Source organism: Hyla sarda, chromosome 7, assembly GCF_029499605.1.
Source record: "Hyla sarda isolate aHylSar1 chromosome 7, aHylSar1.hap1, whole genome shotgun sequence".
In the NCBI taxonomy this organism is placed as follows: Eukaryota; Metazoa; Chordata; class Amphibia; order Anura; family Hylidae; genus Hyla; species Hyla sarda.
In genome coordinates, this window is record NC_079195.1 from 142,996,680 (window position 1) to 143,113,758 (window position 117,079).

Genomic DNA, 117,079 nt, shown 5'->3' on the forward strand with positions numbered 1-117,079 from the left:
CTACACTGTCCAGCAGTGTAAGTTAACTCTTTCCTTGCCAGGTGGGCACATAGCGCACAGCTCAGCAAGGGGTTAAGTGAGCCAGCAATGTGTATACTGTATACACATTGCAGGCTCACTGTAAGTTCTTGCTACGTTGTATATCTACTGCTCAGCATCAGCTGTTCTCCCGGCTCTGTAGTGGTGAGCACAGCTGAGTCCCGAAGTTCACATCAGGACGATCGCAACGGTGTCAGAAGTGACACACACTGTGATCTGACCTTAACTGCAGGTACTACTGCTCCCAACATGGAGCCCATTCTGCTCCATCCTGGGAGCTGTAGTATCTGTACTAATAGATCGTAGTGAGTGTCCCTTCTGACACCCGTTGTGATCTGTCTATTAATGTAGGTACTACAACTCCCAGCATGGAGCAGAGTGTGCTCCATGTTGGGAGTAGTAGTACCTGCAGTTAAGGTCATATCACTGGGTGTCAGGAGTGACACCCACTGCGATTCTCTGGTATAAGCTATAGAAGCGGCGGCACGCTGCACTTGTCTGGTCCCCTGCCTGCACTATACTCCACTGTGATGTGAAGTTCTCTTCACTTCACAGATTCGTATATGTCGCTGAAAGCTGTGAGTGGCCATCACTAACCGGCCAATCATAGATCTCAGCGGGAAATATGAGTCTGCGAAATGAAGAGAACTTCACACACAGCAGTTAGTGGCAGAAGTGACACCCGCTGTGATCTGTCAATTAGTACAGGTACTACTACTCCCATCATGGAACAGTTGCATGATGGAAGAAGTAGTACTACCAACAAAAATGTAAAAAAATAAAGAAAAGTGAAAATTTAAACACACACACATTTTATTCAACACATTATTAACCCCTTAAAGACCGGGGGTTTTTCCGTTTTTGCATTTTCATTTTTTGCTCCTTGCCTTTAAAAAACCATAACTCTTTCAATTTTGCACCTAAAAATCCATATGATTGCTTATTTTTTGTGCCACCAATTCTACTTTGTAATGACGTCAGTCATTTTGCCCAAAAATCTACGGTGAAAAAGAAAAAAAAATCATTGTGCGACAAAATTGAAAAAAACAAAACGCTGTTTTGTAACTTTTGGGGGCTTCCGTTTCTACCTAGTAAATTTTTCGGTAAAAATGACATCTTATCTTTATTCTGTAGGTCCATACGATTAAAATGATACCCTACTTATATAGGTTTGATTTTGTCATACTTCTGGAAAAAATCATAACTACATGCAGGAAAATTAATACGTTTAAAATTGTCATATTCTGACCCCTATAACTTTTTTATTTTTCCGTCTATGGGGCGGTATGAGGACTCATTTTTTGCGCCGTGATCTGAAGTTTTTAACGGTACCATTTTTGCATTGATAGGACTTATTCATTTTTAAATGATATAAAAAGTGACCAAATATGCACTATTTTGGACTTTGGAATTTTTTTGCGCGCACGCCATTGACCGTGAGGTTTAATTAACAATATATTATTATAATTTGGACATTTCCACACGCGGCGATACCATATATGTTTATTTTTATTTACACTGTGTTTTTTTTATGGGAAGAGGGGGGTGATTCAAACTTTTAATAGGGGAGGGGTTAAATGATCTTTATTCACTTTTTTTTTTCACTTTTTTTTTTGCAGTGTTATAGCTCCCATAGGGACCTATAACACTGCACACACTGATCTTTATCACTGATCACTGGTTTCTCATAGGAAACCAGTGATCGATGATTCTGCCGCTTGACTGCTCATGCCTGGATCTCAGGCACTGAGCAGTCATTCGGTGATCGGACAGTGAGGAGGCAGGTAGGGGCCCTCCCGCTGTCCTGTAAGCTGTTCGGGATGCCGCGATTTCACCGCGGCTATCCCGAACAGCCCACTGAGTTAACCGGCACTTTTTACTTTCGCTTTTAGCCGCGCGGCTCAGCTCTGAGCGCACGGCTAAAGGGTTAATAGCGCGCGGCGCCGCGATTGGCGCTGCGCGCTCGCTATTAGCGGCGGGTCCCGGCTTCACTATGACGCCGGGCCCGCCGTGATATGATGCGGGGTTACTGTGTAACCCGCGTTATATCACGGAAGCAGGACCAAGGACGTACCGGTACGTCCTTGGTCCTTAAGGGGTTAAAATCCATTATTAATAAAAAGTTTAACAAAATTAACTATAAAAAAATGAGTGCGTGTGCCCTTAATTCTTCCGTCACAACTAACGTCCGTTAGTCATGACGGACCATAACGGGTCATAACGGATAATCAAAAAATCCCATAGACTTTAATGGGATTTTGTTACGGACGTTTAACATCCTTTTTTATAGCTTTTCTAACGGACGTTCATAACGGATCTTTTAACGAATTAATTTTATAGTGTGAAAGCAGCCTTAACCCTTCCAGTACTTATCAGCTGCTGTCTGTTCCAGAAAAAGTTATTTTCTTTTTGAATTTCTTTTCTGTCTGACCACAGTGCTCTCTGCTGACACCTCTGTCCATTTTAGGAACTGTCCGGATAGGTTTGCTACGGGGATTTGCTCCTACTCTGGACAATTCCTAAAATGTATAGAGGTGTCAGCATAGAGCACTGTGGTCAGACAGAAAAGAAATTCAAAAAGAAAAAAACTTCTTCTGGAACATACAGCAGCTGATAAGTACTGGAAGGGTTAAGATTTTTAAATAAATGTAATTTACAAACCTGTTTAACTTTATGGCACCAGTTGATAAAAAAATTACCCCTTTAATACTGTTGGCGACCCATTATCTGTTTACACAGGGTGATGTGCAGCAGATAGCAATAATGTAAATGGCCACACAAAAGATCCAATCAGCTGGCCCTCAGTTCAACATTTGGGATTTCATAAACCATTCCAACATTCCATAAAAAATGAGAGACTGACAACCGCTATATGTCTTCTTAAACGTTACACATCTTGTACATCACAGAGAGAACAATGTTATAAGCTATTAACCAGGTGGTACTTAAAGGGGTACTCCGCCCCTAGACATCTTATCCCCTATCCAAAGGATAGGGGATAAGATGTCAGATCCCCGCTGCGACACCGCGCTATCATTACAGCACAGAGCGAGTTCACTCTGCACGTAATGACGGGCAATACAGGGGCCGGAGCATAGTTACATCACGGCTCCGCCCCTCGTGGCGTCACGGTCCGCCCCTTTCTATACAAGTCTATGGGAGGGGGCGTGGCGGTCGTCACACCCCCTCCCGTAGACTTGCATTAAGGGAACGGGCCGTGATGTCACGAGGGGCGGAGCCATGACGTAACGCTGCTCCGTCCCCCGTATCGCCCGTCATTACGCACAGAGCGAACTCGCTCTGTGCTATAATGATAGCGTGGTGCCGCAGTGGGGATCCCGGGGGTCCCCAGCAGTGGGACCACGGCGATCTGACATCTTATCCCTTATCCTTTGGATAGGGGATAAGATGTCTAGGGGTGGAGTACCCCTTTAACATCTGCACGACTACATTCCTTCTATAATGATCATCCAAAGACTTGTTGGAGGAAGTGTGGGGGGACAGGAAATTGCACATGTTCTGGAGCTGTTCCAAGTTATATAAATTTAGGAAGGACATAAACCTTATATTTAACACATTGACTCAAGGCAACATCTCCTTAACTCCTGAATTATTTCTGTTAAACATTGGGCTAGACAAAATAAAAATTGAAGCACTAGCGTCAATTTGCCACGTATTTCTTGCAGCCAAAATTGTAATTGCAAAGAATTGGAAATCACAGGTACTGCCTCCCGCTGCAGAGGTTATCAGCCAAAAAGTCTATGAAGAAACCTTCGCATGGCAGTGTGGGAGAACACACAAGGTTCACAAATGGTGGGAAAGATGGTTAATATGCTATCCAGAGAAATAAATGGTTGATTTTTTTATCATGTTTTTTCTTTCATGTCATGTCTTTTAAGGGGCATAAAATGATGTACACAAACATTCTAAACATATTAGGCACAATGGTCGGTTTTAGCGGTCATGATTAATAAGAGGTAATATGATGTAATAAACGAGGAGAGGGAGGAGGAGGAAGTATTGAAGAAAAGAACGGCAACTATAATCTTATTGATGGTAAGATATACAAATATATCTATTAAGCAGTGACCAAATAATGATCAAATTACTAATTGGAACATTCGGTCTTAGTTATTGTTGTTACCTTTAAAACACACCATATATGGATCAATTGTTCATTTATAAAATTATGTGTTCCTTTCAGGAGGCCAAATATAAATTTCAGTATTTTTGACACTGAAGGATGTACTACATTATGATACATATCAAAATATCCCTTTACAGTATTAGATGTCAAATACATTTCAATGTAACATCTTATGTTTATATGTACATATAACAAATTATATGGCATCCAAATTAATGTTTTATAATTGTTATATTAATATTTAAAACCCAATAGCAATCATATTAACTCCTTAAGGACACAGGGCGTACCTGTACACCCTGAATCCGCTCCCTTTCTATAACGCGGGGCCACGGCGGGCCATAGCGGGTCGGGCCCGGCCTCTAACAATGGCCGTGACTCGTGGCTAATAGCGTGCGGCACTGATCACAGTGACGCGCGCTATAAACCCTTTAGATGCAAAGTTGATCGTCTAGTGACGTCTAGGAAACTGCTCCCGGCTAGCTCAGGGGGCTGTTCAGGACCACCGCAGCGAAATCACTGCATCTCGAACAGCTAGCGGACACAAGGAGGGTCTTTACCTTCCTCCTGCGTCGCCGATTGCCCAATGACTTCTCAGTGCCTGAGATCCAGGCATAAGCAGTCAAGAAGCAGAATCATCGATCAATGTTATCCTATGAGATAACAAAGATCGATGTAAAAGATCAGTTAGTGCAGCATTATAGCCACTAGAGGGGGCTATAACACTGCAAAAAAAAAAAAAAAAAGTTAATAAAGATCATTTAACCACTTTCCTAATAAAAGTTTGAATTCCCATTTGAAAAAAATATAAAAATAAACATATGTGGTATCGCCGCGTGAAGAAATGTCCGAGTTATAAAAATATATAATTAATTAAACCTCACAGTCAATGGCGTACACGCAAAAAAATTCCAAAGTCCAAAACAGCTTATTTTTGGTCACTTTTTATATCATAAAAAAATGAATAAAAAGCGATCAAAAAGTCCGATCAATACAAAAATGGTACGTAAGTGGAAAAATAAAAAAAAGTTATACGGGTCAAAATATGACAAATTTTAAACGTATACATTTTCGTGCATGTAGTTATGATTTTTTCCAGAAGTACGGCAAAATCAAACCTATATAAGTAGGGGATCATTTTAATCGTATGGACCTACAGAATACAGAGAAGTTGTCATTTTTACCGAAAAATGTACTGCGTAGAAACGGAAGGCCCCAAGTTACAAAGTGAATTTTTTTCTTCAATTTTGTCACACAATCATTTTTTTTCTGTTTCGCCATAGATTTTTAGGTGGCGCAAAAAATAAGCCATTATGTGGATTGTTAATTGCAAAATTAAAAGAATTATGATTTTGTAAAGGTAAGAAGGAAAAAACGAAAGTGCAAAAAATGGAAAAACCCTCAGTCCTTAAGGGGTTAAAGGGAACAAGCTTCTCGAGGAAAGCCCTTCGAAAAAAGGGACTTTAGTGAATTATGAGTGAGTGAAATCATAAGGTAGGAGGTGGGGAGGAAAGGAGCCTGATATTTAGTTTGCAATGACAGATACTCTTTAGTGTTACATTATTTTAGAGACTATAAAGACATCAAGCAAGTGCTAAAATTTCAATATACTGTAGCTTTTTTTTTACATAAATGTGGATCCCTGTGGCTGCAATGATCTGGCATTGGTTACACTGTGGTGCAATTATCTAAGTATTCCCTTCATCTTTAAACCATGCAGTGCAATGTCTAAGCAATCCCTTCATCTTTAAACCCTGCAAGGAGGTGTGGTCTTTTCTGAAGGATAACTCCAAGGTCACAGTCAGGATCGTTACCAGTTGGCAGCCCGATGCAGCAGAAATAACAGGGCAAGAACAAGGAGCCGTATTGGATCATGGGGTATACGAAAGAAACATGGACTACAGGAACCAGGATGTGGAACCTGGCACAAGGGGCTCAGGAATGAAGCAAAAGCTGGATTGAGATCAGAGTACTAGATATTGAGCAAATACACAGGACTTGTCCATTAGTCGAACAATAGGTAACAGCCAGACAAACCAGAGGACAAGGTAGAAGTGTAGTCGGTTGTAGCCAGGGTTTAAAGGGGGTTATCCAGGAATAGAAAAACTGAGCTAATTTTTTTCAAAAAGCGCTCCCCGTCTGTCTTCAAGTTGAGTGTGGTTCTGCAGATCAGTTCCATTGAAGTGACTGGAGCCAAGTTGTAATACCACACACAACCTGGGGACAGAAGTGGTGCTGTTTTTGCAAGAAATTAGCTCTGTTTTTCTATTCTTGATTAACCCCTTTAAGGCCAGGAGTTAACTGGTATAGGCCACTGAGCTCTAATGGCATGCAATAAAGTAGCCTGGCAACTCAATGCAACTGACAAATGAATTCTCGAGAGATGTTCCTACCCGATGTTAGAAAGTTTCCCCTGCCAGCCCTATAAGCAGTCCCCTAGTACAATCTGCTGGCTGTAGTCATGCCTCCTCATCATGATTGGCGTGACTACACAGCTCGTGTTATTGCTCTGCTCCGTCTTCTTGGGGAGCAGAGCGAAGACGAAGGTCACGCTTAGTGGGGTAATTACAGTGCAGCAGATGGGACTAGGCGAGTATAACTCCCCTCCTGAGGGACACTACATTGGGCAGGAATGTCTCCCGGGGATTGGGAGGAAGAAGATTTTACCATAAATAACGCGTTGCCACACGTTATATATGGTAAAATCTGATTACCAATTCCCTATATGAATCTTATAAAGATAATTAAGAAAATCACAAACATTGCCTTAACTACACCTTTTCTAAAGTAAGTTATTTACTTTGCTTTATAAAGAAAAGTTTGGAGTAAGATTATTTGCTGTATACTGCTGTTTGAACTAATCTGTAATACATAGTAGGAGAAACCTTGTCACATCAACAAGTTTTTATAGGGTAATTACTTTGTGGAGGCTTTAAATAATCACCAGCAAGAAAAAATACATGAAAGTTACATTTTCCTGCTGGAAAAAAGAAATGTGAAGAATATGTTTAATAAAACTTTGTGTTACAAGCTGACAAATTGTAAATTACTCTGAAGAAAATGTGCTTTATATTGTATTGTGCTGCTGAGACAATGTTAATTATGCCCTTACCCTGGAATCAGGATTTCAGACGCTAAAGGCATTGTAAATCTTGTTGTGTCTTGATATCATTTGTTTATGTGGGGGAAAGATATAGGATCACAAACTTTACTAAATAATTGGGTCATTTTCACATGCGGCAATCCAAATGTTTATTTTTTTTGTAAAATGGGAAAAAGTGGGGCTTTTATATAACATATCTCATTAGATTGCACTGACTGTACAATGCTGTGCTATTGCATAGCACTGTGCAACCACAGATTGGTAATCTACGGGTACAGCCTGGCGATAGCAACCCCTGCTTTTTAGTCCCTAAATGCTCCATGGTGTACATGTATGCCCTGATGAGTTTAGCACTCAGACGGATCCCTCCAAGGAACAGCCCAGGATAAAAGCAGCGTACAAGACTTCAAAGGTAAAATGGTTTATTTACCCGGCATGCAACGCGTTTCGCTGGATAACCAGCTTCATCTGGCATCTGTAGCCTGATGAAGCTGGTTGTCCAGCGAAACGCGTTGCATGCCGGGTAAATAAACCATTTTACCTTTGAAGTCTTGTGCGCTGCTTTTATCCTGGGCTGTTCCTTGGAGGGATCCGTCTGAGTGCTTCACCTGTGTTGCCAGGAGCGGCTGCCGTTCTTCGCCCATTGAAGGGTTATCCCACGCTTTCACCATAGTTGTACTTGGTCGCAGTACAACTATACTCGGTGTGCATTTTTGCTTGTTTTCCATCTCCTCTTTATAATACGTTATCACACTAGGAGCGCTCTCCTTGTCTGTATTTGCTGATGAGTTTAGGACCAGGTGGTAAATGTGCGCTCTGTGTCATCTAGTGGTTAAAATACCCCTTAAAGTGAATGGCTGAGCGGCAATGAGGCGTATTGTCTGCAGTTCCGGGAAGTGCAGCACAGTAAACACTGGGCCCCAAGACAGTGGAGGCTGTGGGGAAGCAAATGAGGCCTGTGTGTCTTGGCTGGGATAAAATACTGGAAGTGTGGGTAGGACAAGCAAGGCTCTGTGCATGCCAATCAACCTGCTCATTTAATCGGGGGCGTGTCACAGAGCCTCGGAGCACAGAGCAGCCAGTTATCAACTCTGAGGGGTGAGGACGGACGTTCCCACATGAAATGCTCACTCCTCTTCAGTGAACTGTATGCAGTGTGAGCAACATAAACAAGAGAATTAGGAGCCATTGCGAGTAGGGTCACACAGCGCATACACAGCATATTTCACGCTGAGCAAAATCCGCTGCACATCACAAAATTGGTGTATTTTTCTCATATGAGCACACATACAAGGTTACCGGAGGCAACCCTGAGTGCACAATGAGGATTGGAGTGCAACACAGTTACATTGGAGCGCTGGCCTTGCCTCCAAACCTTACTGCACACACAGGGCTGCCTTTCTGTGATAAGAGAATATGCAGCATATTTCCTGCTGAATTAAATACGTTGTGTATGCGCTATGGGTGACCTGAAGTAAGAACACAAAGATTTAAGCACATGGACAGGATCTCCAGTTAAAGAGAGAGCCTGGAGAATTTATATTTTTTTATTTTTATTTTTTGTGAAATTTTTGCTGGATAAACAACCCCTTTAAGTTTACATGTAACCTAAACACAGAGTATAATATTCCAAATAAATGTAAAAATTTTTAATAGGCCTTTAGCACGGCATGTCTTGCTTCTTCACAAAGTGGGTCCAACTTGCCATCACCTCCTACAACACAATGAGAATGTTATGGATCAATCATGAGGCAATGTGTTTTCCATTCCATCCTATCATTGCTGTTTTCCTTACTCGATATATCATTGCTGTTTGCCTTACTCGATCTCTTTAATTTTCAGATTCCTTATATTGAGGCAAGTTCAGTTTTGCAACTTTGTTAGCACCAATAGCTATAGTTACAGTCTTAAAGGGAATGTATCGCCTATAATATTTTGTTCTTTTACTTACTATAACTATCCCATATATAGGGGATAACATGCTAAGATGGATATACCCTTAAACTGATAGGGTCTTTAAATGGGCACTGTCAGATTTAAAAAAACTTTTTATATGTTGTACATCTAGGCAAAACATTATCCTTTCTAATATAATTCATAAGAAAATTGTATTTCTTTTTTATAGAAGTGTATGGCTTATAAATAAAACACCACTAGGGGTCCCCATACAATCCAGAACATAATCCTGTCCAGCTGCAGTATCATTTTTGTTCAAGCTGAAGCACAGGAAGGGACAAAGTCCTGGAAGTGAGGGCGGGACCAGCACTCCTCTGTGGACACTCATATCACTGTCATATCAAACTCCAGTCTGAGAACAGAGAGGAGGGGGTTACAAAGCAGCCTGCAGTGATTGGATGAGAAGACCCAGCAAAGCACAGCAGACTCAAGGAGAAAGAGTCATGCAGAGTAAGGACACTCCCCCTCCAAAGCACAAAATGACAAAGCAAGTGAGCAACATATAGAAGTTATTTTTGAGAGAAATATAGGTGCTAGACATATAAAATTAATATGTGCATGATCCGGATTAGGTACTTAGTAACATATAAAAAAAAATTGTGGGATATGACAGGTACTTTTTAAATAAATGGGAAAAGTGACGTAAAAAAAAAATTTGGAAAATCAGAAGTATAAACATAGGATTATCAGTTTTCTTCAAAAGAGATTTCCAGTGACACAGAAAAAGATAAGGACAGAATGGGGGAGCATTAGGTAGACTAGATGAGCCAAATGGTTCTTATCGGTCGACACAATAAATGTTTGTTATGTATTGTCAAAAAATGTATTAAATTAATTACATAAAACAAAACTAGGATAGGATTTGCCATAGGGGGACATAAAATATGCTGGCTATATAACAAACATGCCTCAAATAACCTTGTTCCTAGTTTTGTTTACAAGTTGCTTTCTGGTTTCTACCTGCCTGTCCTTGAACTCTGCTTCTGCTTAGCCTTCCTGGGTACCACTTTCCTGCCTTTGTTTATCCAGTGTCTACATCTAACAGTAATGTGACTCACATTCCTGCGCTGCTGCTGGTGACCCACATTTACCTCCTGCTGCCAGTGACCCATGTTCCTGTCCTGCTCCACTGTCTGTTTCCCTGGTGTTTCTGCTTCTGTCTATCCTGAAATACTTGTTTTGTTCAGCTGCATACTGGTTGCTATTCTGGGGACCATGACATTCTGATACTTTTCCTTAGTATCGCAGTGCAGCATATTTGGCACTGCGGATATGCTGCCAGCAGTCAGAGTGACGGCAGAGCAAGCTCCCTGTAGCTCCCAGGGAGCTCGCTTTGCTGTCACTGTGTGACAGCCAGCAACGCATCCACAGTGTCGAATATGGTGCGGATGCACTGTGTGTGATCCTACCCTTACTGTCTCCCAGTATGATCAGTGCCAAACTGGTAGCAGTATACCAGGCAAGTTACTTGGATGCAAAAATAAGATTGTTATCACAATAATTTATGTCTAGTAAACATGTGGTCAGTCTGTACCCTAAATCATCATTAATGTTATTTCATAGGTTGGTAAAATTCTAATTTGCTTACCAAAGTCAAGTTCCTTGATATTACACTGAAATATAATCTCTCCATTCACCATAAGTTCCACAGTGTCCCGATCTAGTATTTCTTCCAAGACAACTTTGTGTCCATCTGAGACCAGAACAGCTGTAATGTATAATTTAGAAACAAAAAGAAAAGCAATTGGTAAGGAGATGCATATATATTAATTTACATACAGAATTGTACAATCAGTATCTTACATTTTTACTAAGAAATATACTAGGCAAAAGCTAGTCCTTGACACCAATGAAATAAAACACTTCTGCATCATGACTACCGTAAGAAGTCAATAAAAAGAAGCCCAACTACATCTAAATTGTGACTATGCCAGTGACCACTAAACTGTGCCCAGGGCAAGGTGGGTAGCTTATACAGCCCGGCTAAGGGTGCATTCACAGCACGTATTTGCAATACTGTTCCCGTATGAGGTTTTTGAGGAAAACGGATTTCTCAAAACTTTACCAAACTGTATCAAAACGAGTGTACAAATTTTGACTCGTATACGGTTAAAAAACATATATGGTTTGAAAAATGATGTCCGGTTGCATTTGTTTTTAAAGAAAAAAAAAAAACAGTAAAATCTCCCTTAGTGGAAACCTCCTAATAGGGGACACCTCCCAATAGTGGACAGTTTTTAATTCCCCGGCAGAGTCCCATGAGACTTAATGTATTTGTACCCTCCAAATAGAGGACATTCCAAACAGCAGACGCGGACACACCCGAAAGGGGACAAAACACTCCCAATAGGGGACAACCAGGCTTATGTGCCAGCCCTACCTTGTACACAGGGCCGCCGTTAGGGGGTACAGCCAATACCCCAGTATGGGGTCCAGGCCCCCGCTGCACTCCTTCCTGCAGAAGCCCAATGTTTAATCTGTGGTCTCCTGTACGTCCGCCAGCCACATCACTCACCCCCCCGAATCACTTTATTCCTCTGTGCCAAATCATCCCCACCTATATTACCCCCTGTGCCATTTCCTCTTGATCCCCCCTCCCCGTGCTATTTAATTCCCCCCTTTATTGCCCTTTGTGCAAATTCATCACCCCCTCTGCCATTTTATTGCCCCTTTATCCCCCTGTGACACTTCTTAAAGAGGAGGCATGATGAATTTACACAGAGGGTAATGAAGGGGGAATGAAATGGCATGGGGAGGGGGGATCAAGGGGAAGTGATGTGGCACAGGGGGTGGGGATAATTTGGCACAAGGCACGAAGGATAATATAGCACAGGTAATAAAGGGGGTGAAATGATACAGGGGAGGGATAATGTTAGATTAAACGGTAGCGAGAGATTGTACTGTAATATTGCTTTTTATTGTGCTTTATAGGTAATTACACTCTGCAGTGAGTACAGTACAGTATTCCCTCATTTATGAAGAATTCTGAGCCTTTTCCCAATAGGCGACATTTCTCAATAATGAACACTTTTTTATTCCCCATGAGTGTCCGCTATTGGGAGATTCTACTGTATACGCTTTTAACTTTTCTCTCCATTATGAACAAAGTTTCACTTGTTTGATTGAAATTCCAAGAAAAAAACTGTGCAAAGTTAAAAACTGTATGGTGCAAACTGGATGGAACCATACGCACATATGGTTCTCTACGGTTCCCATTGACTCCCAAGTTATAAAAAAAAAACATATACGGTTTCAATACGGTTTTTCACCCGGACCAAAAACCGTGGTAGGCTACGGCTTTGAGTACAGGAAAAAAATGGACAAAACCGTACAAGATGCAACTGCATGCATCGTTTGGCATGCGGTTTTTAAAGGAGAGTCAATGCATACGGTTTTCAATATGGTTCAATACGGTTTTCAAATTGAAAATGTATACGGGAACTGTATTGCAAAAAATGTGGTGTGAATGCACCCTAAGGCACGCAAAATAATTAAATTAGCAATTCAGCAGTTGGAGGCAGGTAAGGTGACCCTCCACCGCCATTTTAGAGCCCCCTGAGCTAACTGGCATGTGGCATTTAATATTTTAGATTAGGGATCGACCGATTATCGGTTTGGCCAATATTATCGGCCGATATTCATAATTTTGGATGTTATTGGTATCGGCAATTACCTTGCTGATAATCCGATAATGCCTGGCCCCGAGCCCACCACCACCTCCTGCCTCCCCCCAATCACCCCCCCCCACCGCAACGCACCAAGACCGCCGCCGCTGACCCATTGCCTCCTCCATCCCCATTGCCTCCCCCATCCTGCGCTGCGCAATGACGAGTGACGTCCTCAACGCGATGTCACCGTCAGTGCGCACAGTGACAGCTCAGGACGCCGCCGGAGCCAGAAGTAGTGCGTACCCCGGGAACAGGAAATTATAAAACCGGGGATGAGGGAGGCAATGGGGCAGCGTGGTGGTTGGACTAAGGACCGGCAGGAGGAGAGAAGCGGGTGGCGGCGGTCTCTGGACAGAGGATAGGTAGGGGGGTGGGGGGGGGGGGTCAGCGGCAGTGGTAGGACTCAGGAGGACCCCAGGATAGGCAGGGGGAGAGAAGCGGGTGGCGGTGGCAGTCTCTGGGGTGGGGGGTGGGGGGTTGGTGAAATAGCCGTTAACTTATACCAGAATATCAGTATAAGTTATTGGCTATCGGCCTTAACCTCCACAGATTATCGGTATTGGCCCTAAAAAATCAATATCGGTCGATCCCTATTTTAGATGCTGTGATTGGTATCAAGTCGTCTAAAGGTGAATGTCCAGCAACTGATAGTTCTCCTGTGCTCCATAGGCAATTAATGCTACAGGGTGTACATTTATGCCCTGCCAGTGTATTTGTATGTGAATGAGATTTGGTACATGTACTGATATATAGAGGCCGCAAAAAGTTAATAGTGGAAACATTTTTAATGAAACCCAATCACAAAAATGCTTTTTAGCTAAATAAAAAAAGTTCACAATTTATTAAAAAGCTAAAAATAAAAATACCACCTAAAAGGTGTCCATTGTCCTAAACCTCTTTTACCCCTTAACCTTTTAAAGGTGCTCAGCAGTCACTGAATATCAAGTGGGTTCAGGAGCTGAGCCTGCTCTATATTTGCATCAGGTGTTAGCTGCATCTTACAACAGACCTCGGATCGGATCAAAAAGTTATCAGCACTTGAATGGTACCAATAAAACTCAGCATACAAAAAAGTAAAAAAAAGTTATAGGGGGTCAGAATTTTTATTTTTATTTATGCCTTTGGGACATAGGGGAAGATTTATTAAAACCTGTCCAGAGGAAAAGTTGCCCATAGTAATCAATCAGCTTGCTTCTTAAATTCTTTAGAAAGGCCTCTGTAAAATGAAAGAAGCGATCTGATTGGTTGCTATGGGCAACTTTTCCTCTGGACAGGTTTTGATAAATCTCCCCCGTAGGGCCTACATATACGCCCTAGTCCAGCTCTTGATGTTTGAAAAGCACTCAGGAGCTAAGTCCCCCTAAGCATTTTTATCGATACCACTTTTGCGTATATGCGACTTTTTAATGACTTTTTATTTAATTTTGGGGGAAATGTGAGGTGACAAAAAAGAAGCAATATTGTATTTATTTATTTATTTTTTTACACATGTACGCCGTTCACTGTTTGGGATAATTAACATCCCATTTTGATAGTTCAGACATTTAAGCATGCGGCAATACCAAATATGTTTTTTTTTTTTTTTTTTATTCAAACAAAAATGTTTATTATTGTAAAAAATAAACAGCATGAGTCTATATGAGAGATACAGCATTGGTAAGTACAACATAGCAGTAATGTCGAGCCTTAGCATACCTCAATAACAGTAAAGCATAAAACATAGAAAACACATCAGAATTACTAAGAGTATTAAACTGTCTTCAAAAAACATCGGGGTTAGGTTGGTCAACCTCAATAATTACATTATTAATACTATATCTAATGAGCCATCATAACTCAGAGAATGACAAAAACATCAAAAAAGTATAAGGGAAAAAGGGGGGGGAGGGGGTCAGAGAAGTAGCAGAGCAGGGGGCAAGCAGGGGAGGAACAAACAAACATTAAGAGTAGGGTTGTAGAGAGCAGGGCACTCACCGCAAACGGAGACAATCACCACAGCCCCACGACTCCAGCCTCAGCACTCAAAGGAAACCTCAGTTTTGGGAGGAAGGCAATCTCACATCTCATAAACTATCCCTAGCTGTGTAGAGGGGAGTGTCAATGAAGGCTAGCCAGGGCTGCCAGATTGATATGTAAATTTCCAGTCTTCCATATGAGTCTGCCATCAACTCCTCCATCCGGCACAAGAAGAGAACTTCCTTGTACCATTCCGAGATGGTCGGAGGGAGGGGACTATTCCAGTGTCTGGGGATAACCGTTCTCGCTGCCATTAATAGGAAGTGTGCTAATCTCCCAGAGGGGGTCTTTCTGGAAACCGGTATGATGGACAACAGAAGAGCTTTAGGGTCATTCGGATGTCACACCAGAGATATGAGTTATGCGAGACAACACCACTTCCCAAAACCCAGACAGCGCAGGGCACGACCACCAAATGTGGGTTATCGTCCCATGGGGGGCACCACATTGCCAGCACAAGTCCGGCACGGATGGGAAAATGTGGTGCAAAGTGGAGAGAACTCTATGCCAACGAGACAACTTGTAATTGGTCTCTACAGGAGATGGACAGGCGATGGCACATAGTAAATGCGGTAGTCCAGTCAGTGGGTGCATAGGACGTGTGTAGCTCTGACTGCCAGTCCGCAACAAACCGGGGAAGAGACTGGGCTGCTTCCTCTAACAACAGAGACCGGCCTGACCGGAGCGGAGTCAGAAGTACACATCTTTTCTAGGGGCGATAGCGGTCTAGCCAACTGTAGGCCCTGTCCTGTGGTCTTTATGAAGGGGTCCAGTTGCAAGTATTGCATATATGTGAGTGGCGTACGGGTGGGTGTTGGTCGGTGTAAGGTCGTATCAGTGTACCGTTTATAAAGGTGTTCAACGGTAGAAGTACATCCCCCGATCTCCCCAGAAACTCGGTGCACTGTAAACCAGGTCAGAAAAGCGGGTTAACCAGGACAGGTGTCAGGGGCCCATTAGGTTCTATCAATCCACGTCCAGCAACGTATCGGCGATAGGCCGTGATCAGTTCTCTAGTCACCCAAGGCAGGTCCCAAAGAGCTCTCTGTGGGACAGCTCCCCGGGGAAGCCACGGGAATGAAGTGATGAGCCCACTCACCCCAATCTTGACCCCAAAACCACCTCTTGGATTCGCGACCGTGGAAGAAATCCAAAAGCCTTGCCAGTGTAGCCGCGATATGGTATGCTTTGCAGTCCGGGACCTCCAAGCCTGCTTACTCCTGACCAGAATCTGCCGGCCCATATGAATGTTCTGAATAAGCTTTCTAATTTCTTAAAGAAGGAGAGTGGGAGTGCTATTGGAACCGTCTGGAATAAGTAAAACAGTCTCGGGAGCACATTCATTTTTGGATGTTCGCTCTTCCTAACGAGGAGAAGGTCCCCTTAGTCCATTTACGTAGGTATCTGTCAATTGATGACACTAGGGGTTGAAAGTTTAGGTCAAAGCTATCGGAAAGGTTCGCCGGCACATGAACCCCAGGATATTTGATAGACACGGGATTCCATCGGAAAGGGTGATCACGCTGAAGTTGGTCCACCACCTCCCCCGGAAGCGTGACATTAAGGGCCACACTTTTGGAATAGTTAATCTTGTGGTTGCTAAAGTGGGAGTATAGGGTGATGGCCTGTAGTATGGCGGGCAGGGATGATCGCGGTGACGTGACATATAAAAGCAGGTCGTCTGCAAACGCTGAACAGACATGACGCTCTCCCCCCTGCTGGAACCCTAAAATAGCTGGATCAGCCCTGAAAGCATTCAGTAAGTGTTCCATGCACAAAACGTACAGCAGGGGGGGGGGGGGCTGAGCGGGCATCCCTGCCTCGTTCCGTTTCGGATCTGAATCTGGAAGAGAGTGAGCCGTTGACCCTAACTCTCGCCTGGGGGTCAGTGTATAGCGCAGAAATGCGTCCCATCATAGCAGGGCCCAGACCAATCTGCGAGAGGGTAGCCCTCATGAACCCCCAGTTCAAAAGCCTTCTCGGCATCGAGCGACAACAGCATCAATGGATGATGGCTGGCCCTGGCCTGATGTATGATGGAAAATGCTCTTATGGTGTTATCTCGTGTCTCTCTTGATTTGACAAAGCCAGATTGGTCAGGGTGGATCAGGGGTCCAAGAACATCGGCCAAGTGGTCCGCCAACGTCTTAGCGAACAACTTGGTATCGACGTTCAGCAAGGAAATGGGGCGGTAACTTGCGCACAGATTCGGGTCCCTGCCTTCTTTGGGTATCACAGTGATGTGAGCAGTCAATGAGCCAGGGGGAAAAGCAGAGTCTCGGGAAATGTTGTTGAAGGCACCACACAGAAGAGGGAGCAGGTAACCCCTCAGGGTCTTGTAGAACTTGGCGGTGTAACCGTCCGGAACCGGGCTTTTACCCACTGGCAAATTGGATATGGTTGCGGCCAGCTCCTCCACCGTGAACGGGGCCTCCAAGAACTCAACGTCAACATAGGTCAAGCTAGGAAGGGCTGTACTGGTTAAGTAATCAGTGAGAGAAAGTGGGGGTGAAGAGGAGGGAAAGGTCGGGGAAGGAGAGGGAAGGTTGAACAGGTCAGTATAATACCGTTCAAAAGCAGTCAGAATCTCCTTCGTAAGGAATGTTTTCCCCCCTTGAGGAGTGGTGATAGAGGGGACGTATAAACGCCTGTCTCCTATCCCTAAGCGCTCTGGCTAAATATTTCCCGGGTTTGTTTCCCCACTCATAAAATGCCCTAGAGCAATGCTGTCGGTAGTACTTGTAGCTATCGTTCAGCAAGGTGCATATGTCATGTCGGGTTTTGATCAGGGCTCACAGAGTAGATTCCTGCTGGGACCGTTTATGTTGGGCTTCTAGGGACGCTAGGGAGTCGAGCAGCCATTTCAGTTTGTCCGACTTTGCTTTTTTGAGGCGAGAGCCGTGTCTAATCAACACCCCTCGCAGTACACATTTAAGCGCTTCCCACTTAGTGGCAAGTGGCGTGTCGTCCTCTACATGATCAGTCAGGAAGTGGGCTATAGTAGACTTAAGGTCGGCCAGGCAGAGCGAGTCCAATAGCAGGGACTCGTTTATTCTCCAGTTAAACTGGGGTCCACTGAGGGAGGGGACTAAGACTGTGCAGTGGACCGGTGCGTGATCGGACAGGAATAGGTTCCCAATTTGAGAAGAGGATAATCTAGACAAGTAAAAATGAGGTAGGAAAATGTAGTCCAGTCGGCTGTAGAAGATATGTCGGCTAGAATAGTTTGTGTAGTCCCTGTCGTTAGCATGTTGTAGTCTCCACATGTCACACAGCTGTAAGGAGTGCAAGAGTTTCTTAAGTTTGCTGAGCTGACAGTATGAAATAGCTGAATGCCGCACGGAGGTGTCCATCAGTGGGTGTAAAGCCAGATTTAAGTCGCCCCCCAGAATGAGCATGCCTTGAGTGAAGGAGGATAAGTCCTCCAGTGTCTTCAACAAGAACGGAATCTGTAGACTGTTCGGGGCGTATACCGTCGCCACAGTCACCACCTGGTCCAAGATCGTCCCCTTGACGAACAGATAGCGAGCATCTGTGTAGGATTTAACATCCAAAACGCTGGAGGGTAGGGTACGAAGGAAACCAATTGAGACCCCCTTCGAGCGTGGTTCAGAATTTGTGCTGTGGAACCAGGTGGTGAAATAGCGGCCGAGACGCTCAGGTGTGTGACCTGTCTTGAAGTGTGTTTCTTGTAAGCACAGGATTTTAGTATGTTGTTTGTGTAAGTGGTAAAGGATCTTGGACCGCTTCTCTGGGATGTTAAAGCCCTGAACATTTAATGTGGTTACCTTCATATCCGTCATGGTGTCTGTGGTAGAGGAATCCGGTGGAAGAGGCTTGGAGCACGTGAGCTGGCAGAGAGCTCCGAGTCTCCTAGTGAAGGGGGGAGAAACACACATAATGGGAGAAAAAATTAGTCAAAAGGAAAAGAAAAAAGAAATAGAAAACAAGAAATAAAAAAGCAAGTACACTTGCATAATTCTCTAACTGCAGAACAGGTCTTCTGCCAAAAAAGGTGTATGCAAACTACACCTACCCTATTGGGGGGGGAACAGAATAAGGCTAAGTCAATCAAATACAGTAAGGAACAATCAGACTAATGAGTAGAGCAAGTCCATCTTCCCGTGGCCTTTAATAACCAGGAAGTAAACCAGCAGCTCCTTATTGGGCTGTTAACAAAACAAAGATGTGGGGAAGTGCATGTAACCAGGTCATATGGGCACTAAAGAACATTAGGGGTCACTGGGGGGGGGGGGGGGAAGGGGAATGAGAACGGCTTAACCTCTGTTCAGGTCCTGGACCAATTGGGCCCGTGTTAGGCTCCAGGATCATGAAGCAAATGAAGAGCAGGAGAGAAAGTCAATATGGAGGCAAGAGAGTGTATCTGTTGTGAAGTGTCGATCAAGGCTGTACACCATTATCCTTCGGTCTGGTCATCTGCCGCCTCTGTCTCTGAGGGAGTGGCTCTCCGTTCGCTGGTCTCCGATTAGAGGCTCTTTGTGATGCTCTCAACACTGGAGGAGGGGCATATGGGTCCCTCAAATAGGCAATCCAGTCCGGAAGCGATATATGTGGCAGCCCCAGAGTGTCAAGGAAGGACTGCAATTTTCCCGGGTGGCGTAGAGTAGCAGTGGAGTAGCCGGATGAGACATGTAGGGCAAATGGAAAGCCCCACCTGTATTGGATGTTGCGCTCCTGTAGTATCCGTAATAGTGGTCGCAGTAAGGCCCTCTGGCATAGAGTGCGCCGAGACAGATCTGGATATATTTGAAGAGTGGCGCACCTTCTGCATAGGTTGTTCCTTCACAGTATATTTATGAATAGGGCAAATGACATCGCGGGGGCCAGACGGGTCTGTACTGGGTGCTCTCTGTCGATCTCTATGTGGGTCTCAGGAGGGCGTCCCAGTAGTAAATTGAAAACACCAGTGATTGTAGCGTGTAAGTCAGGAGCTCTAGTGGCTTCTGGAAGGCCACGTATACGGACATTGTTTCTGCGGTTTCTGTTTTCAATGTCGTCCAAGTGATCCGCTAAGGCATGGTGGGTGGACGTTTGGGCATTTAAAGCTGTTTGCATTTCTTTCATGGAGACAATGATAGATTCTCGAAAGTCCTCTAGAACTAAGTCCGCCACATCCCGCTTGACAGGCTGCAGGTCTTGACACCATGCGAGCTTGAGATCAGAGGCCATGGCGGACATGTCGGACTTGGTAGGGAGCGGTGCCAGTAAAGCTTGCAATTTGGGGTGCCCCTTTAAAAGTGCAACAGCTTGAGCTGGTGGAGGGAGAGAGGATGCTATGTAGTCACTCTCTTAAGAGCCGCTGGTCCCCAGGTTAGACAGAGTCTCTGTGGGCCGTGGTCCCCTCTGCGGCCACAGATGAGGGGCCTGGTCCCCGATTGCAGTGTCCATATCATGGGCAGGGGAAGGAGTCATAAGTGGGAACGGGCGGTTGCAAAATCCCTGGGCTTCACGGGTCCCCTCCAGTGGCTCTGTAGAATGTGGTAGTTCTTGTAACATCTCCCCCTCAGAGGGGCATAGTTGGGGGGTGGGTGAGGGGGGTCCCTCCTGACTCCCAAATATGAATGGCAGACTAGATGTGGGAGAGTGACTTCTGTGGCTCTCCAGGGCGTGAGGGAGCTGTGGAGTCAGGGGCCGGTGTAGCTGTGCCCCCCTCAGCACTCACCTCCATATGCAAGTTGGACGGATCCGAGGTGTTCCGGGAGAGCTGCTTTAACTCCCGCTCGCTCCCCTGCACGTAAGGGATCTCCTGGTGCCTGCCGTCCGGCTGCGTCTCTTTGTAGCACTGCGCTCCTGCACCCGCTCCGCTTGGTGTCTGCGGCGGCAGCTGAAACGCGGTCTCCTCACCTCCGGGGAGAAGTGCAGGTAAGTCAGGCTCACTGCAAACCTGGGTAGGCAGGTTTTGAAGTGCCGGGAGCGAGGTCCTCTGCGAGGCAGCGGTGTTTCCCGCGGCGCGTTGTCTCGTTGTCAGCGGGGAGGGGGCGGGAGCAGATGGTGTATGCTGCTCCCGCGACATCTTGGACTGCCCGGTCATCTTCAGCAGGGGCTCCGTGTGCTTGCCCAGGGGACTGAAAAAGTTATGTATGGGGATCCCCGAGTTCTTGGGTGTCCCAGTGGAGTGCCCCCTCTTTCCCGATCGCCTGGTGCCTATGGAAAGTTATAAATTCCCCGTGTACAAAGGCCAGGGAGACGGAGCTCTGCTCTCCTGTGTCCACCTCACTCCATAGCCGGACACGCCCCCCAATACCAAATATGTTTATTAATTTCTTGATTTACCCTTTTGGGGTAAAATGGCCCAAAAATGCTGCGGCCAGATGTTAGCTGTAAATCAATGAGAAATCGCAAAATTCTTTTTCCACTTTGCGTTTTTCAGTTTGGCATTTTTTTTTTTATCCTTTTGGCGCTTTTACTGTTTTTCAGCTCCTTGGCGGTTTTGCAGCATGTTGAGCTTGTGGCGTTTTTCTCTCATAGAAGTCTATGGGTGTAAAAAAAACGCCATGAAAAATGCCATGTCGGTTTTAACTTTGGTGTTTTTGCAGGCGGATTTTATTCTTTTTGGACTTTAGCGATCCCAAAAAAGTGATGGAGATACCTTTTTTTAATAACGTTTCGTAGGGCACCATTTAAAAATAATAATAAAAAAGTAGTGATGGAAACATTGTATTTAACGAAATGTATCTTTTTTTTTTTTTTATAACAAAACTAGCTTAGTACTCGGCGTTGCCCAGTTTTTCCTTCCTAATCCTTGTTGGGGAGGAAAATCAACAAAGGAGGAAGCTTTTGACTTCATATCCCATCCTCATATATTGTTTTCATATCCTGTCCCCATATCCCACCTCATATCCCATCCTCTTATCCCGTCCTCATATCTCGACCTCCTTTCCCATCCTCATATCCCGACCTCCAATCCCATCTTCATATCCTGACCTATCCTGTTCCATGATGGGAGTAGTAGTACCTGTACTAATTGACAGATCACCCCAGGTCCGTTGCGATCCTCCTGTATAATGTATAGATGCGCCGGCCGCTCTTCTATGGTCCCCTGCACTGCTATATATATATATACACCATATTTCCCGCAGAGAGCTGTGATTGGCCAGATGGTTCAAGCCAATTACAACTCTCTGTGGGAAGTATGAATAGGTGTATATATACACGTCAGTGCAGGGGACCATAGAAGAGCGGCCAGCCGCCCGCATCTATACATTATACAGGAGGATCACAGCGGGTGTCAGGAGTGACATCCACTGTGATCTTTCCTTAACTGCAGGTACTACTACTCCCAACATGGAGCAAACTCTGCTCCATGCTGGGTGCGGTAGTACCTGCATTAATAGACAGATTGCAACAGGTGTCAGAAGTGACACCCACTGCGCCCGCTGCAATCTGCCTATTAATGCAAGTACTACAGCTCAGCTAAAGTTTCTACTTTCTTTTTTTTGTGGCCCAAAAAAATGCAAGAAAAAAAAAAAATAACACCAGAAAAAACGCCACAGCATTTTCCTGTGTTTGGCGTTTTTTTCTTGTGTTTTTTCGGCAGTTTTTTGCCTTTGAGTGGAAATTGCATTTTTGGTAAAAATGTTAGTTTTTTCTAAATTTGCTGGGTACAAAAAAAAAAAAAAAAAAAGAAAGAATGCAACAGTGATGGAAAAAAATTTATTTAACATTTATTTATATTTTTTTATAACTAAATTTTGATAAATATTTTTTTTCCAATTTAAAACGTTTTTATTAGAGAAACAATACAAATTGGTACAAGAAGCATTACTGATGCAGAGAATGGTGAGAACAAAGCGACCGTACAGGTCTTAATAACCAATACAATGCTCAAACAAAAAAGCATATAAAAAAACAGAAAATATCAAACTGGGGAATAAGGGGTAAGAGCCAGGGGAGACACAAGGAGAAGGCATAGGAACTGAAGGGAAAAGAAATGTGTCACAGAGGAAGGCAGTGGTTAGGGGAAGGGGGGGCCCAGTCGGGGGAAGTAATAAAAATGGAATGAAGAGCCCTTCCCCAATATCGCGCCACACCCCTACCCCATAATTCCCTGGTTGAACTTGGTGGACATATGTCTTTTTTCGACCGTACTGACTATGTAACTATGTAAGTGGGAGAACAAATCAGACTGGACCCACACGGAAGGGCAGTAGGCTAGACAAACCACAAAGGATGGGAGGCCGAAGGGAGGCCACAAAGAGAGATTTAGGGGGGAAAAAAGGGGGATAGAGAAGCATCAAAGCAGTGAGACAGAAAGGTAAGATAAAGAGAGATGGAGATACCACGGAGGCCAGCAAAAGAAGGTCACGAGATAGAGCGGTACGCATCTGAGGAGCAGAAGCTGGACCAGGTTAACCAGGTGGAGGCATATTGGGTCAGCTCAGACGGGGAGACGGCTAAGAGTTCTTCCATGCGTTAGGTCAGGGTCACTTTAGTGACCCATTCGCCCACAGTGGGGGCGTCCGGGGATGACTGTCTTGGCTGCCTGAATCAAATGCCGCACCAAGGAGCGTTTATATTTGGAAACGGCCATAGGAAGCATGAACAACAACACCACCCCAGGGTCTCGAGGGGCAGTAACATTTGTCACCGTCTGGATAATGGAGAGGACAGAAGACCAAAAATAGGATAGGGATGGGCAACTCCACCAGATGTGGGACATCGTGCCCCTGGCAGCTCCATACCTCCAACACGTATCAGGGACTGACGGGTACCAACGGTGAAGCACCGACGGCACTCGGTACCAACGGGAGAGAATTTTAAAGCTAGTCTCCTGCGCTTTGGTAGCCATGACTGCTTTATGAGATAAGCTGAAGCAGCAGGACCATTGTTCAGGAGAATACTGACGTCCAAGCTCGGCCTCCCACGCTGCACAGTAGGGGGGGAGGGCTTGCGATCTATGCAAAATAAGTTGGAAGTACAGGAGGGAGATGGAGCGCCGAGGGCAGGTGGAAGACAAGCAAAGCTGTTCAAAGGAAGAGAGGGAACAATACAAATTATGGGGGCCCTGCAGGGATGTGTAGAAGTGCCGCAGCTGAAGGTATTCAAATAGAGCCCTACGAGAGACTGGCCAAGATTCTTTGATAGCTTCCAAGGACTGGAGGTCATTCCCAGCTAGGATGTGACAAAAGCGCATAGGGCGGGAAAGAGAGGCGCCTAGAACGCCCCCCTCTGAGTTCCAGCCGGGGGGGGGGGGGGGAAGTCCGGATGGTCCGAGACAGGTAGCAGGGGGCCCAGGCGATTGATCAGAGAACCTCCAACACCCGCCGTATGTAGGGATGCCAATGTGTGTTGGGTAGAGAAAGAGAGCGGAGGAGAATCCAAAGAGGGGGACCACGTCCATGGGAGCGTGGAGAGGGAAAGGCTGGACAAGGACTGGGCTAGCCTCACCCAGAGTTTATGTTCACGGTTATGGAACCAGTCTAGCACCCGTGAATGAACACAGGCAAGGTAGTAAAGCCTGCCATCAGGTAGCCCAACCCCCCCAGATAGCTTATGACGAGTTAAGAGGAGCCTGTTTATCCTAGGGCGGGAGGACGACCACACGAAAGAGTCGAAGCACCGCTGAAGTTGGGTCCAGTATGCCCCGGGTATATGTACGGGGAGCGTCTGGAGCAAGTAAATTTTTATAAATATTTAATAAACTGAGTGTTTCACTTTTCCCCCCTCTATTTTGTTTTAGGTAGTACTACTACTCCCAGCATGGAACAGACTGTTCCATGATGGGAGTAGTAGTACCTGTACTCATAGACATATTGCCCCGGGTGTCAGTCGTGACACCCAATGCGATTGTCCATAATATAGCAGAGATGCGGAGCGGCTGTATACAGCCCTCGCATCTCTGCTCTATACTCCGGCCAGCCAGTGATGTGAATAGAACATCACTCATTTATATTTTTCGCCCAGAGTGGGGATTGGCTGGATGGTTGCAGCAAATCACCGCTCTCTGATGGAAATATGAATGAGTATAGTGCAGAGATGCGGAGTATAGTGCAGAGATGCGAGCGCTGTATAGAGCCGTTCCATATCTCTGCAATAGATGGGACGATCGCATTGGGTGTTAGGAGTGACGCCCGCTGTGATCTGTCCTTAACTGCAGGTACTACTACTCCCAACATGGAGCACACTCTGCTCCATGCTGGGAGCTGTAGTACCTGCATTAATAGACAGATAGCAACGAGTGTAACTTCTGACACCCGCTGTGATCTGTCCTTAACTGCAGGTACTACTACTCCCAACATGAGCACACTCTGTTCAATACTGGAAGCTGTAGTACCTACACCTGTAATAGACAGATCGCAGCGGGTGTCACTTCTGACACTTGTTACGATCTGTTTATTAATGCAGGTACTACAGCTCCCAGCATTGAGAAAAGTGTGCTCCATGTTGGTAGTAGTACCTGCAGTTAAGGAAAGATCACAGCGGATGTCACTCCTGACACCCGCTTTGATCCTCCGGTATAATGTACAGACGCGGGCGGCCGCTCTCTTATGGTCCCCTGCTCTGACATATTTTTGTTTTTGTGTTTCCATTTTATTCCTCCTCCCCTTCCTGCACTGTGTAGAAGCGGAAGCATCCCTCAATATTGATCAAAGCATCTGAGGGGGTTTATCGGTGGACATGGGATCACTAATGTCTGCCATTACCGGCGAGACCCTGGCTGCTGATGCACTCGCTTCAAAGCCGCAGTGGGATGTAGGATGTACATGTAAGTCCTGGTGCACTAAGTATGCCCTGCGTCCTCTAGGGGTTAAATAGAATAATGAAGACAAACATAAACATATGTGGAATCATCATGTGCATGAATGTCCAAACTATTAGGCATATTGGTCACTTTATATACCAGAAAAATAATAATAAAAAACACTCATCAAAACAAAAATGGTTTGGATAAAAACTACAGATCACATCGCAACAAACATTCATACATTCCAGTTCATGTAAATATAAAGCGTTATAGTGGTCAGCAGAGGACAATTTTAACCACTTAAGGACAATGGATGTAAATGTACAACCTGATGCATTGGTACTTAACCTGTTGGGGACGAAGGGCGTATGCATACGCCCTTGCGTCCTGGTACTTAAGGACGAAGGGCGTATCCATACGCCCGTGGGAATTTCTGCCCCCGCCGCGCGCCGGGCGGGGACCGGGCCAGGGTGACTGCTGATATCTATCAGCAGGCACCCCGTGCAAATGCCCAGGGGGGTCATTAGACCCCCCCCATGTCGGCGATCGGCGCAAATCGCAAGTGAATTCACACTTGCGATTTGCGACGATTCCGGGTCATTACGGGTCTATGGTGACCCGGAATAGAAGGGGGATCGCGGGTGTCTAAGACACCCACGATCCCCCTAAAGCGATAGGAGTGAGGTGGCAGAGTTGCCACCCCTCCTATCTCTGCTATTGGTGGTCTAGACGCGACCACCAATAGCAGATCTGGGGCGGGGGGTTTACTTTCGTTTTCCCCGTCCTGCCATCCCACAATAGGCGGGGCAGAACGGGGAAACCGAAGAGGAGCGGCGCCAGAGTCCACTTACCCCTCCGGAGGCAGCGGAGCGACGGCGATCGGCGACGGAGATCTGCGGCGGCGTGCGGAAGAGGACGGCTCCCAGATGCGACGGAAGCTGGTGAGTAGTTGCCTAGCGACATCTAGAGGGCTACAGTCTGAGACCACTATAGTGGTCTCTAGACTGTAGCCCTCCAGATGTTGCAAAACTACAACTCCCAGCATGCCCGGACAGCTGTTTTCTGTGTGGGCATGCTGGAATTTGTAGTTTTGCAACAGCTGGAGGTCTGCAGTTTAGAGACCACTGCACAGTGATCTCTATACTGCCCTCTAGATCTTTCAAAACTACAACTCCTAGCATGCCCACACAGCTGTTTGCTGTCTGGGCATGCTGGGAGTTGTAGTTTTGCAACATCTGGAGGTCCACAGTTTGGAGATCACTGTTCAGTAGTCTCTAAATTGTAGAACTCCAGATGTTGCAAAACTACAAATTCCAGCATGCCCAAACAGAAAACAGCTGTCTCGGCATGTTGGGAGTTGTAGTTGCATACCTCCAGCTGTTGCATAACTACATCTCCCAGCATGCCCTTCTGTGATCAGACATGCTGGGAATTGTAGTTTTGCAACAGCTGGAGGCACACTGGTAGGAAAATACTGAGTTAGGTAACAGAACCCAACTCAGTATTTTCCAACCAGTGTGCCTCCAGCTGTTTCAAAACTACGACTCCCAGCATGTACTGACAGACCGTGCATGCTGGGAGTTGTAGTTTTGCAACAGTTGGAGGCTCATTGGTTGGAAAATACTGAGTTAGGTAACAGAACCTAACTGAAGGTTTTCCAACCAGTGTGCCTCCAGCTGTTGCAAAACTACAACTCCCAGCATGTACTGACAGACCGTGCATGCTGGGAGTTGTAGTTTTGAAACAGCTGGAGGTTTGCCCCCCCCATGTGAATGTACAGGGTACATTCACACGGGCGGGTTTACAGCAAGTTTCCTGCTTCAAGTATGAGCTGCGGCAAATTTTTCGCGGCAGCGCAAATTCCTAGCGGGAAACTCACCGTAACCCGCCAGTGTGAATGTACCCTAAAAACACTACACTAACACCTAATAAAGAGTAAAACACTACATATACACCCCCTTACACTGTCCCCCCCCAATAAAAATGAAAAACGTATTGTACAGCAGTGTTTCCAAAACGGAGCCTCCAGCTGTTGCAAAACTACAACTCCCAGCATTTCCGGACAGCCACTGATTGTCCAGGCATGCTGGGAGTTTAGCAACAGCTGGAGGCACCCTGTTTGGGAATCACTGGCGTAGAATACCCCTATGTCCACCCCTATGCAATCCCTAATTTAGTCCTCAAATGCGCATGGAGCTCTCTCACTTTGGAGCCCTGTCGTATTTCAAGGAAACAGTTTAGGGCCACATATGGGGTATCTCCGTAGTCGGGAGAAATTACACTACAAATTTTGGGGGGCTTTTTCTCCTTTTACCCCTTATGAAAAGGAAAAGTTGGGGTCTACACCAGCCTGTTAGTGTAAAAAAAAAATTTTTTTACACTAACATGCTGGTGTTGCCCTTTACTTTTTATTTTCACAAGAGGTAAAAGGAAAAAAAGACCCCCAAAATTTGTAACGCAATTTCTCCTGAGTACGGAAATACCCCATATGTGGGCGTAAAATGCTCTGCGGGCGCACAACAAGGCTCAGGAGTGAGAGCGCACTATGTAAATTTGAGGCCGAAATTGGTGATTTGCACAGGGGTGGCTGATTTTACAGCGGTTCTGACATAAATGCAAAAAAATAAATACCCACATGTGACCCCATTTTGGAAACTACACCCCTCACAGAATGTAATAAGTGGTACAGTGAGCATTTACGCCCCACAGGGGTCTGACAGATTTTTGGGACAGTGGTACGTGAAAATGAAAAAATTATTTTTTTTGTTTGCACAGCCCACTGTTCCAAAGATCTGTCAAACACCAGTGGGGTGTAAATGCTCACTGTACCCCTTATTACATTCCGTGAGGGGTGTAGTTTCCAAAATGGGGTCACATGTGGGGGGGTCCACTGTTCTGGCACCACGGGGGGCTTTGTAAATGCACATGGCCCCCGACTTCCATTCCAAACAAATTATCTCTCTAAAAGCTCAATGGCGCTCCTTCTCTTCTGAGCATTGTAGTTCGCTCGCAGTGCACTTGACGTCCAAACATGGGGTATTTCCATACTCAGAAGAAATGGGGTTACAAATTTTGGGGGGCATTTTCTCCTATTACCCTTTGTAAAAAAGTAAAATTTGGGGAAAAACCAGCATTTTAGTGGAAAAATATTTTTTTTTCATTTACACATCCAACTTTAACAAAAAGTTGTCAAACACCTGTGGGGTGTTAAGGCTCACTGGACCCCTTGTTACGTTCCTTGAGGGGTGTCGTTTCCATAATAGTGTGCGATGTGGTTTTTTTTGCTGTCCTGGCACCATAGGGGCTTCCTAAATGGGACATGCCCCCCAAAAACCATTTCAGAAAAACTCACTCTCCTAAATCCCATTGTTGCTCCTTCGCTTCTGAGCCCTCTAGTGCACCCGCCGAACACTTGACAGACACATATGAGGTATTTTCTTACTCGAGAGAAATTGGGTTACAAATTTTGAGAGGATTTTTTTCCTTTTACCCCTTGTAAAAATTCAAAAACTGGGTCTACAAGAACATGCCAGTGTAAAAAATGAAGATTTTGAATTTTCTCCTTCACTTTGCTGCTATTCCTTTGAAACACCTAAAGGGTTAACACACTTACTGAATGTCATTTTGAATACTTTGAGGGGTGCAGTTTTTATAATGGGGTCATTTATCGGGTATTTCTAACCAGAAGACCCTTCAAATCCACTTCAACCTGAACTGGTCCCTGAAAAATTCCGATTTTGAAAATTTTGCGAAAAATTGGAAAATTGTTGCTGAACTTTGAAGCCCTCTGGTGTCTTCCAAAAGTAAAAACTCATCAATTTTATGATGCAAACATAAAGTAGACATATTGTATATGTGAATCAATATAAAATTTATTTGGAATATCCATATTCCTTATAAGCAGAGAGCTTCAAAGTTAGAAAAATGCGAAATTTTCTAATTTTTCATGAAATTTTAGCATTTTTCACCAAGAAAGGATGCATGTATCGCCAAAAATTTACCACTAACATAAAGTAGAATATGTCACAAAAAAACTATCTTGGAATCAAATTTATAAGTAAAAGCATTCCAGAGTTATTAATGCTTAAAGTGACAGTGGTCAGATTTGCAAAAAATGCTCCCGTCCTTAGGGTCATAATGGGCTCCGTCCCCAAGGGGTTAAAGTGCACCTGTCGTCAACAAAAACTTTTTTATATAATGTAGTTAATACAATTGTGGTCAGGCTTACATCATGCGATCATCGTATCCTAACCCTAATACGTACTTTAAACAACTACAATTAACAGCCAAGCCTGAGGTGTGCCATAACTGTATGAGGGTACACCTAAAGAGGGCCAGAACTCAGAAATGTAAAACATAACCACATATTGACAAAACTACTAGCTCCTTGCTAAGAGAGCTCCTAAATACAGTGACCCCCCGACATACGATGGCCCCGACATATGATCAAATCGACATACGATGGCCTCTCAGAGGCCATCGCATGTCGATGTCAGCATCGACATACGATGTTTTTGTATGTCGGGGCCATCGCATTAAGTGCTATCCGGCAGCGCAAAATGCTTAACCAGCCTAGCGGTATTCCCGAGCATGACTCGGGGTTAATTTTCGCTACTAGAAGCGGTAACCCCGAGTCACGCTCGGGGTAGAATTGCAGAGTTGCTGTGCGGGCTGCACAGTATATCGCAAAAGCTATTGAATCGCGATTTTTGCTTTTTGCGATATAGTGATGCAGCCCCCGGGAAAATATGTGATTATCTGCTCTGATTTTTGCTTTTTGCGATATAGTGATGCAGCCCCCGGAAAAATATGTGATTATCTGCTCTGGTTGCGGGGGCCGGCCAGAGCAGGTAAAGAAAAATACTAAAAGTCAGTGTTTCTCAACCAGGGGGCCTCCAGATGTTGCAAAACTATAACTCTCAGCATGCCCGGACAGCCAAAGGCTGTCCGGGCATGCTGGGAGCAGTAGTTTCACAACAGCTGGAGGCCCCCTGGTAGAAAAACACTGAGCTAAGTGTAAAAGTAAAAAAGTAAAAATAAAAAAAACTTTTCCTACCTAATCCCGGTCCCTGAAGATGTCGTTCCCCTCCGTGCGCTCATGGCCCTGCTCTCTTCACTATGCATCTTCTAGGACCTTTCACTTTTCAGCCAATCACAGGCCGCAGTGGTGTAAAGCCTGTGATTGGCTGAAGGGGAAAGGGCTTGTTCTGCAGCAAATACACTAGGTTTGAAATCTGCACGGCAAACCCAGTGTATTCTGCTGCAGGACAAGAAGGTGACAGAGGGGGGAATGTGACACAGGGGAGAATGTAACAAGGGGGGGGGGGATGTGACAAGGGGGGGGGAATGTGACAGAGGGGGGAATGTAACAAGGGGGGGGATGTGACATAGGGGGGAATGTGACAGAGGGTGGAATGTGACAGAGGGTGGAATGTGACAAGGGGGGGGGGGGTGACAGGGGGGAGGTATGTGACAAGGGGGGGATGTGACGGGGGGAGTGGAATGTAACATGGAGGGGGATAATGTAACAAGGGGGGGAGAGAATGTAACAAGGGGGGGAATGTGACAGGGGGGGGTGAATGTGACAGGGGGGGGGGGATGTGACAAGGAGGGGGAGAATGTGACAAGCGGGGGGGGAATGTGACGGGGGGGATGTGACAAGGAGGGGGAGAATGTGATATGGGGGGGGGAAATGTGACAAGGGAGGGGGAATGTGACGGGGGGAGATGTGGAATTTCAATGCAAAAAATTGTACCGCTTTCGGTACAAATTTCCAGACAGAATCATACCGCCAGGGAGGTTAAGCTGCTGCCGGATAGCAGCTTAATGTTCCCCGTGAGGTGCGGCGAGTATTACTTACCCCTCCACGATGCTCCGGGGTGCCCTTCGGGTCCAGCGCTGGTCCTCCGGTGTCTTCTCGGCCCTCTCTGGTGACGTCAATACGCTGTTGCGCATGCGGTCCCGTCATCCAATAGGAACGGCGTACACAGCGGCGTAATGACGTTGCTACGCAGGCCCAGTAAGGACTTGCGGAAGACAGCAGAGGACCGGAGAAGACCAGAAGAGCCCAGCAGAGGACCGGAGAAGACCAGGAGAGCCCAGCGGAGGCCCGGGGTCACCATCGGGAGCGGCGGGACACGGTCCGGAGCGGCGGGACACGGTCCGGAGCGGCGAGGACAGGTGAGTACAGCTTCCTATACTTTACATTGCACGAATCCCTAAACATACAATGGATTCGACAAACGATGGCTCGTTTGGAACGAATTACCATCGTATGTTGAGGGATCACTGTATTTGATACTAACCGTAAGACCTACCAAACATGAGCTAACATCAATCTTTTAAGTGATGGCAAGCAAGCACAGCAAATCATTCAGAATTCAAAAATTACTTCAGCAAAGCAGCCTGAAAACTAAATCAAAGGGTAGACCCCAAAGTGACCTAACCCAAATGCGGCTAGGATTAACCTACAACCTCAAGCATAACTCCTGGCAAAGATGCTGGAAACCCACGATTCTGAAATACTGAGGTAATAATAATAGACTAATCAAGTACTGAATTGCTTTCCACGACATGTGGCTAGGCAAGAGTTCCCAGCAATCATTGATTAACATGCATGTACGGCTATGGGGTTCCACTGAAGCGAAAGAAGGATATACTGGAAAGTCTGTACATTCTAATGAAAGGCCGTTTATAAATCATTGGTACGGCCTTACCTGGAATATGCTGTTCAGTTTTGGGCACCTGTCCATAAAAGGGACACTGCGGAGTTGGAAAGGGTGCAGAGACGCGCGACTAAACTAATATGGGGCATGCAACATCTTAGCTATGAGGAGCGATTAAAGGAGTTAAAATTGTTTAGTCTTGAGAAGAGACGTTTAAGGGGGGATATGATAAACGTATATAAGTATATTAATGGCCCATACAAAAAATATGGAGAAAAACTGTTCCAGGTTAAACCCCCCCAAAGGACGAGGGGGCACTCCCTCCGTCTGGAGAAGAAAAAGTTTAGTCTCAAGGGGCGACACGCCTTCTTTACCGTGAGGACTGTGAATTTATGGAACGTCTACCTCAGGAACTGGTCACAGCAGGAACAATTAACAGCTTTAAAACGGGATTAGATACATTCCTGGAACAAAATAACATTAATGCTTATGAAGAAATATAAAATCTCATCCCTTCCCCAATATCGCGCCACACCCCTACCCCTTAATTCCCTGGTTGAACTTGATGGACATATGTCTTTTTTCGACCGAACTAACTATTTAACTATGTAACTATGTAACTAAGTACACCCCACCATTCCTTTAGCTCATTTAAGAAAGATCTGACTACCCGGACAGAACCTTTCTCACGACGACAACATCTGCATTAAACGCACTTCATACTATGATAATGCATCCTGATGAACAAAATTTTTTTATCTACAATGACCTCATCTGACCAAAGCCAAAGTTTGAGAGGCCAAAATTCAATTGTGCAAATAGGCACCAGGATGTACTCAGACACCCCTATACGAATTCAACAGATCTAGGCACTTCAGTAAAGAACTCCCCTGATTCCTGTGAATGAAAAGTATCAACCTAAAGATAATGAATTACATTCATAACAGAAAATCAAGCCCAAAGGTAACAAACAAATTCAAGAAAAAAATTATATTGTTGCCAACCTGAATACGAGCCAGGTTTAACAAGAGCGAGTGACAACCGTCTAACCCGATGAGAATACACAAAAAGCAGAATCATATAAGATATGAATGTATATCGAGTATAAAGCATATGTACAGACCAAACTATATGAGCAAATGCACAGAATGTTCCCCCTGCAGACGTGGCAAGCATAGCAAGTGTAGCTCGTGAATAAAACGACTATATGAACGGTGCCCGATGACCTGTGATACAGAAATCTACCAGACCGTATATCAACATTTGACTTCTAAGTGGATAAAACCTAATTAAGCCAACAATCTGGAAGTGCCACCTGTGACCTACTAACCAACGACTAGGCGAGTAAAGCATATCAATAATAAATGTGCAATGCATAAACCTACATATATAGCGGACAGACTGTTATATGACAGCTTGAGTGTCGAGAAGTTATTGCCCTGAAGCTGAGACAGTAACAATAACTGTGTGGTGCATCCCCCTGCAGACGTGGCAGGCATAACAGGTATACAACCGACTATGTGTCATGATGGTATTACTCTGAAAAACGTGTCAGTAACAATAACTACGCAATGCATCCCCCTGCAGATATGGCAGGTATGCCGAGTATACATTGCCTATGTGTCAAAAGGTTACTGCTCTGAAAACAATAACCAGTGTTGTGCATAGTGCAACCCAAATACAAACATCTGTAAACTGTGATGTTATTGCACTGAAGATGTGTCAGTAACAATAACTGTGCGCTGCCTCTCCCCTGCAGACATGGCAGGCATTATGGGTATACCACCGCCTATGTGTCATAATGCAGACATGGCAAGCATGACAGATAACATCCCAATATGCGTATGCATGCAAACAACTTTGGCGTAGCGAATTGATGACACGAAAACTACTAATAGCCTAAGAATGTTAACGCCATGTTGCGTTAGCACAATGCAATCAATCTAACCCAATATAATGCTAAGAACATAAAGCATGTACATAAAGATGACTAACAACAAATGCACAGTATTGAACTATGCGTGCATTTACTCTATACAAGCTGATGATGTGTGAATAGTAAGTGCAACATATGTACAGAATAAACTATAAACATGTGCCCAGTATGAGAGCTAATAATTGTATGCCCCGTGTAATTGGTGTGAAGAAATGCACAGAAGAACACTAAAGCCGTATGCATGGAACAACAATGCTAATCGAATACCTAGGACAAATGCTTGAACCTTACTCACAAACCCCAAATCATGTACATTCATACTAAGACACAGTGCCTCTATCTCATGATAGTTAGCAACTCCAATACATGCAACACAGTGGAGGATTACCATGTGCATAAACCCTACAGAACAGATATTCTCCATAAAACACATGACCATAACACTACACACAGAATAAAATGCTATAAGAGAACCGCATACTGACCGCAGACAGTTGTGCGTATGCACAACTCACTGCTACCAACATCTGCTCATCCTAAAGCTATGAGCGTATGTACAGAAAGTTGCTAAAACGTATGCACAGAATGCTGTGGGTGCTAAACACTATACCATGTACAAATAAATGCTCTAACCCAATGCACAAATCAATGCTCTAACCGTGCACAGAACACCCACTAACATATCAGAAATAACTGCTACACAGAACAAATGCTGCACGTGTACAGCACAAACTCCCCACACATGTGCAGGATGAATTATATGACCATATACCCAGAAGAATGCTAAACATGGCATTTACGCCCCCTAACCTGCTACTACACATGCTAAGACTACAAGTATGGTGTGAATGCTAAAAATGTATGCGTGATGTAAGCGCTAAGACCATATCTGTTGTAAAAACTATAAACGTATTCGAGATATGCCAGCTAAGAACACATACAAGACTCCGAAAGCTATGAACATGCGCGAAACATAAATGCTATGAACGTATGCGCGACCTAAACTTATGAACATGGAGACATCATTGCTAATAAGGTAGACATGAAGCTGCAAATGTCCGTGTGATATAACTACTCTGCACATATGCAAGACATGAATACTATGAACTAGGGATCGACCGATCGGATTGGCAGATATTATCGGCCGATATTCACGATTTTGTTAGTTATCGGTATCTAATCTTGCCGATAATGCATCTTGCCCACGACACCCGGGCCCAGAGAACGGTGCTGCTGGCTGCTGTTTTGCATCTCTCACACGGCCATGGCAGCCCTGTAAGAGAACCGCAGTGGCTGCCTGGGAGAGACGATTTGAACTCCGGCGTATCGCTGCTGCACCTAGATGTGAGGTTACTTCACCATGGGGGTGAAATGATCTCATGTCTAAGCGCAGCAGCGACATGTCAGAGTTCACTGTGCCACTGATCAGTGCGCCCGCAGCCCCCGCTCTCTCTTTCTCTCATACAGAGCCCTGCTTGTCCTCTGTGTACAGAGCCCTGCTTATCCTCAGTGTACAGAGCCCTGCTTGTCCTCGGTGTACAGAGCCCTGCTTGTCCTCAGTGTACAGAGCCCTGCTTGTCCTCGGTGTACAGAGCCCTGCTTGTCCTCGGTGTACAGAGCCCTGCTTGTCCTCGGTGTACAGAGCCCTGCTTGTCCTCGGTGTACAGAACCCTGCTTGTCCTCAGTGTACATGGCCGTGCTTTAAAATGCTCAAAAATTTTAATGCACGGAATATCGGTGTAAGTTACCGGCTATCGGCCTGAAAGTTCCCAGGTTATCCGTATCGGCTCTAAAAAATCAATATCGGTCGATCCCTACTATGAACACATTTGAGGAAAATGCTGTGAATGTATGTGACACAAAAAAACTGCTATGAACGTATGCAAGACATAATTGCTATGAACGTAAGCGTTATAAATGCTGAACGTAATATAACTGATATGAACGTATGTGAGATTACAGGCTATGTATATATGTGACGAATGCATAAACACATTGCATACTTGAATGCTATGAACCTATGCGAGGCATAAAGCTAAGAACCAAAGCGTGATAAAAGGCTGTGGACATAAGGATGATAGAATGCTGTGAATGTGAGCGAGACATAGTGACACAAACGCTATGAGACATAAGAATGATAAGAAACCAACATACACAATATATGCACATTAAAACAAAATAACCAGGATAGTAAAGAAACATGATATTAAATGCTATGAACGTGTGCAAAAATGTGAATGCTATGAACATACACCAAATGTAGTGACACGAATGTGTGAGATCAATGCTATGAATGATAAAACGCTGTGAACGTAAGTTTTTTTTTTTGTTTTTTTTTACGTTGAGAAACCAACATACACAATATGCAGTCGTAGCCGTAAATGTTGGCACCCCTGAAAAGTATTTCTCACAGAAAAGGATTGCAGTAACACTTGTTTTGCTATACACATGTTTATACCCTTTGGGGGACATGTATCATTTCCAGTGTATAATAGAAGTTTTTTACCCCTCTGCCTGTTGTCTAAATTTGGCGCAGCTGCGTTAAATTTATCATTCTTGCGCAGCTACTTTTTTGAATTGCGTTTAAATTTAGAATTCTCCTCAGAGCATAAATTTACACCGCAGCTCTATTTAGTAGGAGCTTTGTCTGCAGTGTATCTGCACCTAAACAGTAAGTGTGTCCTCGTCATTAGTTTTAGAATTTTTTTTCTTCATTATGTAGAGTTTTAATCTCACAATAATACCACTTTTTACACCCAATTATAACACAACAATTATACCAATGTCCTTATTCTTCATTTAACATCTGTGACACTCCTGTGCAAATCACCTCAAATGTACATGGTGCACTCTACCTTATGGGCCTTGTTGTGCGCCCGCAGAGCACTTTGCGCCCACATATGTGGTATCTCCGTACTCTGGCTAAATTGTGTCCAAAAAAATGGGGATCTTTTTCCCATTTACCTCTTGTGAAAATGTAAAGTATGCGGCAACACCAGCATGTCAGTGTAAATAATTTTATTTTTATACACTAACATACTGGTGTAGACTCCAACTGTTCCTTTTCATAATGGGTAAAAGGAGAAAAAGCCCCCCAAAATCTGTAAGGCAATTTCTCATATGTGACCCTAAAATGTTGCCTTGAAATACAACAGGTCTCCAAAGTGAGAGACCGCCATGCGCATTTGAGGCCTAAATTAGGGATTTGCATAGGGGTGGACATAGGGGTATTCTATGCCAGTGTTTCCCAAACAGGGTGCCTCCAGCTGTTGCAAAACTCCCAACATGCCTGGACAGTCAATGGCTGTCCGGCAATACTGGGAGTTGTTGTTTTGCAACAGCTGGAGGCTCCATTTTGGAAACAGTGCCGTACCAGACGTTGTTCATATTTATTGGGGAGGGGGGCAGTGTAGCGGTATGTGTATATATAGTGTTATTTTACTTATTTTATTTAAGTGTAGTGTAGTGTAGTGTTTTTAGGGTACAGTCACACGGGCGGGGGTTACAGCGAGTTTGCTGCATCTCAATCTTGCAGCACTCCCTGTAAACCTCCGCCCAGTTGAGTGTACCCTGTCCATTCACATTGGGGGGAGGGGGGGGAAACATCCAGCTGTTGCAAAACTACAACTCCGAGCATGCCCTTTGGCTGTCCGTGCATGCTGGCAGTTGTAGTTTTGCAATAGCTGGAGGCACACTGGTTGCGAAACACGGAAACAGACTCAGTGTTTTGCAACCAGTGTGCCTTCTGCTGTTGCAAAAACTTCAAATCTCATCATGCAGTGACAGCAGAAGGACATGCTGGAACTTGTAGTTATGCAACAGCTGGAGGCATACTGCTACAACTCCCAGCATGCCCTTTGGCAGTCTGTGCATGCTGAGGGTTGTAGTTATGCAACAGCTGAAGGCACACTGGTTGCAAAACACTTGAAAGTTTTTTTACTTAACTTAGTGTTTCCAAACCAGTGTGCCTCCAGCTGTTGCACAACTTCAATTCCCAGCATGCATGGTCTGTCAGTGCATGCTGGGCGTTATAGTTTGGAGGCACAGCTGGAGGCACACGGGTTGGGAAAAAGAGTTAGGAAACGAACAATGTTTCCCAACTAGTGTGCATCCAGCTGTTGCAAAACCATAATTCCCAGCATGGCCAGACATGCTGGAAGTTGTATTTCGGCAACATCTGAAGGGTCAGATGTTGACGAACTACAACTCCCAGCATGCTTGGGGAGTCTGGGCATGCTGGGAGTTGTAGTTTTGCAACAGCTGGAGGTCCACAGTTTGTAGACCACTGTATAATGGTCTCCAATCTGTGGTCTTCCAGATGTTACAGAACTACAACTCCCAGCATGCCTCGACAGAGTGGGCATGCTGAGATTTGTAATTTTGGAACATTTGGAAGAGCACAGATTGGAGACCATTATACAGTGGTCTCCAAACTGTGGCCCTCCAGATGTTGCAAAACTACAACTCCCAGCATGCCCAGAAAGCCAAAGGCTGTCTGGGTATGCTGGGAGTTGCAGTTTTGAAACTCCCAGAGGCAGAGTTGAGATCGCTTCACGGCGATTTCACTGCTGCCAATGAAGATGCCGCCCTGCTGCTGCAAACTCACTGTGGGGACGCACCACCCCCAGGACCGCCTGGAGGACGCCGCTCGTGCCGGGACCGCTCGGGACACCGCATGGCCGGGTAAGTGACGCCGGGGGACGGGTCAGGGACACTTAGCAGAGCGGTGTGTCCCCCGATCCCCGTGATCCGGACTCACACACCGCACTGCTAAGTATTCTCATAGCGAAACGCTGCGATCGCTGGGAGGGGGAATGAAACCCCCTGTGGTCACATGGTAAGATGGCTGGCTATCAGTGACCACCATCTTACCGGGCGCTGGGGAAAAGTATAACGGAAAGCAGTAAATTTTAAAAATAAAAGGAGAATGATCTACAGTGTTAAGTGGATTACAAAGCTATTTTAATGTGACGGATCTTGTTCAATGATAAGTAAGCGATCAAACATTTCCTATGTAAATGTATTAAATTGTTGGATCATAAAATAACAATATACAAGTGATCTAATGAATAACTGAACTGGAAACAAATATTCTATATGCAAATTATTTTTAAAGTGCTTTGGAATAACCAAGGAGTAAAAAGCAATATAAAGCAAACCAAAGGAGGAATTGAGATAGGAAAGTAAAAACATTCTGGTGGTTCCTTAGTAGAACTTTCCTTCAGAAATAGAAAGGATTGCTAAGTGCAGTTAAAGTTGGCTTATATTTGCTGGGAAAAAGACGCACTTGCGTCAAAATTTTTGGTGCAAAGGAAAAGTACGCAGGTAATAAATCCATGTGTACTATATATGCAGCTCCAAGGTACCCTGATTCAGCCACATCTGGACGACATGCTCTACCAAAACGTGCGCAAAAAAAATGCGCAAAAAAAGGGCTTGCGCAAAATTTTGCGCAAAAAAATACACACAGAACAGGGGTAAAATCTTTGATACATGTCCCCCTTTGTGTGTATTGGAACTAAACCAAAAAAGGGAGGAAAACAAGCAAATTGGACATTAAGTCACACCAAACTCCAAAAATGGGCTGGACAAAATTATTGGCACCCTTAACTTATTATGTGGTTGCACACCCTTTGGAAAAAATAACTGATATCACTCGCTTCCTATAACCATCAATAAGCTTCTTACACCTCTCAGCCGGAATGTTGGACCACTCTTCCTTTGCAAACGGCTCCAGGTCTCTCTTATTGGAAGGGCGCCTTTTCCCAACAGAAATTTTAAGATCTCTCCACAGGTGTTCAATGGGATTTAGATCTGGACTCATTGCTAGCCACTTCAGAACTCTCCAGTGCTTTGTTGCCATCCATTTCTGGGTGTTTTTTTTTACCTATGTTTGGGGTTATTGTCCTGCTGGACGACCCAAGATCTTGGACCCAAACCCAGCTTTCCGACACTGGGGTGTACAGTGCGACCGCAAATCCGTTTGTAATCCTCAGATTTCATGATTCCTTGCACACATTCAAGGCACCCAGCACCAGAGGTAGCAAAACAACCCCAAAACATCATTGAACCTCCACCATATATTTCACTTTAGGTACTGTGTTCTTTTCTTTGTAGGCTTCATTCAGTTTTCGGTAAACAGTAGAATTATGTGCTTTACCAAAAAGCTCTATCTTGGTCTCATCTGTCCAGAAAATGTTTTACTAGAAGGATTTTGGCTTACTCAAGTTCATTTTGGCAAAATGTAGTATGCTTTTTTATGTCTCTGTGTAAGCAGTGGGGTCCTCCTGGGTCTCCTGCCATAGCGTTTCATTTAATTTAAATGTTGTTGGATAGTTCGCACTGACACTGATCCTGCAGGACAGCTTGAATATCTTTGGAACTTGTTTGGGGCTGCTTATCCACCATCCGGCCTATCCTGCGTTGACACCTTTGATCAATTTTTCTCTTCTGTCCACGCCCAGGGAGATTAGCTACAGTACCAGGGGTTACAAACTTCTTGATAATGTTGCGCACTGTGAACAAAGGCAAATATAGATCTCTGGAGATGGACTTGTAACCTTGAGATTTTTCCACAATTTTGGTTCTCAAGTCCTCAGAAAGTTCTCTTCTCTTTCTGTTGTCCATACTTAGTGTGGCACACACAGACACACAATGCAAAGACTAAGTTAACTTCTCTCCTTTTTATCTGCTATCAGGTGTGATTTTTGTATTGCCCAAACCTGTTACTTGCCACAGGTGAGTTTAAAGGAGCATCACATGCTTGATACAATCTAATTTTTCCACAATTTTGAAAGGGTGCCAATAATTTTGTCCAGCTTATTTTTGAGCAAGAGCCAGCCAGATCATGTGAGCATCCCCTGCACCGTAACCAAAGCCCCAGGTGACATCGCCGAGCCTGGTCCGAACCCCCTGCACCAGCCACTCCAAGCATACACCAAGCTTGAACAGTGGAGCCGTGGCCCCCTGCCGGCTCCTGAATCCCACCGCTGCAGCAGGCAGAGCCAGCCTGTGGCCACCCACCCCATCTACTTTACCACCGCAGGTGGAGGGCAGCGAGCATCCCACATGAAGCAGCCAGCGGCTGCCAGAACTCTGAGCCCGCGCCACCTGATGTAGGACCGGACCAGCGAGACTTCGGAAGCAAGAGTAGGCGCCGGAGCTTCTGAAAATGGCAGGAGATTCAAATGCCAGACTCCCCACCTGGCACAGCCATCATCCGCAAAACACAGCCCAGTCAACAGTGAGGCTTTTATGTACACTCCGCCCCTCCCACAAATACAGGCTAACAAATTAGCCTTCACACTTGTATATTTGTAATTTACATTGGTTAAAAAAATGTGTATATTTATGGGTGAAAAAGTGCTGTCCCTGCAGTTATTGCCTGTGAGGAGTCCAAATACAGGAAGTGAGGACGGGACAAGCAGGGCTCTGTGCAGGCTCCTGGCTTGTCAATCATCCTCATGTGTGAGCCTGTAGCATGTCACAGAGTCTCACTATACAAAGCCATGTTTGTCCTCACTGCACAGAGCCCTGCTTGTCCTCACTGCAGAGCCCTGCTTGTCCTCACTGCAAAGAGCCCTGCTTGCCCACCATCACTACCTGTTTTTGGACTCCTCATAGAGGCATACAAGGCAATAGCTGCAGGGACAAAAAAAATACATATTTTTTAACCAATGTATATTACAAATAGGAATCGACCGATTATCGATTTGGCCGATATTCACGAATTTCTAAGTTATCTGTATCGGCAATTACATTGCCGATAATGCCGATTATGCGGGCGCTTTAAATCAATGAACTGCAGCGGCTTTTAGGGGGCCAGAGACCGCAGCCGCCGCCCGCTTCTCTTCCCCTGCCTGTCCTGAGCCCAACCACCGCCGCTGCCCGATTGCCTCCCCTCTGGCCAGAGACTGCCGCCGCCACCACCCGCTTCTCTCCCCCTGCCTGTCCTGGGGTCCTGAGCCCAACCACCGCCGCTGCCGATTGCCTCCCCTGTGGCCAGAGACCACCGCCGCTGCCCCATTGCCTCCCCCGTCCTCAGTTTTATAATTACCTGTTCCCGGGGTCTGCGCTACTTCTGGCTCCGGCGCAGTCCTGAGCCGTCACTGTGCACCGGGCCACCGACGGTGACGTCGCGTTGAGGACGTCACTCGTCATTGCGCAGCGCACAGCAACAGCGCAGGACGCCGAGGGAGCCAGAAGTAGCGCGGACCCCAGGAACAGGTAATTATAATTATATCCCCAGGCCGGTGAGTCTGTTCAAGGTGAAGGCCAGGCTGGTGACCGGGGACAGCACTCCTCCGGTGTCCAGGTACAGCATGGGGCTGAACTCACTCAGCAGCTTCTCCATCTCTATTGTTCCATTGTGCAAAGCGGCGGTGTTGGACTCAAGACAGCGGCGGTGGTTGGACACACACACGGCGGGCAGCGGCGGTGGTTGGACTCAGGAGCCCAGGACAGGGAATGGGAGAGAAGCGGGTGGCAGAGGCGGTCTCTGGCCCCACAAAAGCCACTGAAGATCATAGATTTAAAGCCCCGGGGGGGGGGGGGGGGTGAATTAAAGTGCACGGAATATCGGTATAAGTTATCGGCTATCAGCCTGAAAGTTCACAGGTTATCGGTATCGGCTCTAAAAAAATCAATAATCGGTCGAAAAACTAATTACGAATATACATATATTGGTATTATCTAGGTTATATAAAAAGTTTTTGTTGTTGACAGGTACACTTTCACGCACCAGGACATCATGTACATCCTGTACATGATGCGAGCATTGGACCGGTGCTCACATGATGCACAGCAGGTCCCGGCTGCTGTCAGCAGGCAGGGACCCGCCGATAATGGCGGACATCAGCGATCACGCTCATGTCCACCATTAACCCCTCAGATGCTGTGATCAATACAGATCACGGCATCTGCGGCAATGCGGCTGTTTAAATGAATGATCGGATCCCCTGCGGCGCTGCCTATCATCTAGCATGGCGGCCAGAGGTTCCACTCACCTGCTCCGCTCGTCATCCCGGGGTCATTGGGCAGACAAGAGAAGAAGATCGCTGATAATATTAATCAGTGCTATGTCTAGGCATAGCACTGTTCAGTATATGCAATCTAATGATTGCTATAAATAGTCCCCCATGGGGACTATAAAATGTTTAAAAAAATAAATAAATAAAATATAAAAAATGTTGAAAAAGCCCCTTCCCCAATAAAAATGTAAATGGTAAATGTCCGAACTATTAAAATATAATGTAAAAGATCTCATACAGTGAACGGTGTATGCTTTAAAATAAATTTTAAAAAAAAGTCCAAAATTTATGCTTTTTTTGTCACATTTTATTCCTAAAAAAAAAAAATTATTATTAAAAGCAATTCTATAGTTAAATATAAACAAATAAAAACTAAAGATCACAGCGCAAAAGATGAGCCCTCATACAGCCCCATATACAGAAAGATTAGAAAGTTATAGGTGGTCAAAATTAACCCCTTAAGGACACATGACGTACTGGAACGTCATGTGTCCACTCCCGATCTATAACGCGGGGCCACGGCGTGGCCCCGCGTCATAGCGGTTCGGGCCCGGCCTCTAACAACGGCCGGGACCCGTGGCTAATAGCGCGCGGCATTGATCGCTGTGCCGCGCGCTATTAACCCTTTAGACGCGGCGTTCAAAGTTGAACGCCGCGTCTAAAGTGAAACCGAAAGCATGCCGGCTAGCTCAGTGGGCTGTTCGGGATAGCCGCGGTGAAATCGCGGCATCCCGAACAGCTGACAGGACAGCGGGAGGGCCCCTACCTGCCTCCTCGCTGTCCGATCGCCGAATGACAGCTCAGTGCCTGAGATCCAGGCATGAGCAGTCATGCGGCAGAATCATCGATCACTGGTTTCTTATGAGAAACCAGTGATCAATGTAAAAGATCAGTGTGTGCAGTGTTATAGGTCCCTATGGGACCTATAACACTGCAAAAAAAAAGTGCAAAAAAAAAGTGAATAAACATCATTTAACCCCTTCCCTATTAAAAGTTTGAATCACCCCCCTTTTCCCATAAAAGAAAAAACACAGTGTAAATAAAAATAAAAATAAATGGTATCGCCGCGTGCGGAAATGTCCGAATTATAAAAATATATCGTTAATTAAACCGCACGGTCAATGGCGTGCGCGCAAAAAAATTCCAAAGTCCAAAATAGTGCATTTTTGGTCACTTTTTATATCATGAAAAAATGAATAAAAAGCGATTAATAAGTCCTATCAATGCAAAAATGGTACAGTTAAAAACTTCAGATCACGGCGCAAAAAATGAGCCCTCATACCGCCCCATACACGGAAAAATAAAAAAGTTATAGGGGTCAGAAGATGACAATTTTAAACGTATAAATTTTTCTGCATGAAGTTATGATTTTTTCCAGAAGTGCGACAAATTCAAACCTGTATAAGTAGGGTATCATTTTAATCATATGGACCTACAGAATAAAGGTAAGGTGTCATTTTTACCGAAAAATGTACTACGTAGAAACGGAAGCCCCCAAAAGTTACAAAATGGCGTTTTTTTTTTCAATTTTGTCTCACAATGATTTTTTTTCCCGTTTCACCGTAGATTTTTGGGCACAATGACTGACGTCATTACAAAGTAGAATTGGTGGTGCAAAAAATAAGCCATCATATGGATTTTTAGGTGCAAAATTGAAAGAGTTATGATTTTTTAAAGGCAAGGAGCAAAAAACGAAAAAGCAAAAACGGAAAAAACCCCGGTCCTTAAGGGGTTAAACAAACTAATTTTGTTTAAAAAGTTTGAGATTTTTTTTTAAAGCATTACAGTAATAGAAAAGCATGTAATCATGGGTATCATTTTAATCATATTGACCCACAGAATAGTGTACAGTGTAAAAACGAATCTTTCCAAAATGTGCTAAATTGCGGTTTTCTTTTCAATTTTCCCACATAAAATTTTTTTTTGGGGTTGTGACATACAATTTATGGTAAAATGATAGATGTCATTACAAAATACAATTGGTTGTGCAAAAAACAAGCCCTCATACAGGTCTGTGGATAGAAGTATAAAAGAGTTATGATTTTTAGAAATGAAATGAAAATGCAAAAATAAAATTGGCCTGGTCTTTAACCCCTTAACGACAATTGACATAACTGTTGAGCTGGGCGGTATGAGCAAAAATTTTTATCACGGTATTTTTGTAACTTATGGCAGTACCACGGTATATAACGGTATTTCCCCCCCCCCCCCAAATCATGTGACCCGCGAGCGCTATTCTGCTCCCCCCCCCCAATTAATTATCAGCCCAGCGCTGCGCTGTCCCCATCGGGAAACTAATCACATGTCACCTGCAAGCACCTTCCTCGTCCTCCCGTTTGTTGCGGGCTGACAGTGCTGGAACTCTGTACTGTACGCTGTATCCCTATGCCCGGGCTGCAAAAAATAAACAAACAGGAGGACGAGGAAGGCAGCACATGCGGGTGACATGAGATTAGTTCCCCGATGGGGACAGTGCAGCGCTGGGCTGATAATTAATTGGGGGGGGGGGGGGGGGTAGAAGCAGAACAGCGCTCACGGGTCACATATGATTAGTTCCCCAATGTGGGGAAAGGACAGCACTGGGTTTATAATTCATTCATTCCCGAGGGGGAGGGGCCCAACCAGTATTGCGGTATGGGAAAAGTTCATATGGTGCAGAACAAAAATTTTGGTATTCGTTATGAACCGGTATACCACCCAGCACTACGTAAATGTAAATCATGGTGCCGTGGTACTTAACGCACCATGACGTACATTTCCGCCTTTACCGCGAGCACCGGAACCCGCAGGGACCCGTCGGTAATAGCACTGAAATGTATTAGCAAACAAATGATTGCTATAAATAGTCCCCTATGGGGACTATTAAAGTGTAAAAATAAAAAATAAAAAAAGTAAAAATGTCAAATACAAAGGTAAAAAAAAATTGGAAAAATCCCCTCCCCATATAAAAAGGTAAAACGTCAGTTTTTCCAATTTTACCCCCCAAAAAGCTTAAAAAATAATTCATACACATATTTGGTATTGCCGCGTGCATAAAAGTCTGAACTATTAAAATATATTGCTAATTATCCCGTACGGTGAACGGAGTTAGCGTAAAAAAATAAAAAAGTCCAAAATTGCTGCTTTTTTGTCACATTTTATTCAAAATTTTTTTATAAAAATGTATAAAAAGTAAAACCTAGGCAAAAGTGGTACTGATATAAACTAGAGATCATGGAGCAAAAAATTAGCCCTCATACCGCCCCATATGCGGAAAAATTTGAAAGTTATAGATGGTCAAAATAGAGAAATTTCAAACATACTAATATTGTTAAAATGGTTTGCGATTTTTTTTTAAGCGGTACAATAATAGAAAAGCATATAACATCAGGGGTGTGGAAATTAAAGGGGTATTCCAGGCAAAAACTTTTTTTTTTTAATATATCAACTGGCTCCGGAAAGTTAAACAGATTTGTAGAAATCTTAATCCTTCCAATAGTTATTAGCTTCTGAAGTTTTCTGTCTAACTGCTCAATGATGATGTCATGTCCCGGGAGCTGTGCATGATGGGAGAATATCCCTTACATGATGGGAAAATATCCCCAAAGGAGCCAGACAGCTCCCGGGACGTGAGTCATCAGAAAGCAGTTAGACAGAAAACAGCAACTCAACTTCAGAAGCTAATAACTATTGGAAGGATTAAGATTTTTTAATAGAAGTAATTTACAAATCTGTTTAACTTTCCGGAGCCAGTTGATGTATATAAAAAAGTTTTTGCCTGGAATACCCCTTTAAATAAAAAAAATAAAAAACTACTTGTTAAGGGACTAAAACGGAGCACAATCTACTTGTCCCTCATGAAAATCCACTTATCCTGGTAGACAAATAATTTTAATCAAAATAGTACGTAAATTTGGGAGGTTTCTTTTTTTTTTGCCATTCACCTTGTGGTCAAACTTACACATTATTTTAATACTTTAGGTCGGTCTGATGATACCAATACAAAATATTTTTTTCTTCTTTAACCCCTTAAGGACGCAGCCCTTTTTCACCTTAAGGACTGGGCCCTTTTTCGCAATTCTGACCAATTAATTCCGACGAATTAATAACTCGAAAACGCTTTTACCGAATATTCTGTGATGGCTTTTTTCGTGACATATTCTGCTTTATTTTGGCGGTAAATTTCCACTGTTACATCCTTTTTTTTTGGTGAAAAATCCCCAAATTTCATGAAAATTTTGAAAATCTTGCATTTTTCTAACTTTGAAGCTCTCTACTTGTAAGAAAAATGGATATTCCCAATAAATTTTATTTTTATTCACAAATACAATATGTTCACTTTATGTTGGCATCATAAAATGGACATATTTTTGCTTTTTGAAAAAATTAGAGGGCTTCAAAGTAGAGCAGCAATTTTCAAAAATTTCATGAAAATTGCAAAATCTGAAGGGACAGATGTTACAGAACTACAACTCCCAGCATGCCTAGGCAGTCTAGGCATGCCGAGAGTTGTAGTTTGGCAACATCTGGAGGGCTACCGTTTGGGCACCACTGTAACAGTGGTCTCCAAACTGTGACCCTCCAGATGTTGCAAAACTACAATTCCCAGCATGCCCAGACAGCCTTTGGCTGTCTGGGAATGCTGGGAGTTGCAGTTTGGCCTTCCTTGTGGTTGCCACAGTAAAGATCACTTTACTTTCCCTTTCATTACCCCCCCCCCCCAACGTGGTTTGCCATGACAACCCACTGTCCTGCGCTGCCATTTTTCAGAATCAGTTCTGACCAATGGCAGGGGATAGGAGGAGATTGCAGCACTGCGACCTCGCTCCTGTCCCTCAGGATGATCGGGGCTGTCACTGACCGCTCCGATTATCTCTATTTTCCGGAATAGCAGAAAATCGCATGTCTGAATTGACATGCGATTTTCTGCGATCGCCGACATGGGGGGGGTCTCAGGATGATTTCAGCAGGCATCCCAGTCCGGTCCCCAACCGGCTAGCGGCGGGGATCGGAATTCCCACGGCGTATGCATACGCCCCACGTCCTTAAGGACTCGGGATGCAGGGTGTATGCATATGTCCGGTGTCCTGAAGAGGTTGAAAAAAAATAAAAAATAATAATAATAATAATAATTCCTGACCCCTATAACATATTTTTTTTTCCGTATACTGGGCCGTAATCTGCTGTATGTATCGGTACCATTTTGGTATTGATCGGATTTTTGAACACTTTTTAATTCATTTTTTCTGGGATATGATGATACAAACATTAAAAAAAAATCAATACTGTGATATATATTTTGTTTACATTAATGCCATATACTGTACAGGGAGTAAATTATTATTATTTTTTTATAATTTAGACAATTACGCATGTGCCAATACCAAATATGTGTATTTTTATTATGTTTACATATTTTTTATATGGAAAATGGGTGTGATACGAACTTTTATTATGGAAGGGGTTAATTTTTTTTTAAACTTATTTTTTAACTACACTTTATTAGGAGGTATCATTAGATTCCTCATACAGATCAATGCAGTTCTATTGAACTCCATTGATCTGTGTTCATTTGGTTGAGCCTGCTCAAGGCAGGCTCAATCAAATGAAGATCTAAGGGGGCAGCCATGAATACAGAGGTAAGCCCTCCAGTTACCTCCACAAGGGATCACCCCCAAGCCCCCTCCCCAGGCGATCCACCCCTCTAGACCACCAGGGATGGTTTTAAGAAACCTTTAGACTCCGCTGTCAACTTTGACAACGGTGATCTAAAAGGTTAATAGCCGGCCACAGCGAGTGTCGCATGCCGGGCTATTAGCGGTGGCCCCCAGCATGTGAAATCAGCTGGGGGCTGTCGGGTATGGAGTGGGCTCGAGTCAGGAGCCCGCTCCATACACCCTCAGCGCTGGTGTGAGGTGCAGACTTGCATCACATGCAAGTCTGCACCCGCTTCTCCCATCAGTCTGCATCTCACACTGACCTTATAAAAATAAAGTCGGTCTGGCCCTGCTAGCCCGATACAGAGCTAAATGTATGAAAAATTCACCTGCCCGGCGCCCGGAGCTACATGTCCAGGGGGTTGGGCGATAGGATTTCCACATCCCTGAACATGGGTATCATTTTAATCGTATTGACCCACAGAATAAAGAAAACATGTCATTTTTACCGTAAAGTGTACCAGGTGAAAACAAAACCTTCCAAAATATGCTAAATTGCATTTTCCCACATAAATAATATTTGTTTCGTTGCGCCATACATTTTATGGTAAAATAAATGATGTAATTACAAAGTTCAATTGGTGACGCTATAAACAAGCCCTCATATGGGTCTGTGGATGGAAAGATAAAAGAGTTATGATTTTTAGAAGGCGCGGAAGAAAAAACGGAAATGCAAAAATAAAATTGGTCTGGTCCTTAAGGCCAAAATGGGCCTGGTCCTTAAGGGGGTTAAGGCCAAAAATGGGCTTGGTCCTTAACCCCTTAAGGACCAAGCCCATTTTCACCTTAAGGACCAGAGCCTTTTTTGCACATCTGACCACTGTCACTTTAATCCCTTCACGACGAGCGACGTACATGTACGGCGCCGTGAAGTGTCACTTGGCGCACGGCGACGTACATGTACGTCGCGGGGTTCCGGGAGCGCCACGTCGCCGGTAGCGGTGATCGGGCCAGGATGACTGCTGATGACAGCAGGCATCCCAGCACATCGCCGAGGGGGGTCCTGAGTCAATTCAGACCTGCGATCTGCGCGATTCCGGGTCATACTGGTCACTGGTGACCCGGAAAATAAGAGGGATCGTAGGTGTCCGAGACACCCTCGATCCCCCTAAAGGGATAGGAGTTTGGTGGCAGGGGTGCCACCCCTCCTATCCCTGCTATTGGTCGGCCGAGCGACCGACCGATAGCAGATCGGGGGAGGGCGGGTTAAAGTTCGGTTCCCCCGCTTTGCCCACCTATCGGTGTCCGGGCAAAACGGGGGAACCGTCCAGGGAGGGTCGGTGCCGAAGGTCCCTACCTGGATCCCGGATCGCGATCCTCCATGCGGGGATCCCCCACGTGCGGCGGCGGCGGCTTCCGGGTCCTGCTAGGTGAGTTGTTGCCTAGCAACATCGGGAGGGCCACAGTTTACAGTGGTCTCTAAACCGTGGCCCTCCAGATGTTGCAAAACTACAACTCCCAGCATGCCCAGACAGCTGTTTGCTGTGTGGGCATGCTGGGACTTGTAGTTTTGCAATATTTAGAGGGGTTCAGGTTGTAGATCACTAAGTGGTCTCAAACTGTAGCCCTCCAGATGTTGCAAAACTACAACTCTCAGCATGCCCAGACAGCAGTTTGCTGTCTCGGCATGCTGAGAGTTGTAGTTTTGCAACATCTGGAGGGCCACAGTTTTGAGACCACTGGACAGTGATTTACAACTTGAACCCCTCTAAATCTTGCAAAACTACAACTCCCAGCATTCAGGAACAGCATAAGGCTGTCTTGGCATGCTGGGAGTTGTACTTGCGTGCCTCCAGCCATTGCATAACTACATCTTCCAGCATGCCCTTCCGCAATCAGTACATGCTGAGAGTTGTAGTTTTGCAACAGCTGGAGGCACACTGGTTGGAAAATACTGAGTTAGGTCATAGAACCTAACTCAAGGTTTTCCAGCCAGTGTGCCTCCAGCTGTTGCAAAACTACAACTCCCAGCATGAATGGTCTGTCAGTGCATGCTGGGAGTTGTAGTTTTGACCCCCCTCCCGTGTGAATGTACAGGCTACATTCACACTGGCGGCAGATTACAGTGAGTTTCCCGCTGCAAATTTGAGCTGCGGCAAATTTTCCGCCGCAGCTCAAACTCCTAGCGGGAGACTCAGTGTAATCTGCCTCCAGTGTGAATGTAACCTAAAAACACTACACTAACATAAAATAAAGAGTAAAACACTACATATACACACACGTACACTGCCCCCCCCCCACCCCCCTTCCCCAATAAAAATGAAAAACGTATTGTATGGCAGTGTTTCTAAGATGGAGCCTCCAGCTGTTGCAAAACAAAAACTCCCAGCATTTCTGGACAGCAATTGACTGTCCAAGCATGCTGGGAGTTTAGCAACAGCTGGAGGCACCCTGTTTGGGAATCACTGGCATAGAATACCCCTATGTTCACCCCTATGCAAGTCCCTAATTCAGGCCTCAAATGCGCATGGCGCTCTCACTTTGGAGCCCTGTTGTATTTCAAGGCAACAGTTTAGGGCCACATATGGGGTATCGCCGTACTCGGGAGAAATTGCCTAACAAATTTTGGGGGGCTTTTTCTCCTTTTACCCCTTATGAAAAGGAACAGTTGGGGTCTACACCAGCATGTTAGTGTAAAAAAATAAAAAATTTTACACTAACATGCTGGTGCTGCCCTATACTTTTCATTTTCACAAGAGGTAAAAGGGAAAAACGCCCCCCAAAATTTGTAACACAATTTCTCCCGAGTACGGAGATACCCCATATGTGGGCGCAAAGTGCTCTGGGGGCGCACAACAAGGCCCAGAAGGGAGAGTGCTCCATGTACATTTGAGGTGATTTGCACAGAGGTGGCTGATTGTTACAGCGGTTCTGACAAACGCAAAAAAAAAAAAACACACCCACATGTGACCCCATTTTGAAAACTACACCCCTCACGGAATGTAATAAGGGGTGCAGTGAGAATTTACACCCCACAGGTGTCTGACGGATCTTTGGAACAGTGGTCCGTGAAAATGAAAAATTTTGCACAGCCCACTGTTCCAAAGATCTGTCAGACACCAGTGGGGGGTAAATGCTCACTGTACCCCTCATTACATTCTGTGAGGGGTCTAGTTTCCAAAATGGTATGCCATGTGGGGGTTATTTTGCTGTTCTGGCACCATTGTAGTTCGCCCGTAGTGCACTTCAGGTCCACTTATGGGGTACCTCCATACTCAGAAGAGATGGGGTTACAAATTTTGGGGGGTCTTTTCTGCTATTAACCCTTGCAAAAATGTGAAATTTGGGGGGAAACCCACATTTTAGTGAAATTTTTATTTATTTTTTTTACATATGCAAAAGTCGTGAAACACCTGTGGGGTATTAAGGCTCACTTTATTCCTTGTTATGTTCCTCAAGGGGTCTAGTTTCCAAAATGGTATGCCATGTGTTTTTTTTTTTTTTGCTGTTCTGGCACCATAGGGGTTTCCTTAAGGTGACATGCCCCCCAAAAACCATTTCAGAAAAACGTACTCTCTAAAATCCCCTTGTCGCTCCTTCGCTTCTGAGCCCTCTACTGCGCCCGCCGAACACTTTACATAGACATATGAGGTATGTGCTTACTCGAGAGAAATTGGGCTACAAATATAAGTATACATTTTCTCCTTTTACCCCTTGTAAAAATTCAAAAATTGGGTCTACAAGAACATGCGAGTGTAAAAAATGAAGATTTTGAATTTTCTCCTTCACTTTGCTGCTTTTCCTGTGAAACACCTAAAGGGTTAAAACATTTACTGAATGTCATTTTGAATACTTTGGGGGGGTGCAGTTTTTATAATTGGGTCATTTATGGGATATTTCTAATATGAAGACCCTTCAAATCCACTTCAAACCTGAACTGGTCCCTGAAAAATTGCGAGTTTGAAAATTTTGTGAAAAATTGGAAAATTGCTGCTGAACTTTGAAGCCCTCTGTTGTCTTCCAAAAGTAAAAACTCGTCAATTTTATGATGCAAACATAAAGTAGACATATTGTATATGTGAATCCAAAAAAAATTATTTGGAATATCCATTTTCCTTACAAGCAGAGAGCTTCAAAGTTAGAAAAATGCAAAATTTTTAATTTTTTCATCAAATTTTGGGATTTTTCACCAAGAAAGGATGCAAGTTACCACAAAAATTTACCACTATGTTAAAGTAGAATATGTCACGAAAAAACTATCTCAGAATCAGAATGATAACTAAAAGCATTCCAGAGCTATTAATGTTTAAAGTGACAGTGGTCAGATTTGCAAAAAAGGGCTTCGTCCTAGAGGTGAAAATGGGCTCCGTCCTTAAGGGGTTAAAGGGGTACTCCGGTGAAAAACTTTTTTTTTTTTTTTTTTTTAATCAACTGGTGCCAGAAAGTTAAACAGATTTGTAAATTACTTCTATTAAAAAAATCCTTAATCCTTCCTGTACTTATTAGCTGCTGAATACTACAGTGGAAATTCTTTTCAGTTTGAAACACAGAGCTGTCGGCTGACATCATGAGCACAGTGCTCTCTGCTGACATCTCTGTCCATTTTAGGAACTGTCCAGGGTAAAAGGAAATCCCCATAGCAAACATATGCTGTTCTGGACAGTTCATAAAATGGACAGAGATGTCAGCAGAGAGAACACTGTGCTCATGATGTCAGCAGACAGTTCTGTGTTTCAAAAAGAAAATAATTTTTGCTGTACTATTCAGCAGCTAATACAGGAAGTACTAGTACAGGAAGGATTAAGATTTTTTAATAGAAGTAATTTATAAATCTGTTTAACTTTCTGGCACCAGTTGATTTAAAAAAAAAGTTTTTCACCGGAGTACCCCTTTAAGCATTAATAACTGATAATTTTTGCAGATACTTGCATCATTTCTTGGTGAGAAATTCCCAAATTTTATTAAATTTAACATTTTTTTTTTTTTTTTTACTTTGAAGCTCTCTGCTTATAAGGAAAATGGACATTCCTAATAAATTATATATTGATTCACATATACAACATGTCTACTTTATGATTGCATCATAAAGTTGACATGTTTTTACTTTTGGAAGACAGAGGGCTTCAAAGTTCAGCAGAAATTTTCACATTTTTCAGAAAATTTTTCTAAATCTGAAATTTTCTGGGACCAGTACAGTTTTGAAGTGGATTTGAAGGGCCTTCATATTAGAAATACCCCACAAATGACCCCATTATAAAAACTGTACCACTCAAAGTATTCAAAATGACATTCAGTAAGTGTGTTAACCCTTTAGGTGTTTCACAGGAATAGCAGCAAAGTGAAGGAGAAAAATCAAAATCTTCATTTTTACACTCGCATGTTCTTGTAGACCCAGTGAATTTTTACAAGGGGTAAAAGGAGAAAAATCCTCTCAAAATTTGTAACCCAATTTCTCTCGAGTAAGGAAATACCTCATATGTGTATGTCAAGTGTTCGGCGGGTGCAGTAGAGGGCTCAGAAGGGAAGGAGAGACAATGGGATTTTGGAGAGTGAGTTTTTCTGAAATGGTTTTTGGGGGGCATGTCACATTTAGGAAGCCCCTATGGTGCCAGAACAGCAGAAACCCCCCACATGGCATACCATTTTGGAAACTACAACCCTCAAGGCACGTAACAAGGGGTCCAATGAGCCTTAACACCCCATAGGTGTTTGACGACTTTTCGTTAAAGTCGGATGTGTAAATAAATAAATAAATTTCACTAAAGTGCAGTTTTTTCCCCCAAATTTAACATTTTTACAAAGGGTAATGGGAGAAAATGCCCCCCAAAATTTGTAACCCCATCTCTTCTGAGTATGGAAATACCCCTTGTTAGGACGTAAAATGCTTTGGGGGTGAACTACAATGCTCAGAATAGAAGGAGTCAAATTTGGCTTTTGGAAAGCTAATTTTGCTGAAATGGTTTTTGGGGGGCATATTGCATTTAGGAAGCTCCTATAGTGCCAGAACAGCAAAAAAAAAAAAAAAAAAAAAAAAAAACACATGGCATACTATTTTGGAAACTACACCCCTCAAGGAATGTAAAAAGGGGCACAGTGAGCCTTAACATCTCACAGGTGTTTGACGACTTTCTGTTAAAGTTGTATGTGTAAATGAAAAAAAAAAATTCACAAAAATGCTTTCCCCCCCCCCCCCCCCCCCGAAATTTAACATTTTTACAAGGGGTAATAGGAGAAAATTACCCCCAAAATTTGTAAACCCATGTCTTCTCAGTATGGAAATACCCCATGTGTGGACGTCAAGCGTTCTACAGTGGTGCACTACAATGCTCAGAAGAGGAGGAGCGCCATTGAGCTTTTGGAAAGAGAATTTGTTTGGAATGGAAGTCAGGGGCCATGTGCGTTTACAAAGCCCCCCATGGTGCCAGAACAGTGGACCCCCCCACATTTGACTCTATTTTGGATACTACACCCCTCACAGAATTTAATAAGGGGTGCAGATAGCATTTACACCCCACTTGCGTTTGACAGATCTTTGGAACAGTGGGCTGAGCAAATGAAAAAAGGAGATTTTTTAACACTTACCGTAAAATCTCTTTCTCGAAGGATCCATTGGGGGACACAGACCGTGGGTGTATCTTGCTGTCTCTAGGAGGTGTGACACTATGGTAATAAAAAAAAAGTCAGCTCCTCCCAGCAGGATATACCCGCCTTCAGGCTCTGAGCTTGTCAGTTTAAGTTCCAGAGCAATAGGAGGAGACCAATAGGTCAAGAAAAAACCCAAAAGCTGTCCGAGAACCAGAAGGAAAAAAATAACTGAACACACCCTCGGACAGAGAACCAACGGGAAAAACCCAAACAAAGGGCGGGAGCTGTGTCCCCCAATGGATCCTTCGAGAAAGAGATTTTACGGTAAGTGTTAAAAAAATCTCCTTTTCTCTATCGGCTCCATTGGGGGACACAGACCGTGGGACATACCAAAGCCGTCCCTTGGGTGGGCAGATAAGTAATCAGGCAGACGGGCCATCCACTGCCGCCTGCAACACTTTACGCCCCCAGACTAGCATTGGCCGATGCGAAAGTATGAACTCAGTAAAACCTCGAGAAAGTGTGCAAAGACGACCAGGTAGCTGCCTTGCAAATCTGCGAGGCAGAGGCTCTATTCTGGAGAGCCCAGCATGCCCCGACAGAACGAGTGGAATGAGCCACAACCCTGAAAGGAGGAATCTTCCCCTTGCAGCGATAGGCTTCCGAAATGGCGGACCAAATCCACCTAGAAATGGTGGCCTTGGAAACAGGTTGTCCCTTGCGACGACCTTCCGTAAGGACAAAAAAGGAATCACACTTACAAAACGAAGAAGTGATGGAGAGATAAGCCCGAACAGCCCGGACATCCAGCTTGTGTAGTGAGCGCTCCTTAGGATGAGAGGGAGCGGGACAAAAGGACGGGAGGACAATGTCCTCATTGAGATGAAAGGCCGAGACCACCTTGGGCAAAAAGGAAGGATCTGGCCGGAAAACAACCTTGTCCTGATGGATCACCAGAAACGGAGAACGTCAGGAAAGAGCTGCCAATTCAGACACCCTACTGATGGAGGTGATAGCCACAAGAAACGCCACTTTCCAAGAAAGGAGGCGGAGAGACACCTCTCTAAGGGGCTCAAAGGGTGCACCCTGGAGGGCACTCGGAACCAAATTTAAGTCCCATGGGGGAGAAGGAGGAACAGCGTGCGCCACTCCTTGCAGAAAAGTCCGGACATGACAATTAGAAGCCAGGGGCCGCTGGAAAAGAACAGTAAAGGCCGAAACCTGACCTTTAAGGGAACTGAGAGACAATCCCAGTTCCAGCCCTGACTGTAAAAAGGAGAGAAGACGGGGGACTGAGAAGGTCACCGGGGAAAAGTCCTGAGCTTCACACCAACGAAAATAAGACCGCCAAGTACGGTGGTAAATTCTCGCGGAGGAGGGCTTACGAGCCTTGAGCATGGAGTGAATGACTTGTGAGGAGAACCCGCGGGCCCTCAAAACAGCGGTCTCAACCGCCACACCGTCAAATGCAGCGACTGTAAATTGGGGTGGCAAAGAGGACCCTGAGAGAGTAGATGCGGGCGGAGCGGAAGGCGCAGAGGAGCATCGTCCAGGAGCCTGACTACGTCGGCGTACCACGACCTTCGGGGCCAATCTGGAGCTAACAGAATGGCGGGAACGACCTCTGCCTTGAGCTTCCTCAGCACCCTATGAAGGAGCGGAAGAGGAGGGAACAGATAAGGCAGAGCAAACCCCGTCCAAGGGATCACTAGGGCGTCCACGGCCAAGGCCTGAGGGTCCCGGGACTTGGACACAAATGGAAGAATTTTCCGATTGTGCCAGGACGCGAAGAGGTCCACGTCTGAAACGCCCCAGAGGTCGCAGAGCTGCGTGAAGACCTCCGGATGAAGAGACCACTCGCCGGGGTCGGGTGAGGACCGACTGAGGATCGCCGAGATGGCCGGAACCTGGCTCTCCGCCCAGGAAAGAATTTTGGTCACCTCGGCCATGGCTGCCGAGCTGCGGGTGCCGCCCTGTCGATTTATGTACGCCACGGCCGTGGCGTTGTCCGACTGAACGCGGACAGGACGGGACTGAAGACGGCACTCCCAATAAAGAAGACAAAGAGGAATTGCCTGTAATTCCAATATGTTTATCGATAGAAGGGTCTCCTGGGGAGACCAGAGACCCTGAACCGTCCAATCCCTGAACACGCCACCCCAGCCTGACAGGCTAGCATCCATCGTAACCACCTGCCAAGAAAGGGGAAGGAAGGACTGCCCCTGGAGAAGAAAGGGCGAGCGGAGCCACCAGAGCAGAGACTGACTGACCCTGGGAGGGAGAATAATCTGACGATCGAGGGACAGAGGCGACCTGTTCCGTCGAGAGAGAATCGCCAGTTGGAGAGGGCGGTAATGGAACTGAGCAAAGGGCATGGCCTCCATGGCTGCCACCATCCGACCCAGGACTTCCATACAAGTGCGGATGGAGACTGATACCTGAGTCTGCAGGGAGCGGACCCCCTCTCGGAGCGCCAGGCGCTTGTCGGCGGAAGATAAATTCGGGCAGAGGCGGTGTCGAATCGAAACCCCAGAAAGGTGAGAGACTGGGTAGGCCGGAGGACAGACTTGTCCCGATTGACCAGCCAGCCGAAACGAGTCAGAGTGTGGAGAGTGACGTCCAGATTCTCCAGAGTCTGGGCTCTGGTTGGAGCCTTGATGAGAAGGTCATCCAGATAGGGTATCACCGAGATGCCTCTCGACCGTAACAGGCCCATCACTGGCGCAAGGACCTTCGTAAAGACCCGTGGCTAGACCAAAGGGGAGATGATGGCCCAGATGGTACCGATGATGGCCCAGAAATATTGGCACATGGAGGTAGGCATCTTTGATGTCCACTGAAGAGAGGAACTCCCCCTTTTCCAGGGATGCCACACCGAGCAGAGAGATTTCATCCGGAAGTGGGGGATGAGAAGATGACGGTTGAGACGCTTGAGGTCTAGGATTGGTCGTACAGAACCGTCCTTCTTGGGGACCACAAAGAGATTTGAATAGAAACCCCGAAAATGTTCCTCTAGGGGGACGGGAACAATCACCCCCTGGAGAAGCAGGGACTGGAGAGCCGCACGAAATTGCTTCGCAAGGGGAGGAGACCGGGGGGCCCGGGATCGAAAAAAAGCGATCCCTCGGGAGGGAGGCAAATTCGATTCGGTAGCCGTTGGACACCACGTCCCTGACCCAAGAGTCCTGAATGTGTGAGGTCCAGATGTTTCGGAAAAACAAAAGACGACCTCCCACCCGCAAAGAAACCACGGGTGGAGGCCTTACTTCATGCAGAAGTGGGTTTGCGGTTGCCCGATTTGGGCACAAAACGTCCAGAGCGGTTGGAGTCCGACTTCCAAGACGGGCGAGCCCAAAACGAGGGAGCCTTCTTGTCCCTCGAGGGCACCTGCCCGGACCCTTTGTTGGAGCCAGAGGACCGAAAGGACCGAAGGGAAAAAGACTTCCTTTGGGAAGTAGGACGAGCCTTATTTTGAGGTAACAAGGAACTCTTACCTCCCGTTGCCTCGGAGATAATCTCATCAAGGCGTTTGCCAAAAAGACAGCCACCCGTAAAGGGAAGCTCAGTGAGAGACCTTGTGGAAGCGGCATCTACATTCCAAGCTTTAAGCCCCATAGAGCAGCGGAGGGCTGCTAGGTGACCCACAGCAAAAGCAGAACAACGGGCTGCCTGCATGGAAGCTGCGCATAGAAAGTCCCCAGCCTTAGCGCAACGGAGAGCCAGAGCAGATAGATCCTCTAGGGGGTATCCCACTAAAATATCCTGATGGAGCCGTTGACACCACTCCGACAGGGCCTTGGACACCCATGTCGGGGCGAAAATGGGAAGAAGAGAAGAGCCAGCTGCTTCAGTAGCGAACTTCGCTAAAGATTCTACCTTTTTGTCCGCGGGATCCTTGAAGGCAGTGGCATCTGCCAGAGGCAGTGTAGTCGCCTTTGAGATCCGGGAGATTGGTGGGTTCACAGAGGGAGGGGAAGCCACCTTAGCGACAAAGTCAAATGGATAACGTTCCTGAGTTCATAGTTAGTACGGTCGAAAAAAGACATATGTCCATCAAGTTCAACCAGGGAATTAAGGGGTAGGGGTGTGGCGCGATATTGGGGAAGGGATGGGATTTTATATTTCTTCATAAGCATTAATGTTATTTTGTTCCAGGAATGTATCTAATCCTGTTTTAAAGCTGTTAATTGTTCCTGCTGTGACCAGTTCCTGAGGTAGACCGTTCCATAAATTCACAGTCCTCACGGTAAAGAAGGTGTGTCGCCCCTTGAGACTAAACTTTTTCTTCTCCAGACGGAGGGAGTGCCCCCTCGTCCTTTGGGGGGGTTTAAACTGGAACAGTTTTTCTCCATACTTTTTGTATGGGCCATTAATATACTTATATACGTTTATCATATCCCCCCTTAAACGTCTCTTCTCAAGACTAAACAATTGTAACTCCTTTAATCGCTCCTCATAGCTAAGATGATCCATGCCCCATATTAGTTTAGTCGCGCATCTCTGCACCCTTTCCAACTCCGCAGTGTCCCTTTTATGGACAGGTGCCCAAAACTGAACAGCATATTCCAGGTGAGGCCGTACCAATGCTTTATAAAGAGGAAGTATTATGTCCTTGTCCCTCGAGTTCATGCCTCTTTTTATACATGACAATATCCTGCCGGCTTTGGAAGCAGCAGCCTGACATTGCATGCTATTCTGTAGTCTGTGATCTACAAGTACACCCAGATCCTTCTCTACCAGTGACTCTGACAGTTTAATCCCCCCTAAGACATACGATGCATGCAGGTTATTAGTACCCAGATGCATAACTTTACATTTATCCACATTGAACCTCATTTGCCAAGTGGATGCCCAGACACTTAGTCTATCCAAGTCATCCTGTAACTTATGCACATCCTCTATAGACTGTACCGTGCTACAAAGCTTGGTGTCATCTGCAAAGATAGAAACAGAGCTGTTAATACCATCCTCTATATCATTGATAAATAAATTAAACAACAGCGGGCCCAGTTGTCTTGACTCCCGGGAATCTCTTGTCTGGATGCTTCCAAGCGGATTCCAGAATGTCGTCAAAGTCAGCGTGAGAGCTGAACCTTTGAGGTGCTGGCTTAGTACGATGAAAGGATACTCCCGGATTGACATCCGAATGTCCTGGGTCCTGCAAGTGAAAGGTGTCTCTTATGGCTGTCACCAATGAGTTCACCATAGCAACTGAGTCCGAGCGGTCCTCTGGGTCAGATGCCGGTTCGGAAGCCTCGTCCACTAGTTCACCACGGGAATGTGAACGAGTAGAGGCAGTCTTGGAGGGGCGATCCAGACCGGGTACGCGGCTCCGGCGTGGCAGAGCAGCGACTCCGAGAACGTCCTCTGGAGGAGCGAAGTTTGTGACCAGATGATAGGGGGGCGGGACCCACGAGGGGAACGCCCACGTCTATCCGAAGACTCAATGGAAGAGTCAGACGAGGCACCCCTAGCACGCTTGTGAGAGCGTGAGGTATGAGTGGACGAAGAGCGGGCCCTCTCAGAAGTCCTGCACCGGGATGACCCCTTCAAAGCGGACACCATTTCGCGGGAGGCCTCAGCCACCGAACGGGAGACTTGGGTCAAGTCAGCCATATACTGGGTCAGGGAAGAAACCCAGGCAGGAGGAGCGGCTGAACCCTCCGGGACCGAAGGGGTATCAGAGGGTCTGGGGGAGCAGAGGAGCAGGCGGAGCAAGCGGGCTCAGCGGAGCCAGGCATCTTGGTATTACAGTGCTTACAGGTATAGTAAGTCACTAAATTCCCAGGTTTCTGTTTAGAGCGGTGAACAGCCCTGGGTACGGACATACCGAGGTAAAAACGAGAAGACAGGCACTTTCTCACCCAGATCTGTGTCCCCTGTCAGCTGCAGTGGGCTCCGTGCAGCCAGCTAGACTCAAAAGGCCAGCCAATAGGGGGGAGGGGCGTGCCTGAAGCAAGGCACACAGTAACTGACCCCTATACACAGAAAATCGCGCCCATTGGGTGCTGCTTCGCGCCTCTGAGAGCTCCCCCCGTACAGTGGGCGGAGCTACAGGCGCCGAAGAAGTGTCATGGCGGCCGCTCCTTGTCCCGAGCGCACCCCTAACTGTATATGCGCTCGGGGGAATGGAGCGGGCGGCCAGGTACTGCCGGCGAAGTGAAAGTAAAACGAAGCCGGCGCTGAAGCGCCCGGGTCATAACAGCGCCGCGGCTGCAGCCGTGTATAAGGCGCTGTAGAATGAGACATAAGCCGGCGCTGAGAGCGCTCAAGCCAAAAAAGCATAGCGGCTGACAGCCGTATATGAGGCGCTGAGTGGTGGCCAAAACACACACCACACACAATAAAGGAATTTTATACACATGCCTGTAAAATATGCCCCCTTAGTGTAATTGCTTCCCCAGCATAGTGCAGCCCGTTAAACAAGTCCCAAAAACTGAGAGGTTGCGAGGCTGTACCTGTGGGAAAAAAAGTACTTACCTCAGTCAGAAGAACTTACCTAATGGAGTCTTCAGTCAGCTTATGGTCCCTGCATTACGCCTGGCTGCTATGCGCGAGTTAGGTGAGCAGAGACATAGGGGGACCCGGACCCATGAGGTATCACCTAGGCGCTGACCGTTGGCGAGGGGGGGTTAACAGAGCATATACGTAAATGTCTGTGCCCCCTTACTCGCAGTGGGGAAACAGTGAATCGCAGTTCCTGAGTCCCCACCTGAAAACAGAAAAAAAAGGAATAAAAAACTAACACGTCCCTATACTAGGAAAACACAAAACAAAAGACCTGGTCTGGATAACCCAGACCAGTCCACCTCCTTCAGTCACTAAGCTTAAACTGACTAGCTCAGAGCCTGAAGGCAGGTATATGCTGCTGGGAGGAGCTGACTTTTTTATTACCATAGTGTCACACCTCCTAGAGACAGCAAGATACACCCATGGTCTGTGTCCCCCAATGGAGCCGATAGAGAAATTACATTTTTCATTTTCACGGACCACTGTTGCAAAATTCTGTCAGACACCTGTGGGGCGTAAATGCTCACTGCACCTCTTATTACATTACATGAGGGGTGTAGTTTCCAAAATGGGGTCACATGTGGGGGAGGTCCATTGTTCTGGCACTATGGGGGCTTTGTAAACATGTGGCCTTCAATTCTGGAAAAATGTTCTCTCTAAAAACCAAATGGTGCTCCTCCTCTTCTGAGAATTGTATTTCGGCCGCAGAGCACTTTACATCCACAGAAGAAATGGGTTACAAATTTTGGGGGGGATTTTTTCCTATTTTCCCTTGTGAAAAATGAAAAATTTGGGATAACACCAGCATTTTAGTGAAAAAATAATATTTTTTTCATTTTCCCATCCAACTTTAACAAAAAGCCGTCAAACACCTGTGGGGTGTTAAGGCTCACTATACCGAAATTCCCATGGGGGTACGCCCTTGGTCCTTAAAGGGGTTATCCAGCATAAGGTGATTTTAGTACGTACCTTGCCGACAGTAATGGACATGCTTAAGAAGGACCTGCGCTTGTCTCTGGGATTTATGGACATGTTGTGAGATTACCATAACACTCTGGCTAGCTGTTTGTGAACTACTATTTCCTGTTTGACTTTTCTTTTTTTGACTACAAATCCCACAATTCCATCTTCCTCCCTCCCACACATCAGCCCATTGAAACATAAATGAGCTGCATCCATTCAAATCAGTGTGGTTTTCAATCAGAATGCCTACAGCTGTTGAATTAGTTGCAGTTTGATCCCTCCACCCATTGAAGCAGACATGCTCCCTGTCATCAGCTGACTAGTGAGTCAGGTCTCGCCCGCATTGCAAGCTGGGAAAAATCTGAGACAACAGTCATTTTGTATGCTGGTAAAAATAAATTTTGGAGTGAAAATCACATAAGAATTGTGAGAAAACCATTGCACACAGGTACAGACACTATATTATATTACAATAACTTAACAGCCCATGTAGCATAGAAAAAAAAAAAAAATCCTGGAATACCCCTTTAAGTACCAGCGACCAAGGCGTATTCATACACCGGTGGTCCTTAAGGGGTTAAAGGGGTACTCCCCTGGAAAACATTTTATTTATTTATTTTATTAACTGGTGCCAGAAAGTTAAACAGATTTGTAAATCACTTCTATAAAAAAAAAATCTCAATCCTTCCAGTACTTCTCAGCTGCTGTATGCTCCACAGGAAGTTATTTTCTTTCTGAATTTCCTTTATGTCTGACCACATTGCTCTCTGCCGACACCTGTGTCCATGTCAGGAACTGTCCAGAGCAGGAGAGGTTTGCTATGGGGATTTGCTCCTACTCTGTAAAGTTACTAAAATGGACAGAGGTGTCAGCAGAGAGCACTGTGGTCAGAAAGGAAATGTAACTGGTGCCAGAAAGTTAAACAGATTTGTAAACCACTTCTATTAAAAAATCTTAATCCTTCCAGTACCTATTAGCTTCTGAATACTACAGAAGAAATTAATTTCTTTTTGGAACACATAGCTCTCTGCTGACCTCACGAGCACAGTGCTCTCTGCTGACATCTCTGTCCATTTTAAGAACTGTCCAGAGCAGGAGAAAATAACCATAGCAAACATATGCTGCTCAGGTCAGTTCCTAAAATGGACAGAGATGTCAGCAGAGAGCACTGTGCTCATGATGTCAGCTGACAGCTCTGTGTTTCAAAAAGAAAATAATTTCCTCTGTAGTATTCAGCAGCTAAAAATTACAGCTAGTAAGATGTAAAAAATAATATTCATAAAGAATAATATGAAAAAAGAATAAAAGTAAAATTAGTAAAAAAAAGATAAAAAATACATAGAGAAAGGAAGGAAACAATATATATATATATATATCAAGGCACACCCCCTTAATGCAAGCCTATGGCAGGGGGCGTGACGACCACCACGCCCCCTCCCATAGACTTGTATTGAGGGGGCTGGCCACTACATCACGAGGGGCGGAGCCGTGACGTAACCATGCTCCGGCCCCTGTATCGCCCGTCATTACGCACAGAGCGAACTCACTCTGTGCAGTAATGATCCCCAGCAGCGGGACCTTCTCCACTGTATTCACAAGAAAAATTTAATGCCAGGTGAAATACTGCGATATAAGGTAAACTCCCCAGTACAGGTCACCTGTCTAACCCAGGAAGAAGTACAGTGTCGCCTACAAAAAATCAAAATAGACAAATCACCTGGTCCAGATGGCATTCACCCCTGTGTTCTAAAGGAACAAAGTAATGTAATAGACAGACCCCTATTTTTAATATTCAGGGACTCTATAGTGACAGGGACTGTTCCCCATGACTGGCGCATGGCAAATGTGGTGCCAATATTTAAAAAGGGGTCAAAAGGTGTCCCCGGGAATTATAGACCTGTTAGTTTAACCTCCGTTGTATGTAAATTGTTCGAGGGTTTTCTAAGAGATGCTATTTTGGAATATCTTGATAAAAATAAATGTATGACTGCATTTCAGCATGGCTTTATGAGGGATCGGTCCTGTTAAACTAACCTTATCATCAGCTTTTATGAGGAGGTGAGCTCCAGACTGGACCGAGGGAAATCGCTGGATGTCGTATAGCTGGATTTTTCCAAAGCATTTGATACGGTTCCACATAAAAGGTTGGTGCATAAAATGAGAGGGATTGGGCTGAGAGAGAATGTGGGTAACTGGCTCAGTGATAGGAAACAGAGGGCGGCTATTAATGGTACTTACTCTGATTGGGTGACTGTTACTAGTGGGGTACCACAGGGGTCAGTCTTGGGTCCTGTTCTATTTAATATATTTATTAATGTTGTAGAAGGGTTGAATAGTAAAGTAGCAACTTTGCAGATGATACTAAACTCTGTAAAGCGGTAAACACAATAGAGGACAGTGCACTGTTACAAATAGATCTGGATAGGTTGAAAGTTTGGGCTGGGAAGTGGCAGATGAGGTTCAACATTGATAAATGTAAGGTAATGCACATGGGGAAGAAAAATCCGGGCTGGGATTATGTATTAAATGGGAGAACACTTGGGATGACTGACAAGGAAAAGGACTTGGAAGTCTTAGTTAATAGTAAATTTAGCTGTAGAGACCAGTGTCGGGCAGATGCTGCCAAGGCAAATAAAATCATGGGGTGCATCAATAGGTGCTTAGATGCCCACGACAAGGAAATAATTCTACCACTGCACAAATCACTAGTCAGACCACACATAGAATACTGTGTACAGTACTGGGCACCAGTGTACAGGAAAGATATAGTGGAGCTGGAGAGGGTTCAAAGACGGGCAACCAGGGTAATATGGGGAATGGGAGGACTACAGTACCCAGAAAGATTATCAGAATTAGGGTTATTTAGTTTAGAAAAAAGAAGGCTTAGGGGCAACCTAATAACTATGTATAAATATATCAGGGGACAGTACAGAGATCTCTCCCATGATCTATTCATACTCAGGACTGTATCTATAACAAGGGGGTATCCTCTACGTCTTGAGGAAAGATGGTTTCTACACCAGCACAGACAGGGGTTCTTTACTGTAAGAGCAGTGAGACTATGGAATTCTCTGCCAGAGGAGGTGGTCATGGTGAACTCTGTAAAAGAGTTCAAAAAGGGGCTGGATGCATTTTTGGAGAAAAATTAAATTGCTGGTTATGTATACTAGATTTATAGGGACAGAACGTTGATTCAGGGATTTATTCTGACTGCCATATTTGGAGTCAGGAAGGAATTTTTACCTCTAGTATGAGGGTTTTTTTGCCTTCCTCTCGATCAACTCAACTCAGTAGGGATTTATTAGGGGTATAGGTTGAACTTGATGGACTCTGGTCTTTTTTCAACCTTATGAACTATGTTACTATGTTACATGTGCAGTAAATATATGTAATTTTGCACACAGTGCCTTACATTTATGGTGCAGCTATGAAGCAAGCATGATGCAGTATTTTGTTATGGATTATAAAGATTAAAAAAATAAAAAAAAATAGAAAAGAACACATTCACCTTTCTCGAAATAAACTCCTACTTTTATCTTTAAAAACTGTAACAAAGAACATGAACAGAAACTGAAGTGTTATGGGAACTCGAATAAAACCTGATGAAATAATAAAGGCTGCTAATCAACAATAACAATAAAGAGGGGGGAAAAAAGTAATGGGTGGCATTCTAATCTGCCTAATTAATCTTTGACCCTCTGTAACACTGGCATGTGTCCACTCCTTTACAATTAATTCACTCTTCAAAGTGAATGCAAACTGTGAAATGATGATTGCTGAATTTTCCGTATTACTTGTGAAGTGGATTGTACAGACCATGTCTCAGCATGTCTTCTGGCAATTTTCCATATATTTCCAGAATATTTTGTTACCTTAAAGGGGTACTCCACTGGAAAACTTTATTTTTTTATTTTTTTTTAAATCAACTGATGCCAGAAAGTTAAACAGCACAGAGCAGTGTTAGTTATCCCTCTACTTACAGAAATTTGTCCCTGCCTGTAGTTTTCATAAACCATGATTTCTAAGGGGGAAAAAGGAAATAAACGTCTTATGAAATTTATATGAATTGTTAATGATTTGCCAAGATATAAAACCTATAAAAAGTTTTTGAATCTGACAGTGTCCATTTAAAGCAACACTGACAGACTGTTTACCCGCACTAAACCCAATATACTGGGTTAAAGTGCAGGTGAACAGCATTATAAAGCAGGGTCAAGTATGTGAATTGATTAAGTATTTCCAGAGTTATACGTCTTCATACTCCTAGTTGTATTGCTCAGCTCTGCTCATTGGAAGCAGGGAGCCGGCTCCCCGCGCTACCCTGCCTCCTCAAAATTCCTTGCTCTGGCCTGCCCCCGTGATGAATTCACATTAATAATAAAAAAATTTCAATAGGTATCAGTATAAATGTTCAACTTACATTTAAATGCAGAACTTATTCATTAATACAAGTGGAATACCAATTATTTTATATATTATACAACATTCATAATCCATATATCCAATAGACTAATATTATATTAATAATAATAAAATACATAAAAAGTAAAAACTAAAATCATATGAGTACCTGCAGAATTACATTACCAAACATTTTCAATCATCTCATTGAGACCCCACGGAACTAAAGTGACTAGTTTGTGGATCCAAAAGGACTCCTGATTTATCAGATGTTGGTATCTATTAGAAGTGTCTACAGGAATTGATTCTAGAACTACAAGGCTTAAAGAATCCAAACAATTTTTATGTCTAAAAGTAAAAGGTCTTGAGAAATCATGCATCATAAAACTGTGTTTTATGATGTGTTTTATGATGCATGGTAATGTTTATTAATGCGGGACCACACTGTTTGTACAGTGCAGCCCACATACTGAAGATTGCAGCTGCAAGACAGTAGATATATGGCAAAATTAGTATTGCTAGATACATTACCTTTGACAGTATATATATTGTTTGTCTGGGATGACTTGAATTGAGTTGTTTGTTCCTTAATTAGAGAGCAACACATACAGAGGATTTTACCGCAAGGGGCACATATCGATTAAATCTGAACGGGTTCTCTGAGCCTACCTGCAATTAAGTACTGAAGATTTTTGATCATCTAAAAGGTAATTCCCAATGTGTTCTGGCTTAGTTCCCTTACAAAATCTTCTGCCTGTGATTGTGTACCACAAAGAGGCAGTCTATGAAGCGAGGGGGGGGAATAAACACTTTTAAAAGCCAGGGACTGTGTCAGAATCAGGGACTCAAAATGCTCCATAAATACATTTGCATAACTAGGGGCGAATTGAGTCCCCATGGCACAGCCCCTGGTCTGCCTGTATATGGCCTCATTGAACGAATATATATTGTGCTCCAAAATGAAACTAAATCCAACAAAAAAAAAGTGATTGATTATTACTGAGGATGGGATCATTCATTAAAAAATCCCCAAGGGCAGTAATTTCCAAGTCTGTACTAATATATTCCAATAGAGGGAGCACATGTCAAAAAATAAAAATCACAAGGTAAATTAATGATACTAATTTCCTGAATGAGTGGAGTCCCTTATGTGCGGAGTCCCTTAAATATGGTAATATTGTTACATATGGTTGTAAAAAAAAAGTTCAATAAAATGGGAAAGGTTGGCTGTCATGGATCCGATACCAGAAATAATAGAGCGACCAGGATTTTTTTTTATTGGATTTTTATGTAATTTGGGCAAATAATGAAAATAATATTTTTATACAGACAAAAAAGTGTGATCCCTCTTATTCAGCAAAGACATCTGCAGCTCTTTTAATTAACATACAGTAAGATTCAAAATATGCTACTGATGGATAAGTTTCTAGAGTTATGGAATACTCTGCATCAGATAATATATGGGTTGCTTCCTCTATATAAGATCTACGGTCTAGTACTGCAATGCCACCCCCTTGTCAGCGGGGCAGACAATTATATTGATATTGTTCTGTATAGTTTTTATGGCCTGTCTCTCAGAAGTAGTTTGACAGTTTTTTTTTTTTAAGTAATTGATTTTTCACAGAGCTCATTAAACTCCTTCATGACCATCGTATAAAATGTGTCAAGATGGTTGCCCTGATGGGTATGGGTTAGAACGAGGATGGAGGTTTTACCTCAATATGTTTGCCACTGTTGTTACTAGGGGTGACTTATGCAGGTATTTCATATTCACTGTCCATCAGTGCCGGTTGACTTTGTTTTATTCTTTCTACAATAGGGAAATGACGATTCAGAGTCAACTTTCTAACATATTGATTTAAATCAAGAAATAATTGAAAGTCATTCGGACGAATAATCGGATAAAATGATAACCATTTGGCCAATAAGCTCATTTCACTGTCAGATAATGTATGTTTAGATTTTAAATTAAATATTTTTCTTTTTCACCCCTTGGGATCTCTGTAATGGGTGATTTATTTGATTTTTTTGAGGATCTACCTCCTTTGCAACCCCTGGGTTTCCTTTTCTTTTTAACAATTTCTTGACAGATGGTGGGGGAGTAGGGATGGAAAGTAGTGAGTGATCGGACGATGATCGGTGCTCACAGGGGTCAGTCTAAAAAAGAACAAGACTGTGATTTATCCTGTGTGGAATCCAATCCATTACAGGAAACATCGTGAATTGTAAGGAGCGAAGATTCAAAACAGTCATCCATTATTTCAGATAATGACATTGCTGTATGTACCTCAGGCAATGGCAAAGCTGTATGAACTACAGGCAATGTCATTGCCGTAAGCGCTCCAGACAATGGCATCACTGCATGTACTTGGGAAGGTGTGTGTAAAGAAATATCAATATTTTTTGCTACTGTGTAGATTTTTTATTCATAACAAGAGGTGGTAGTAACGAACAAACCCTATCTTGAGCTGGCGTATCCTCATTAAAGGCGCGTCTAGAGCTAGTACTATGAACAGACCTCATAGGGGGATTGATATCTATGGAATGTGAAGTTGTTTCAATTGTTGGTTTATTTTCCTGATTATTATCATAATTTTTTGGCGTATTATTAGGTTGTTTATGCTTATGAAAGGTAGAATTTGTGATGGTACGATGATTATCAAATCTACGGACTTGGTTTGGCAATGCTTTATTCATTATACATGGTAAATTAGAATTCTTTGATCTTATGGTATTGCGCACAATATGCTGAGGTGCCGGTTTTGGAATCACACCCCCAGTTATGTGGAAGGTGAAGGTATTTTTATCGGAATTGAGTTTAGGCCATTTATGTACCTGACAACATGAATAATAATTTTTATCACGGTTAAATCTATGTACCTATTTGTTTATGGTTTCAATTTCTAGTTTTTGGAGTCTATTGAGGATAGAACGATCTGCCTTATGATATTCTGAATATTCGGAATATATTAATAAACTGTTTTATATATGACATGCTTGATTCGCATCACTGGCAACAGACCTTCTTTTCACAATTATTCGTTCCATCAGACATCGTGAGAAGGATTCAGTAAACTCGTCCCACTCTTTGGTAAATATTAGGTTATCTGGAAACGACTGTTCAAACGGTAATCTCAGACCATGAGGTGTGAAATTATCCAGCATATACCTATTTCAGAATAAATCATCTATGCCATGTTGTAGTTCAGTTTTACAATAATTTTCAAACTCATAAAACATATCAATCATAAGATATAGATACCTACTTGTTATTTTTTTCACGTCTATCAAGGGTTAATACCATTAGGGTTTATAACCCTGGGTGTTGCTCCTAACTGTCATGCCTGATGAAGCTGCGCATGCGCAGAGGAATGCGTTGCATTGTTGTGTATAAACCAGTCCCGCGGTTCCTTGTCCTGGTCAGCCCCGTGAATCCTGTACCCATGAAGTCCTACTCTATCTGAAAGAAGCGATCTGATTGGTTGCTATGGCAACTGGTCAACTTTTCCTCTACACAGGTTTTGATAAATCTCCCCCATACATCTGTATTAAAGGAAATATGCAGCCTTAACAACTTATCCCCTATCCGCAGAATAGTGGATAAGTGTCGGATCGTTGGGGGTCCGACCGCTGGGACACCCCGCACAGGGCCATGGCTCTCCCGTACATGTAGTTCTATTGGAGAGGCAGCAATTGTGCCTCCCCGCCTCTCCCATAGAGCTATATGGGGACGGGGCATGGAAGGGGAGTACAGTCAACCTCAGTGAGGTTGATACTACGCGCAATAGCCGCTCACACACAGCGGCAATGCCAGGACCCGTTTGGGAGATCGCGGGGGGTCCCAGCGGTCGGACCCCCGCAATGAAACACTTATCCCCTGGATAGGGGATAAGTTGTTATGGGTGCAGTTGTCCTTTAAGCTAGTTTAAACCCAGCTGTTCACTTGCCATGGTGACCTATACAGCCACTATGGTGACCTATACAGCCAGGTCCAAACAAGGCATTTTAAGTACTATTTTAGTTAGAAAAGTTGGAACAGATCCTGAAGTGGACAGAAGGATAAAGCCTAAATGCTGTCATATATGACCTTGTGACATCTATTCTGAAATAAAGTGCTAATAACTGTGATTTAACCCCTTCCCTAATAAAAGTCTGAATCACCCCCCTTTTCCCATAAAATACTATGTAAATAAAAATATAAACATAGTGGTATTGCCGCGTGCGTAAATGTCTGAACTATAAAAATATATCGTTGATTAAACCGCAGGTATAATGGCGTACAGGTAAAAAAAAATCCAAAGTCAAAAATAGCTTATTTTTTGGTCACTTTTTATACCATAAAAAATGAATAAAAAAGGATCAAAAAGTCTGATCAAAACAAAAATGGCACCGATAAAAATTCCAGATCACAGCGCAAAAAATGAGCCCTCATACATCCCCATATGCAGAAAAATTTTAAAGTTGTAGGGGTCAGAAGAGGACATTTTTTAATCTATTAATTTCCGTGCATGTAGTTATGATTTTTTCCAACAAAGACAAAATCAAACCTATACCGTATTTATCTGGGTATACCACGCACCGGCCTAGAACACGCACTCTCACTTTACCAATGATATTTGGGTAAGAAAAGTTTCTTACCCAAATATCCTTGGTAAAATGAGGGTGCGTGTGTGTGCATGCGTATACCCCGATACACCCCCAGGAAAGGCAGGGGGAGAGAGGCCGTCGTTGCCCGCTTCTCTCCCCCTGCCTTTCTCGGGGGTCTAGAGCCCTGCTGCCGCCGCTTCTCTACCGCTGGCTATCTGCGCCGCTGCCCGATCTCTCCCCCTGACTATCGGTGCCGGCGCCCCATTGCCGGCGCCGATAGCCAGGGGGAGAGAAGCGGCGCCGGCAATGTGGCAGCAGCGCCGATAGCCAGGGGGAGAGAAGGGGCAGCAGCACCCATTGCCGGCGCCACTGCCCCGTTGCCTCCCCCATCACAGGTTGTATAACTGCCTGTTGCCGGGGTCGGGTCCTTGCTGCTTCAGGCCTCCGGTATGCGTCCCCTGCGTCGTTGCTATGCCCTGCACGGCGCGGTGCAATGACGAGTGACGTCATTGCACCGCGCCGTGCAGTGCATAGCAATGACGCATGGGATGCACACCGGAGGCCTGAAGCAGCGCGGACCCGACCCCGGCAACAGGTAATTATACAACTGGGGATGGGGGAGGCAATGTGGCAGCGGCGCAGGCAATGGGTGCCAATGCCCCTTCTCTGCTCCCTGTCTGTCGGCGCCGCTGCCACATTGCCGGCGCCGCTTCTCTCCCCCAGGCTATCGGCGCCAGCACCGATTGTCAGGGGGAGAGAATGGGCAGCGGCACCGATAGCCAGGGGGAGAGAAGGGCCGGCAGAAGGGCTCTAGACCCCAGGACAGGCAGGGGCAGAGAAGCCAGCAGCGCTGGCGATCTCTGCACCTGCAAAGCCGCTGCAGTTCATTGATTTAAAAGCGCCCGCTTTAAATCATTGAACTGCAGCGGCTTATCGTATAACACGCAGGTAGATTTTAGGCTAAAAATTTTAGCCTAAAAAGTGCGTGTTATATGCCGATACATACGGTAAGTAGGGTATCATTTTAATCGTATGGACCTACAGAATAAAAAGAAGGTGTACTGGGCACTGCGTAGAAACGGAAGCCCCCAAAATTTACAAAATGGCGTTTTATTAAATTTTGTCCCACAATGATTTTTTGGGGGTTTTGCCATAGGATTTTTGGGGAAAATGACTGATTTCATAACAAAGTAGAATTGGTGGCGCAAAAAATAAGCCATCATATGGATTTTTAGGTGGAATATTGAAAGGGTTATGTCTTTTAAAAGTAAAACACAAAGAGAAAAAGAAACACTGCCGCACATCCACAATTTGTATTTTGATCTACTTGCTTCTCAGCATAAATTCAAACACTTACAGGTTGTTAGTATCCATTTTTATCAAAAAGTACAAGCCAACTTGCCATGTTAAGGCCACCTATTTAAAGTGGGTCCCTAACCCAACATTGGCGTAGGGCCGGGCGGCGGCCACCATCACCGCAGTGCAACCACACCAATGTGAATACCTACCAAGTGCTCCCTGCCAGAGGGCTTGGAGAATGCAAGGAGGAAACCCTTATGCAGTCTCCTGCTAATTAAAAACGCCTGAGCTGTATGAGTGGAGAAGAGTGCTGGCTATGAAAGAGGGGAGAGACTACAATTGTAAAACACAAAGAGAAAAAGAAACACAGCCGCACATCCACAATTTGTATTTTGATCTACTTGCTTCTCAGCATAAATTCAAACATTGAACTAATGATTTTTAAAAGGTAAAAGGAGGAATAAACGAAAATGTAAAAACTGAAAAACGCTGAGTCCTTAAGGGGTTAAAAGAAGAAGTTATAGTTCTGTGAGAGCCAGAAATCTGACAGTGATTTTATGGATTTTTTTTCTCATTATGTCTCATAGTTGAGGTATACCTATGATGAAAATTACAGGCCTCTCATCTTTTTAAGCGGGAGAACTTGCACAATTGGTGGCTGACTAAATACTTTTTTGCCCCACTGTATGTAAATTTCTATGGTGCTATGTTGCATTGAATGTAAGAAAGTTATTTGGATAAAAACCTGAAGCCTAAAGACTGTTCCTTCTATTCTATTATATGATTAGCATTTTGTCTGCCTGCAGCTTTTAAGATATTAAATGGGCACTGTCATAAAAACTTATTATATGTTGTACATCTTGGCAAAAGAATACCTCTTTTAATATAGTTGTCAAAATGTCACATTTTATTAAAGAAAACTGCCTTTGAAAATCCCACCACTAGGGGTCCCTCATACCTCCTAGGACACTGATGAGTCCCACAGTAGCATGAGGGTGTTCAAGGGTCATGGACCATGATCTGGCTCATTGACAAGGCTGCAGGATGAACACAGCCTGCAGCAACACTCTTGCAACACAGAGTTTTACCAATCATGTGCCTCCAGCTGCATGCTGGGAGTTTTGCAAAAGCTGTAGTCTCACAGCTGAAGGCAACACTGCTGTAAAAAAGAGTTATCCAAACACTGTACCTCCAACTATTCCAAAACTACATGTTCCAGCATTACAGGACTGCCTACAGGATGACACACATAGGAAGATGTAAGTTATAGCAGGGGTGGGAAATTTAATAAAAAACTACTTGTCCACGGGACTAAAACAGAGCCAAATCTACTTGTCCTTCATGACGATCCACTTGTCCGGGCCAATATTCGCTTTTACACTCTCGGTTTTTCCTCCTCACCCTAGAATAGCCATAACTACCTACTATAATGATACCTTTTAATTTTTCAATTACATATCCTCCGAACCAAATATATATATATATATAAAATTGGTGAAGTGAAAACAAAATAGTAAAAGATAATTTAGCAAATTTGGTGGTTTTCTTTTCTACACCATTTACCTTGTGGTTGAGCTAACATGTTGTTTTGATACTTTAGGTCGCCTGATTACAGCAATACAAGATTTGCATAGTTTTACTAATTTAAAAAAAAAAAAAAATGTAATTGTCATTTGTTGACCCCTGTAGCTTTTTTTTTTTTTTTGCATACCAGGCTGTATGAGGGCTAATTTTTTGCGCCATAATGTTTTTTGTATAGGTACCATTTTGGTATTGATCTGACTTTTTAATCGCTTTTTAACTTTTTTTTCTGGGATATTATAAAAATTGCAATTCTGTGGTTTGGTATTTTTTTTACATTTACTGTACGGGATACATAATGTTATATTTTAACTGTTCGTACAATTATGCACGCAGCGATACTAAATATGTTTATTTTTTTATATAGGAAAAGGGGGCGATTTTAACATGGAATGGTTTAATGTGTGTCTTTTTTTCTCGGTTTTTCCTCCTCACCCTAGAATAGCCATAACTACCTACTATAATGATACCTTTTAATTTTTCAATTACATATCCTCCGAACCAAATATATATATATATATAAAATTGGTGAAGTGAAAACAAAATAGTAAAAGATAATTTAGCAAATTTGGTGGTTTTCTTTTCTACACCATTTACCTTGTGGTTGAGCTAACATGTTGTTTTGATACTTTAGGTCGCCTGATTACAGCAATACAAGATTTGCATAGTTTTACTAATTTAAAAAAAAAAAAAAATGTAATTGTCATTTGTTGACCCCTGTAGCTTTTTTTTTTTTTTTGCATACCAGGCTGTATGAGGGCTAATTTTTTGCGCCATAATGTTTTTTGTATAGGTACCATTTTGGTATTGATCTGACTTTTTAATCGCTTTTTAACTTTTTTTTCTGGGATATTATAAAAATTGCAATTCTGTGGTTTGGTATTTTTTTTACATTTACTGTACGGGATACATAATGTTATATTTTAACTGTTCGTACAATTATGCACGCAGCGATACTAAATATGTTTATTTTTTTATATAGGAAAAGGGGGCGATTTTAACATGGAATGGTTTAATGTGTGTCTTTTCAACTTTTACTAAAACTTTTTTTTTTTTTTTTCTTTATTAGACTTTTAGCAGTAATCATTAGATTCCTCATTGAACTCCATTGATCTGTGTGCTCTGCGATCCATTGATAGAGCCTAGTCCAGCCACAGGACAGCAGGGAACAGAGGTAAGCCCTCCGGCTACCTCTATAGTGGATTGCCCCCTCGCTGGATCCACCCCTCTAGCCCACCAGGGAGCATTCACATTTCCCTTTAGACGCCGCTGTCAGCTTTGACCCCGGGGTCTGCAGAGTATGGAGCAGGCAGGAGCCTTCTCCATACAGACTGCTGAGCGCCGCCACGCTTGTCAGGCGATAGGAATTCCACATCACTGTATAGCAATGTCCCGATGCTATTTTCTTAAGACCGAGTATGAGTACCAATATTAAATATGTAGTACTCGCCAATAGCAATTACAAGTACTTTTATTTAATTTTTAAAGGGAATCTGACACCAGAGGGACCCAATTTCTGGCACCGCTTACCGTGCTGATATGCGAGTTCCTTGTTGTGTGCAATGGAGGTGGCTGCTGTAGTATGAGCAAAGATTTCTCTCTTCTCCATTGGGTAGAACAGGGAATTTGCATTGGCTGTGAGACCAATATCTCCGGATCGAGTGCGCTGATGCTGACATGGTGAGCAGCGGTAGAAACCAGGTCACCTGCACTATCTATCTATAAATTCAAGTTAGTGCAGGTGACTTTGCTGTAGGATTGCCTTAAATAGCAGGTAGTATCCCCTTGTAGGTAGTATAGATAGTTGCAGACATTAGTAGCAGCCCACCTGTATACAACAGCTCCCCTTTGTAGACAGCAGGCCCCACCACCACACCCTCGGTAGTGCCCCTGGGAGTTGCTCACTTGCGGCTGTCCTCGTAGGGTGTTGCCGCTCCGCTGCCCTGTTCTTCTGTCCGAATCATGGCGTCCTATGGAGGAGCATGTGACATATTTTGCTTACTCCATAGCATAACACTAGGAGCAGTGGAGGGGGTGGAGTGACGTGTGTGTCACATGCTCATCCATTGGACACCATGATGTGGATGGGAGAACGGGGCAGCAGAGCGGGGCATTTGACGAGAGAATGTCCGCAATGCAGCAGGTATCGGTACTGGGACATCCCTAGACTATATTGTCTTTGGTGTAGAGTACAGACAATCTCCTATAATCACTGTGTGTGTCTACAGCATAAATCCAGAGAGGAAAGGGTTACAGAGCAGGGCTGCCAGGCTCTGGAGAGCAGTGAGTCAGCAGAAAGAGGGAGCAGAAGGAGTCACAGTGCACGGCCCCTCCCTTTGACAAGATGGAAAAGACAGTGAGCACTGTTAACATGCTATTTTGGGGGATAAATAAGTGATAGGTACATAAAATAATTACATGTACATGATCAGGATGAGGTACTGAGAAACATATAACAGCTTTTTTTTCAGTGGGAACTGACAGGTACACTTTCAACTTCAACCAAAATTATGTTGAAACTTCTTGCTAGAAAGAAGTACCTACCATATGATACATGGCCTTGGCAGGTCTGCCACAACAAGGGATGTTTAAAGGAAAACTGTCAGCTTGTTCACCCACACTAATCCCGATAAACTGGGTTATATAGTGTGGGTGAATAGGATTCAAACGAGGGGTCACTTACTTATTTATGTCAAATGGCTGCCAAGATATATGCTTCTAAAATTTCTATAATGAATAAAACACACTGAAGGCATCTCCCCCGCCAAAATGTGTCTGCCATTTCGCAAGAAATGCTACTAAATGCTGTATAGTGCCATCTGTTGGTTGCCAATAGAACTTTTTTTTTTTCGTTGCCACACAAAACCAGGTTTCTTTTCCATCCGTTTGCTGCAAACCGTATCTTTGAATCTTGATTCGTTTAAAAAAAGAACATTTTTAAAAATCTTTATTGTAACATACACGTTTAAAAGCAGGATATACAGAACATACAGTGGCATAGAAGAAGCAGCATTCAGCAGCAAAATTCATAAACAAGATAGATAAATGGATATCCAATAGATAGGGACTAAAGTGCAAAACATTGCTCCAATCCCCATACATTGCAGGGTACAATGACCTGGTTAAAAGTGCAAGTGCAATAAATGTATGGATATTAACCTCTTCAGGACGCCGGGCGTATGCATACGCCCTGCATCCCGAGTCCTTAAGGACGTGGGGCGTATGCATACACCCGTGGGAATTCCGGTCCCCGCCGCTAGCCGGTTGGGGACCGGACCGGGATGTCTGCTGAAATCATTCAGCAGGCATCCCGGCACATCGCCGAGGGGGGTCCTGAGAACCCCCCATGTCAGCGATCGCAGAAAATCGCATGTCAATTCAGACATGCAATTTTCTGCTATTCCGGGCTGATCGGGTCTCTGGTGACCCGTTCACCTGGAAAATAGGGATGATCGGAACTGTCACATCCCCGATCATCCTGAGGGATAGGAGCGAGGTCACAGTGCTGCGATCTCCTCCTATCCCCTGCAATTGGTCAGAACTGATTCTGACCAATGGCAGCGCAGGAATACAACTCCCAGCAGGACTACAACTCCCAGCATGCCCGGATAGCCGTTGGCTGTCCGGGTATGCCGGGAGTTGTAGTTTTGCAACATCTAAAGGTCCGTAGTTTAAAGACCACTGGATAGGAGGTAGTACTCACCTGTCCCCGCCGCTCCGGACCCGTCACCGCTCGTCACCGCTGCCCTGGATGTCGCTCCATCGCTGTCGCCGCATCACCGTGGTGTCCCCGACGCTCCAGACGCCTTTTTCCCCGGGATCCACGCTCTCCGTCGCCGTCATCACGTCACTACGCATGCCGCTCCTATTGGATGACGGGACGGAGTGCGCGACGACGTGATGCCATCCAAGGAGAGCGCCGGCAATGCAGGGGATCCAGGCACGGAGCAGACACCGAGGAGGCAGGTAAGTTCCCTCCCGGTGTCCTGTAAGCTGTTCGGGACGCCGCAATTTCACCGCGGCGGTCCCGAACAGCCCAACTGAACAGCCGGGTTAGTGCTATTTTCGCTTCAGACGCGGCGGTCAGCTTTGATCGTCACGTCAAAAGGGTTAATACAGGGCATCACCGCGATCGGTGATGTCCTGTATTAGCCGAAGGTCCCGGCCGTTGATGGCAGCAGGTATTCGCCGTATAAGACGCACCAACTTCCCCCCCCCCCCAGTTTTGGGGAAGAAAAAGTGCGTCTTACACGGCGAAAAATACGGTACCTTATGGGACTAAAAGGGTCAGAAATAAAAGAAAACCAATATGGATGAATAAAAACATTAAAGGGGCAATAAATGACAAAAATAAAGCATTTAAAATACTAAAACAGGACAGCAGTGAAGAAGCATTAAAAAGCTACAGAGAAAAATGTAAAATATGTAAAAAAACTAATAAAAGCCGCAAAAATAAGTACAGAAAGACTCCTTGCCAAAGAGAGTAAAACTAACCCCAAAATGTTCTTTAACTATATTAATAGCAAAAAGGTCAAAAATGAAAGTGTGGGCCCCTTAAAAAATGATGAGGAAGAAATTATAAACTGGGATCAAGAAAAAGCAAATATATTATTAAACAAATTCTTCTCCACTGTATTCACCGAGGAAAATGAAATGCCAGGTGAAATACAGTGAGATAAGGTAAAATCCCCAGTACAGGTCACCTGTCTAACCCAGGAACAAGTACAGTACCGCCTACAAAAAAATCAAAATAGGCAAATCACCAGGTCCGGATGGCATTCACCCCCGTGTTCTAAAGGAATTAAGTAATGTAATAGACAGACCCCTATTTTTAATATTCCAGGACTCTATAGCAACAGGGACTGTTCCCCTGGACTGGGGCATAGCAAATGTGGTACCGATATTTAAAAAGGGAACAAAAGGTGACCCCCGGGAATTATAGACCTGTTAGTTTAACCTCTGTTGTATGTAAATTGTTTGAGGGTTTTCTAAGAGATGCTATTTTGGAATATCTTGATACAAATAAATGTATGACCCCATATCAGCATGGCTTTATGAGGGATCGGTCCTGTCAAACTAACCTGATCAGCTATTATGAGGAGGTAAGCTCCAGACTGGACCAGGGGGAAATCGCTGGATGTTGCATAACTGGATTTTTCCAAAGCATTTGATACGGTGCCACATAAAAGGTTGGTGCATAAAATGAGAAGGATCGAGCTGGGGGACAATGTGTGTAAGTGGGTAAGTAACTGGCTCTGTGATAGGAAACAGAGGGTGGTTATTAATGGTACTTATTCTGATTGGGTGACTGTTACTAGTTGGGTACCACAGGGGTCCGTCTTGGGTCCTGTTCTGTTTAATATATTTATTAATGACCTTGTACAGGGGTTGAATAGTAAAGTAACAATCTTTGCAGATGATACTAAACTCTGTAAAGCGGTAAACACAATAGGGGACAGTGCACTGTTACAATTAGATCTGGATAGGTTGGAGGTTTGGGCTGGGAAGTGGCAAATGAGGTCCAACACTGATAAATGTAAAGATAATGCACATGGGGAAGAAAAATCCGGGCTTTGGTTATGTATTAAATGGGAGAACACTTGGGACGACTGACATAGAAAAGGACTTAGGAGTCTTAGTTAACAGTAAATTTAGCTGTAGTGACCAGTGTCGGGCAGCTGCTGCCAAGGCTAATAACATCATGGGGTGCATCAATAGGGGCATAGATGCCCACGACAAGGAAATAATTCTACCGCTGTACTGTACAAATCACTAGTCAGACCACACATGGAATACTGTGTACAGTACTGGGCACCAGTGTACAAGAAAGATATAGTGGAGCTGGAGAGGGTTCAAAGACGGGCAACCAGAGTAATACGGGGAATGCGAGGACTACAGTACCCAGAAATATTATCAGAATTAGGGTTATTTAGTTTAGAAAAAAGAAGGCTTAGGGGAGATCTAATAACTATGTATAAATATATCAGGGGACAGTACAGAGATCTCTCCCATGATCTATTTATATCCAGGACTGTATCTAGAACAAGGGGGCATCCTCTACGTTTAGAGGAAAGAAGGTTTCTACACCAGCACAGACAGCGATTCTTTACTGTAAGAGCAGTGAGACTGTGGAATTCTCTGCCTGAGGAGGTGGTCAAGGTGAACTCTGTAAAACAGTTCAAAACGGATCTGGATGCATTTTTGGAGAGTAATAACGTCGCTGGTTATGTATACTAGATTTATAGGGACAGAACGTTGATCCAGGGATTTATTCTGACTGCCATATTTGGAGTCGGGAAGGAATTTTTACCTCTAGTATGAGGGTTTTTTGCCTTCCTCTGGATCAACTCAGTAGGGATATACCGTATTTATCGGCGTATAACACGCACTTTTTAGGCTAAAATTTTTAGCCTAAAGTCTGTGTGCGTGTTATACGCCGATACACCCCCAGGAAAGGCAGGGGGAGAGAGGCCGTCGCTGCCCGCTTCTCTCCCCCTGCCTTTCCTGGGGTCTAGAGCGCTGCTGTCGGCCCTTCTCACCCCCTGGCTATCGGCGGCGCCGACAGCCAGGGGGAGAGAAGGGGCAGCGGCACCCATTGCCGGCGCCGCTGCCCCGTTGCCTCCCCCCATCCCCGGTGGCATAATTACCTGAGTCGGGTCCGCGCTGCTGCAGGCCTCCGGCGTGCGTCCCGGCGTCGTTGCTATGCGCTGAATGGCGCGGCGCATGACGTCAGTGCACCGCGCCGTTCATAGCAACGACGCAGGGGACGCACGCCGGAGGCCTGCAGCAGCGCGGACCCGACTCAGGTAATTATGCCACCGGGGATGGGGGAGGCAACGGGGCAGCGGCGCCGGCAATGGGTGCCGCTGCCCCTTTTCTCCCCCTGGCTGTCGGCGCCGGCACCGATAGTCAGGGGGACAGAATGGGCAGCAGCGCCGATAGCCAGGGGGTGAGAAGGGCCGACAGCAGCGCTCTAGACCCCAGGAAAGGCAGGGGGAGAGAAGCGGGCAGCGACGGCCTCTCTCCCCCTGCCTTTCCTGGGGGTATATCGGGGTATACACGCGCACACACGCACCCTCATTTTACCATGGATATTTGGGTAAAAAACTTTTTTGACCCAAATATCCTTGGTAAAATGAGGGTGCGTGTTATAGGCCGGTGCGTGGTATACCCCGATAAATACGGTAGGTTGAACTTGATGGACTCTGGTCTTTTTTCAACCTCATGAACTATGTTACTATATTCTTCCACTTTAGTTTTTTCCTCCTCACCTTTTAAAAATCATATCGCTTTCATTTTTCCACCTACAGACCCATATGAGGGCTTGTTTTTTGTACCACCAATTGTACTTTGTAATGACATCAATCATTTCACCTAAATATTTATGGCGAAACCAGTAAAAAAAAAAACAAAAAAAAAACTGTGGCAAAATTAAAAAAAAAACCTGATACTTTGTAACTTTTGGGTGCTTCCGATTCTATGCAGTGCACTTTTTGGTAAAAAATGACACCATATCTTTATTCTAGGTACATACGGTTACAATGATACCCAATTTATATAGTTTATTTTTTATTTTATTTTATTTTACTACTTTGAAAAATTATAACTAACTTCTGACCCCTATAACATTTTTAATTTTTCCATATATGGGGTGGTATGAGGGCTAATTTTTTGTGCAGTGATTTAAAGTTTTTATAGGTACGATGATTGTTTTGATCTGAATTTTTTATCACTTTTTAGGGTACACAAAGTGACCAAAAATACTCAATTTTGGACTTTAGAATTTTTTTTACGTGTATGCCATTGATCGTGCGGTTTAATTAACATTATATTTTTTATAGTTTAGACATTTAAGCACGTGGCGATACCACATATGTTTATTTACATTTTATTTATTTTTATATGGGAAGACTTTTATTTAGGAAGACGCTAACCCCTTGGGGACTCGGGGCTTTTCTGTTTTTGCACTTTCATTTTTTTCCCTCACCTTTTAAAATAATCCTTTCAATTTTCCACCTACAGACTCATGATGGCTTATTTTTTGCGCCACCAATTCTACTTTGTAATGTCACTGTGATTTTACAGCAAAATCTATGGCAAAACCAAAAAAAATAATCATTGTGCAACGAAACTGAAGACAAAAACGCCATTTTGTAATTTTGGTGGCTTCCGTTTCTACGCAGTACATTTTTCGGTAAAAATGACACCTTATCTTTATTCTATAGGTCCATATGATTAAAATGATTGATTTTGTATTCCAGAAAAAAAAACAACCTCATAACTGCATGCAGGAAAATGTACCGTATATACTCGAGTATAAGCCGAGTTTTTCAGCATGATTTTTTTGTGCTGAAAACACCCCCCTCGGCTTATACTTGAGTGAACCCTCCGCCCTCAGTGGTCTTCAACCTGCGGACCTCCAGATGTTTCAAAACTACAACTCCCAGCATGCCCGGGCAGCCATCGGCTGTCTGGGCTTGCTGGGAGTTGTAGTTTTGAAACCTCTGGAGGTCCGCAGGTTGAAGACCACTGCGGCCTTCGACATCATCCAGACCCCCCACCCCCTTTAGTTTTGTACTCACCTCCGCTCGGCGGGACGTTAGGGTGCGCTGGTCCGGTGCTGCAGGACTGTCCGGTGGGGAGGTCGTTCCGGGCTGTCTTCACCGGGGGGACCTCTTCTCCGCGCTTCAGCCCGGCCCCGGAATAGTCACGTTGCCTTGACGACGACGCAGAGGGACGTTCATTAGCAACGTCCCTCTGCGTCGTCGTCAAGGCAACACCTTTATTCCGGGCCCGAAGCGCGGAGAAGAGGCACCCGGGTGAAGATGGACAGCCCGGAACCACTATCCCACCGGACGACCTCCCCACCAGACAGTCCTACAGCACTGGACCAGTGCCGATGGCTGCCCGGGCTTGCTGGGAGTTGTAGTTTTGAAACATCTGGAGGTCCGCAGGTTGAAGACCACTGTATCAGACATTGACAAGCGGTGATGATGAAGGGGGGGGCTGATGACATGTGGTGATGATGACAAGGGGATGATGAAGGGGGGGGTGGAATGATGGCAAGGGGATGATGAAGGGGGGGTGTGGGATGATGGCAAGGGGATGATGAAGGGGGGGGTGTGGAATGATGACAAGGGGGTGTGGGATGATGACAAGGGGATGATGAAGGGGGTGTGTGGGATGATGACAAGGGGGTGTGGGATGATGAAGGGGGGATGATGACAGGGTGATGATGATGAGGGCGTTAATGATGGGGGTCTGGATGATGACAGGGGGGATGATGTATTTCCCACCCTAGGCTTATACTCGAGTCAATAACTTTTCCTGGGATTTTGGGGTGAAATTAGGGGCTACGGCTTATATTTGGGTCGGCTTATACTCGAGTATATACAGTATATGTTTAAAATGGTCATCTTCTGGCACCTATAACTTTTTTATTCTTCCCTGCTAACGGGGGGGGGGGGGGGGGGGTATGAGGGCTAATTTTTGCACCTTGATCTAATGTTTTTATCGGTACCATTTCTGTTTTGATTGGACATTTTGATTGCTTTTTATTCATTTTTTATATGGTATAAAAAGTGACCAAATACACGCTTTTTGGGATTTTTTTTACATGTACGTCATTGATCATGCGGTTTAATTAACAATATATTTTCATAGTTCGAACATGTACGCACGCGGCGGTATCACGTTTATATTTATTTACATGTTTAAAAATGGGAAAAGGGGGGTGATTTATTAACTCTATTTTTACACTTAGGGGGCTATAACATGCAGTACATTAATTGCCAGCACTGTTTAATGCTATGCCATAGCACTGCATTGATCAGTGTTATCGGCGGTCGATTGCTAAAGCCTGGATCTCAGGCTCGGAGCAATCAATCACCGATCGGACGTGCCGGAGGCAGGTAAGGGATCCTTCTGCTGCATCCTAGCTGATCGGGACACCGCGGTTTCACTGCGGTGGTCCCGATTAGCCCGACTGAGCTGCCGGGGATGCTTTACATTTTAGATGCGGTGATCAACTTTGATCGCCACATCTAAAGGGTTAATAGCGCATCACTGCGATCGGTGATGCGCACTATTAGCCCCGGGTCCCGACTACCGTTAGCCATTGGGATGACCGAATATGATGCGGGGTCACCACGTGACATCGCAGGAGTGGGCAGGGGTACGCCCTGCATCCTCAAGAGGTTGAATCACCTTTTTACACTTTTTCTTTTTTTGCAACCATAAAATTGCATAGCATTGATGAGAGTAATCTGTGCTCAATTGCTCCAGCCTGGATCTCAGGCTTAGAGCAATCAAACGACAATCGGACAGCAAAGTGCAGGTAAGGCCCCACCCGCTGTCCTCTCAGCTGTTCACCGCTGCAGTCCCGAACAGCTCTGCTGAGCTAACCGGCATTGATTTCTCCTTTTTTAGATGCCACAATCAACTTTAATCGTTGCCTCTAAAGGGATAATACCAGACATCAACCCAATTGGTGATGTCCAGTATTAGCCGTGGGTCCTGGATGCTGATAGAAACCGGGACCCAGCAGGTACGAAGCGCGCTTAACATAACTGGGTCAGCCATGGACGTTAATATATGTCCATGGTCGTTAAGGGGTTAAAACTGTGGATGTAGTGATTGAGTTGGCGGGTTCGAAGTATAGCATTCCAGAGAACTGGTGCAGCATGAGCAAAGTCTTGGAGACAGGAGTGAGAAGTTTGGGTTATAGAAGATGTTAGTGTTAGGTCATTAGCAGAGCAGACAGAACGTGTTGGATGGTAGACAAAGAGGAGAGAGGAGATGTAGGGAGGTGCAGCACTGTGGAGAGAGCTTAGTGGGTGAGAAAGAGGATTTTGTACTCAATTCTGGACTGAATAGGTAACTAGTATAGTGACTGACACAGGAGGGAGGCATCGGTGTAATGGCTGGATAGGAGGAGTTTGGCTGCGGCATTGAGGATGGACTGGAGAGGGGAGAGTTTAGAGAAGGGAAAGCTTATTGATCCACTCCACCTTGACACTAGTCAAGGCGGAGTGAATCAAAGCAAAATTAAAGTTTTAGCGGTTTCAATAGTGAGAAACAAGCGGATTCTAGAGATGTTTTTGAGGTGCAGGTGACAAGAACATGAAAGGGACTGAATATAGGGAGTGAAAGACAGATGAGAGTCTAGTATAACTCCAAGACAGCAAGCTTGCTGCCTAGGAGTTACGGTGGTACCACATACAGAGATGGAAATGTCAGGTTTAGGGAGATCAATTAGGGTGCATGAACCCCACATTTTCACTCTACAGGTGCCGGATCCGGCTGGGGGAGGGAGAAACCGTGCGCTCCCGTACCCCAGCCGGACCGATGCCCTAATCCATTGACTTTAGTGAGCTGACCAGAGTCACCGTTTTACTCCGGTCGGCTCATTTTTGACCCATATCCAGTTTTCTGACTGGACCTCATTGCCAGTTAAGCTACAGAAACCCTGCCCGTGCCAGTTACAGCCACATTTCCAGATATAATAAAACTAAGATTGCAGGAGAACGGCCAGGTGGATCCGGCCAAGGTAAGGATCATAGGAATCAGCGTCTCCCGCACTATCCATCAGTACCTGTGATTAGTGCGGGAGCAAACGTGACAGTTTTCCTTTAAAGGGGTTATCCAGGGAAAAACTTTTTTATATATCAACTGGCTCCAGAAAGTTAAACAGATTTGTAAATTACTTCTATTAAAAAATGTTAATCCTTTCAGTTGTTCTTTTCTGTCTAAGTGCTCTCTGATGACACGTGTCTCGGGAACCGCCCAGTTTGGAAGCAAATTCCCATAGCAAACCTCTTCTACACTGTGTAGTTCCCGAGACAAGCAGAGATGTCAGCAGAGAGCACTGTTGCCAGACAGAAAACAACAACTCAACTTTAGCAGCTGATAATTATTGAAAGGATTAAGATTTTTTAATAGAAATCATTTACAAATCTGTTTAACTTTCTGGAGCCAGTTGATTTATATATATATATATATATAAAAAAAAGGTTTTTCTTGGAATACCCCTTTAACCCCTTAAGGACTCAGCCCATTTTGGCCTTAAGGACTCGGACAATTTAATTTTTACGTTTTCGTTTTCCTCCTCGCCTTCTAAAAATCATACCTCTTTTATATTTTCATCGCCAGACTAGTATGAGGGCTTGTTTTTTGCATGACCAGTTGTCCTTTGTAATGACATCACTCATTATATCATAAAATATATGGCGCAACCAAAAAACACTATTTTTGTGGGGAAATTAAAAAGAAAAACGCAAATTTGCTAATTTTTGGAAGGTTTCGTTTTCACGCCGTACAATTTACGGTAAAAATTACGTGTGTTCTTTATTCTGAGGGTCAATACGATTAAAATGATACCCATTATTACATACATACATTATTTTTTGCGCCATGATCTGTACTTTTTTTTGATACTATATTTGCATATAAAAAACTTTTTATACATTTATATACATGTATTAAAAAAGTAGCAATTTTTGACTTTTTTCTTTTTTTTTACGTTCACGCCGTTCACCCTACGGGATCATTAACATTTCATTTTAATAGTTCGGACATTTACGCACGCGGCGATACCAAATATGTCTATTAAATTAATTTTTTACGCTTTTTGGGGGTAAAATAGGAAAAAACAGACATTTTACTTTTTTATTGGGGGAGGGGATTTTTCACTTTTACTTTGACATTTTTTTTTTTTTTTTTTTTTTTTTTTTTTACATTTGAATAGTCCCCATAGGGGACTATTCATAGCAATACCATGATTGCTAATACTGATCTGTTCTATGTATAGGACATAGAACAGATCAGTGTTATCGGTCATCTTCTGCTCTGGTCTGCTCGATCTCAGACCAGAGCAGAAGACGCCGGGAGCCAGAAGGAGGAAGGTGAGGGGACCTCAGTGCGGCGTTCTGAATGATCGGATCCCTGCAGCAGTGCTGCGGGCGATCCGATCATTCATTGAAATCGCGTACTGCCGCAGATGCCGGGATCTGTATTGATCCCGGCATCTGAGGGGTTAATGGCGGACGCCCGCAAGACCGCGGGCGTCGGCTATTGCCGGCGGGTCCCTGGCTGCGATCAGCAGCCGGGATCAGCCGCGCATGACACGGGCATCGCTCCGATGCCCACGGTTATGCACAGGACGTAAATGTACGTCCTGGTGCGTTAAGTACCACCGCACCAGGACGTACATTTACGTCCTGTGTCCTTAAGGGGTTAACGACGCAGGACATATATTTACGTCCTGAGCCGGCTCCCGCGATATGAAGTTGGGTCGCGCTGCGGCCGCGGCTAATACCACACATCGCCAATCGCGGCAATGTGCGGTATTAACCCTTTAGAAGCGGCGGTCAAAGCTGACCGCCACTTCTAAAGTGAAAGTGAAACTATCCCGACGAGTCAGTCGGGCTGTTCAGGACTGCCGCGGTGAAATCGCGGCGTCCCGAACAGCTTACAGGACACCGGGAGGGCCCTTACCTGACGAATGACTGCTCCATGCCTGAGATCCAGGCAGGAGCAGTCAAGCGCCGATAACACTGATCACAGGCGTGTTAATACACGCCAGTGATCAGCATGAGAGATCAGTGTGTGCAGTGTTATAGGTCCCTATGGGACCTATAACACTGCAAAAAAAAAGTTAAAAAAAAAGTGTTAATAAAGGTCATTTAACCCCTTCCCTAATAAAAGTTTGAATCACCCCCCTTTTCCCATAAAAAAAATAAAACCGTGTAAAAAAATAAAAAAATAAACATATGTGGTATGGCCACGTGCGTAAATGTCCGAACTATAAAAATATATCATTAATTAAACCGCACGGTCAATGGCATACGCGCAAAAAAATTCCAAAGTCCAAAAAAGCTTATTTTTGGTCACTTTTTATACCATTAAAAAATGAATAAAAAGTGATCAAAAAGTCCGATCAAAACAAAAATCATACTGATAAAAACTTCAGATCACGGCGCAAAAAATTAGTCCTCATACCGCACTGTACGTGGAAAAGTAAAAAAGTTATAGGGGTCAGAAGATGACATTTTTAAATGTATACATTTTCCTGCATGTAGTTATGATTTTTTCCAGAAGTACGACAAAATCAAACCTATATACCGTATTTATCGGGGTATACCACGCACCGGCCTATAACACGCACCCTCATTTTACCAAGGATATTTGGGTAAAAAATTTTTTTTACCCAAATATCCATGGTAAAATGAGTGTGCGTGTGTGCGCGTGTATACCCCGATATACCCCCAGGAAAGGCAGGGGGAGAGAGGCAGTCGCTGCCCGCTTCTCTCCCCCTGCCTTCCCTGGGGTCTAGAGTGCTGCTGCCGGCCCTTCTCTCCCCCTAGCTATCGGCGCAGCTGCCCGTTCTGTCCCCCTGACTATCGGTACCGGCGCCCCACTGCCGGCGCCGATAGCCAGGGGGAGAGAAGCGGCGCCGACAGCCAGGGGGAGGGAAGAGGCAGCGGCACCCATTGCCGGCGCCGCTGCCCCGTTGCCTACCCCCATCCCCGGTGGCATAATTACCTGGGTCGGGTCCGCGCTGCTGCAGGCCTCCGGCGCGCGTCCCCTGCGTCATTGTTATGCGCTGCACGGTGCGGCGCATGACGTCAGTGCGCCACGCCGTGCAAAGCAACGACGCCGGGGACGCACGCTGGAGGCCTGCAGCAGCGCGGACCCGACCCAGGTAATTATGCCACCGGGGATGGGGGAGGCAACGGGGCAGCGGCGCCGGCAATGGGTGCCGCTGCCCCTTCTCTGCCCCTGGCTGTCGACGCCGCATCTCTCCCCCTGGCTATCGGCACCGGCAGTGGGGCGCCGGCACCGATAGTCAGGGGGACAGAACGGGCAGCGGCGCCGATAGCTAGGGGGAGAGAAGGGCCGGCAGCAGCGCTCTAGACCCCAGGGAAGGCAGGGGGAGAGAAGCGGGCAGCGACGGCCTCTCTCCCGCTGCCTTTCCTGGGGGTGTATCGGCGTATAACACGCACATAGACTTTAGGCTAAAAATTTTAGCCTAAAAAGTGCGTGTTATACGCCGATAAATACGGTAAGTAGGGTATCATTTTAACCGTATGGACCTACAGAATAATGATAAGGTGTCATTTTTACCGAAATATGCACTGCGTAGAAACGGAAGCCCCCAAAAGTTACATTTTTATGTTAACGTTTTTTCTTCAATTTTGTCGCACAATGATTTTATTTTCCGTTTCGCCGTGAATTTTTGGGTAAAATGACTAATGTCAATGCAAAGTAGAATTGATGACGCAAAAAATAAGCCATAATATGGATTTTTAGGTGGAAAATTGAAAGGGTTATGATTTTTAAAAGGTAAGGAGATAAAAACGAAAGTGCAAAAACCCTTAAGGGGTTAAGGACCAGGCCAATTTTATTTTTGCATTTTCTTTTTTTCCTCCTCATCTTCAAAAAATCATAACTCTTTCATATTTAAAAAAAATGCAGGATTGGGAGCTCTACATAAAACAGTAAACCCAGGCCGAGGATACTGCGTTGCACCCACCCAATGTGCCAAAAATGCTACAAATACATAAATAAAAGGAGCAGTCCTCCCAGGCTAGGGGTATAAGATGAAAGATGAAGAATAGAATATTAAAGAGATACTAGATGAATAGTTGTGTCAAATATTAAACATTTATTAGATTACATTAATTACAATAGTTTCATAGTGAGGTCCTCGGCAGGGCCCTTGCTTCGGACGACACACAAATAATATTAACCATATATTAAAAAATGAGTAAAATACAATTGGGGCTAATATTGCACTAGAGGGATATATGGGACAGAAGGTGTCAAGCAATAGTCCAGTGGATGACGGTGACCTATCTCTGTGAATGATAGGTAATGAAAGTAAAAGTCTTGTAATAGTCACATAGCATACATAACGCTGATAGGGTTAATCCACAGTAGTTTTGGCACTCAGCAGTGCTGTAGGCTTACAGAAATTAGACCACTTTCCCTGTCTGCGCAGGGTTTGCTTTAAATAGATGCACATAATAGCGCTGCAGGCGTATCAGGTTATACAGTGACCCCCGACCTACGATGGCCCCGACATATGATCAAATCGACATACGATGGCCTCTCAGAGGCCATCGCATGTCGATGTCAGCTTCGACATACGATGCTTTTTTTATGTCGGGGCCATCGCATTAAGTGCTATCCTGCAGCGCAAAATGCTTAAGCTGCTGCCGGATAGCAGCTTAATGTTCCCCATGTGGTGCGGTAAGTATTTCTTACCCCTCCACGATGCTCCAGGGTGCCCTCCGGGTCCAGCGCTGGTCTTCCAGTGTCTTCTCGGCCCTCTCCGATGACGTCAATACGCTGCTGCGCACGTCATCCAATAGGAATGGCGTACGCAGCGGCGTAATGACGTCGCTACGCAGGCCCAGTAAGGCCTTGCAGAAGACAGCAGAGGACCGGAGAAAACAGCGGAGGACCGGAGAATACCAGGAGAGCCCAGCGGAGGCCCGGGGTCACCATCGGGAGCGGCGGGGACACCATCGCGAGCGGCGGGGACAGGTGAGTACAGCTTCCTATACTTTACATTGCAAGAATCCCTCAACATACGATGGATTCGACAAACGATGGCTATTTGGAACGAATTACCATCGTATGTTGAGGGACCACTGTATACAGTTGTGCAAGATGCGCTCTTCTATACCCTGGCGGCACGGGGACAAAATACAAGAAGTGGTCAATGAAGAACAGGCACTATGTGCCTCTTACCGGCTCCTTACCGGCTGAAACTTTTATCCCTACCATTGAAAAAGGGGACGTGGCTCCCTGAAACGCGTCTGGTACAGACTGCTTACTTGCATAGAGACCTGAACACATCAGAGCATTCTATTACCACAGCACAGCCAGCAACGGCATCTCACATCAGACCTCCATCCCTCTCCTGCTCCGGTTTCCCCATGCTGCCGGGTCAAAGAGGGCAGGCACCGGAGGACCTCCAGCGCTGACACACCCATTCGAATTCAGAGGAGCCGGTAAGAGGCATATAGTGCCCGTTCTTCATTGACCTCTTCTTGTATTTTGTCCCCGTGCCGCCGGGGTATAGAAGAGCGCAACTGTATATAACCTGATACGCCTGCAGTGCTATTATGCGCATCTATTTAAAGGAGTAGTCCGGCACGCACTTTTTTCATTTTATCCCGTCCGGGCTGCAAAATAAAAGAAAACACACTTTCTCCTACCTGCCAACGAGCCCCCGGAGCTCCGGTACAGGTGTTCTGTCCCTGGGCTGTATTCTTCTTACTTCATGTTAGCCTGGCACATCACACGGAGCTTCAGCCAATCACCGGCCGCAGCGATGTCCCGCGTCGGCCAGTGATAGGCTGAAGCTCCGTGTGACGTGCCGGGCTAACAGGAAGTAAGAAGAATACAGCCCGGGGACCGAACACATGTACCGGAGCTCCGGGGGCTCGTTGGCAGGTAAGAGAAAGTGTGTTTTCTTTTATTTTGCAGCTCGGACGGGATAAAAGGAAAAAAGTGCGCGCCGGACTACTCCTTTAACGCAAACCCTGCGCAGACAGGGAAAGTGGTCAAATTTCTGAAAGCCTACAGCGCCGCTGAGCACCAAAACTAATGTGGATTAACCCTATCAGCGTTATGTATGCTATGTGACTATTACAAGACTATTACTTTCATGACATACCATTCACAGAGATAGGTCACCGTCATCCCCTGGACTATTGCTTGACACCTTCTGTCCCATATATCCCTCTAGTGCAATATTAGCCCCAATTGTATTTTACTAATTTTTTAATATATGGTTAATATTATTTGTGTGTCGTCCGAAGCAAGGGCCCTTCCGAGGACCTCACTATGAAACTATTGTAATTACAGTGGTCCCTCAACATACGATGGTAATTCGTTCCAAACGACCCATCGTTTGTTGAATCCATCGTATGTTGAGGGATTCGTGCAATGTAAAAAGTGCATTTAATACTCACCTGTCCCCGCCGCTCGGGACCGCGTCCTCACCGCTCCCGATGCTGTCCCGCTGCTCAGGCGTCTTCTTCGGAATCCTCCGGCTTCTTCCGCATCTTCTCCGGTGTCCGGGCCTCGCTTTCTGGTGACGTTGGTGCCCCGGGGCGGCGTGCGCACAACGTAATAACGACGCCAGAAAGCGAGGCCCGGACCCCGGAGAAGATGCAGAAGACGCTGGAGGATTGCGAAGTGGACCCGAAGCAGCGGGGATAGGTAAGTGAACCTGTCCGGGATGCTTAAACTGCTATCGGACAGCAGCTTAAGCATTTTGCGCTGTCGGATAGCAGTTAATGCGATGGCCCCGACATATAAAAGCATCGTATGTCGATGCTGACATCGACATGCGATGGCCTCTGAGAGGCCATCATATGTCGATTTGATCATATGTCGGGGGGGTTACTGTAATGTAATCTAATAAATTATTAATATTTGACACAACTATTCATCTAGTATCTCTTTAATATTCTATTATTCATCTTTCATCTTATACCCCTAGCCTGTCAGGACTGCTCCATTCATTTATATATGTATTTCTTTTATATTTTCATACACAGACCTCTATGAGGGCTTGTTTTTTGCATGACCAATTTTACTTTGTAAGGACATCACTCATTTTACCATAAAATGTAGGGCGCAACCAAAAAAGCATTATTTATGTGGGGAAATTGAAAAGAAAACCGCAATTTAGCAAATTTTGGAAGGTTTTGTTTTCACGCTGTAAACTTTATGGTAAAAATTACATGTTTTCTTTATTATGTGGGTCAATACAAATAAAATGATACCCATGTTATATGCTTTTCTATAATTGTACTGCTTTAAAAAAAATCTCAAACTATTTAAATAAAATTGGTATGTTTGAAATTGCCCTATTTTGACCACCTATAACTTTCAAATTTTTCCGTATATGGGGCAATATGAGGGTAAATTTTTCCGCCGTGATCTGTAGTATTTATCGGTACCACTTTTGCTTACATTTTACTTTTTAATTTTGGAAAAGTAGCAATTTTGGATTTTTTTTTTTTACGTTTATGCCGTTCACCATACACGATATTTAACATTATATTTTGATGGTTCTGACATTTACGCACACGGCGATACCAAATATGTTTATAATTTTTTTTCTTACACTTTTTGGGGGTAAAATGTGAAAAGGGGACGATTTACATTTTTATTGGGCGAGGGAATTTTTCAATTTAAAAAAAAAAATTTTTGTAAACTTTTTTTTATTACACTTTTTATGTCCCCATAGGAAACTATTTATAGCAATCACTTGATTGCTAATACTGTTCAGTGCTATGCATAGAACATAGCACTGATCAGTATAATCGGCTATCTTCTGCTCTGGTCTGCTCGATCTCAGAGCAGAGACCCCTGGAGACGGATGGAGGCAGGTGAGGGGACCTCCGTGCGCCATTATAGTCGACCGGATCCCCGCGGCAACGCGGTAGGCGATCCGATCATCCATTTTAAGTGCCGCAATGCCGCAGATGCCATGATCTCTATTGATCATGGGATCTGAGGAGTTAATGGCAGACATCAGCGCAATCGCTGATTTCCACCATTACTGGTGCCGTGTGACGGTCCGTGCACAGGAAAAAGGATGAAGACTCGACCAGAGGACCGATCAGCTGTAGCAGCACTCCAGGGGAACGCAGGAAGGTAAGTGAAAGTTTGTGTTCTATATATATTTTTTTTAAGTCCGGGCACAACGGAGTGGGAATATTCTGCAGTAGACTACTCCTTTAGCCCCTTCACTACATGTACCTCATGGTGTGGCAGGACAGGATGTAAAGTACATGATGTCCTGGTGTGTTAAGTACCAGGGCATCAGGACGTACATTTACGTCCTATGTCGTTAAGAGGTTAATTGTGCATCACAAATATATATATTTTTTTGTTTCACTGTAGATTTGGTGGTAAAATGAGTGATGTCATTACAAAGTACAATTAAAAAAACAAGTTCTCATAAGTAGTGTAGTGAAAGATTACTTATCCCCAAAGGATAGGGGATAAGTTATAGATTGCGGGGGTTCTGACCGATGGGACCTCCCGCAATTTCCAGAACGGGGGGCCCTGGCAGTCTGCTGGTAGGGGGCGTGCCGACTCCCGCACAGAGCGGCGGCCGACGTTGGTCGTGGCTTCCCATTGGACCCCCCTGATCTATAACTTAAGGGATGTTATCATTCCCCGCACTACTCCTTTAAAATAGTTATGGTAGTTATGGGTAGAAGGCGAGGAGAGAAAAACAAAAAAAGGAATAATCCCTAAAGGTTCTTTTTTTTTATGGGGGGGGGGGGGGGGGGGTTATAGCAAAACCAGGGCTGGATTCTTATTTTAAAAAATAAAAATAAATAAAGTTGTTTTTTGTTTTCTTTTCTCCTATATGTCGGCAAAACAGCACCAAAGCCGCCCTCTGCTAACCTGGCAGCCTGATCACGTGAGTCCTGCCCCTCCGTCTGCTGCATCTTGGGACAGGACGGAGGAGCAGTCTCTTGTTCCTATATAACCTAATAATACAGAGCTCCGCATTGACTTCATAACTCACCTCGCAGCCCCTGCAGCCTGGACACACCGTGCTGCACTACTCCAGAGCCGTTCATGTACGGACCGAACCGCACAGTCACCAGGGCTTTCTCCGGCATGTTCCCCCGTTGTCAACTTTTCACTGTAGTACGCGGTCCCCATGGCAACCACACAGCGCTAGGCGAGGTACCGGGACGCGCCTGCTCAGTAGACGCGGTCTGCTAGTTAGAGCCGTACCATGTGACTACGCCTCCTGTACACTTACCTGCCAGCCATTACAGGCTATATAGTACGCTATATTAGCGGACCTACTGTTTGGCGCAGGCAAGTGGAGAAACCGGCTGAGTACTACAAGGATGCAAAGGGTACAGGAAAAATCTTAGCTGGTGGTAGCACAGCACGGCATCGGCACGACACCGGCACACAGCTGGGTGTTCGTCTCCGTTCTCTCCCTCGTCCTGTGATGCTCACTGCCTCCCCTCTCTCCAACTCGCCGAAGTTTTACCCTCTGCTCTATAAACCCCTCCTGTACTCTCCCCACCTCTCTCCTATCTAGTTCCCCAGTGTTGTCATGTGACAACAAATACATTTTGCATGTTTGCAAAAATCTTTGTCACCCCCTCAATACATCTGAATGGTGAGTAATGTCGGTTGTGAGGTGACTGGGGATATAATGCAGATCTAGGAGAAATGGCATCCTTTCTTAGAAAGCAATTTAACCCCTTAAGGACCACAGGTTTTTTCATTTTTGCACTTTCGTTTTTTCCTCCTCACCTTCTAAAAATCATAACGTTTTACATTTTCTGCTTGTAAGGAAAATAGACATTCCAAATAAATGATATATTGATTCACATATACAATTGCATCATAAAGTTGACATGTTTTTGCTTTTGGAAGACATCAGAGGGCTTCAAAGTATAGCAGCAATTTTTCACAAACTTTTCAAAATCTGAATTTTTCAGGGACCAGTTCAGTTTTGAAGTGGATTTGAGGGTCTCTTCATATTAGAAATACCCCATAAATGACCCCATTATAAAAACTGCACCCCCCCAAAGTATTCAAAATGACATTCAGTGAGTGTGTTAACCCTTTAGGTGTTTTACAGGAATAGCAGCAAAGTGAAGTAGAAAATTCAAAATCTTCATTTTTTACACTAACATGTTCTTGTAGACCCAATTTAGATTTTTTACAAGGGGTAAAAGGAGATAAATCTCCCTAAAATTTGTAACCCAATTTCTCTCGAGTAAGGAAATACCTCATGTGTATGTCAAAGGCTCTGTGGGTATTTTGGAGAGTACGTTTTTCTGAAATGGATTTTGGGGGGCATGTCACATTTAGGATCCCCTATGGTGCCAGAACAGCAGAAAAAAAAAATACATGGCATACTATTTTGAATACTACATCCCTCGAGGAATGTAACAAGGGGTACAGTGAGCCTTAACACCCCATAGGTGTTTGATAAATGTTCATTAAAGTGGGATGTGAAAAGGAAAAATGTTATTTATTTTTTTACACTAAAATGCTGGGGTTACCTCAATTTTTTTATTTTCACAAGTGGTGAAAGGAGAAAATGTCACCGTAAATTTGTAAGTACACTTCTTTGGAGTAAGGACATACCTAATATCTGGACGTAAACAGCTCTGCTGGTGCACACCGGGCTTGGAAGAGCAGAAGCACAGTCAGGGGCCTTGAGCATTTATGGAGCCAGAACAGTGGGACCCCCCCCCCCCCCCCTCTCAAGGAGCATTACATGGGGTAAATGACTAACAAGGGGTACAGTGGGACATGAAATGATAAAACAGGTTATGTTCCCAGAATGATGACCCAGACCATAGCCAAAACTAAAAAATATGCCCACCCCAAACCCTATGCTCTGAATCATCATTCTGGGAATGTGATGTGTGTGGCCGTCCCTAACCTGTTGCCTCAAATGCGCACCCCGCTCAGGTGGAGAAAGAGGCAATATAAAAAGTCTCCGATGATAGTGACCCGTGACCCATTTTTGGAAAAAATACCCCCAGAGGTCTTATCAGTTTTTTTTTTTATTAAAGAGTTTATTGGTCAATTTAGTGGTTTTATGGGGTCAAAACTTGGACTGTAGTCTGGACTTGGTACATTGGGGTCAAATTATGGGAAATTAAAATGAAAAGGGGAAAATGTAGTGCTCCATGGAAGTTTGATACTCCCTGAAGCAGTTTTTAATGCCGAGGCCCGGATGATCGGGGCAAGTGTCACACTAAGTGGTGGTGTCCTTCCGTATCCCCCTCTTGTTACACACTCTGCATTTTTTTTCTGGGATCGTCCCTTCTGTCTATTGTTGGGAACTTAACCTGGAAAGTGCTGGCCTGGGACGATCCTGGCACCCATAACTTCAGTTCCTTGGGAACTCCGGCCTGCTCTTTCCCGGTCGCCAAAGATCAGGGCCTTTTAGAACTTCTTCTTGGAACTGAAGGAATGTCCCTGTGTTGCCAGCGTGCTGGGACAGTACAAAAGAGTTGTACATGGCAACCTGTACCAAGTAGACCGCAACTTTTTTGTACCATACCCGTGTTTTGCGCATGGCATTGTATGGCTTGAGGACTTGATCAGAGAGATCAACTCCCCCCATATACTGATTGTAGCCCAGAATACAATCAGGCTCGAGGACCGTTATTGTGGTACCTCGCACAGGGACCATGAATTGTGGTCAGCAAAGACATCCCTCTTATCCTTATACTTGACCAGCAACAGGTTTTCATGGGTAAGGGCACGGGACTCGCCCTTGGGCATAGGTGTCTGAACAAAATGTAGAGGGGGGCCTCTCTGATTCTTTCGCACGGTGCCACAAGTGGATGTGGATCTGGTGGCAAGGGATGTGAACAGAGGGAAGCTGGTATAAAAGTTGTCCACGTGAAGGTGGTAACCCTTATCCAGCAATGGGTGCACAAGGTCCCAAACGATTTTCCCGCTAACACCCAAAGTGGGGGGGGGACATTCTGGGGGTTCAATACAGGAATCCTGTCCTTCATATACTCTAAACTTGTAAGTGTACCCGGAGGTACTCTCACAAAGTTCATAGAGTTTCACGCCATACCGTGCCAGCTTCGAGGGAATATACTTGCGGAAGATGAGTCTCCCCTTAAAATTGATGAGGCGTATCTACCGAGAGCTCCCTGAGGGGTACGTAGGCCTCCAAAAGTTGGGGGGAGGGGGCCGACATGCCGCATTCAGTGTAATGCAGACATTTCCGAATGGCCTCAAACCGCCTCCGTGCCATGATCATACTGTAAAGCGGGGTCTGATAGAGGATGTCCCAGCTCCAGTACTGTGTGACACTGGGTTTTTTGACCAGGCCCATATGCAGCACAAGGCCCCAAAATTTCCTTATTTCTGCTGCATCAATGGCGTACCATTCATTGGGCCTAGCCAAAAGCGAATCTGGGTGTTAGGCTATGAACTGCTGGGTGTACAGATTCGTCTGCTCCACCATTAGGCTAGAATTCCACTGAGGTTTTTGCCCTATGATTTTTTTTGGCTTAAAAACGCCAGAAAAATCGCCAGAAAAACTGCCACTGTTTTCCCCTGCATTTTGGCATTTTTTTCTGGCGTTTTTTCTTGGGTTTTTACCTTTGTGTGGAATTTGCCTTTTTTGGCCCCTTTGGCGTTTTTTGTACAAAAATAGTTAGGTACAAAAAAAATAAATATAAATAAAGGATGCAGTAGGGATGTAAAAAAATTATTTAACTAAATGTATTTTTTTTCTAACAAAATTTTACTAAATGATAAAAAGTGTGTGTGTTCTTTTTTTATTTTTATTTTTTACATTTTTTAGGTAGTACCCATCTCCCAGCATGGAACACACTGTTCCATAATGGGTGTAGTAGAACCTGTACTAGTAGACATATCGCCCCGGGAGTCACTACTGACACCCGATGCGATCGCCCATAATATAGCAGAGATGCGGAGCAGCTGTATACAGCGCTCCCCATCTCTGCTCTGTACTCCGGCCAGTGATGTGAATAGAACATCACTGATTCATATTTCCCACCCAGAGTGGTGATTGGCCGGATGGTTGCAGCCAATCACAGCTCTCAGAGGGAAATATGAATCAGCGATGTTCTATTCACATCACTGGCTGGAGTACAGAGCGGAGATGGGGAGCGCTGTATACAGCCGCTACATCTCTGCAATAGATGGGACGATCGCAGTGGGTCAGGAGTGACATCCGCTGTGATGTGTCCTTGACTTCAAGTACTACTACTCCCAACATGGAGCACACTCCGCTGCAGAAATTCTTACGGGCGTACAGGTATGCACTTGGTCCTTAAGTACCAGGGCGTACCTGTACGCCTTTGGTCCCGAAGTGGTTAAAAACCCCTATAACTTTTTTTATTTTTCCATATATGGGGCGGTATGGGGGCAAATTTTTTGTGCCACGATCTGTAGTTTTTATTGGTACCATTATTGTTTTCATCGGACTTGATCGTTTTTTAAACGTTAAAAAATTTTTTTTTAGGGTTTACAAAGTGACCAAAAATAACAAATTTTGGACTTTGGTATTTTTCTACGTTTACACCATTGACCGTGCGGTTTAATTAACGTTGTATTGTTATAGTTTGGACATTTACCCATGTGGCGATACCACATATTTTTATGTTTATATATTTTTTATATGGTATTTGGGAAAGGGGGGGGGTTTAAACTGCTAATAAGGAAGGGGTAGATTGGGGTATTTTTAAACTTTTATTAACTTCTTGAGCGTTTCCCGTCCACGCCGCTCACCGGACGGGGACCAGACCGGGATGCCTGCTGAAATCATTCAGCAGGTATCCCGTGCAAATGCCTGGGGGCGATCACCGCAAATCGCCGATCAATACAGATCAGCGATTTGCGGCGATTCCGGGCTGATCGGGTCTCTGATGACCCGATCGCCCGGAAAATAGGGATAATCGGAGCGATCAGTGACAGCCCCGACCATCCTAAGGCATAGGAGCGAGGTGGCAGTGGTGCCACCTCCTCTTATACCCTGCCAATGGTCGTCAGGACTAACTGAACAGTGGCAGTTGGGGGCGGGGGGGGGGGGGTTAAAGAGGAAATTCCCGCTCTGCCCGCCCCTGGATGTTGGGCAGAGCGGGGGGGGGAGAAGATGGTGGCGGTACCTGAGGGACTTGCGGTGGGAACGGCGACCATCGGTGGGATCAGCGGAGGCAGTAAGGAGGCGACGGCGGTGAAAGTGGCAGTAAAGATCACCGTAAAGTATGGGCATGCTGGGAGTTGTAGTTTTGCAACATCTGTAGGGCCACAGATTGGAGACCACTATACAGTGGTGCCCAAGCTGTAGCCCTCCAGATGTTGCAAAACTACAACTCTCATGCTGAAACTACATACGCCCTTCCTTTTGAATTAGCTTCAGGGAGATCATGTCAAACAAATCTTATAACATTTTTTGACTGGGTGACTAAAATAATAGATGGCGGACGGGCAGCAGACATCGCATATCTAGATTTTAGTAAGGCTTTTGACACTGTCCCACATAGAAGACTTATCAATAAACTGCAGTCATTGAGCTTGGACTCCCATATTGTTGAGTGGATTAGGCAGTGGCTGAGTAACAGACAACAGAGGGTTGTAGTCAATGGAGTATATTCAGAGCAAGGTCTTGTTACCAGTGGGGTACCTCAGGGATCTGTACTGGGACCAATTTTGTTTAATATCTTCCTTAGTGATATTTCAAAAAGGTCTCAATGGTAAGGTATGTCTTTTTGCTGATGACACAAAGATATGTAACAGGGTTGATGTTCCTGGAGGGATACACCAAATGGAAAAGGATTTAGGCAAACTAAAAGAATGGTCAGAACTCTGGCAACTGAAATCTAATGTACAGGGTGGGCCATTTATATGGATACACCTTAATAAAATGGGAATGGTTGGTGATATTAACTTCCTGTTTGCGGCACATTAGTATATGTGAGGGGGGAAACTTTTCAAGATGGGTGGTGACCATGGTGGCCATTTTGAATCCAACTTTTGTTTTTTTCAATAGGAAGAGGGTCATGTGACACATCAAACATATTGGGAACTTCACAAGAAAAACACTGGCGTGCTTGGTTTTAACGTAACTTTATTATTTCATGAGTTATTTACAAGTTTCTGACCACTTATAAAAATGTGTTCAATGTGCTGCCCATTGTGTTGGATTGTCAATGCAACCCTCTTCTCCCATTCTTCACACACTGATAGCAACACCGCAGGAGAAATGCTAGCACAGGCTTCCAGTATCCGTAATTTCAGGCCCACGACGACCAATCCACTTTCCAGGAAACTGTTCATATAGGAATGCTCGGGCCTGACACCTAGTGTTGAGCGGCATAGGCCATATTCGAATTCACGATATTTTGCGAATATATGGACGAATATTCGTCATATATTCGCTAAATTCGCATATTCGTAATATTCGTGTTTTATTTTTGCATATACAAAAATTAGCAGATGCAATAATTTGCACGCCAGTCTCACACAGTAGTATTAGAGCCTTCTTTACACCACACAAGCTGGAAGCAGAGAGGGATAATCACTGTGATGTGTACTGTGAAATATATATATATTTTTTTAATTAATATTCGTAATTGCATATATATAGTGCTATATTCGCAAATATACGATATTCACGAATAAGATTCGCATTGCGAATATTCGCAAGCAACACTACTGACACCCATAATGTGGTGGTGCACCATCTTGCTGGAAAAACTCAGGGAACGTGCCAGCTTCAGTGCATAAAGAGGGAAATACATCATCATGTAGCAATTTCGCATATCCAGTGGCCTTAAGGTTTCCATTGATGAAGAATGGCACCACTATCTTTGTACCCCATATACCACACCATACCATCAATTTTTGTATTCCAACAGTCTTGGAGGGATCTATCCAATGTGGGTTAGAGTGAGACCAATAGCGGTGGTTTTGTTTGTTAACTTCACCATTCACATAAGTTTGCCTCATCACTGAACAAAATCTTCTGTGTAAACTGAGGGTCCTGTTCCAATTTTTGTTTTGCCCATTCTGCAAATTCAGTGCGCTGATCTGGGTCATCCTCGTTGAGATGCTGCAGTTGCTGGAGTTTGTAAGGGTGCCATTTGTGAGTAGCTAATATCCGCTGAAGGAATGTTCGACTAATGCCACTCTTCAGTGACATGCGGCGAGTGCTACGCTGTGGGCTCTTGCTTAATTAAGCTAGGACAGCCATGTTTCTTCATTAGTGATAGATTTCATGCGTCCACATTTTGGCAAACCAACACTGAACCAGTTTCACGAAACTTAGCAAGCAGTTTGCTAACTGTAGCATGGGAGATGGGTGGTCTCGTAGGGTGTCTTGCAATGAAATCTGCTGCAATGGCCCGGTTACTGTGTTCACCAGACAGCAACACAATTTCTATCCACTCCTCACGTGTTCGACGACATGTCAATGGCTGTAAACGAGAAACTTGGAAATAACTCATGAAATAATAAAGTTACATTAAAACTAGGGATGCACCGATATATCGGCGGCCGATACATATCGGCCGAAAATAGCTATTTCGGCAAAATGCTGAAACAAGTAAAAAAGTGACGATAATGACCACCTCCCCTGCCCGCCACAGCACAATATACAAACACTGCCAGTGGCACTCGTGGGTGGTGCAGGGGGGGCCGGCCGCAACATCGGGGGGGGGGGGGGGGGGGTTGCGCTCTCCGGGATAGGATTAGAAATACTTCTTTTTATGTGCCCGGGCCGGCTCCTGTGTGTGGCTGCAGGCGGGGGCCGGCCAGAGCATATAAAAACTAATACTGTGTACTAAAAACCAGGGGGCCTCCAGCTGTTGTGAAACTACAACTCCCAGCATGCCCAGCTGGAGGCCCCCTGGTTTTTAGTATACAGTATTCGTTTTTATATGCTCTGGCCGGCCCCCGCCTGCAGCCACACACAGGAGCCGGCCCGGGTACATAAAAAGAAGTATTCCTAATCCTATCCCAGACATCCCTGTGTCCCGAAAAATCTTTTCGGGACATAAGGATGTCCGGCGGTCACTCACCATTCCCCGGCGTCCTCCCGCGATCCTCCTTCGGTCCTTCGCTTCTCCGCCTCTATGGTCGTACGCACGGGACGTCACTGACGTCCCGTGCGTACAACCATAGAGACGCAGGAGGACCGCAGGATCGTCGCAGGAGAACGCACGCTGGCCGGGGCCTGGTAAGTGACCGTGTCATCTTGTTCAGTGTTCCGGTCACCGACCCTCCGGTCCCAGCACCTACTGCTATGGTCCATAGGCCATAGCAGTAGATGTGACCCCGGGCCGGAGGAGCAGTGACCGGAACACTGTGGGGGCAGCAATACAGACATACAGCCTCCAGCCATACACTGTATATGGCTGGAAGCTGTATGTCTGTGGGGTGGGGGGAGCAGCCTACTATTGTGGGGTGGAGCTGCCTAATATTGGGGCGGGGGAGCTGCCTAATATTGGGGGGGGGAGCTGCCTAATATTGTTGGGGGGAACTGCCTGATATTGTTGGGGGGAGCTGCCTAATATTGTGTGTGGGGGGGGAAGGCTGCCTAATATTGTGGGGGGGGGGGGGAGCTGCCTAATATTGTGTGTGGGGGGGGGAGCTGCCTAATACTGTGGGGGGGGGGGGAGCTGCCTAATATTGTGGGGGGGGGGGGAGCTGCCTAATATTGTGGGGGGAGCTGCCTAATATTGTTGGGGGGGAGCTGTCTAATATTGTTGGGGGGAGCTGCCTAATATTGTTGGGGGGAGCTGCCTAATATTGTGGGGGGGGGGGGGAGCTGCTTAATATTGTGGGGGGGGGAGCTGCCTAATATTGTGGGGGGAGCTGCCTACAAATGTGGGGGAAGCTGCCTAATATTGTGGGGGAACTGCCTACTATTGTGGGGAACCTGCCTACTATTGTGGGGGAACTGCTGACCTAATGTGGGGGGGAGCTGCCTAAAAATGTGGTAGGAGCTGCCTAATATTGTTGGGGGGGAGCTGCCTAATATTGTGTGGGAACTGCCTACTATTGTTGAGGGGAGCTGCCTACTATTGTGGGGAACCTGCCTACTATTGTGGGGGAAATGCTGACCTAATTTGGGAACCTGCCTACTATTGTGGGGGAGCTGCCTACTATTGTGGGGGAGCTGCCTACTATTGCGGGGGAGCTGCCTACTATTGCGGGGGAGCTGCCTACTATTGCGGGGGAGCTGCCTACTAATGTGGGGGAACTCCCGACCTAATGTGGGGGAGCTGGCAATCTAATGTGGCGGAATCTGATCTAATCTAATGAACGGATCGCTGCATTTTACCAGAAGACGGGGAGAAGTCATTTTCGGTATCGGTATCGGTTTCGGCCGGACATTTTTTTTTATTTCGGTTTCGTTTCGGTTCTGAAATTTCCATTTCGGTGCACCTCTAATTAAAACCAAGCACACCAGTGTTTTTCTTGTGAAATTCCCAATAAGTTTGATGTGTCACATGACCCTCTTCCTATTGAAAAAACTAAATGGCCGCCATGGTCACCACCCATCTTGAAAAGTTTCCCCCCTCACATATACTAATGTGCCACAAACAGGAAGTTAATATCACCAACCAATCCCATTTTATTAAGGTGTATCCATATAAATGGCCCACCCTGTAGGTAAGTGCAAGATAATGCACCTGGGGTGTAAAAACCCTCGGGCAGAATATAGAATATTTGACACAGTCCAGACCTCAGTATCTGAGGAAAGGGATTTAGGAGTAATTATTTCAGAAGACTTAAAGGGGTTTCTCAGGTGGAAAACTTTTTTTTTTATTAAATCAATCGGTGCCAGAAAGTTAAACAGATTTGTAAATTACTTCTATTAAAAAAATCTTAATCCTTCCAGTACTTATTAGCTGCTGAATACTACAGAGGAAATTCTTTTCTTTTTGGAACACAGAGCTCTCTGCTGACATAACAAGCACAGTGCTCTCTGTTGACATCTCTGTTCATTTTAAGAACTGTCCAGAGTAGGAGAAAATCCCCATAGCAAACATATGCTGCTCTGGTCAGTTCCTAAAATGGACAGAGATGTCAGCAGAGAGCACTGTGTTCCAAAAAGAGAATAATTTCCTCTGTAGTGTTCAGCCGCTAATAAGTACTGGAAGGATTCAGATTTTCTAATAGAAGTAATTTACAAATCTGTTTACCTTTCTGGCACCAGTTTATTTAATAAAAAAAAGTTTTCCACCGGAGTACCCCTTTAATGGTACGCAGACAATGTAATAGAGCAGCAGGGAATGCTAGCAGACTGCTAGCCACAGTGGAATTCCCCCAGCCGAATAGACGTAAACCCCAAGATCGAAAATGTTTGTTCTTTGGGTGGACGTTCATTCTGCTGGATGAATTCCGTAGGACTGTTTTGTCATCTATAGAGATGGCGCACATCCGTACAGTCCTACTGCCAATGGCTTCGGTGGCGCCTGCAGCAAGCAGACATTCCACCGACTAAATGTCCACAGTGTAAAGAAGCCCTTAGGTATCTGCAGGAGAAGGGCAAAATTGTTCTGGAGGGAGTACAGGGGTGGGATTCTGACAAACAGGAAACAGTGTCTGGCAGTATTATTTTTAGGGGTCATGATGTATGGCAGGGTTATAATGATTATTGTTGTCATACGGAGGATGAGGATCTGCTAACAAAGTAACCAATGATGTCCGGACATCAGACTCTGCAGAGAAGATGGAGCTGAAAGAAGACAAGGACTAGAAGAAGAAGAAATTGAAGACAACAGAGAAAATGTCTCCTGTGAGTCATACAATTGTGCAGTGCAATTGTCCTGACTGTCCCATCAGAGCTGGAGTCACTTGTAAATTCTGCAGTGATGATGGGTGACACTGTACCCCAATCTGCAGCTCTCCAACTGTTACAAAACTACAACTCCCATAATGCCTGAAGTTTTGCAGGCAGTGGCGTTGCTAGGGTTAGTGTCACCCGGTGCGGTAGAAAATGGTGTCACCCCCATACCTACCCCCTCCCCCAGTAAGTTTTTAGCCTGTTGTGACAGACACCACTGTTGTAGCGCATTGTGAGAAATTCCAGTATAATAATCAGATATACCAGTTGCCACAGAATAGGAAAGTGTTAAAGAAGTTTTCACCATTTAAATATACAGCTCCCAGAATTACTTAAAGGGGTACTCCACTGGAAAACATTTACTTTTATATCAACTGGTGCCAGAAAGTTAAACAGATTTTTAAATTACTTCTATTTAAAATCTTAATCCTTACAGTACTTATAAGCTGGTGTATGCCCCACAGGAAGTTGTGAAGTTCTTTCCAGTCTGGCCACAGTGCTATTTGCTGACACCTCTGTCCATGTCAGGAACTGTCCAGAGCAGGATAGGTTTGCTATGGGAATTTGCTCCTACTATTGACAGTTCTTGACATGGACAGAGGTGTCAGCACAGAGCACTGTGGTCAGACAGAAAAGAAATTAATCGCTTATACAGCAGCTAATAAGTACTGGAAGGATTAAGATTTTTAAATAGAAGTAATTTACAAATCTGTTTAACTTTGTAGCACCAGTTGATTCAAAAAAATGTTTTCCAGTTGAGTACCCCTTTGAGCAGTGGTGAGGTTATGCTGGGAGTAATTTCACTCACCATAACTGTAGAACTGACAAGCGACTACAGCTCTGATAGGACATAGAGAGGAGAATGTACAATGATATCAGTGACTACAGGTGACGTCTTCTCTATAGTCTTCCCTTATCTATTTCAGATGGTACATACCGCCAGGACTTGTTCCAGCTAAAACTTCTCTCTGCAGAATGTGACGCCCAGACGTCTCCTCACTATGTCAGCACATTCTCATCCTCTATATCAGTGGTCTTCAAACTGTGGCCCTCCAGATGTTACAAAACTACAATTCCCAGGACATGCCAGAACAGCGTTGAAGACTGCTGCTCTATATGAAAACAAGTATTATTATAAACCTGCCAGACACTGTATCCTCTAAATATAATACTACTATACACTATACTCTTTGATTATAAAACTTCCATACACCATACCCACTGAATATAATACTACCACACACTGCACATTCTGAATATAATACCAACACATACTGTACACTCTGAATATAAATCTGCCACATACTGTACCCCTGAATATAATACCGCCACACACTGTACCCTCTGAATATAATACTACCACCCACTGCGCCCTCTGAATATAATACTACCGCAAACTGCGCCCTCTGAATAAAATGTTGCCATACAGTGCACCCTCTGAATATAATACCACAACCGCAGTAACACCCCTCAACATCCGTTAGCTGATGCTATTACCATGGGAGGGGGGTATTGGTGGTGTTGCTAGTGGATGATGGGGGTGCTACTACAGGGGAGGAGCATTAGGTAGGCAGCAGTTCCCCCACTTTAGGTAGGCAGCAGTTCTCCCACATTAGGTAGGTAGCTGTTTCCCCACATTAGGTAGCATATTTCCCCCACATTAGGCAGCATAGATTCCCCACATTTGGTACCAGTTCCCCCACATTAGGTAGGTACCAGTTACCTCACATTAGGTAGCAGTTTCCCCACATTAGGTAACATAGATTCCCCACATTCGGTAGCATAGACTCCCCACATCTGGTAGCACAGATGCCCCACATTAGGTAGCAGTTTCCCCACATTAGGTAGCATAGACTCCCCACATTAGGTAGCATAGACTCCGCACATTTGGTAGTAGTTTCCCCACATTAGGCCGCAGGTTCCCCAAAATGGGTCAAAGTCTCCCCACATTAGATCGCTGGTTCAAACCCCGCCCCCCCCCCCCCCCCCCCCGCCACAAAAAAAACCCCACATACAATGCAGAGAGACACACACAGTCAGAGGGACACACACTCACAGACAGACACACACACAGTCACACACACACACACAGTCGCACAAACACACACACACACACAGAGTCACACAGTCACACCCACTCACAGAGAGTCACACAAACACACACAGAGTCACACACACACAGAGTCACATACACACACACACAGAGTCACACACAGTGCTTTAAGTGGGCCAAAAGAGGTGCCAGTACTCTATTAGGTGCCCGTGCTCCCCCCCCCAGCCCGACGCCACATCCCCCCCCCCGTCCGCGCCACCCCCCCAGTACTGAACATGAAAAAACCCTTAGAAAGTACCCTTAGAAAGAGTTACTGAACATAAATAAAATGTGCAAAAGGGTATTGAAATTTTTTTGTACAAAATGTACATATAGTAAATGATAAAACATAACATACTAACCATAGAACAGTAAACATATACCTGTTCCCCACATTAGGTTGGCAGTATAGTTCCCCCACATTAGGTGCAGTATAGTTTCCCACATTAGGTTGGCAGTATAGTTCCCCACATTAGGTGCAGTACAGTTCCCCCACATTAGGTGCAGTATAGTTCCCCACATAAGTGCAGTATAGTTCCCCACATAAGTGCAGTATAGTTCCCCCACATTAGGTTGGCAGAACAGTTCCCCACATTAGGTGCAGTATAGTTTCCCCACATTAGGTGCAGTATAGTTCCCCCACATTAGGTACAGTACAGTTCCCCCACAGTGGGTCCAGTATAGTTCCCCCACAGTAGGTGCAGTATAGTTCCCCCACATTAGGTGCAGTATAGTTCCCCACATTAGGTGCAGTACAGTTCCCCACATTAGGTGCAGTACAGTTCCCCACATTAGGTGCAGTACAGTTCCCCACATTAGGTGCAGTACAGTTCCCCACATTAGGTGCAGTACAGTTCCCCACATTAGGTACAGTACAGTTCCCCCACATTAGGTGCAGTATAGTTTCCCTCACATTAAGAGCAGTATAGAGTTCCCCACATTAGGTGCAGTATAGTTTCCCACATTAGGTGCAGTACAGTTCCCCTACATTAGGTGCAGTATAGTTCCCACATTAGGTGCAGTACAGTTCCCCCACATTAGGTGCAGTATAGTTCCCACATTAGGTGCAGTATAGTTCCCCCACATAAGTTGCAGTATAGTTTGCCCACATTAGGTGCTGTATAGTTCTCCCACATTAGGTGCAGTACAGTTCCCCACATTAGGTGCAGTACAGTTCCCCACATTAGGTGCAGTATAGTTCCCCACATTAGGTGCAGTACAGTTCCCCACATTAGGTACAGTCCAGTTCCCCCACATTAGGTGCAGTACAGTTCCCCCACATTAGGTGCAGTATAGTTCCCATATTAGGTGCAGTATAGTTCCCCCACATTAGGTGCAGTACAGTTCCCCACATTAGGTGCAGTACAGTTCCCCACATTAGGTGCAGTACAGTTCCCCACATTAGGTGCAGTACAGTTCCCCACATTAGGTACAGTACAGTTCCCCCACATTAGGTGCAGTATAGTTTCCCTCACATTAAGAGCAGTATAGAGTTCCCCACATTAGGTGCAGTATAGTTTCCCACATTAGGTGCAGTACAGTTCCCCTACATTAGGTGCAGTATAGTTCCCACATTAGGTGCAGTACAGTTCCCCCACATTAGGTGCAGTATAGTTCCCACATTAGGTGCAGTATATTTCCCCCACATAAGTTGCAGTATAGTTTGCCCACATTAGGTGCTGTATAGTTCTCCCACATTAGGTGCAGTACAGTTCCCCACATTAGGTGCAGTACAGTTCCCCACATTAGGTGCAGTATAGTTCCCCACATTAGGTGCAGTACAGTTCCCCACATTAGGTACAGTCCAGTTCCCCCACATTAGGTGCAGTACAGTTCCCCCACATTAGGTGCAGTACAGTTCCCCCACATTAGGTGCAGTATAGTTCCCATATTAGGTGCAGTATAGTTCCCCCACATTAGGTGCAGTATAATTCCCCACATTAGGTGCAGTACAGTTACCCACAAAAGCAAAATAGACATGGAGGCCCCCAGCATCTGGGGGTGCTACCTTCCTACTGGCAGGAAGAGGGGGTTGATTTGAGGGTACTAACTTCTTACCGGGGGGAAGAGGATGTTAATTTGAGGGTACTACCTTCTTACTCGGGGGGTTAATCTGGGGGGTACTACCATCCTACTCGGGGCCCCTCCCCCGGTAGGCCGGTAGTACCCCAGATTAACCCCCTCCCCCCAGCAGCCAGGTAGTGCCCCCAGATTAACCCTCTCCCCTCAGCAGGCAGGTAGTAACCCCCAGATTAACCCCCTCCCTCCAGCAGGCATGTAGTACCCCCAGATTAACCCAGGAGGGGGGTTCATCTGGGGGTGCTACCGTCCTACTGGGGGGGTAAATCTGGGGGTACTACATGCCTGCTGGAGGGAGGGGGTTAATCTAGGGGTACTACCTGCCTACTGGGGGGGGGGCAAGTTAACCCCCTCCCCCCAGTAGACAGGTAGTAACCCCAGATTAACCCCCCCAGCAGGATGGTAGTACCCCCAGTTTAACCCCCTCTCCCCCACCTCTGTTAGAAGGTAGTACCCCCCTGATTAACCCCCTCCCCTCCCCCCTGTAGGAAGATAGTACGGTGCCACAGATTAACCCCCTCCCCCCAGACCCAGTAGGCAGGTTGAAATAACATTCACTCACTCAGCACGGTAATCCTGCGAGCTGCATACCGTCACGTGACACGTCACGCTCTGGGGCCGGTGCATTGCCATAGAATGAGCAAATCTCATTCTATGGCAATGCACCGGCGTCCTTGAATTCAGCGTGACGTCATGATGGTCATGTGACGGCAGTGACGCGCGGAAATACAAATCCCGGACCAACTGAAGGTGAGCCAGAGCGGGGCGGGGCACAAAAAGGAGCAGGAGGCAGCGACTTCAGGGGCACAAAAAGGAGCAGGAGGCAGCGCGGTGCGGTGCGCCTGACGGACAGGTGCACCGCACAGCGCAGGTGAAGGCGGGGGGGGGTGCTGAAGGACGGGAGGCCGGTCGGGCACAGATGGGGGGTGCTGCGGAGCGTCTTAGTGTCACCCCATTAGGTTGGTGTCACCCGATGCGGGCCACACCCCCCGCACCCGGGTCGCAATGCCACTGTTTGCAGGCTAGAGAGCCACTAAAACCAAAGTGAGTTTAATGTATGCAGCCTATTTCATTTTAATGGGTGTCTGACTTCTGCAACACTCACTGTTGTAAAAAAAAAAAAAAGGGCAGCATAGTCTAATATGCCCAGGCCTATTTTTGCTCCCAGTCCAGCCCTGGAAGTATGTGTATTACAGGAATTTCCCAACCTTTATCTCTACAGTTGTTTCAAAACTACAGCTCCCATCATGCTCTTCTGTCTGCATAATGGCAGTTGTAGTTTTGCAACAGCTGGAGAGTTCATATGAGGGGGGGTCGGAACCTCATTCATTGGGACACAGAGGTATAATTCGCTTCAGGGCACAGTGGCAATATAATATTTAAGGGCCCAGCATGTGGTAGTTTTATACTCAAGACCACAGTATAAAACTCAGGGGAACAATTTGTGGCAGTATTATACTCATGGACAAGTGTATGGCAGTATTATATTAGGGGCAGGTGTGTGGCAGTATTATATCAGGGGCGTAGTGTTTGACAGCATTCTATTTAGGTATACAGCATGTGGCAGTATTATATTCGGGGCAGGTGTGTGGCAGTATTATACCAGGGGCACACAGTGTGCGGCAGTTGAAGAACAATTAAGACTTATTAAGTACTAATTATTTTCTACAACAGGCAGTGCCTATTTCTGGCATGGCACTGTGGCTGCTAGGTGTGAACCAGGTCTTAGCATTTAGTTCGGACCTTCACTGAATGACAGACCTGGAAAAGTGGACTCCTACTAAAAGTAGTTGCGTACCCCTGTGATAGACTTTTAAATAGATAAAGGGAATCAACACGGTAAAGGAGAAGAGCATATTTAAAAGAAGAAAAGCTACCACAAGAGGACATAGTTTTAAATAAATTTTTATTTATCCTTCATATAAGATAGGGCCAGGGATTATTGGTATTATTCAGATTATTGGGCAGACTAGATGGGCCCGAATGGCTCTTATCTGCCGACACATTCTATGTTTCTAAGTACCAGCATACTGACCTTTCAGTGGGCTATGACTGTTGACTGTAGAACCGAACTTCGCAGCATAATGGCTTGTCATTGGACTATGGCTATTGACTGTAGAACTACATGTCTCAGCATAGTGGCTTGTCAGCTCAAACTGCACAGAGGTGCACTAGATGTATATTGTTTTTCCTTGTTTTTCTGGGGGTATAGTGAACCTTTCACAACCATGGATGTTTCATTAAATACCGTATATTCTAATTAGGTGGTGAACTTCAGTAATAAAAAAAAAAAATTATTATTATTATTTTTTTTTTTTTTCAGAAAGGCCTCAACAAATGGTTAAAGCTACTCTGGCCAATCTGTAAGTTCAGTTTTCAGCCTTAGGGGCGTTATTTAACTATAAGCAGACAGACCATTTATTATAGAAGGAAAAATGCTTTCTCCTTCTAATTTGTGTCCCTGGGATTTTTTGATCTTTAAAGAAGTAGTCTAGTATCAAAATACGTATCCCCCATTCGCAGGATAAAGGATAAGTGTCAGATCTCCCGCCCGACGCACCGTCTGTCTGCCGGAATGCAGTGTGCTGACCACTGCACATGCCCCTCCATGCATTTCTATTGAAGAGCCGGTGTAGTGAAGAAAACTGCATCCCTGTAGCGAAATGTGACCCTCCGCTTAACAGCCCGCTCCCTCTCACTCAATTCCTGCTCCCTTCTCTCAGGGGGACGGGGACAAAGTTTCTCTACACATCTCCCAGACCTTCTCCCATACAACGTGTTTCGAAGCCAGACCGGCTCTTTCTCAAGTGTCAGAAAGATGCCTCGAGAAATAAGACGGTCTGGCTTTGAAACGTGTTGTATGTTTTTATAATCTCTTTTAAATAAATACTATTATTCAAGAAGACATGGGCAGCGCTCCTTTATCCTCCTTGGTGGCACAATTGTGGATTTGGACTCCCAGTCTGTCTAAGCAGTGTGGAAACTTTGTTCCCATCCCCCTGAGAGAAGGCAACAGAGATGGAGTGAGAGGGAGTGGGCTGTAAAGCAGAAAACTGTGTCCCTGTTCGGAGGGTCACATTACGCTACAGGAACACAGGGGTAGATTTATCAAAACCTGTGCAAAAGAAAAGTTGCCCATAGCACCCAATCAGATCGCTTCTTTCATTTTGCAGAGGCCTTGTTAAAAATGAAAGAAGTGATCTGATTGGTTGCTATGGGGAACTGGGCAACTTTTTCTCTGGACAGGTTTTGATAAATCTCCCCCACAGTTTTCTTCACTACACCGAAGATACATGAATGCTGTATCTCAGACTCTCCCATAGGGATGCATGAGGGGGCATGTTAAGCACAATTATGTGCAGTGGTCGACACACTGCATTCATGCACGATCCTACACTTATCCCCTATCCTGAGGATGGGTGAAAAGTTTTTTGATACTATATCTCTCCTTTAAGGCCCTCGCTGCCAGTCCTTTTGAGCCATTGTCTTCAGTTTCTGCCTAAAAGCAGCTTTTTGATAGCTACAGTGGGGGGGGCATACCCCAATGCTTCTCATAGGTTAATAAAAATAACACCTGCCTCATCTCTTGTGTAACCATGATCACACCATCTTGCTCAGAAATCAAATGACGGGCTCAACCTTAACCCATGTTGCAGTAGATGCTCACCTCTCTAGTCATTTTCATAATACTAAAACAGAAGATATACTGACATCTCAGCTTGTAAACATAGTTACATAGTTTTTAATTAAAAAAAATAATAATAAAAAAATAAGAGTCCATCAAGTTTAACCTTTATCCCTATTGTGTTTTTAATGTGTTAACCCAGAGAAGGGAAAAAAATAACTAGGAGACTAATGCAATTTGCCCCATACTAGGGGGATAAATTCCTTTCTGACTTCAAATATGGCAGTCAGAATAAATCCCTGGATCAATGTTCTAGTGAATAAAAGAATTTGAATAATCCCCTTCCCCAATACATTTTTCCCATTTTTAAATTATATATAACTAAAAGTGTGTATGTTGCAGCATCACTTCCAAACCGCTGGAGATATTTTGATGAAATTTGGTACACATAGTTGACATTATTTGTCAACTAAAAATAAATGAACCCTAACAACCCCCCTCCATTTGCAAGAGTTGGGTTTTTTTTTGTCTGAAGTCCCATGCAAGCCTATGGGATTCCTGGTACCTTACTCCACAAGATCTGCTCTGCATCTCTGGGAGAGTGTGTCGTTCTAGTTTGCAATCCATGCCCCTCTCACAAGCCACACCCCATCTATATTTGCTCATTTACGCCCAATACACCTTCATCACAGATCCTTCCACCACAATCTCTTTATTACAGCTCAGCACCACCTTACTCCACAAGCTCCCCTCTGTATCTCAGGGTCAATGTGTCAGTCCAGCTTGCAGTCCACGCCCTCTCCCAGAAGTGGTACTTTATTATGCATTGGTCTGGCTTGCAAGCCACGCTCCTCCAGAAAAGCAAGCAGGCTCCCTCCTGTAAAGCCACAACATGTTCTATTTTCAACACTTTTTGTGCATCTGTCTGGCTTGCAAGTCACAGCCACTCCTGCATAGCCATGCCTCATAAAGACACACCCCCAGCTCGTCTGCAAGAGCTGCTGTGAGGGCAGCATATAAGGTTAGGGTATGAGGGACAGGCTATGAGGACAAGTGCGTCCTTATATGTTGTGTTTCCTCTCCCACAAGGTTTAGGTAGAAATAAACCAGGCAAGGTACTCTGCTAGTGTAAACAAAAATATTTATATGTGGTATTTCCGCATGTGTAAATGTGCAAACTATTAAAATATAACCCAACTATCAAACCGCACGGTCAATGGCTTAAATATAACATACCAGAATTGCATATTCTTAGTTGCTTCATATACTAGAAAAAAAATTATAAATCAAATAGTCCAATCAAAACAAAAATGGTACCGATAAAAACTACAGATCATGGAGCAAAAAAAATCAGCCCTCATACAGCCTTGTATACCAGAAAATAAGTTATAGGGGTCAGAAGAGGACAATTTTAAGCATACAAATTTTCGTACAAAAAGTTAAATTATTGGGTTGATAGTTGCAAACCCATTTATATATAGTCTCCCCTGGTCCCAGCATCCTCATTGTATGTACTAACCTTTTGTGTGACACAGTATGAAATGCCTCAGAAAAGTCCAGAAAACACAACATCCACAGGTTCACCAGGTCCAATATATAACTGATCTTCTCATAGAAGCTGATCTGATTAGTCTTACAGGACAGATCCCTCATACACCCATGCTGATGTTGTTAGAAAGTTATTTTCGTTAAGGCATCTCTGAGAAAACCCTGAATAATTTTACCTACAGTTGGGCATTGTCATGTTTATAATTTTTTTTAACATGTTTTAAAGACATATCGTAAGTTTTGATTGGTTGGGGTCTGAGTGTTCGCACCCTGACAGATCAATAGAATGAGTAAGACGAAGAGCGTGCTTGTATTGGTGGTAAATGGCCGTATCCTGTGTCCCCCATCACACTGCTGGCTTGTTAGGGTGAAATGGCTTTTTCATGTTTCTGTGCCCTCCCTACAACTACAATACCCAAGATTCCTTGTTTCTCTCCCACACATAAACCACCCTACCCATTGCAGCACAGCTAGGCTCCCTTCCATGCATGCTGTGCTTGAAATTACAATTCCTTGCAGCCCTGTGGAGAATCCTCCCCCTCATTGAAACAACGACATGCTCTCTTTCAACACCTGACTAGTTATGCATTGTCTCGGGCCGCACTGAAACCTGGGAAAGGCCAGAGGGTTAATTAAACCCCACGGTCAATGGCGTACATGTAAAAAAAAAGCCCAGAATTTAACCCCTTGGGGACCGAGCCCATTTTGGCCTTAAAGGGGTACTCCGCCCCTAGACATCTTATCCCCTATCCTATTTGCAATTTCTCCCGAGTACGGAAATACCCCATGTGTGGCCCAAACTGTTGCCTTGAAATATGACAGGGCTCTGAAGTGAGAGAGCGCCATGCGCATTTTAGGCCTAAATTAGGGATTTTTTTTTATAGGGGTGTACCCGGATGCAAGTGTTACACTTGCCTCCTCCACCAAAAATACAAAAATATTGTAAGTCAGTTTTCTCCAAACAGGGTGCCTCCAGCTGTTTTAAAACTCCCAACATGCCTGGACATAGCCGAATGGCTATTCGCCATACTGGGAGTTGTTATCTTGCAACAGCTGGAGGCTCCATTTTGAAAAAACTGGCGTACAAGATCTTTTACATTTTTATTGGAAAGGGGGGGGTGACAGTGTAAGGGTGTAGTGTATATGTAGTGTTTTACCCTTTATTTAGGGTTAGTGTAGTGTAGTATAGATTTTTTAGGATACATTCACACGGGCGGGGGTTTACAGTGAGTTTCCTGCTGCAGCAGAAAATATGCCACATCTCAATCTTGAAGCGGGAAACTTGCTGTAAACCCCTGCCCATGTGAATGTACCCTGTTTGAATTGACATCTGGAGCGCTACAGTTTGGACACCACTGTATAGTGGTCTCCAAACAGTGCCCTTCCAGATGTTGCAAAACTACAACTCCCAGAATGCTGAGTCTGTCCAGGCATGCTGGGAGTTGTAGTTCTGCAACATCTGAAGGGCCAGATGTTACAGAACTAAAATTTCCAGCATGCCTGGACTGTCTGGGTATGCTGAGAGTTGTAGTTTTGCAAC

General features: G+C 44.9%; 1 protein-coding gene across 2 annotated transcripts; it reads right to left on the bottom strand.

The window, feature by feature from the left end:
* Positions 1-8,820: 8,820 nt before the first annotated feature.
* C7H10orf53 (chromosome 7 C10orf53 homolog) lies at positions 8,821-96,030 on the bottom strand. Of its 2 annotated transcripts, XR_008846158.1 has the most exons (6): positions 95,393-96,030; positions 66,939-66,979; positions 66,467-66,503; positions 18,718-18,802; positions 10,834-10,953; positions 8,987-9,003 (listed from the first exon to the last, which is right to left on the bottom strand). XR_008846158.1 is itself a non-coding variant. In XM_056529633.1 (3 exons), exons 1-3 carry the CDS (start codon positions 95,487-95,489, stop codon positions 8,939-8,941), a joined length of 282 nt encoding a protein of 93 aa, XP_056385608.1. In that variant the 5' UTR covers positions 95,490-95,809; the 3' UTR covers positions 8,821-8,938. The 2 variants fall into 2 exon arrangements, 1 of the variants encoding a protein (XP_056385608.1); XM_056529633.1 differs by lacking the exons at positions 18,718-18,802; positions 66,467-66,503; positions 66,939-66,979 and having other exon boundaries at positions 8,821-9,003; positions 95,393-95,809.
* Between the last annotated feature and the right edge of the window lie 21,049 nt (positions 96,031-117,079).

Coding starts and splice junctions, on each gene's coding strand:
- C7H10orf53 (XM_056529633.1), bottom strand. CDS start 95,489: ATGCCGGAGAAAGCCCTGGTGACTGTGCGGTTCGGTCCGTACATGAAC. Junction 10,954..95,392: donor CAGGCTGCAGGGGCTGCGAG/GTGAGTTATGAA, acceptor TATACATTACAG/CTGTTCTGGTCTCAGATGGA. Junction 9,004..10,833: donor TATCAAGGAACTTGACTTTG/GTAAGCAAATTA, acceptor ATTGTGTTGTAG/GAGGTGATGGCAAGTTGGAC.